This window comes from Nerophis ophidion, linkage group LG04 (assembly GCF_033978795.1).
Source record: "Nerophis ophidion isolate RoL-2023_Sa linkage group LG04, RoL_Noph_v1.0, whole genome shotgun sequence".
Classification (NCBI taxonomy): domain Eukaryota; kingdom Metazoa; phylum Chordata; class Actinopteri; order Syngnathiformes; family Syngnathidae; genus Nerophis; species Nerophis ophidion.
Genome location: NC_084614.1, coordinates 60256446 through 60400624, shown reverse-complemented (window position 1 = coordinate 60400624; position 144179 = coordinate 60256446). Strand labels below are relative to the sequence as shown.

At 39.2% G+C, this 144179-nt stretch overlaps 1 protein-coding gene across 3 annotated transcripts; it reads right to left on the bottom strand.

Annotated features, from left to right (window-relative positions):
* Positions 1 to 41800: 41800 nt before the first annotated feature.
* On the bottom strand, positions 41801 to 136445 carry gabrg2 (gamma-aminobutyric acid type A receptor subunit gamma2). 3 transcript variants are annotated; one of them, XM_061898616.1, is made up of 10 exons: positions 135974 to 136444; positions 115450 to 115589; positions 105505 to 105572; positions 96557 to 96777; positions 95801 to 95883; positions 91629 to 91766; positions 56113 to 56265; positions 53496 to 53701; positions 52346 to 52369; positions 41801 to 47315 (listed from the first exon to the last, which is right to left on the bottom strand). In XM_061898616.1, the coding sequence occupies exons 1-10, from the start codon at positions 136102 to 136104 to the stop codon at positions 47034 to 47036; spliced, it is 1446 nt and encodes a 481-aa protein (XP_061754600.1). In that variant the 5' UTR covers positions 136105 to 136444; the 3' UTR covers positions 41801 to 47033. The 3 variants fall into 3 exon arrangements, with proteins under 3 accessions (XP_061754600.1, XP_061754601.1, XP_061754602.1); XM_061898617.1 differs by having other exon boundaries at positions 41801 to 47312; positions 135974 to 136443; XM_061898618.1 differs by lacking the exon at positions 52346 to 52369 and having other exon boundaries at positions 135974 to 136445.
* Between the last annotated feature and the right edge of the window lie 7734 nt (positions 136446 to 144179).

Genomic DNA, 144179 nt, shown 5'->3' with positions numbered 1-144179 from the left:
TGGTTCCTGAGAATCAATACCAGTACTCAACGGTATCAATTTTTGGTGTGTTTGTGTGTGTTCGAATGTGTTAAAAAAATAATAATTGTTTGAAAGAAAATCTCTTTTTTTTGATTTAATACAGTATTTACCACTGAGCTGTGCTATCCAGGTATCTTGTTTTCTTACACTCACGTGTCTCATTTGCGAGTATTGTATTATATAGTCAACTTTGCTTGCAGTTGCATTTCAAATAATTTACACGGCAGCAGTGTTTAGAGTACGATCTATTGCCAGAGTCATTAAGTAGTCTTTGCCATTAAGTTGAATGTGCCAGTCTTTTCTTTTGTTGAGCCTTACAAATTGTTTGTGCTGTAAGTATTTTACTTATTACACACCAGCTGTTTGATTGTAGGCCTTACGGTGGAAGAGGGGTTAGTGCGTTTGCCTCACAATACGAAGGTCCTGAGTAGTCAGGGTTCAATCCCGGGCTCAGGATCTTTCTGTGTGGAGTTTGCATGTCCTCCCCGTGAATGCGGGGGTTCCCTCCGGGTACTCCGGCTTCCTCCCACTTCCAAAGACATGCACCTGGGGATAGGTTGATTAGCAACACTAAATTGGCCCTAGTGTGTGAATGTGAGTGTGGATGTTCTGTTTTGGCCCCGCGATGAGGTGGCGACTTGTCCAGGGTGTACAATGCCTTCCGCCCGATTGTAGCTGAGATAGGCACCAGCGCCCCCCGCGACACCAAAGGGAATAAGGTGTAGAAAATGGATGGATGGATGGATGTTTGATTGTAACGTGCATCTTAGTTGTATTGTTCATTACTAAATTTGAAGGTATTGAATTCACTATCGATCACTATGAGTGTTGCTAGCATACACACACTGAAGTTGTAACAAAAACATAAAGTAGTAAAGTAGAAAAGATCAGTCCCAAAAGGTTATGTTCCTTGTCTTCTTTCGGATATTTCTTGAAAAATCATTTAACATTTGCCCATAAATTTTGAAGTTATTTTGCTAACTAAGGTAACAATGGCATCAAGCACACAATAATATAACCCTCTAATTGACGCTATTCGATTAACAACCAAGTCTCATATGGTTCATCTACAAAAACTAATTAGCACTGGGTGAAAAATACATTGGCACTAACAAATGTGACAGTAGGCAACCTCGGGTTGTAATAGTTCTAAACATCCCAAGATGGCAGTAGCTGAATTTGATATGTGATTACCATCTTGCACCTTTATCTACCTCTGCACACACTTTAACATGTTGTTAGCTGTTGATGTGAAAGTCATGCGTGTTGTACTTAGTTTTTTATACATTTAAAAAATATATACAAAATACTGTATTTTTTGGACTACAAGCCGCGGTTTTATTCATAGTTTGGCCGCGGGTGCGACTTATACTCATAAGCGATTTATGTGTGACATTTTTAACACGTTACCGTAAAATATCAAATAATATTATTTATTTAGTTCATTCATGTAAGAGACTAGACGTATAAGATTTCATCGGATTTAGCGATTAGGAGTGACAGATTGTTTGGTAAATGTATAGCATGTTCTATATGTCATAGTTATTTGAATGACTCTTACCATAATATGTTGTTCACTTTTCTGTATTTATTTTAAATCGCCTATTCTTGGCGTTGGATTTTATCAAATAAATTTCCCCCAAAAATGCGACTTATACTCCAGTGCGACATATATGTTTTTTTACTTCTTTATTATGCATTTTCGGCAAGTGCGCCTTATAATCCGAGCGACTTTTACTCCGAAAAATAAGGTAAGTGCCGTAATTAATGCTGACTGAACAGTTTACCCTTCACCACTAATACAATTTTGGTTCTGTTGCTGCTGTGTTGTGCAATATACTTGTTAATACATGGCCATGTGATCAAACATAGCCATGTTTGCCTTTCCAAAAGAGAACTGGTATTACTTAATCATCCATTCCAACCTTATGTTTTTAGTCATTCCTCTTTGTTTTCCTGTTGGCTGTTTGTGGTTGAGGTGAAGGTCGTGACCTTTGACGTTGTGTCCCGGCCATGACGAGAAGGACTTGAGACAAATCTGATTAAAGTCACGTTAGCATTCAGTAGGATTTCATCAATCAATGCCAGCTCTGTGATTATTCTCTTTAAGGCCAAACCTTAAGATGCTGCTAATATATTTTTAAATTAAATGTTTCTGATTATATATTTATTTTTTCAAAAAGCAACTTCCTGACCTTTTGTTTGTGGAATTTATCATCCGACTTGTCATTTGGGGGTAACGGCCACAGCATCCACTGACATTTATATAGAAACTTTTATTTTTTTAGGTATTGGTTTGTGTAAGCTTATGCTGCGTTCCATTGACCTGGAAAGTGGGAAGTCGGAGCTGGGAACGGCGTCCATGACGTTGAAAGCGTTCCAGTTACGAAGTCAAAAATCAAGATGGCCACATCTACGCAAGCTATTTGTTGGCTTGCCGTGTCTGACTTTAAACAACTTATGGGAACATATGCACTCTTTCTGCAACCTTCAAATACCGTGGATGAGGAGAAAACCCAGACGCTATTGCTAGCAATGTGGAATGTACACACCACATTAATAAAATGTAGTTTACACTACACCAGGGGCCACCAACGCGGTGCCCGCGGGCACCAGGTAACCCGTAAGGGCCAGATGAGTTGCCTGCTGGCCTGTTCTAAAAATAGCTCAAATAGCAGCACTTACCAGTGAGCTGCCTCTATTTTTAAATGTTATTTATTTACTAGCAAGCTGGTCTCACTTTGCTTGACATTTTCAATTCTAAGAGAGACAAGACTCAAATTGAATTTGAAAATCTAGGAAAATATTTTAAAGACTTGGTCTTGTCTTGTTTAAATAAATTGATTTATTGTTTTACTTTGCCTCTTATAACTTTCAGAAAGACAAATTATGGAGAAAAAATACAACCTTAAAAATTATTTTAGGATTTTTAAACACAGATACCTTTTTACTTTTTAAATGCCTTCCTCTTCTTTCCTGGCAACTTAAAATTTAAAGCCCACCAGGCTGCACCAAACTTTTGGTGCCTTGTTGACACAGTAAAGTTCAGTGGTGTATGCGCAGCAGCTATGACGGTTGCAAGCCTGTTTGGTTCAACTTATCTTTGTAAATTAGCCTTTTCTGACATGAACTTCATCAAGAACAAACACAGAACACGCCTCACTGATGCACATCTGCAAGACTCACTCAGAGTTGCAGTGTCAAGTTACCCACCAGAGTACAACACACTAGTTAACAGCATGCAATGCCAGGCTTCCCACTAACTGACAAAGAAACAGATAACAGATTTGGTGTCCAGTTCAAAGTGTGACATGTATTTTTTTTCAATTTGAGAGTTGACTTTTGTATTTTACATGAGTTATCATTTGTACAAACATGGTGCAAAGTAATTCATTATTTATTAAAAAATGTTAGTGGCTAGCTAGTTAAAATGGGATATTGTGATTTCACAAGACTGTCTTAGAAGTGATCATTTAAAAAGGTTCAATTTGAAAAATGTGCACTTAGAGAAATTATAAAAAAAGTGTTCAATAATGATATTTATCTGTTTCTAAATATATTTATTGTGAGAAATTATTAAGATGATCAGTGTTTCCACAAAGATAAAAATAATTAATTATTAATAATAACAGAGTTAAAGGTAAATGGAGGAAATTGGCTATTTCTGGCAATTTATTTAAGTGTGTATCAAACTGGTAACCCTTCGCATTAATCAGTACCCAATAAGTAGCTCTTGGTTTCAAAAACGTTGGTGACCCCTGCACTACAGTGACGTTAAAATATACTAATGTACAACAACACATATTATAAGGCTGATTTACTGTGACAAACACTAATCAGAAGTGCTAATAACGGATATTATGTTAGGTTCTGATCAAGGAATTGACCCCAGGATGCAGAGACGGGAGGCGAGGTTGAATTACAAAAGTAGAACAATCTTTAATGAGTCCAAAACGGTTTAACTAAAGGCGATGGGGAAGACGTGCACACCATGAAAAGACAAACAAAAGCAGGTCGGCAAGGGGGATGGCCAGGACGCACTGGGCAAAGGCAAAAAGGGATCCAAAGCAAAATACTCTTTACTTCAGAGGGACTAGGGAGCAAAATACAAGAGGTGAGGAATAATAAGGATAAGGAGAGACAACGTACCAGGCAAGATGAAGCGAATCAGGCAAGTGCACGTGGGAGGTTCAGAAGACAATAACCGGCAGGAAACAGCTGGCGGTGACGAACTTAAATACTACCGGGTAGCGATTTTTCACAGGTTTACCTTGCTGGGGACTAATTGACAGAAGAAAAAAACTGACACAAAATCAAAGAGAAGACAGGGAAATGACAAAAACACAACTTATTATAGAAGCAAATATCATTGTTTACATCCAGAGAAACAAACTCGGGGATGGTGAGAATGCGGCGACATTCAGAGTCAGATATCCAAACCTCGAGGGGCGTTTCAAATTAAATTCCGACTAAGAACTCGAAACTCTGACTTCACAGTACAAATGGAACGCGCCATAACTCTTCCACTCCTGAACCACTCCAAATGAAAGGAGGAAAATTAGTCAAACCATGCAACCACTTTTCTGACAAATACAACACCCGATGGTGTGGTTATTTAACCCCATACATTAGATTGACTAGAAATGTCTCACACAGCTCAAAGTGCTCCAAAAAACAACCATTGTAACTTTAAATGGTTTCTCTGAATCACCACACAATTTGGTGCGCACATTTAGGGGACGGTGTGGCGAAGTTGGTAGCGTGGCTGTGCCAGCAATCTGAGGGTTACTGGTTCAATCCCCACCTTCTACCATCCTAGTCACGTCCGTTGTGTGCTTGGGCAAGACACTTCACCCTTGATCCTGATGGGTCCTGGTGAGCGCCTTGCATGGCAGCTCCCGCCGTCAGTGTGTGAATGTGTGTGTGAATGGGCGAATGTGGAAATACGGTCAAAGCGCTTTGGGCTCCTTAAAAATGGGTAGAAAAGCGCTATACAAATACAACCCATTTACCATTTGAGGGATCGAAAAACAAAAAAGCAAACAATATTTCAACTTTTTGCAATTTGACACCTTTACTCTCTTGAATGGTGTTTTGTAAATTACAATTTATTTACATTGTACTCCTTTAAAAGATATTCTTCTTTTTCTTCCTCTTCTTTTTTATCTTCCTCTTCATCTTCTTCTTCCTTTTTTTGTTCTTCTTCTTCCTCCTTGAGCCCGTGGTACAGGGTAAAGCAAGTTTTTATTTTCATCCACGAATGGAGGGATTGCTTTCCAGCAAAATGTGTTTGGTCTTTTCAGTCCCGCGTGTCTCTGTTTTTTTTTTTTTTTTTTCTCTCCAACCCAAAAACATGTCCCTGTCCGGCTGCTGCTTATAAAGGCGACAGGTGATTAGATTAGTAATTCCAGATGGGCAATGTACTCACCTACCGCTGCTTCGAGGCCGATCCCGACATACCCCGCTCCGCGGCAGGCACGCAGACCACGCCCCCTCCAGACTACTCTTCTTCTTTTTCTTCTTCCTCTTCCTCCAATTATGTTTTTTATTGCACAACTTTCTTTTAAAAAATTGCAACATTTTCATGTCTTTTTTTTTAAGGTTAGAGTTTGTTTGTTTTTTTTTGTTTGGTTTTGAATAACACAGCTTCCTATTTTAAATGAAACACCTATATTCTCACAAAAATGCAAATTATTTTTCAAGATTGTGATTTTGTATTTATTGTACATAGTTGTTTTTGTTTTTTTTAATATATTTTAACCTTCCTAAAAATGTTTTTTCTAGTATATTTTGGACTTTAACTAAATACAAATTCCCCAATTTTTTTTTTTTTTTACAAATTGCTCCTAGCTGAGATAGGCGCCAGTGCCCCCCACAACCCCAAAAAGGGGATAAGCGGTAGGAAATGGATGGATGGATGGATATATTCGAAAGGGGCAGCATGGTGGAAGAGGGATTAGTGCATCTGCCTCACAATACGAAGGTCCTGAGTAGTCCTGGGTTCAATCCCAGGCTCGGGATCTTTCTGTGTGGAGTTTGCATGATCTCCCTAAGTCTGCGTGGGTTCCATTTGGGTACTACGGCTTCCTCCCACTTCCAAAGACATGCACCTGGGGATGGGTTGATTGACGACACTAAATTGGCCCTAGTTATGAATGTGAGTGGGAATGTTGTCTGTCTATCTGTGTTGGCCCTGTGATGAGGTGGCGACTTGTCCAGGGTTTTTTACCCCGCCTTCTGCCCGATTGTAGCTGAAATAGGCACCAGCGCCCCCCGTGACCCCAAAGGGAATAAGCGGTAGAAAAATGGATGGATGGATATATTCGAAAGGTTACTTCTCATGATCCCCTCCCAATACAAGGGTTTTTTATTGTGTTTATTATGACCTTTCTCTCTATTAATTTAATTGCAGACATGTACAATTATGACTTTTTCTCCATAAAATGTTATCTTTACTCTTACTTTATAACATTTAATTGCAGGATTGCTTGAAAAACTTGGCCGCCACCAAACATTGCGTCTTAGAATATCAACTATTTGACCATAAATCATTGATCAATTCTAATGATGATACAACCATTAAAGGATATTAGATGAACTATTGAAATATATAGATAGATAGATAGATATATAGATATATAGATAGATAGATAGATAGATAGATAGATAGATAGATATATAGATAGATAGATAGATAGATAGTACTTTATTGATTCCTTCAGGAGAGTTACCTCAGGAATATTAAAATTCCAGCAGCAGTGTACAGAGTTGAGATCAATTTGAAAAAAGTAAAAAGTAAATAATGGGGGTTTAAATGGAAACAAAATAGAGAAATATTACAATAAGAATAACAATAAAAAGCAACAATGGGAAAAATAATATAACAGTAAAATAAGAATATAACAAGAGAAACTAGGCAGTAGTGACCATGTTATGAAACACTGTTATTGTTTTGCATCCCCTGTCATCCTAGTACCCCCCACCCCCCTCCCCAGAGAGGAGTTGTACAGTCTAATGGCGTGTGGGACAAAGGAGTTTTTTAGTCTACTAGTCCTGCACTTGGGATGAAGCAGTCTAGCACTGAACATGCTCCTCTGGCTACTGATAACTTTATGCAAAGGGTGACTGGCGTCATCCAGGATGCTCACTAGTTTGTCAACAGTCCTCTTCTCTGCCACCGTCACCAGTGAGTCCAGTTTTATTTCGATAGAACCGCCCTGCCTGATCAGTTTCTCCAGTCTGGAGCTGTCCTTCTTAGATGTACTGCCCCCCCCAGCACACTACCATGTAGAACAGAAGGACACATGCAAAATTGCAAATACAGAACATAAAATGTTTTTCGAAGCAATTTCAGCACAACTGATCAGGGGCACCATTTACTGTGAACATTGTTTCTGGTACAGTTAATGGTATTTCATATCGTCATATATCAGGAAACATTTTTTTTTTTTAACATTTTTACTGCAGAGGCTCCTTGGAAAATGTACAGGCTCAACCAAGCATGAAGCTTATTAGAGTAGAACTGCTGCTGTGTTGGAGACATGGAGGGAAATGCTGTGTGTGAACTTGATGCTTTAGGGTCATAATATTGAGACAATGCCTACAGTCTTGCTGCTTTTAATTATGTTTTTTACAGGAATTACACTGCTACATGTGACGCAGTACAGTAAGTACTAGCTTAAGTATAGAATATACAGTATTCGGATTGTACCTTCCCAAACATACTTATGTAAATAAAATCCCCCCCCCCAAAAAAAAAAAAAAATAAATAAATTCTATATCTGTGTGTGATTCAGCCGTGTGCTTGGGTGAGTCATTAAAAGCCTCGGGGTGGGAAGTGAGGATCCACTTTCCCAATGAGACCTGTCTGATGCTGCTGGACTCACCTCAGGGAGAGAGCGGGCCGAGGCGCTCATGTGGAAAGAATGAAAGAGCGAGAGAGGGAGAGAGAGAGAGCAAGTGTCAAGAGAAATGTGCAGTTTAAATAGTGGAGATGTGCTCACACACGAACACGCCGCAATGTTGACCTGTAGAGCGAGGACGCACTATAGATGTGACCATCATGTCGGTATCATCTGTCTTGTATCATCACTTACCACAATACCACTCGTATTGATATTTTTGTGAAATAGTCAGGGGGCGAAAAGGGCCTCGATCTATTTTCTTAGAGTCGATACTTTAATGACCCTGAAAGTGGCGCTTCTTAGAATTAAATACCGTAAAGTGTAAATAATACAAACATTAATTTCATTTTTTGTTTGTATTACTACATAAACATGTTTTGTGAGCTTAGTGAGTACAGTAATAAAAACTGTTGTGGTTATTTTGTCAGTTACACATTTTGTGAACAATTACTTTAAGCATGTCAACAAATACTTCTCAGGAGTGTATACTATAGGTCGGGGGTCAGCAACCCGCGTCTCTCGAGCCGCATGCGGCTCTCTGGTGCCGCCCCAGTGGCTCCCTGGAGCATTTTTTAAAAAGGATTGAAAATGGAAAAAGATGGGGGGATTTTTTTTTTTTCAAACATGACACCAACCTTCCCAATCGTTAGAAAGCCCACTGTTTAATATGTTTGTGTGTATGCTTTGCTGATGAGAGTATTTGGTGAACATCGTTTTGTCCTACTAATTTTGGCGGTTCATGAACTCACCACAGTGTTGACTGTGACGAAACAGTTTGTTTACGTGTAAAATCTTCCACTTCTTCTTTGTCTCATTTTGTCCACCAAAAGTTTTATACTGTGCGTGAATGCACAAAGATGCGCTTTGTTGATGTTATTGACTAATCAATGTTAGCATGCTATTATGGGGCGGTATAGCTCGGTTGGTAGAGTGACCGTGCCAGCAACTTGAGGGTTCCAGGTCCGATCGCCGCTTCCGCCAACCTAGTCACTGCTGTTGAGGCCTTGGGCAAGACACTTTACCCACCTGCTCCAAGTGTCACCCCCACTGGTTTAAATGTAACTTAGATATTGGGTTTCACTATGTAAAAGCGCTTTGAGTCACTAGAGAAAAGCGCTATATAAAAATGATTCACTTCACTTCACATCTAGGCTAGCTCATTATGTCTCGTTTGTAGGTATATTTGAGCTTATTTAATCTCCTTTACTTTTATCCTCTTTGTATATCATTTAGTTTTGCATGTCTCATGACACATTATATGTACGTAATATTGACTGCGTTTCTGATAGTTGTTTGTGTGCCATGTTGTTCCAGACCACAGCAAACATTAACCAGCTTGCAAAGATATTTAATAAATCCATTAGAAAAAGACAGCCTGCTGTTTCCTTAAACTTGGACACACACATAAATATATTTGGACATTAAAAGCCAGTCATTTCCAAGACTTCTCTCACCTTCTGAGTAGCCTCTGATTTACTAATGGTTTCTAATGTGAAAATGTGTAGAATAAATAATACATTTCAATATTTCTGTTGTTTCAGCTTCTGACACATAGTCATTTTGATAGTAGGCTATTATAGTTAATATAGACATTTTTGTCATGTGTTGCATTCACTATAAGGATTATATACGTTTTTTTTATTTTTTGCGGCTCGAAACAGATTTTTTTTTTGTATTTGTGGTCCTCTTTCAACATTCTGGGTTGCTGACTCCTGCTATAGGTCAAGGGTTCTGAACCCTTTTGACCTCGGGTCCCAACTTTTTCAGTACAGAGGGGCCCAGAGTCTACTCAAATATCAACACTAAGCACTTTATTTTTATCCAACCTACCTACAGTCTAACAGGATAAACCTTGTCAAATAATATGAAAGCATGTGTTAATTATAAATATTATTATCAAGACTTAAGTCAGGCTGATTACAAAAACATATACCGCAAAAGGAGGGACTCCTAAAACTTATGAAAAAGAAATGTACATACAATTCAGAAATGTTAATATTAATTCTAACTAAATTGATGATAAATAATAATAATACATATTTTTCCTAAACAAACAGTCAGTAAAATTAAAGTGGAAATTAAAATGCAGCTTCACCGCTTAAGTCATATTTTTTTGCGCATAAGAAATTTCTCTATGACTTTATCTCGATACTTCTTCTGTTTGTTTAATATTGACATTAATGTCATTAGTGCCACAAGGGGTGGAAAAGTGCATTACAGCTGAATACCGCTGCGGTTCATATGGACCACATCTGAGATATAGATATTTTTTGGCGGCCCAACACTGCGTTAAGAAACACTGCTATAGGTGACGTACAGTAAACTCCAGTTATTATCGAACGATTTCATCCATTCTTGTGTTTACTCATTTTGAAAAATACAAAAATAATTGTTTGATAGCACTAAATGCCAAAATAACACATAGTCGCCGGGCCCTGGTTCTGGACACTGCAGTATTAACGCCAAGAGTCTCCACTTCGCTGCAGTGCTCTGTCTCCTCATGGATAATGAATAGAATAGCCTATAATTGGCTTTATTGTCATTGTACAAAATTTACAGTACAAACCCTTAAAGTGCAGAAATAATTTAACATTAAAAAACATTAAAAAAAAGACTCTGACGGAAGATCGGCACATATTGCAGACATTGTACGTCAGTAAAGTGCAGCACAGTGTTGATGACATGTACTTTGCATGTCATTACTATAACACAGATGGAGATTAATAGGAAAAAAGGTATTTGAGGTGTTAAGCACTGTAATAGCTTTTGGATTAAAACAGTTTTTGCGTCTATTAGTCCGAGCACTTAGAGACCTGAAACGTCTACCTGACGGCAATATTTCAAAGTGTTGGTGACCTGGGTGGGACGAATCCCTTAGAAGGTTTTTAGCCCTACAAAGACAGCGAGAGCTGTACAGCTCTTCCAGGGTGGGGAGTGGGCAACCAATGATTTTTTTGGGCTGTGTTAACAACCCTATGGAGGGCTTTCCGGTTAGCCACTCGGCAGCTGGCAAACCACACAAACATGCAGTATGTCAGGATGCTTTCTATGGAACAACGATAGAATGACATCAAACGTTTCTGAGTCAGATTGTTATTCCTGAGAACTCTCAGAAAGTACAGTCTCTACTCTGCTTTCTTGATGGTGGTTGTGGTGTTAATGTTCCATGTTAAGTCCTCACGTATGTACCCACCGAGAAATCGGAAATCCGTTACCCTCGCCCCCTGTTTCCCCCCGATTAATATGGGGCTCAGTGTCTGTTTTGGCTTTCCTCCGGAAGTCTATGACCAGCTCCTTGGTCTTGACACCTGATTCACCTCGTAAGCCGACTCATTTCCCCCCGAAATGAGCCCCACAACCGTGGTATCATCAGCAAACTTGATGATGGCGTTGCTGGAGTATGCGGGGGTGCAGCCATGGGTGTAGAGGGTACAGCATAGGAGGCTAAGCACACAGCCCTGAGGCAAGCCGATGTTTGGGCTAAGAGCTGTGGAGATGTGGGGGCCTACCTTCACCTTCTGGGAGCGGTCCGACAGAAAAGTCCTTGATATTCCCAGTCCTAAAAGTTTGGTCATTAGTCTGTAGGGGAGTATGGTATTAAATGCAGAGCTGAAGTCCACAAATAGTAGCCTCGCATAGCTCCCCTCCTGCTCCAGGTGGGACAAAGCAGTGATATCATCCTCTCTGCACCTGTTGGTTCTGTTGGCAAACTGGTAAGGGTCAAACCTGGGTGGGAGATTTGACATTATGTGTATCCCTACCAGTTTCTCAAAGCCCTTCATGATGACTGGCGTAAGGGCTACTGGACGGTAGACATTAAGGCTGCTGATGAGTATCCTTGCTTTGGCGAACATGTCGAGAGTACAGGAGACCTTACTTCTCCATTGTTGTGTCTGGCTCTGATTTCTGCGTTCAAGATGTTTGGTCTTTGGGAGTTTTACACCTTCCTATTCAAATGTACCTTCTCATTTGTGAAGTCAAAGAACACTTAGGAAGTCAAATTATGTCACGCAAAACTGATTTCTTAAAAAAAAAAAACAACGACTAATGGTGTCCTGGAAAGGATTTTGGACTGCAGATTGTATATCATACATTTTATTATTGTTAACGCATGAGTACACCTTTTTTTAAATTAAACCAACCTTACAGAGTTAGTTAGCATATCATTTTATCATGCGTCATAGATCTTGAAAATATATTATGTAATCGGAGTACTGTCATTACCTCAGGGTTTTGAGTAGGCCATTCTCGTGTGACACAATCCCTGCTTAGCTTGCATTCATAACGACATTCTTAGCGTCTTTAAATTGATCATCTCTTCTCGTTGTCAACATTAAAACACTCCTCGGAGATGTGCAGGCGCTTAAACTGTTTGGAACAGTTTAGTGTTTAAAGATCTCCGGTGAAAACCTCAAGTCCCAGCCATCGGATTGAAGAGTGTCTCTCTTATATCTGATGCAGTGAGGCTCTTTAATGTTTACGTCCATCTAACACAGGGGTCGTCAACCCGCGGCTCCTGAGCTGCATGCGGCTCTTTGGCCACTCTGATGTGGCTCAGCTGCACAATCGCCGACCCCCCCGATTGTAATGGTGGGATTCCGGTTCTCGGAGCATCTTCCGGACATCACGCGGGGTCAACATTCTCCGATTTTCACTCGGACAACAATATTGAAGGCGTGCCGTGATGGCTTTGCTTTTGAGGTCCTCTACAACATGTCAACGCGCCCGCATTTTTGCCATGCTATTTGCGTGCCTGCCGGACGCATGCATTTCGCTGCTTCTATCGCCATTCGTACGAGATTGCAAGGCATACTTGGTGATTCAGGTTACACTGAAGGTTGTGATATAAACAACTTTAACACTCTTACTAATATGCGCCACACTGTGAACCCACATCAAACAAGAATGACAAACACATTTCTGGAGAACATCCTCACAGTAACACAACATAAACGCAACATAATTACCCAGGGGTTTGGTACTAACGGGGTGTAAAATATAGCCTGAAATAGTCATGGATGCATTGCATTCTGGGTAATTGTTATGTTGCGTTTATAATGTGTTACTGTGAGGATGTTCTCCAGAAATGTGTTTGTCATTGTTGTTTGGTGTGGGTTCACAGTGTTGCGCATATTAGTAAGAGTGTTAAAGCTATTTATATCACAAACTTCAGTGTAACCTGTATCACCCAGTATGCCTTGCAATCTCGTATGTGTATCTGCGGAAGCCACATACAACATGATACTGGACTGGCAAGCTGTCTGTACATGTTGTAGAAGGCGTAAAAGGCAATGGCTTCATGGCACGCCCTTACTACTGTTATATGGGTGACCATCAGCAGATATTCGCGAGAATGGTTGCGGCTCCCATTGTCTTCTTTGTTTTGTGAAACAGGTCAAAATGGCTCTTTGAGTGGTAAAGGTCTAACACAACCATATCCTTTTACAAAACACTTACCACGATGCCCAATGGTGCCCCCTTAATGTCAGTTGGTCCAAGTAATGTACGTTCATCGTTTCTAACCACTTATTGACCTGAATATAAAACAGACATTCTCGTCCCTAGAAGACGGTTTGAAAAAGATTGGGGTTTTTTTACGGTCTAGATAATAATTAATGCAGACCAACATGTTTGACTTCTCCCATAGCAAGTCAGACCTTTTCTTCCTGTTAGTCATACACATCAGTCTGTAAAGTAGATAGTTTTTTTCCAATAATTTATTATGAGATAGTATGGAAAAATAGACACATTGATTGGACAGACAATAATATTGAGGAACTGTACCAAATGACTCTATATTCGGCATGAGCGAGATATTTGTTTGTGGTCTATTTCTTTTATCAGAGTTTGACATTTTGAAATACAAATGGACCTGGAATGTAAAACATAAATATCCACTGCAGAGGAAAAAAAAAATTAATTGGTTGACGAAGTTGAAAACATATTCATATGGCCCGATTCTTCGGTGGATTCCCCGTGAGAGGAAGAGGTTGTGTTGATCAATTTGCAATCCTGTCTTTGGGAAACGATGGAAAGCATCACTTCACATAGCAACTGACGCTGTGGTTCAAGTTGAAATTGCAAAATAACACATTTTAAGATATTCAACAATCTCCTGCCATCTGCCGACTAAATTGGAAAGTGCAACCCTACAATTTGTCATGTTTCATGTGTTAAGTAAACCGTGACACATGGGGCCATATGAAACCCCATCCCACTGTATATAAGTTTAAGTTTTGACCATTTTTCAAGGTATTTGTGTAATTTGACCTTTTAGCATGTGATCTGTATTCAGAAGAGGTGGACGATATTGCATATTTTAGTCTCAATTTGATACCAAGTAAATACTTGCCCAGTATTGTTGACACCGTTATAAATAGTTTTTATTCTAACATTTTTAAGATCACTCAAGTCATTAAAAATTTCTCAAACTGATGAATTATGATTTTATTATATTCAGAATAAAATACAGGACAATTTTATGCAAACAACAAAAAATGTACTCCAATCTTATTTGTGGACAATTTAACAATAAATTAAAAAAAATACAAAAAGCAATATAAGGAAATAGATAAAAAAAATAAAACAATTAATCTTTATAATGACATAGTATTTTGTGCAAAATAAAGTGCAAAAAAAACAACAACAAGAGAAAATTATCTGCTCTCATTTAAATTAATTGGCTTTTTGCCCCCGAAGTCCTCCTGTGTTCAATTACTTATTCCCTGAGTCTGTAAACTAGACACTAACATGTAGAGCTATATAACACAAATTTGAAGAAAACAAGGAAAAACATATTTGTATAAATAAGTATGAATATAAAAAAGAAAAATATCAATCACACTCTCAAACTATCGAGTATTGATAAGATCAACATTTGGATTGATCCGCATGTAGCTAACTACTCAAGTTACATGGGAAGTGATATCATTTAGGATTAAATACAGAGGTGGGTGGTAACGCGCTACATTTACTCCGTTACATTTACTTGAGTAACTTTTGGGATAAATTGTACTTCTACGAGTAGTTTTTATGCAACATACTTTTACTTTTACTTGAGTATAATTATAGAGAAGAAACGCTACTTTTACTCCGTTCCATTTATCTACATTCAGCTCCCTACCCGCTACTTTGTTTTATCGATCTGTTAATGTTTGTTTTGGTTATTGACAGAGCTTCAAAGTAGAATCTACGCATGCCTGCGTTTCACCAATCACATGCAGTCATTGGTGACGTTGGACCAATTAAACAGAGCCAGGCGGTCACATGACCCGACTTAAGCAAGTTGAAAAACGTATTGTGGTGTTACCATTTAGTGGTCAATTGTACGGATTATGTACTGTATTGTGCAATCTACTAATAAAAGTTTCAATCAATCAATCAAAAGTGTAAAGGAAAAAAGACACATTTTATTTCAACCGTACTTCCCGTCATAAACCTAAAGACTGATCGCACAGTTCCTGTCTTCACAATAAAAGTGCCGCTCCATTGCGCCTGCGCTAACAAAATAAGAGTCTCCGAAAGCCAGCGCAAACAAGCTAGCAAACTACGGAGTTTGCCGCCAATGTATTTCTCGTAAAGTGTATAAAAACGAATATGGAAGCTGGACAAATAAGATACCAAAAACCAACGACTTTCATGTGGTATTAGACAGAAAAGAGAAACTTTTTTTCTCCTCCATTTGAAAAAGTGAACGTCTGATTCCAATCATTGCAAGTCATCAGAATCAGGTAATACACCAACTTATATTCTTGTCTTCATGAAAGATAGGAATCTATATGTTAAACATGCATGTATATTCATTAAAACACCTTTAACATGTCATCAAAAACGGCAAAATAAATAAATATAAATTATATACTGTATATATAAATGTATATATATACATATTTAATATATATATATATACATATATATATGTATATATATGATATGTGTGTGTATAAATGATTTGTGTGTGTGTGTATGTATGATATGTGTGTGTATGTATATGATGTGTGTGTATGTATGTATGAGGTAGATCACCTCGACTTGGTCATTTACTAAGTAATTGATAAACGTTGAAAAACTTATTGGGGTGTTACCATTTAGTGGTCAATTGTACGGAATATTTACTGTACTGTGCAATCTACTAATACAAGTTTTAATCAATCAATCAAATCAATGAATGTCTACTGAGGCTATGGTGCTGTTAAGTTATTGTGGCTCAATGTGCCATTTTTTTCATTTTATTTTAATGTACTATTATTTAATATATAATATTGTTTTAGTTGCTTAAGAGGTATTCCTGGCTCTGAATTTGTTCATTGCTATTTTTATGTTTTTGTGCATTATTTTTTGCCGTAATCAGGTTACTCATCAGTTACTCAGTACTTGAGTAGTTTTTTCACAACATACTTTTTACTTTTACTCAAATAAATATTTGGGTGACTACTCCTTACTTTTACTTGAGTAATACAACTCTAAAGTAACTGTACTCTTACTTGAGTACAATTTCTGGCTACTCTACCCACCTCTGATTAAATATAACCTTAAGCATGACAGGTCATCTTATATTTGGCTCGATAGAGAATTATCCCGGCATTCACCGTTGATTAATATGCATCTTTTTTTCAAATATGTAAAGCAGTTTCTAAATAAGGAACATTGCTACCCTGTTTCTAGGCCGTCCTATCTGTCACTTTTATCTGTGGAATTACCCAAAGCAGCTGCTAATTTCACCATGAAGAAATCTGTGGAAGCGATTTAAGATTGAAATCTTTTAAGTCTTTTTTATTCCTCACCTCCTGCAGCCTTTTTTCTGGCCTGCATGCTAATACGGAACATGGTAGATGCATGGTGGTGGAGATTCCCTAAGGGGTCGCACACTTTACTTTCAGCTTCCTGCCCCATGGCTTGCAGTCTTTGCAAAGTGTAACAAAGCATAAACTATGTCTGCCATGGGCCACAAAGAGCACTATATATATGTATAATATATATATATATATATATATATATATATATATATATATATATATATATATATATATATATATATATAAATTTAAATGTATTGTCCTTTTTACTGACTTTAAATGACTTCTATCCTTCTTTCTACACTGTCAGATGTTTTAAGACCAGAGTGCAATTGTATTCTCCCTTCACATCTGCCATGACAAACACTTTGACGACGACACCATGCCTGAATGTACATGTACTAGTCACAATAACTAGATCAGAAAAATTGCCCTAAAATCAGTCCACTGTGTTTCCACCCTGCACCTGCTACTCCTCCTGCATACATACAATCCTGTTTGAAACTGGTCAAAGCAAGCCAACCATTCATCTATGCTAAAATGTTGGCTTTTTTCCGCTCTCCGGTCGAGATGACAACACCTGGGGTCTTCCTTGAAAGCACCGGAACCTGAAAGCCCCATTTTGTCTCTTTATATAAAACACAGTAAATAATACATTCAATAAAAAAACATCAGGTAACATGCTCCACATTTGTCCTCCACATTGTATGATTGCACGGCCCGGGCACATTCATCTGTGCGCTGCGCTCAGCGCACCTCCAAGCACGCACCTGCTGCAGCAGGCGGCTGAAATCAGTCAGCAATCTGTACACCTGAAGCTATTGAGACGCCGCGCTTCTTAAGCCAGCGAAAACCTGCGTTCCGGGCCAGAACGTCGCTACCTGTTCTGTACAGTAAGCCTACACGTGTCTAGCTCTATGTGCATTCTCTCTCTGTGTTTCTCCGCCTCCGTGTTCATTTGTCTTGTGTCCCTTGTCGCCATCCAGCAGCTGGTTACGAGCTGTGAGTCTCTTCTCCCCGTATTCCCTCTGGTTCCCTGGCTGCCTCTTTGTATCTCAATTCCCGTCTGGACTCAGACTTTGACACCTTGGTCTTGACCCTGACCTCTTGCCTGTCCCTGGATCTCCAAGCTTGCCTTGTCCTCTTGGACTTTCTGCACCTCGCTCAACACTCCAGATAACACTCAACATATAATCACTACACATTTTAGGTTAGTTTCTCACTTTATAATATTGTATATACAAACCCCGTTTCCATATGAGTTGGGAAATTGTGTTAGATGTAAATAAAAACAGAATACAATGATTTACAAATCATTCTCAACCCATATTCAGTTGAATGCATTACAAAGACAAGATATTTGATGTTCAAACTCATAAACTTATTTTTTTTTTGCAAATAATAATTAACTTAGAATTTCATGGCTGCAACACGTGCCAAAGTAGTTGGGAAAGGGCATGTTCACCACTGTGTTACATCACATTTTCTTTTAACAACACTCAATAAACGTTTGGGAACTGACGAAACTATTTGTTGAGCTTTCAAAGTGGAATTCTTTACCATTTTTGCTTGATGTAGAGCTTTAATCGTTCAAAAGTCCGGGGTCTTGTTGTTGTATTTTAGGTTTCATAATGCACCACTCATTTTTGATTGGAGACGGGTCTGGACTGTCTTCTGGCCAGGAAAGTACCCGCACTCTTTTACTACGAAACCACGCTGCTGTAACACGTGGCTTGGCATTGTCTTGCTGAAATAAGCAGGGGCGTCCATGATAACGTTGCTTGAATGACAACATATGTTGCTCCAAAACCTGTATGGACCATTCAGCATTAATGATGCCTTCATAGATGTGTATGTTACCCCTGCCTTGGCCACTAATACACCCCCATACCATCATACATGCTGGCTTTTGAACTTTGCGCCTATAACAATCATGATGGTTATTTTCCTCTTTGTTCCGGAAGACACCACGTCCACAGTTTCTAAATATAATTTGAAATGTGGACTCGTCAGACCACAGAACACTTTTCCACTTTGCATCAGTCCATCTTAGATGAGCTCGGGCCCGGCGAAGCCAGCCGCGTTCCTGGGTGTTGTTGATAAATGGGTTTTGCTTTGCATAGCAGAGTTTTAACTTGCACTTACAGATGTATCGACCAACTGTAGTTACTGACAGTGGTTTTATGAAGTGTTCCTGAGCCCATGTGGTGATATCCTCTACACACTGATGTCGGTTTATGATGCAGTACCGCCTGAAGGATCAAAGGTCCGTAATATCATTGCTTACGTGCAGTGATTTCTCCAGATTCTCTGAACCTTTTGATGATTTTATAGACTGTAGATAGTAAAATTGTTGCGATCCGTGACTCACATCTTCACATGTTTATTTTTCCATCTTTGTTTCATTCTCATCTGACCCACTTACTTCCTGTTTGGTCCGTTACCATGGTTACACATTGATTTCACCTGCTCCTCGTTTTCTACACACACCTCCTTGATTATTCCCTATATAAGCCTTCCTTTTTCTTTGTTTAGTCTCGGTCCATAAATTTGTTCTCATGGAACAGCTGACGACTGCTACTTTTCTACGTTTATTATCGCTAGCTCATATGCTAAACCACCTGCCTTTTCTTAGCTCACATGCTAATTGTTTTTGTTTTTACATTTTTGTGCTTTCATGCCAAGTCTAGTTTTCTGTTTGTATTTCCCAGTTTTCATACTCGCGTTTTTGGTTTGCCTGTTTATTAGCCCCCGTATTTCTGTTAAGAGCTCCCTTTTTTTTATTTAGAATACATTTTATTATATCTTACTTCTTGCCGTTTTCATGTCAACGCATCCACGAAGGGACATTTCTGGCATCGCTATGCCCTCCAGTCATTACAAAAATCCCTAAATTCCTTGCAATAGCTCGTTGAGAAATGTTGTTCTAAAACTGTTCGACGATTTCATGGAAGCTGCTTTTATACCCAATCATGGCACCCACCTGTTCCCAATTAGCCTGTACACCTGTGGGATGTTCCAAATAAGTGTTTAATGAGCATTTCTGAACTTTATCAGTATTTATTGCCACCTTTCCCAACTTCATTGTCATGTGTTGCTGGCATCAAATTCTAAAGTTAATGATTATTTGCAAAACAAAAAATGTCTATCAGTTTGAACATCAAATATGTTGTCTTTGTAGCATATTCAACTGAATATGGGTTGAAAAGGATTTGCAAATCATTGTATTCGATTTTTATGTACATCTAACACAATTTCCCAACTCATATGGAAACGGGGTTTTGTAAATAAATTGACCTAATTGAAGTCCCTGCATCTGTGCCGTCTCCTTCTTCCCCGCTGTACCTGTTATGGAATGGAGGGAGTTGAGACGGCACAGACCCCATATATATTTATTATATACATTATATACACCATATACATACATATAATAATCTAACAATAATAATATAAACTAAGGAAATGGAGTGTGTACTGGATCCAAAAATGTATATTGTGTGTGGCTATGTGTGTGGTTGGCTGTAGTGTGTGTTACCTAGTGTTGTGTTGGGCCAGAGGAGGGACAAGGCAGAAAGACAGTCCGTTAGGCAGGCAGATTATCCAGAGCAAGAGGGAGGCGTCAAGAGATCCATGTCCAAGTGGGAGGTCGAGATCGAAGAGGCAGTCCTTGAAGCAGCGGAACGACGCCGAGGAATGACGAGACACACAGCAACGTCAACACAGGAACGGAAGTCTGCAGTAGGATCAACACGACACGACAATGAAACATGAAAAGGGGAAAACAGAGAGAGAGCAAGATTGCATCAAGCATCCGATGATCGCTTACTGTACGCAAACAGAATATTATAATCCGGCGCAAGATCGCAGGTTGTGCCGGTTTATGAAGGCAGCTCGCTCATCACAGGGAGGTGCACTGATTGCCGATGAATGATTGCAGCTGGCGGCTGCTGCAGGGCGGAGACGCGCCCGGCGCGTCCCTTGATGTGTGCAGCCGTTGGCGTGTCTCAAGGTGCGACAAGCAGAGCGCAAGAATGAGGGTGCATTGAAAATGCAATAAGGAAATGTACGATTTACACCAGCACTTAACAAACTTGAGAATTAGCACGTCGTAACAGGCAATGTGCAGTTGTCTAAAGAACTTAAGCACTTGAGGACTTTAGCACTCTTGGACGTAAAACCAACTGTATGGTCATTTAATTGCTGGTCTGTCATTGGTAATTTGTTTTGTTGTTTCATTGTGTTAGGTCATGGGTGTCAAACTCGGCGCGCGGGCCAAATTTGGCCTGCCATGTAATTTCACTTGGCCCTTGAGGCAATATCAAATTAACATTAGAGCTGGCCCGCCGCTGTAACACCGCATTCACCGCTAACACTCTTACTTGCCAACCGTCTCGATTTTCCTGGGAGACTCCCGAAGTTCAGTGGCCCTCCCGAATTTCATCCCGGACAAATATATTTGGGGTGAAGTGAATTATATTTATATAGCGTTTTTCTCTAGTGACTCAAAGCGCTTTACATAGTGAAACCCAATATCTAAGTTACATTTAAACCAGTGTGGGTGGCACTGGGAGCAGGTGGGTAAAGTGTCTTGCCCAAGGACACAACGGCAGTGACTAGGATGGCGGAAGCGGGAATCGAACCTGCAACCCTCAAGTTGCTGGCACGGCCACTCTACCAACCGAGCTATGCCGCCTTAAAAGCACTGCCTCCATGTCCGCTTTACCTCTATACAAACAGCGTGCCGGCCCAGTCACATAATATATGCGGCTTATACACACACGCAAGTGAATGCAAGGCATACTTGGTCAACTTCCATACAGGTCACACTGAGGGTGGCCGTATACATAATTTTAACACTGTTACAAATATGCGCCACACTGTGAACCCACACCAAACAAGAATGACACATTTCAGGGGAACATCCGCACCGTAACACAATACAAACACAACAGAAAAAATACCCAGAACGCCTTGCAGCACTAACTCTTCCGGGACGCTACAATATACACCCCCCGCTATCACCAAACTCCGTCCACCTCGACCCCACCGCCGAAAAGAGCTATTAAATTTTAATTTTAATTTTATTTGATATGCCATTGAGATCTTTTAATTATTATTATTATTTGAAACTCTATTTTGCATGTCACTATAAAGTTATATAAGCCTTGCTTGTTCAATATTCAATGCAAAACTTGTTTGGGTCTCTATTAAAAGGTTAATTTGTTCAACCTCGGCCCGCGGCTTTGTTCCGTTTTAAATTTTAGCCCACTCTGTATTTGAGTTTGACACCCCGGTGTTAGGTCCTGTTGTACTTTCTATTATTATTGTTTTCTGCAGTCCTGTCCTTATGTGCACAAAAGATGGAAATTGGCCACCGGCTACAATCATGCATATTTACACGAGTGTGTCCATTAGTATGTACTGTCCCTGTTTTAAAAATAAAGTTTATGTGAAACTTAGGTCTTAATTAACCCAAGTGTTAGTGAAACTTTGAGTCTTTGTCGAGCACTTGTGAATCAGGAAAACCTGAGTTACTGAAACCCGAGTCTCTGTCAAACACTCTTGAGTCAATGAAACTCGGGTCTTTGTCAACCCCATAGTTGGTGAAATTTGAGTCTTTGTCGAGCGCCGGTGAGTCAGGAAAACTTGAGTCATCGTCAACCTGTGAGTCAGTGAAACTCGAGTCTTCGTCAAGCAAACGTGATTGAAGGAAACTAGAAATCTTATCTGTCGAATCACAGAAACTCAAGTTTTTGTCCGGAAAAAAACTTGTGAGTCAGTAAAGCTTAGGTTTTCCTCAATTCATTAATTAGTGAATTTTTGTTGGGCACCCTTAGTTAGGATAAGTCGAGTCCTCGTCAGCTTCTTAATCATTAAAACATTAGCCTTGTTTCACCCAGTGAACTTTTTGTTGAGTACCCGTTATTCGGTGAAACTCCGTTCTTCCTCAGTGCACGTGTCGATGAAACGTGAGTCCTTGTCAAGCACCGGTGAGCCAGGGATACTTGAGCCTTCCTCAATACATGAGTCAGTGAAACGTGAGTATTTGTGGAGCACCTGTGAGTCAGTGAAATACATTTCGACATACGCAGTTAAAATAACAGTTGTCCAATTAGTGACATGTTTTTAGCTAGTGGTAGCAGGGCAGAGTAAATAAACATTTTTCACATTGATGATTCATATACATGTATCTTCAGCACAATGTACAAACCACGTTTCCATATGAGTTGGGAAATTGTGTTAGATGTAAATATAAACGGAATACAATGATTTGCAAATCATTTCAACCCCTATTCAGTTGAATTTGCTACATAGACAACATATTTGATGTTCAAACTGATAAACGTTTTTTTTTTGCAAATCATTAACTTTAGAATTTGATGCCAGCAACACGTGACAAAGAAGTTGGGAAAGGTAGCAATAAATACTGATTAAGTTGAGGAATACTCATCAAACACTGATTTGGAACATCCCACAGGTGTGCAGGCTAATTGGGAACAGGTGAGTGCCATGATTGGGTATAAAAACAGCTTCCCAAAAAATGCTCAGTCTTTCACAAGAAAGGATGGGGCGAGGTACACTCCTTTGTCCACAACTGCATGAGCAAATAGTCAAACAGTTTAAGAACATTTTTCAAACTGCAATTGCAAGAAATTTAGGGATTTCAACATCTACGGTCCATAACATCATCAAAAGGTTCAGAGAATCTGGAGAAATCACTCCACGTAAGCGGCAAGGCCGGAAACCAACATTAAATGACCATGACCTTCGATCCCTCAGACGGCACTGTATCAAAAAACCGACATCAATCTCTAAAGGATATCACCATCACCACATGGGCTCAGGAACACTTCAGAAAACCACTGTCACTAAATACAGTTCGTCGCTATATCTGTAACTGCAAGTTAAAGCTCTACTATGCAAAGCGAAAGCCATTTATCAACAACATCCGGAAAGGCCGTCGGTTTTTCTGGGCCCAAGGTCATCTAAGATGGGCTGAGGCAAAGTAGAAAAGTGTTCTGTGGGCCATCCATTTTCTACCGCTTATTCCCTTTGGGGTTGCGGGGGGCGCTGGTGCCTATAAATGATAAATGGGTTGTACTTGTATAGCGCTTTTCTACCTTCAAGGTACTCAAAGCGCTTTGACACTACTTCCAAATTTACCCATTCACACACACATTCACACACTGATGGAGGGAGCGGCCATGCAAGGCGCCAACCAGCACCCATCAGGAGCAAGGGTGAAGTGTCTTGCTCAGGACACAACGGACGTGACGAGGTTGGTACTAGGTGGGAATTGAACCAGGGACCCTCGGGTTGCGCATGGCCACTCGGGTTGCGCATGGCCACTCTTCCACTGCGCCACGCCGTCCCAATAGACAGACAACATTCACACTCACATTCACACACCAGGGCCAATTTATTGTTGCCAATCAACCTATCCCCAGGTGCATGTCTTTGGAAGTGGGAGGAGGCCAGAGTACCCGGAGGGAACCCACGCATTCATAGGGAGGACATGCAAACTCCACACAGAAAGATCCCGAGCCCGGGATTGAATCCTGACTACTCAGGACCTTCGTATTGTGAGGTAGACGCACTAACCCCCACCGTGAAGCCCCACATTTCAAATTATTTTTGGAAATATTCGACATTCCCCCAAAGGGGAAGCGAACCATCCAGACAGTCATCGACACAAAGTTCAAAAGCCAGCATCTGTGGTGGCATGGGTAACTTACACATCAGTGAAGGCACCATTAATGCTGAAATTTACTTACAGGTTTTGGAACAACATATGCTGCCATTTAAGCGACGTTTTTTTCATGGACGCCCCTGCTTATTTCAGCAAGACAATGCCAAGCCACATTCAGCACGTGTTACAACAAAAAAAGTGCGGGTACTTTCCTGGCCCGCCTGCAGTCCAGACCTGTCTCCCATCTAAAATGTGTGGTGCATTATGAAGCGTAAAATACGACAGCGGAGACCCCGGACTGTTGAACGACTGAAGCTCTACATAAAACAAGAATGGGAAAGACTTCCACTTTCAAAGCTTCAACAATTACTTTCCTCAGTTCCCAAACGTTTATTGAGTGTTGTTAAAATAAAAGGTGATGTAACACAGTGGTGAACATGCCCTTTCCCAACTACTTTGGCACGTGTTGCAGCCATGAAATTCTAAGTCAATTATTATTTGCAAAAAAAATAAATAAAGTATATGAGTTTGAACATCAATTATCTTTTCTTTGTTGTGCATTCAATTGAATATGGGTTGAAAATTATTTTCTTACATACGTCACATACTGTCGCGCGTGCAACGTCACACGCCCTCCCCGAGCAGACAGGTCGCTACATGGGTAACATTTGCTTTGATGCTAACTGTGTGTTGAGAGTAATACGAGAGAGAGAGAAGGTGCAAATTTGGTAGCAAATAAAGGAAAAAAATTAATTCCCAAGAAAAACAGCAAGGGGTCCATAGTCTGGCAGTGGTTTGGCTTCAAGAGGCAAGATGTTGAACAGACAACTGTAATATGTCAAGTATGCGGCAAAAGCGTTGCTACAAAAAGTAACATTACTGCTAATTTGTAGCATCATTTGAAAAGTCACCCGCTAGAGAATGAAGAGTGCTTGAAACTTGACATGTCAACATCTCCGGCCTGTGCCAAAACAAAATGCCGAAGCAACCATTTCCAGATCAATACCGTATGAAATAAGTAGTCAAAAACAGGAGATAATGTCTGCAGTAAACTACCACATAGTGAAGGACATACACTATTTGATTTCCTGTTATGCAGCTCCTTTTTATTTGACAGTTATTGAAATATCTTGTGTGACATCATGCAAAAAAGTGCACTTTATTTGTTTGAATCTATTGTAGTGGCATTCAGTACAAAAGTACACTTTAATTTACTGTTGTTTTGATATGTAATCTTAGTGACATCATGCACAAAAGTGCACTAATAGTTTTAAAATGTCTCTGACAACCTTGCACTTTCTGTTTTGAAATGACATGAATGTTTGTGCCACTGCTTAACTGTTTAATAAATACAGTTTTGGTAAATTGACTTAGTTGTGATTTCCCTCTCTGCATGAAAGTTTAAAATGAGCATATATTAAACAAAACTGTTTTAATGTAGACACATAGAATCATCATACTGCTGTGATTATATGCATCAAGTTTTCATTCAAGGCAAAATATTGCTATAAACATCGCGTATCGTGACATGGTCAAATATCGATTATAATAAAAGGCCATATCGCCCAGCCCTAGTGTCTTGCCAGACGTTGTATTTTGTCGGAATACATGTGTATTCCTACTTTAGGAGCACTTGCATTTAGAGGAGAGGAGGTACACTTCCATGTTTAAATAGTAGTTTCAAAAGTTAATAACACATGTGGTTTTTTATGGTCATTCTTTGATCGTCAAAAATGTTAAGTGACATTGTCTCTACATGATTAAATGTTTCTAATATTCAGTACTTTTCATGTTGTACAAGTTAGAAGTTTTTTTATGGACGTGTTAAACAAAAAAATTAAATCTTTAAAACCCTATAGTAAGGTGCAGAAATACAAATATTTAAAAATAAAAATACATAATGGTTAGGTTTTTTTTCATATCCAAAAAAGAGTGGGAAGAAGTGAAACTTGCTTAACCAGCTTTCTAATCATTATATACAATGATACATTTACAAGTTTTGAGTAAAAGATTATTGATAATATATTTTATTAAGTTGCACTTTTTTTTGCTTAAGTGTAATTTGTACTGTTTGTAGTTCCACAAGATTTAAAAATTTCAATAGTTTTGAATAGAAAAAAACTATTTGTGTGATCCCTATATCCTGCCTTATGAATGACACTTATAGCTTTCTTATGCAGGGTGATGAGTGTATATAGTGTGCTTTTGGAATTATTGACCCAAACTTCTGCACAGTGGTGCAAGTTAATGGCATTCATATCCCTGCATGGCAATGTGTTAACCTTCCCTACCTATTTATTAATCAATCAATCAATCAATCAATGTTTACTTATATAGCCCTAAATCACTATTGTCTCAAAGGGCTGCACAAACCACTACGACATCCTCGGTAGGCCCACATAAGGGCAAGGAAAACTCACACCCAGTGAGACGTCGGTGACAATGATGACTATGAGAACCTTGGAGAGGTTTAAAGCAATGGATATCGAGCGGGTCCAACATGATACTGTGAAAGTTCATCCATAATGGATCCAACACAGCTGCGAGAGTCCAGTCCAAAGCGGATCCAACACAGCCGCGAAAGTCCCGTCCACAGCGGAGCCAGCAGGAAACCATCCCAAGTGGAAGCGGATCATCAGCAACAAATAACATTTAATATTCAGCCTGTTAAAGATTCTGCAATTGTGGACTCTGAATCATTGTTATTATTATAAAAGAATATACCATAGCGATGGTAGTAATTGTGAAGTGAACTGTAATTACACGGTGTGGGCTGCAGAGGGCAGTGGCAGGCATGCCTGCAGTATTAAATATAATCTCAGTTGTAGCAAAGAAGAAGAAATTGTTCAAAGACAATCTTCTTCCTTCATATCGCCGCTAACATTACAATACACTTATTTTCAATCTGCCAAAAAACATTTATTTAGGTAGAAATATCATGGTATAACAAAAAGTAAAATAGCATGAAATTTTTGTAAGATCATTTTTTGTTTTGTTTGTTAAACCGGATGTGAAGCGTAGCGCTATTATTGTGAAGTCGCCAACCGGGCGTGAGGGATAGTATGAGAAAAGATTTGACATGTTTTCACAGGAATGTCAGATAAATATAAACGGAATACAATGATTTGCAAATCATTGTATTCCGTTTATATTTACATCCAACACAATTTCCCAACTCATATGGAAACGGGGTTTGTAAACCAAGTCACCCCCTCCTCCGCCCCCTTAAACACTATCCTGCCAGCCATAGATTGAGACTATATGTCGATGCATGCATGCCTTTTTAAATATTTCATTGCATTCGTGAAATGATGAAAGCCAAAAGGATGAAGTCCTAAAAAAGTGAGCCATGTGGCAGTCTTCATGTATAATGAATGCAGGCTCCGTGAGGAGCGTGTACCTCAGCTGATGAAAGGCTTTGAAGGCACACTGCGTGGTAACCCTTGTGTAATAATCACACGGCTTCAATTCCAGCTGACACCCAGCCCACAGGGGGGATGAGGGGGGCGGGGGATGGGGGTGGGGGGGGCACCAACTGCTGCTGTGTTTAACTAGCCTGGAAGAAGTTCACCATGTGGTTGACATTTGCTGTTTACTCCTGGCAGGTTACGGCTACTTAACGGAGTACAAAAGTACCACGAAAACTGCGATACACTTTTGGCAACGCCTCTAAAATGATATCACTTTGTTTGGACCGATGAGTGCATTATCCAGTCATCCCATGAGTTTGTGACGCCACCATCACGACAATTCTGTTACGCTGTCGTGGCATCGCGATGCCCGGAGGTCATCTTTCCAAGATGCAGAGGAACGTCAGGAAGCAGCTTTCAGGTACAAAGAATGCTTCATTCTTAAGTGCAGACAAATAAATGCAGCGCGGTGCCCACGGCACGGAAAACAAGAGCGGGTTTGCCAAAAGATCCAAGTCAGAACACGGACTAGGAGCATGAGCGAGTACGTAACTTTGTTGCATGGGGGCAAACAAAACCACCAGGCCGAGTGAGGCCAGAGGATGGATTAAATAGCTCTATGATTAGTGCCCGGGAACAGTTGAGCGTCCCGAACACTAATCAGAGGCAGGTGAAAATAATCTCCTGTCATGGCAACTGAAAACACACTAACTCAAGGGTGCTGAAAACATCAGTGAATCACGGACGCAAACAAACTGTGATCCGGCCAACGGATCCTCACAGTGCCCCCGCCCGTAAGGATAGATTCCAGATGTCCCTTGAAAGAAAAACTAAGAAGAAGTCCAAAAAACACAGGAGGGTGGAGGAAGGACTTGGTGGTGACTCCTCCCTTCTTGATTGTCCAAAATGTCTATTATACACCCCAACTTGGAACTGTCGAGGAAAGTCGTCCCAGGCTTCAGTTGCAGGCAAAAGTCTTACAGGGCGTGGCAGTTCGGCCGGCAGTAACTGAGTCATCCCAGTAGCAAATTGTGAGATAGACCAGGAGGGAGAGAACAGAGAAGTGGGCGGACCTTGAGCCATAGGGGCGGAGCTTGGAAATTAGGATGTAGCTGGGACTGACAAGATTTAAATAAAAATAAAAAAAGTTCTGATAAAGTTCAATAGTGGAATTAAGGTCCGTAGGAGATGGCTGACAGAGTGAAGTTGGGAAAACATCTTGCCGAGTGTCTTCCTGTGATGAGGCCGGCAGAGTGATGTCATCACCGCTTGCCACAGAGTGACGTCATCGGAGCTAGAGTGAATTTGTTCGAAAGCCCATGCAGTCAAATGTTTGGCAAAGTAATCGATATTGTTGATGTAGATGCCCAAATCTGCCGTGCAGATTTACTTTACAAAAGAGAAGTGTGGGATTCTTCTCTTGTTGCCTTATTTGTATTTGAATCAAATAAATGGATTTATATTATTATTTGGTGCAGCCTGGCTGGAGCAGGAGGGAGAGGATAGAAAGAGAAAAAAAGGAAGACAGTGGGGGAAATTGTGGGGACAAGAGGGGGATAAGACAGAGAGACAACAACAGACATAACAATAACAACAATAGAGCAACATCAGCAAATAGACTATGTAGAAATATGATAGTAAAAGTGATAGCAAATAAGCAGCTAGTAAAATAAATAATAACACAGAAATGACAATGAACATTATTACACTACAAATGGAGCAATAAATGTACAAAAAGAAATAGCACTATTGATAATGAAAAATAACAATAATTGACCTCTATTATTAACAATACAATTGTTTCAAATGCAACACTGCATAAATGTAATCATAACTTGAAATACAAAAGAAAGCAGATACATGGAGGGGAGAAAGGAGAAGCAAACTATTAACCTTGTAGATTGTTATAGTATAAATAAGTTAAGCTTTGTCAGTTTGCCATGTGTTACCCAGTTTCCCCTCTATAACATGTGGATTACAACTTGTTGCTTCTTTTTGGCAACCATCTTTAAATGATATAAAATCAAAGGGCGAAACAAATGATGGCCTTATTATTCACCGAATGCATTATGTTATTTATATTCAACTCTGTATGTGGTGTCTCCAAATAGCCTACAATAAAAGGATACATTTTTAAATTGGGGATTAAATCACTAAATGATTCCCGAGCGTGGCGCACACTGCTGCTCAATGCTCCCTTCACCGCCCAGGTGAAGGTATATTTACTCATCGATAACGTATTAAACACACTCATAAACAACCTAAAATAGTGCACCAGTTTCTCTTTAATTTAAAAACCTGTTGAAACCAACAAGCTTGTTTACCTTTTTCAGATGACAATGCTGATCTCTTTTTGTTTGTTGGTACAATGCAACCCTAGCTCGTTGTGATTGCTCACAGATGTCCAACGTTCTCCAGGGAACAAAATTAACTCACATTCAGTCCGTAGTTGCAAGTTGATGCTCTTGTTTGTGCAGTACAGGTAGTTTATCCTTGCTGTTATTGTGCCTCTCCAAGGTATTATACGACAGGTGTTAATGACATCTTCTCACAGGACTTGGTCTTCGCAGATGTTAGATATCCTACATGCGGTGGCTGTCCATTTAGCAAAGGTACAGTATATGTTTCACTTAACTGCTACTTTTGTTGACAACATTGAATCAGTAAAATTTTCCAGAGTCGCGTTCTCCGCTGCTTGGTGGCAATGTAACTAACATCCATGCTACCATGTATATATCAGCGCTGCAGCACCAGCTGACTGGCAGCAACCGTCACTGCTCGCTAAGGATGGTGACTGCTGCTTGCTTTCACCTGAGAGTCCAGAAAACACAAAAAAAATATACAATATCCCTAGAAAAAGTCATTAGATTTGTTGTTAGTAGCTGCCAAGAGGATTGACAACACTGTCGGCGCCATCCTCAAGTACATGTTTCGCTTTAACATGGTGTTTTAAACTTGATGTGCGGCGATGATAAAAAAAAAAAAAAACATTTGTTGCTGCAATACCAACAAGTTACCTTAGTGTTATCTAGAGTTCTGTTTCGAAGCGAGATTGGCACGTTGTGTAAATCGTAAATAAAAACAGAATACAATGATTTGCAAATCCTTTTCAACCTATATTCAATTGAATAGACTGCAAAGACAGGATATTTAACATTCGAACTGGTAAACTTTGTTATTTTTTGCAAATTTTAGCTCATTTGGAATTTGATGCCTTCAACATGTTTCAAAAAAGCTGACATAAGTGGTAAAAAACGACTGAGAAAGTTGAGAAATGCTCATCAAACACTTATTTGGAACATCCCACCGGTGAACAGGCTGATTGGGAACAGGTGGGTGCCATGATTGGGAATACGGTAAAAGCAGCTTCCATGAAATACTCAGTCATTCACAAACAAGGATGGGGCGAGGGTCAGCACTTTGACAACAAAAGCGTGAACAAATTGTTGAAAACAGTTTCAGAACAACATTTCTCAACGAGCTAATGCAAGGAATTTAGGGATTTCAGTCCATCAACGGTCCGTAATATCAAAAGGTTAAAAATACATCTGGAGAAATCACTGCACGTGAGCCATATTACGGACCTTCGATCCCTCAGGTGGTACTGCATCCAAAAGCGACATCGGTGTGTAAAGGATATCACCCCATGGGCTCAGGAACACTTCAGAAAACCAATGTCAGTAAATACAGTTGGTCGCTACATCTGTAAGTGCAAGTGTGGAGAGACGGAGCCGACGGGCCGACAGCGAGGCAGGGCACGCCACCCTGCACACGATGACGGCAAGGAGTCGGCGGAGCGGAGGGGCGGGGCTTGCTGGGAGCGACGCCGCCACAATCTAATTCAGGTGAGTGGGTCACACACCGGGACACAATTAACATTTCTCCTGACGCTGTATAAAAGGGGAGAAGGAGGAGCGATCAAGGCAGCAGGAGTAGGGGAACCAGCAGGAGAACAAGACGAGCGAAAACGACCAAGAGCGAGCCGAGCACAGCAACGAACACGCGGCCGACTGAAGGCAAGCGAGGAGCGAGCAGGAGCGGAGCAGCTGGAAAGCAATCCGACTAAAAGGCAAAGCTGTTATTGAAAAATAAAGCGAGTCAGACCTGCTCAGCAAGATGTCTTTCCTTGATGGTCCATGCAACCCGCTTGATGACGGCAGGAAGTCGTTCACAGCAAGTTAAAACTGTACTATGTTAAGCGAAAGCCATTCATCAACAACACCCAGAAACACTTTGCTGGGCCCGAGCTCATTTAAGACGGACTGATGCAAAGTGGAAAAGTGTTCTGTGGTCTGAATAGTCCACATTTCACATTGTTTTTGGAAACTGTGGACGTCGTGTCCTCTGGACCAAAAGGGAAAAGAACAATCCGGACTGTTCTAGACGCAAAGTTCCAAAAGGCAGCATCTGTAATGGTGTGGGAGTGTATTAGGCATGGGTAACTTACACATCTGTGAAGACAATGTTGAATATTCAACATTATTGTCTTTGAGGTTCCAAATGTTCAATAACATGGCAAATTCTTGCATCCAGCACACCTTACAACAGTGGTAATAAAAGATGCAGCCTATGCTTAAAAGAGAAACTGTTCATTATATATCATCCAGACCTGTCATCCCTCAACAAGCGCAGTGAAATCATATCATCATGCCGTCACAGACGGAAACACCTCCTAGGTAACACATGAGCCAATCACCTCGCCCCTACGCCTAACTGTACCCACCCACTCTGTGCCCTATATAAACCATTGTATGTGAATGCTTCCATAAAAATCTCCTGATGATTGAGGGAACCCCTCATGAAACAGTTCTGTAGAGATGAAGTAGTCTTGTGATTTTTCCCACACATACATATTGCGCTCTACCACGGTATCGAGCACTATTCTCTGGATAAACCAATCAAGATATATATATATATATATATATATACATTGTATATATATATATATATATATATGCAACATTATTGACTCGGGGGCCACATCGAGAGAAAAAATGCATACATATACATACATACATATATATATATATATATATATATATATATATATGTATATATATATACATATATATATACACTGTATATATGTATGTATGTATATGTAATTATTGACTTTGGGGCCACATCGAGAGAAAAAATGCATACATATATATATATACATATATATATATATGTATCCATTTTCTACCGCTTATTCCCTTTTAGGGGTCGCGGGGGGCGCTGGCGCCTATCTCAGCTACAATCGGGCGGAAGGCGGGGTACACCCTGGACAAGTCGCCACCTCATCGCAAGGCCAACACAGATAGACAGACAACATTCACACTCACATTCACACACTAGGGCCAATTTAGTGTTGCCAATTAACCTATCCCCAGGTGCCTGTTTTTGGAGGTGGGAGGAAGCCACGCATTCACGGGGAGAACACATATATATATATATATATATATATATATATATATATATATATATATATATATATATATATATATATATATATATATATATATATATATATATATATATATATATATATATATATATATATATATATATATATGTATGCATTTTTTCTCTCTATGTGGCCCCCGAGTCAATAATGTTGCCCAGGTCTCCAGGGATGGATGCTAACGTAGTTCTGTGTTGTGTGCACATAAGGCCAGTGGTCCCAGTGCAACAATCATCCTATTTATCATCCGCCTGCGTCTTGACAGGTAAGCTGAGTTAATTAATTAATGCGTGTTTAAGTACTGTATCGTCTGAGGGAACAAGTCGTACAGCAGCGCCTGGGAGTGAGAGACCTGACCTGGTTTGAAAATGGCCACGTAGAGTCACGGCCGCACCACCGGCTGTCATTGCTTAGTCAGAAAGGTCAAACCATTTTACAGCTGACATTTCCACACACGCTTAATGAAGCGTTAGTGTGGTAACTTGACATTATGCTTATTGGAGGTCAGGTGTTTAAGGCTACAAAGTAAAGAAAGCCCCTTAATGTTGATGTATTGAAAAAGAAAGTTTTTTTACTTGAGTCATTTTATTTTACTTGAATAAAGGTGCTAAGTCTAATACAGTATTAATTCCAGGCCAAATATACATTAAGTTTGTCCAATTATTATTCACACTTTTGCCCCATTAAAGAGGTCATATAATAGATAATGGGTTTCATTGTGTAAAGCACTTTGAGTCACTAGATATATAAATATAATTTGCTATGATTTGCTTTTGCTTTGATCAAACAGTTGAGAATAATTACTGTGAATAACTACTAACTTACTAAACAGAATTATCAATAACCAAGTAGTTTAATTATTGTGTTGATATGGTTTAGATAGATAGATAGATAGTACTTTATTGATTCCTTCAGGAAAATTAAAATTCCAGCAGCAGTGTACAGAGTTGAGGTCAATTTAAAGAAATAAGTAAAAAGTAAATAATGGGGGTTTAAATGGAAACAAAATAGAGAAATATTACAAAAAGAATAAAAACAATGGGAATAACAATATAACAGTAAAATAAGAATATAACAAGACAAAGTAGGCAGTAGTGACCATGTTATGAAAACGTATTGCACTGTTAATGTTTTGAATCCCCTGTCATCCTAATACCCCCCGTCCCCCGTCCCAGAGAGGAGTTGTACAGTCTAATGGCGTGTGGGACAAAGGAGTTCTTGAGTCTATTAGTCCTGCACTTGGGATGAAGCAGTCTAGCACTGAACAGGCTCCTCTGGCTACTGATAACGCTATGCAGAGGGTGACTGGCATCATCCAGGATGCTCACTAGTTTGTCAACAGTCCTCTTCTCTGCCACCGTCACCAGTGAGTCCAGTTTCATTCCGATTGTAGAACCGGCCGGCCTGATCAGTTTCTCAAGTCTGGAGCTGTCCTTCTTAGATGTACTGCCCCCCCAGCACACTACCATGTAGAACAGAACACTGGCAACCACAGACTGGTAGTACATCCACAGGAGTTTTCTACAAATGTTGAAGGAGTGCAGTCTCCTGAGGAAGTACAGCCTGCTCTGTCCTTTCTTGTACTGGTGATCCGTGTTAACAGTCCAGTCCAGCTTATTGTCCACCCAAACCCCGAGGTACTTGAATGAGTCCACGGTCTGTACCTCAACTCCCTCGATCACAATAGGTTGTGACCGTGGACTCGACCTCCCAAAGTCAATGACAAGCTCCTTGGTCTTTGACGGATTGAGCTGCAAGACGTTCGTGTGGCACCAGACAACAAAGTCCCTCACCAGGTTCCGAAACTCCTCCTCTCTGCCGTCCCTGATGCACCCGACGATGGCTGTGTCATCCGCGTACTTCTGGATGTGACACAGCTCTGAGTTGTAGCAGAAGTCAGCGGTGTACAGGGTGAAGAGAAGAGGGGCCAGCACCGTTCCCTGCGGTGCTCCGGTGCTGCTGATCACAGTGTCAGACGTGATGTCCTTCAGTCTGACGTACTGTGGCCTGTCGGTGAGGTTGTTCGAAATCCAGGCAACCAGGCAGGGGTCCACTTGCATTTTGTAGAGCTTGTCCTGAAGGAGGCGGGGCTGGATGGCACTCGAGAAGTCCAGGAACAGGATCCTCACAGTGCCATTTCCCTTATCCAGGTGTGAGTGGGCTCGATGCAGCAGGTAAAGGATAGCATCCTCCACACCAACGCCTTCCTGGTACGCAAACTGCAGGCTGTCCTGGGCATGTTGCACCTGTGGTCTGAGGAGGCTGAGAAGTTTAACTGTCAATAGCACTCGGCATGATTACAGTTAATACATGTGATTGATATCTCACTCATTAATGATCGGTATTAGCAGCATAAATCCCTGATGGGAACATCCCTAACTTTTAGCATTGGCTATTTTTGAAATCACACACAATGCAGGGAAAAGTGACATGAATAATGAATAACATGAATATACATGGATCTTCTTACACATATTCCTTTATTAGTTATGTGTTCATATATATATATATATATATATATATATATATATATATATATATATATATATATATATATATATATATATATATATATGTATATATATATATATATGTATATATATATATATATATATATATATGTATATATATATATATATGTATGTGTATATATACATATATATATATATATATATATATATATACATATATATATATATATATATATATTGTTTTGGCAAAGGGCTTCACGGTGGCAGAGGGGTTAGTGCGTCTGCCTCACAATACGAAGGTCCTGCAGTCCTGGGTTCAAATCCAGGCTCGGGATCTTTCTGTGTGGAGTTTGCATGTCCTCCCCGTGAATGCGTGGGTTCCCTCCGGGTACTCCGGCTTCCTCCCACTTCCAAAGACATGCACCTGGGGATAAGTTGATTGGCAACACTAAATTGGCCCTAGTTTGTGAATGTGAGTGTGAATGTTGTCCGTCTATCTGTGTTGGCCCTGCGATGAGGTGGCGGCTTGTCCAGGGTGTACCCCGCCTTCCGCCCGATTGTAGCTGAGATAGGCGCCAGCGCCCCCCGCGACCCCGAAAGGGAATAAGCGGTAGAAAATGGATGGATGGATGTTTTGGCAAACTCTACACAAGGCTAAAGCCTTCACCCACACAAAAGGCCTCATGTCCAAATGATGTAAGTTTGGCTCCCATTTACCCCTGAGGACACAACTGGAATTACAGACACAATTTCCCAAGAGCTGAAGACCATCAGTAATCAGGAAGGCTCTCACCTGAAGCATACATGTATATACATGTATGTATATGCATGTATATATGTATATATATGTATGTTATATATATATATATATATATATATATATATATATATACATGTATATACATGTATATACATGCATATACATACATATGTGTGTTAGAGCTGTCAAAGTATTTAATCGCAAAGAATTGCAATTTCCATAGTTAACTCAAAATTAATTGGGATAAATTGCAGAAAGATATAATTTTTCGTCGAGTGTACCCGAAACAGTTTTTAATACCATAACTCGACTATTATTTTGTTTTCATTAATTTTTTTTTTAAACACCATGCTTTTTGAAATAGCTCAAGGCGAAAAGTATCACGGAACGGGTGCATGGTGATGCGGGATTTTGTTCTCCCAGGATGCAAAAGACGAATCCGGACAGGACTTGCAGGTAAGGAGTTGATTTACTGGTAAAAATAACACAGAACAGGTGCAAAACAGAAAATAAATCGACTGGATAAGGTGCCGAGCGCACCGGAAGCTAAGGCTACACTTAGCACAGACTATGATAACTCGCAGGGGGCTTGGAGACAAGCAAACACTTACGTGATGGTTGCGTGACACAAATAAAGAAGCAAGGCTGACTGAAAGGAAAAGGCAGGCTTAAATAATGTCAGTGATTACAAAACAGATGCGTGTCCGGATCACAAGTGGCATGTGAAAATAAGGAGCTATAGTAACCAACTCAGAGGTGCACAAACAGGAACCGAAGGAGTCCAAAACCAACAGAAAACACAAGTGATTCGAAAACCCAAACAGAATATGATCCGGGCAGCGGATCATAACAAAAAGGTTATTTACACTTTTATAAAACGAAATTTTAAAAAATACTTGCTGCGCATTGGTGTCTTTTGAGGGCTGGGCGGTATATCAAATATACTCAATAAATTGCAGGTTTGTCTCTGTGCGATATAGAAAATGACTATATCGTGATATTCGGGTATATGTTTTCACGCAGTTGCTTTTTGTTGCGGGTGTTACACTACAGGCTTTTCTCACTCTTTCTTGTATTTCCTTCTCACTGAGACATAAAACAAGCGCACCTTCTTACATACGTAACACACTGTCGCACGTGTAACATCACATGCCCTCCCGAGCAGACAGGTCGCTACATGGGTAACATTAGCTCTGATGCTAACTGTGTGTTGAGAGTAATACGAGAGAGAGAGAAGGTGCAAATCTGGTAGCAAATGAAGGAAGAATAATTAATTCCCAAGAAAAACAGCAAGGGGTCCATAGTCTGGCGGTGGTTTTGCTTCAAGAGGCAAGATGTTGAACAGACAACTGTAATATGTCAAGTATGCGGCAAAAGCGTTGCTACAAAAAGTAGCATGACTGCTAATTTTTAGCATCATTTGAAAAGTCACCCGCTAGAGAATGAAGAGTGCTTGAAACTCGGCATGTCAACATCTCCGGCCTGTGCCAAACCAACAAAATGCCGAAGCAACCATTTCCAGATCAATACTGTGTGAAAAAAATAGTCAACAGGAGATAATGTCCACAGTAAACTACCACAAAGTGAAGGACATACACTATTTGATTTCGTGTTATGCAGCTCATTTTTATTTGACATTTATTGAAATATCTTGTGTGACATCATGCAAAAAAGTGCACTTTATTTGTTTGAATCTATTGTAGTGGCATTCAGTACAAAAGTACACTTTAATTTACTGTTATGTCATCTTAGTGACATCATGCACAAAAGTGCACTAATAGCTTGTTTTAAAATGTCTCTGACAATCTTGCACTTTCTGTTTTGAAATGACATGAATGTTTGTGCCACTGCTTAATAACTGTTTAATAAATACAGTTTTGGTAAATTGACTTAGTTGTGATTTCCCTCTCTGCATGAAAGTTTAAAATGAGCAAATATTAAACCAAACTGTTTTAATGTAGACACATAGAATCATCATACTGCTGTGATTATATGCATCAAGTTTTCATTCAAGGCAAAATATTGTGATATACATCGTGTATCGTGACATGGTCAAAAATCGATTATAATAAAAGGCCGTATCGCCCAGCCCTAGTGTCTTGCCAGATGTTGTATTTTGTCGGAATACATGTGTATTCCTACTTTAGGAGCACTTGCATTTAGAGGAGAGGAGGTAAACTTCCATGTTTAGATAGTAGTTTCAAAAGTTAATAACACATGTGGTTTGTTACAGTCATGCTTTGATTGTCAAAAATGTTAAGTGATATTTTTTCTACATGATTAAATGTTTCTAATATTCAGTATTTGTGCAAGTTTTTTTGGACGTGTTAAAAAACAAAAAATGGAAATCTTTAAAACATTATAGTAAGGTGCAGAAATAAAAACAACTTTTTAAAAGTAAAAACACATAAAAAATGAAAATGCATAATGGGTAGTTTTTTTTTCATATTTAAAAAAAGAGTGGGAAGAAGTGAAACTCTCTTAACTAGCTTTCTAATCATTATATACAATGATACATTTACAGGTTTTAATAAAATATCAATCTTTTACTCAAGTTGCACTTTTTTTTGCTTTAAGTGTAATTTGTACTGTTTGTAGTTCCACAAGATTTAAAAATGTCAATAGTTTTGAATAGAAGAAAACTATACAGTATTTGTGTGATCCCTATATCCTGCCTTATGAAAGACACTTTCTTCTGCAGGGTGATGAGTGTATATAGTGTGCTTTTGGAATTATTGACCCAAACTTCTGCACAGTGGTGCAAGTTAATGGCCTTCATATCTCTGCATGGCAATGTGTTAACCTTCCCTACCTATTTATTAATAACATTTAATATTCAGCCTGTTAAACATTCTGCAATTATGGACTCTGAATCATTGTTATAATTATAATAAAATAATATACCAGAGTGATGGTAGTAATTGTGAAGTGAACTGTAATTACACGGTGTGGGCTTAAGAGGGCAGTGGCAGGCATGCCTGCAGTATTAAATCCAATCTCAGTTGTAGCAAAGAAAAAGAAGAGGTTGTTCAAAGACAATCTTCTTCCTTCATATCGCCGCTAACATTACAATACACTTATTTTCAATCTGCCAAAAAACATTTAGTTAGGTAGAAATATCACGGTATAACAAAGAGTAAAATAGCAAGATCATTTTTTGTTGTTTTGTTTGTTAAACCGGATGTGAAGCGTAGCGCTATTGTGAAGTCGCCAACAAGGCGTGACTGATAGTAAGAGAACATATTTTATATGTTTTCACAGGACTTTAGACTTCCTCCCTACAGTCTTGTTTCTGCTGAGCTCGTATTACTAAAGCAGTTTTAGTCACAATCTACATGTTATGTTATTAATGCACTTAAATGTAATCCAAACAAGGATGTGAAGCTTCGCCTCGCGCTCAGTGTTTGCTCCAATGACGTCCTCTCACGGCGATTGAAGGTAAAATTGTCTTGTCCGGAGAACGACTAGCCATGACTTTGCATTTCCATAAGGTCCCCCTTTCTTTGTGCAGTTCTGCTAGCTATTTTCTACGGCTCAACAGTAACTGGACGCCATCACACATTTCCCCGAACTACGAAACGGACCAAGGGTCAAAAACGATAATTGCACGTTAAAAAAAAAAAAAAAAATCACAGTTAAGGGAACTTACAGTTAACACATTATCGCATTAATTTTGACATCCATAATCTATATGTAGATAAATATATAAACATAAATAAAAATAAAATCCCCTGAAGAGCAGGGAAACCTGCAAAACAAGCTTGTAAGGATTATACAGTCTGTGTTTTTTTCCTGACTTAACGTATATTCCGCTCTACCCTGGTATTGAGCAATATCCATCCATTTTCTACCGCTTATTCCCTTTCGGGGTCGCGGGGGGCGCTGGCGCCTATCTCAGCTACAATCGGGCGGAAGGCGGTGTACACCCTGGACAAGTCGCCACCTCATTGCAGGGCCAACACAGACAGACAACATTCACACTCACATTCACACACTAGGGCCAATTTAGTGTTGCCAATCAACCTATCCCCAGGTGCATGTCTTTGGAAGTGGGAGGAAGCCGGAGTACCCGGAGGGAACCCACGCATTCACGGGGAGAACATGCAAACTCCACACAGAAAGAGTATTGAGCAATATATAACGGAGAAACCACATGAACCTCAACTATATATATGTATATATATGTATGTGTGTGTGTGTGTATATATATATATATATATATATATATATATATATATATATATATATATGTGTGTCTTGAGCGCAATATATATGTGTGGGAAAAATCACAAGACTACTTAATCTCTACAGAACTGTTTCATGAGGATTTCCATCAATCATCTGATTGAGGGAACCGCTCATGAAAAGGTTCTGTAGAGATGTAGTCTTGTGATTTTTCACACACACATATATATATATATATATTGCATTTTTACTTGTATATTTTTACACATTTCTTTGAAAGTTATTTCAAAGTAGCACTGAGTTCAGTTTGTGTAAATTGTTTTCACGTGACAGAAAAAAAAAATCACATCACCTTAGTAATAGTTTATGTATTGATATCAAAATTGTTACCATAGCAACCCCTTGCCTCTTTTACAAGTATGCAATAAATCACATCTGATCTTTCACAAGACAGCAGAGCCTCCAGGTCAGTTCATTGTAAGAACTCATTTTGGTTTTCACACTGACAACCCAACCTACTCATGTTGTCAATCAACACATACACGCACACACACTTACACACAGAGTGATCAAAGACAACCAAGTCCTCAGAGATGATTCATGGGCATTATGCATTTTTAATAAAATACTCTCATCTCTGCACTCCACTTGAGTCCATGAAAGGGTGTTCTCTTGCAGGGCCGTAGCTGCAGCTGCGACCCAAAACTACTCGGTCCACCAGGGGGTGGATTGCCAAATATGTCCCTAAATGTCACGCTTTACCTGTTTGACGCGAACACGGGACGTTTTCGAGAGACGTTCATGCAAGCAAACCGACAGGTGATCAATCAATCAATTAAAGTTTATTTATAAGCCCTAAATCACTAGTGTCTCAAAGGGCTGCACAAGCCTCTGATCCCACAGGTGATGAAAAGCGAGTCAGATCTTTTCTTCTTGTCACGCACGCACCACACCAATAAATATACATAACAGGGATGCAATTAGAATTATGATAATCATCATGGATTATCTTTTTTTTTTTTTTCCTTTCCAACACTCTTATTTTAGTCAGGTCCACTTCTTGTCGGCGTTTATCGAGCACCTGAACCGTAACTTACAACATATCAAAACACAGAAAATGAATGCAACAATTTTATTGTAAAATTTCACAGCTGTGTGCATTTCCCTTATGAAAAGTACAGGTTTGGACACTACACATACCTCCCAGTGCCCCCCCATTGTCAGTATGTACACACAACTGAAGAATGACATAGATACCAAACAAGTAACATATGGGATGCAAGAGAATCTCAACCAAGCTTTGTAACTCGTCTTTTTTTACAACATATATATTAGAAACTTGTATAATGAAATGTTGTATTGATAAGTATCAAAATAAATAGCAGACATCACAAAAATGGTAAACATGGTTAATTTGGTCCTTTTTAACGTGTAATTTTGTGACATACACACACACTTAAAAGTGCCATCCTTTTATGACACAATCAATAACCTACACTGTTTGTACGTTTGTAGAATATATTAACCGATGAATGAAGGAAACCTTTATTTTTTGTTGTATTTAGGCCGTCATTTTTGTTATTTGTTACATGATTTTTACTACTTAAAATAGTTTTTTTCATGTAAAAAAAATTCAATGTCCGATTCTTTCAGAGGTGTATGTAACACTGGCAATTATTCCGCAACACCCCAAAGCCAAACATTCCTTCAATTTTCAAAACATGTAAAAACATTTTAGACCCCTAAATAAATATCTATATATGTGTATATATATATATACTGTAGATATATGTATATATACATATATATATTATATATAAAAATCTAATAAAAATACCAACCCTTTGATAGGTTCTGTGTGTATGTATGTGTGTGTGTGTGTGTGTGTGTGTATATATATATATATATATATATATATATATATATATATATATATATATATATATATATATGTGTGTGTATGTATGTATGTATATGTGTGTATATATGTATACACACACACTTTAACCCTGTGAAGGCAATTTAATCAATGTCCGTTTTGAATTAGTATACATTTACAGTGCATGATTTATTTTTAAATGTGACATTGTCTGATTAAAAAAAACATGACATGTTTCATATATTCGTTGAATAAGACATGAGCAAAAAAGTAAACAAAAAAAAATTGAATTCAAAATGTTTTTTCGTCCCTCAAAAACCAGTCGTTTTATCGTCAGGTTCAACACATTAATTTAAGACAAACACAAAAGCTGATATGTAGGCATTATTTTTAAAACATTTACCTGCTAAACATTTTAACCAACATTGAACAACCTTTAAAATGTTTGAGAAGTAAAAAAAAAAAAGAAAATAATCATTGCAGCCTTCAGTTTTTCTGGGGAGTGGGGGTTTGGGGGTTAAGTGTCATTTTTAACCCCAAACACTCACTAACAAAAATGATATGCACTTTACAATTCTGGTTTTGTTATTTTCTGGTGTGAAAACAAGTAGTGTCACAATGTACATTATAGGTAGGGGATTCATATGAACCTATTTGTCACGGCATACCTGGCACATGAAACGTGACAAACTTGCCGCCTCTGCTTTAGCCGGCAGGAGAATGTTGAATGTCTTAAACTGTGTTTTTTTTTTAATAGCAATTCCAATTTTGACCACAGCGTCAGTTGCGATGCAGAGTGGCACTTTCCATCATTTTCCGCAGACTGCATTGAATAATGATTAACCCCCCGCTCCCCTTATTCCTCTAATCTGATCCACCCAGAAATGGGGCCATATTAATTCCTTCCCTACTGTAAGCGATATGACACTACTATAGTATTCCAAAATAAAAATTCTGTTTCTTTTATTTACTGGAAGACATAAAACCTGTGTTAGCATACATTTGACACTTAATACATCAGGGTTGTCCACATGTCACACTAGTGGTGTTGGGGCCGACAATTGGACACCCCTGATGTACATGAAGCTATGATTAATAACACAAAAAACAGATCAATAATGCCAGTAAAATGAGTGCCTGATTGCTGATCAATAATAAGCTTACTTTTCACAAAGGGGCCTTTCGGTAACAAAAAAAAAAACAAGTTTATAACATTTTTTCATCCCAGCTCTCAGTTTGGAAAAGGTTGCTTTAGAACAGTGATTCTCAAACTTTGGTACGGGTATTACTAGTGGTATGAAGGCTTTATCTAAAGAATCACACAATGAAACATCCAAACAGTGTTACTGTTCGAACTGTAATGTAAGTGCCCACAAATATGAAATATACTGGTTAAATAAAACATCTGCATTGCTTTTAATGAATGTTTGGGCTTACTACGCTACTGTATCGTATTATGGTGATACTTGAAAAGTGTTTTCTGAGGTGGTATTTGTGGGAAACGTTTGAGAACCACTGCTTGAGTGCACCAACCAATGATGCTGGTAGTGTGGCAGGATCAGCGTTAAGAGTACAGGGGAAAAAAAATAAAATAACATGACAAACGTGTCACATGGGACATTGTTCCCGGATCGCTCCTTGTTGTGTAGTGGCATGACAGAGAAATCACAATAGAAAAAACAAAACAGTTGGACAGGCCTCAGTGAGAACGTCGATCACAACAAAGAAAAAGAGAAGTCGGCGCACTGACATATCGACGTCAAAAATGCACTCTTTGCATCGAATGCGTAGATTTTTTTTTTTGTTTGTTTAAACATAAAGTACAATTTATTTCCATGAAATAAATAAATACCATAAATAAACTATATATAGCATCCACTCTTGGATTATTCCGTGTTCAGTCCATTAAATAAGTCTAAGATACTGTCATTTGATATAGTGTGACAAGCGGAAATTACAAAATATATATTTATACCCTTCGTTTCATCATTTATGTACAGAAATAATGTGATTTACACCCCCCCCCACCCTTGTTTCTTTTTGTTTTGTTTTTTGTTTTGTAAAAACGGCCAGGGTTTATTTTTTTTATGTTTTTGCATCATATATTATACACATTTACAAATCATAAGCTTTCCTTCCAAGAGAATGACAGCAAGTATACACCAACATGAAGTGAGATGCTCAGTAATAAGGCTTGCTCATGTTTTTTTGTTTTTTTTAATGGAACGCGTGTTTTTAATGTGACATTTTCGGGCAGAGCATTTAATCCATGCAATTCTAAAATCAGAGGAATCTCAGAGATACTGTTGAAAACATTTAAATAAAACCACTATTGATGACAAACTCAATTAATGGTGGCATTGTGTTTTTTTGGTAATTTTCCCACACTTGTTTTAAGGGTGGAATGTTGCTTTGTCGTCTAGGTGAACTGCAGTTTTCCAAGCACATATACAATACTGACCAAATATTATAAAAAAAAAACAAAAAAAAACTAGGAGAAAATATATACTAGTTTTTCAGTATTAGTGTTATAACTCGTAAATTACAATACAAATACGTTTTTTTTAGTGGCTGGGCAGTTCATTGATTTTTGTTTTTGACTTTAAAACTAGCATGATAGTGCCTCTGTTTGCAAACTTTCCTAACGTTCTCTCCATTCCACTTGATAACCGGTTTGCATGTGAGTGACAGGCAGAAAAGCTCTAACTCACTACTTTTTTGTTTTTTACATAATTGTACACATTTCAGTGTTTCTATTTGTGATGGCAGGGAAAATTGTCAAACTTGCATAATTGGCCATTACGCATTTGCGAAAAGTAAGCAACAAATATTATCAAAAACATGTATTTCAAACTATAAACTTTTATTTATTTTTTGCTGCCGGCCAGCGCCTTTCGATGGAGAAGGGGCCCGCAACAGCACCCATTGCTCGTTAAGAGAGATATGTGCTTTCATTTTAGTCTCCACAAGACTTGTCGCTTAACGGTTCTGATTACTCGCTAATATGGCAACACTACTGATGGGTAAATGACACTTCAGTGAGTGTATGGCACACTCACTTGCTGTATTGACACTGCACAGATAACGTGTTACTGTTTTATCATGGTCATCTGCCATCTGTTTAACAAAAAAAGTCCCTACCTGTGAATAAAATGAATAGTTAGCAAATATAATTTTGTATTTTTTTTCAAAACATATATCTGTACAGAAATGAACACGAAACCGGCGACTCTGGTCAATGAGCCAAATAGTAAACCAGAAAATAGGAACATTTAATTTATTTGGCGCAATAAGACCAAAATGATCCCAGACGCCGGAATTTTTCACTTTTTCGACTTCATTTGATATGAGAGGACATCATTTCTTCCTGATAAAATCATGTTGGCGCTTCGCAGTTTTAAAGTGACACACATGGAGGGACACAGTATCTATCACTCCTTGTGTATCATAAGGCATCGATACTTCAGTATAGTTTGACCCACCACTAGGAAACACTAATGATCCCTCTTGCGCTGTTGCTTTATGCTCTGGCAGACCAGGCGCATTATAATGTGTGTATGATATGCAAATCGATGCAACAAATAAATACATAAAAGTATTAACACTGATCTCTAGACCAAATGGCATCATATTCAGGTCATTCTGCACCTTTTTTTTGTGTCTCATCTTGCACAAGCACAGTTCGTGATCTAAATGCCTGCTTTTAACACAAAACAGTCCCTACGTACTAAACTCTACCCTGACCAGCTGTGTGTGGAGAAAGTGTATTGAAACCCTGAATGACACCCAACTGCAGCCCCCCAAAAAACAATAAAATAGATTGTTTTGGCCTTGAAAGGTGCATGCAATAATATATACAGTGTGTGATTGTAAAATATATACAGTGTCTGTACAGTCATCATAGCTCTGACCACGTGTAGAAATGTGACGTTTCGTTGTGCTATTAGAAGACATTTCCTCCAGGGATAAGCATAATAATATCATTGACTGCTCTAAATGGCACGCAGCCACCAGCAGAGGCAACTTAACAAACCGCTTTTGGTCACGTTATTTTGCTCAATACAACACTGGCATGAAAACAGGAGTTCAGAACATTCGGCAGGGAGTCTCTCGTCCCCTTTAAAAAAAGAAAAATAACATCCGCCCGTGATTGAAAAGGTATCCCATCCCTAAAAAAGTGATTGACATTGTGTAGTATTTCACGTAAAATATACTGTACATCAACAACGGGTTATTTTCTATTTGTCTGGGTGCGACAAAAAAAAAAAAAAAAACAACAAAAACGAGGCATTGGCACAGTGAAGATTAACACACGCAGGGATAATTATAATCAGTGTTTATCGATCTTTTCATGCCGGTTAAATGGACTGCTACAAGATTTGCGATGTCCGTCACGCCCAAAACGAATAAGATGTTGATAAGGAATAACACTGAAGAAGTCCCACATTGGTGATAAGGCCGGACGCGCGCTCTTAGAGATAGAGATAGGACACCCAGTAGACCAGGTTGAAGAGACCGAACGCGGTGGGGAAGAAGATGCGCGCATACGAGTCAATCTTAGCGATGCGGATGTGCAAGCGGCCGTGTCGCCACGCCCCCGAGCGGCAGTCCTCGAAGCAGCAGAAGAAGCTGGTGCAGTCCTTGCCGTCCAGACACTCGTAGCCGTACTCCTCGTCACGCTCCTGCATGTGCGTGGCGTTGTTCATCTGGATGGCCGTGGCCGAGCGCGGGCGGATGTCCACCGTGGGCGTCTGCTTTGGACAGGAATCGTGTCGGAGTGGGAGTGGGATGGGGGTGGCGGGGGAATAAAAAAAAAATGAGTCAGTCTGCAGCACCGAGCGGGAGGAACCTCATTTGAGATTGAGCCATTAGTCAGCAAAATGTAATTAGCGCCTTTAACTTGCATAATGAAGCCTTTTAATGCCAAGAAAACACAAATAGAGCGATAATGACCCCCTCTGTGCTTGTAATTAGCATGGCCTGTAATGACAATGGGTCAGTCTCTGCTGAGACCTTTTAACGCATATGATATCATATGGGCTGCCGTAATATTTTTTTCAGCACAGTATGGCTGTTGATTTAGCTGCTTCAAAATTACGACAATGCTGTACAGTATTTGCCCACACAGGGGCCGCTGCTTTAATACAGTGTTTCTCAAATGGAGGTACGCGTACCCCTGGGGGTACTTGAAGGTATGCCAAGGGGAACGTGAGATATTTTTTAAATATTCTAAAAATAGCAACGATTCAAAAATCCTTTATAAATGTATTCATTGAATAATACTTCAACAAAATATGAATGTAAGTTCATTAACTGTGAAAATAAATACAACAATGCAATATTCAGTGTTAACAGGTGGATTTTTAATGGACATGTTCCATAAATATTGATGTTAAAGATTTATTTTTTTGTGAAGAAATGTTTAGAATGAAGTTGATGAATCCAGATGGATCTCTATTACAATCCCCAAAGAGGGCACTTTAAGTTGATTACTTCTGTGTAGAAATCTTTATATACAATTTAATCACTTGTTTATTTTTCAACAAGTTTTAGCTATTTTTATATCTTTTTCAAATAGTTCAAGAAAGACCACTACAAATGAGCAATATTTTGCACTGTTAAACAATTTAATAAATCAAGAAACTGATGACATAGTGCTGTATTTTACTTTTTTATCTCTTTTTTTCAAAAATGCTTTGCTCTGATTAGGGGGTACTTGAATTAGAAAAATGCTCACAGGGGGTACATCACTGAAAAAAGGTTGAGAACCACTGCTCTAATAGACGCCTCTATAAGGAAACACACTCATGCCTCCTTATAAATGTAATTGAGGACTACTAAAAAGTTTGCTGACCGCTAACCCAGATGCTAACCAAAGCAGAAGCATTAATGGAGGTCTTTTTGTAACGTCTTAAATCTTACGAGTTTCTACCCACTTGGAATCTCTCGCTCCTTGCACAGGATTAATTATCTAAAGCATTTTTCCATTGATTATTGTTCCAAATGCACCTGTGGCCGCTCCGCATCGTTGTGTATAGGGTTTTTCCCAGTCCTATATTGATATCAGTTTGACATCAGCAGTATCGAATTATATTCTGAAGCTAAAGCTGGACAGTCAGTTAACATCTAAATGTCCTCCAATTGTTACACACAGTTGGTATTTTCTCATATTTTAGTGAAGTCTTTGATAAATGTAGGAGATAGTAGCTACACAACAGCTAAGCACACAATAGCACACAAGCTAGACATACCTAAGTGCCCTATAATTGAACACTATTGCAGTCTTAAACACCACGTGTGTTAATACAAACAAGTATCAAATATTACAGTATAGTTGCATATTACTTACAGATACAAAGTATCCAAGGCAGAAGCGTATTAGAAAGTATCCAGGGACAAATGTGCCCACAGAATTGAAATAACTGCGTCATGGGCTTAACTTAGTGCATCCAGACTTATCACAGTTTTCTGTTTGAGTAAATTCACTTAATTAAACCTTTCCTAACATTCCATACTAAAAACATGTGCTATGATTCGTGCTGATATCCTATCAGATCAATATTGGTAATGGCCAAAATTCAAAGCCCTAATATAGATATTGTATTGTATCGGTACACCCTTAACGTTAGTAGCTAAACTTTACTAAATCGTTATCATTCGCAAACAACATACACAGCTACGAGTTGATATCATTACGTACTCAAAGCCTTAAGTGGGCAGGGTATATACTTAAAACAAATTGGAAAGTTAACACACTGCAGGATCCGCGTAAAGGTTGCAAACATCCCCTGTAACGTTGAAAAAATTATTTGAAATTTATAGATACAGGTCTTCTCTCTAATAGACAACTGGTTCACTGCAGATTATTTGCCACTTGCCAAGATTTAAAATGTAATTTCTAGAAATTCCCCTAGCTTTGAGAGCTATTTACTTTTTAGTCACTGATTTTACATAATTTGAATTTTTAAATGCATAATATTTTGTCTGTTCTCGTTTAAAAATAAGATATTTTGGTTTTCCCTACATGGAATATCAGGTTTAAAGATTCTACAACATCCCAATGATAGTTAATTTAGAAATTGCAAGAAAACACAAATTTTTAGCTCTAAATTCCTGCTAAATTTCTAGATATACAAATCTTAATTTACAATGTATTAAATAAAATTAACTAGTTTCATAGACAGATATTTTTTTACTAGTTTTTAGTAATCATCCCTAAAATCTAATTTTTTTTATCTTATATTTTGTCAGCTATTTTTTGCAGTGTACTCTATGCTGTTGAGTAAAATGTTTGGCCCTCAGAGCCACTAGAAAAGGAACTGAGTGTGGAAGAAAATCAATATTAAAAAATGACAAGTTTAAACATCACACCACTTTTTTGTTGCAGAAACTGAATTTCTAGCTGCATGGCGGAACAAATGCGTTGGCAGCATTCGAAGCATCCTTGACTTTGCTAATAAAGTGTCAAACTTGACTTATTTTGAAAGGTAATGTGCCGCCAAGCATCTTGAAAAACTTTGAAGAATTTGATACCAGTGTTTTCCAAAATGTGTTGTTCTAACACACACAAATCATCATTGAAAAGGTTCTACTCACTACATGAGGCCATGCTTACAGCAAAATAGGAGAATTGCTTGTTAGAACATAGCGTTATATGCTGTTAGCATGCATCCTTACAAGCTTCAAATACTTGACTTAACAGTTCATTCCCTACGGCCTCATTTAGCCCAGGATTTGTGCACAAACCCGCTGTCCCTTTTGAAAATGACACATAACCCCAAACATACGGGTCGCTTAAAGCGCTTTGTTATTTTTATTTTTTTTAGGTCCGAATGAGTAGACAATGTCTTGAGTTAATGAAGGCATTTAGCCGAGCAGGTTATGACTCAGTTCTCAAAGGGGATTGGTTGCATCGGAGGCAGCGCAGTGAGTGGAAGCTCAAGCAGAAGGAGCATTAGCAGCGTCCCGCTCACGCCGGGCTGTGCTGGGTGGGTGTCAGCAAACAAAGGAAGAAAAATAAAACCCCAAAAAAGGAACACACTGGCATTGGCAACTTTAACTGACTGAAAAGTAGACAACCTTGCACAAAATGTGGGTTATTTGAGACTGTGCTTTCATTCCGCATTGATGACCATCTTTGTGAGTTTCGCTTGTAGATAAGCAGATTTCTACACGATATGGACAAAGGTTTTGGATGCTGGACCACTACACAAATACAAAGGACAAATACAGATAACATTGTCTTTTGTTGATAGAGCAGCTTCTATTCTTCTGGAAATGTTTTATTCTTTTTTGGAACATTTTGGAATGTGTCTATAAGAATGTATGTCTGCTCATCCAGGAGGGACAGAGATTGGCCTCGACCACAGAGTTCTCACAAAGTTGGAAGAATCCATTTTTCTAAGATATAGAATTAACATGTAAGAACAAACAGAATAAACAGAATCTCTAAATTAGAGGTTATCTGGGTTAATTGCGCTCTTGAAGTTGTGAGCAAAGTCCTGTCCATGGTGGAAGGGTTCCGGTATCCTAGGGATATCTTGGATCAAGACATCAAAAGGTGGATTGGCGTAATTTACTGGTCTACATTCCCACCATATGCCTAAGAGTTAAGGTGGGAAACTCTGAGTAGTACCAGCAATTCTCTACATTTAGGGGTTACTGTTACCTCGACTGGTTTCTTGGCATGCCCAGATGTCTCTTGGATGCATCCCGAGTAGGGGAATAGGAACCATGTGACTGGCATATGGCTTAATGTACTGATTGCTTCACCTTGTGAAGGTGAAAACAGATTTCAGATTGCAATTTAATCAACAGTGTGTTCCCAACCACAAATAGGGTCAATACGTTTTTGGTCGTGACGGAGAGGACTTTGTGGCGCTTGAGGTTGTAGGTGATGTCTACTGGCAGAGCTGCTCAGGCCCCCCTCAATTCCCTTCCAGTTGTTGTATTGTGATGTGTTGCATACAGATTGCTGGACAAAAACAACCTTCGGCCAGAAAATTTGGGTAGTGATCAAAAGGACCAGATTGCCGAGTTTAGGCTCATCCTTTGAGATCATAGAAGAGGGGACTGAAATTAGGGAAGTCTGGTCCTGCCTTCCCATTTTATACTTTTGCTCATGTCAGGTGGACAGAAAAGGATAAGGGGAATATTAGAGATGTGATCCGAAACCATTGTCCATAAAATGTAGGTCTAGATTTGAGTTGTCTAGCGCCTGTCTTGGCTGTACCAACTTACCTGATGTTCAAAGCACCTCCTAATTAAAGTCAACACACTGCAGGGGTTGTCTGTTTCAGTCTGTTAAGGCTCTGCTGACTCTGTAGGAAGTGTCAGGTTGAGAAGCCCAGCAAACACATAGGTAAAGTTTCATTGGCAGAACGGAGGGGAGGGAAAAAAATATACTTTCTTTGGCTGAAACAACAACAGTGAAACAGGACAGAGGAAGCCAGAACCAGTCCGCGCTGGGCCTGGACTGCAGTGTTCTACACGGTACAGGATCAGTGGGACACTTATTTAAATAGTGAACACAAAAAGAAAACACTGCTTGAGAATGTCTGGCTGGCTGCCTCCGCTCTGTGCACAGCAGAGAACACCTTTTTAATGTTGTTTTTCTTTCTCAACCCTGTTAAGTAAATGAAGAGGTGTATAACTTTATAAAAGGCAGGGAACTGAAAGGAGGCATATTTTGCTGTAGAGCAGACAATAAAGCAGGTAAGGTGCTCAACGCTCAAACGAGCCAAAAAATGCAGCAGACGCATGCAGTCAGACACAGGCAATATACCTTGGAGGAAAAGAGCCGGAGGAGCTTTTGTCCGGACAGGAAACAAAGAATGTGAGGAATTGAATAAGAGAACAAACAGCAACAAAAAGAAAAAAACGAGATGTCAATAACAATTACAATGAAAACAAAACAAGATAATGCATGAAAATTTGACATTTTACATCTAACCCAGAATGGAGATACTGTTGAGACATACATATGAGGACGCATAGGAAGGCAGGATACATGGTGATTTATACAGTATCTTGTTGTGGCTTTGCCACGACACAGTACCAGATATACTTGGCAAATTGTACTCAGAAGGAAAATAAGGGCAACAACTGTAGGGACACAGATAGTTGCAGCTACTGTAAGTGGGGACTGTGGGGTGTAACACTATGCAAAAGGGGTCTGCTCATGTTGGCGTCTGTGTTTCTTTTAGAAGGGCATTGCTGCACCCCGGCTGACCAGGTGCTAGTAAATAGTACCTTATAGTACCTGCTTTGCTGATAGAAACGTGTCCGTTGTGGGTTTTGTTGAGCCAAGTTGGTACCATGCAGTGGCAAAAGACCAATCTGTAAAGAAGTGTCTTTCTCATACGAGTACAAGCATGTTTCTTTCCCACCAGTTTCATTAGTATGTTTATAACTGAATATCCATAACATAATTGATTACCAACATAATCAATAGCAACAGCTGTAATCTATACGTATTTACGACATAATCTAAATATAGAAATTAAGACAGTTTTTACAAAGTAATATTTAACGACACTCTTTGGTGGGGGGGAATTGCTCTCTGCCCTTTGGTCAGGGGCTCCATGATCTCTTGATGGATTGAAGGCTAAAATGAGGGCAGTGCTTGTGTGTCATGTGATCTGGGTCTAAATTACAAGTGTAACAGATGTGCAGGGGGATTAGGCAACACTTTGAGTTTAAGGCCTCTCTCATTGAGTAAATCGAGGTGACAGTGATTGGGAAGATGCTCCCTTAGGGATGCTAAGCACCATTTTTTTTCCTGAGGATTAACTTCAGCGTAATACTTTAGGAGGAACATCCAGTATGTAATTGAACCTTCACCTACAGTATATAAAAAATACGTGGAACATTGTTTAATGTTACACAGCTTAGAACTACAAGGCGACCTTATTTAGCTTTAGAAGGTCACTTACCGGGTTTTTCTTCTTTTTATCCTTTTTGGCGCTGGGCTTCCGGTTGCTAACAAAATAGTGCAACGTGCCGTATTCTATTAGCGCAGCAAAGACGAAGATGAAGCAGACGGACACAAACAGGTCCATGGCAGTCACGTAGGAGACTTTAGGGAGAGACTTCCTGGCTATGGTACTCAGCGTGGTCATGGTCAGCACAGTGGTGATGCCTGGTCACGGACAAAGAAGAACATGTTGGGATTGTATGGTAAGAAACTAGTGAAAGACTAGAATAGACAGCTGTAGTAGCTGTCCTATCTCTTCTTCAAGCATGATTTGAGACATCTTCCAAAACAAACTGAACAGTCTAGTTGCGATTGATTGCGCTACAATACGTACAAGTAATGATTTTTCTTGATCAAGCGGACTTTTTAAGTATTTTGAATAAACTTTAGTGAAAGAAACTAGCATACAACAGGTGTCATTTTATTTTTACTATGGTACACTCTAACCCAATGTCCTCCATAGACTAATTATTATCATTATCAATGTTTGTCTATTTTTCTACAGCCCCAAAGTACAATGTGAGTTTAAAATTGTAATTTGCATTCCAGACTACCGGGAAGTAGGAACTTCAAACTTCTGAGGTCTGATTTCAAATTTTACAATAAAAAGTAAACACCAAAAAACATGACTGTCAACCACAAGTTATTATTGGTGATTATTCTAAAAACTACAGTAATACACTAACAACAAACCTACCTCTTTGGCGATTGTTCAATTTATTTTATACACTGCATGTGGTGAATATGAAGCCGTTTCTTCAGTTGCATTACATCAACCAACGGATCGGGTCGTCTGATATAGTATATTTGTTTGTACGGTAATTTAACTAGTACAAAAAACTAATACATGCCTATTTTACACAGGGAGATTATTGTTGCGTGTGCCAATAATACAGATTGAAGCAACTGTGCACACTTATATGAAGCAAAACAGAATCCTGCAATCAGATATTAGCATATAGTATAGCATATAGGTTCCCAGGTCGTTTTTGAGGACTATTGTACCCTTTACTCACAAGCAGAGTCCCACGTCTGAAGACAGAAAAAATGCCAAGTCGACTTTGTACCTACCCATGTGTTGGCACTGTGTAAACAGAATAGAAACACAAAAATAAAGCAGAAAATTGCGGCTTTCACAGGGAGGGTGATGTCATATTTATTTTTAGATTTGTAACACCTTTTGTAAGTAGGAATTTATGCAGTATACTTTTTAGGTCAGAAGGTGGGATATTTCTGATTTCAAGTTTTCTAGAAGGTACACATTTTCCCGAGTATGGCTTCTTTTGTTTTCTTTTTCCACTTGGATATTTTAACTTTGTGATATTTCACAAGGCAGTCACTGCAATGAGGTGAAGAAATATTGCAACAAAAAGAGGATTAACGATAGCTGTTTAATCAAGAGCTCTTAACAGTTCGATTCCCCAAGGGGAGGCCTGAGCAGCTGTTTTCCACTTCCGTGATCCATATGCTTGATGGTTTATCTGCCATTGACCACCAACACTGGCGCTACATTCCAATAAACCCCATCTGGAGATATTTCTCCCTGTATATTTGTAATGAAGATGGAGAAAAGGTTAGGGTGAGAGGGCGTTACCATGTGTGCATGGTCACTGATATGGCACATTTGGCAGCCTTCAAGTAGAAGTAAACAAACACAAGCTTTGCATAAATAGGGAGGCTTGTGTGGGAGCTGACGCGAGTCTATATTTGGTGCGGACCAAAACACATCCGTCTGCCTTAAGATTAATACTCGGCATTGTGAGTGAAATGGTTTATTTCTGGGTGGCATTGAAGGATTAGTAATGATGTCATCTACATTAATCCACTCCCTAACCACCTGGCTGCGTGTACTGTCTGTATAATCTTTCAAAAAATAAAATTAAGATATTTGTTTCTTGGTGTAATTTTAAAAAGGGGATTTGGCGCTGGGAGCATTTCCACCACAAATCGTCAGCGGGAGTTGAAGAAGTCTATTTTTAGAGATTAATGCGAGACCGAGTAATGACAACAACGAGGTGGGGGGAGGGTTTCTTCCCAGGCGGATTATTACACGTTAAGCAACGCTCGCTAATGATCACATTGCACAAGAGTCCAGGTCAAGATTTCTAGCTGACAAAGAGAAACGTATGGATGAACTCCCAAGGATGTCCCCTGAGGGTTAAAGAAGTTCAAAGCCTGACATGTTTTGTTGATAACTAAACTTTTGCTCTTGTTTTTTTCAGTGTCCTTTCTAGTTTGTGTTGAATTGAAGCAGCAACGTGTATTATTGCTATTTTGCTGAGGCGGCATCTTTTCATCTGCACTACATAATGAATGTCTCATTAGGCATGTGAGAAAACATGTGCCAGGGTAGGGGCTTCTAATCAAGATGGACTAGATTCATAAGCCTGTCTCAGAGGGTAATAAGAGGCGGAGGAAAGATGGTGCAAGGAAGGAAAGAGGACACCAAAGTAAACTATTTTTCAGTGTGAGGTCAACTCACCACCAAATACTTTTTTCACAGACATAACGGTCAATGGCCCCAAATAGGAAACTGTTTCAAAACTGAAAAGATTTTGCATTAGCTTTTTCTTTACCTAGCGACGTCCTGGCTGGCACGGCATCTTTGTTGATCCAGAATGAGACCCAAGAGAGAACAACAATCAGAGTGCAAGGGATGTAGGTCTGGATTGTGAAGTAGCCCATTCTCCTGCTCAAGTCAAAGAAGACCGTCAGCACAACGTAGTCTCCTACAAAAAAGAAACAAAGAGGGGAAATTTGAAAACATGCCGGATGAGGTTTCACCTGATAACATTTTGTCCTGAACAGATACCAAAGTTCACTTTACCCAGTCTATTACATATTTTTTTAACACACTGTGATCAAACACAGCTCAGTAAACAAGTCAAGACGATGATTACATAATGCTGTGTAACCAAAGACATCTCAACCTGATTAATAAAGGAAGCTCGTAGTTGAATCTGCTGCAATCGAAAAGAAGAGAAGTGCAATAAGGTAGGGTGCATGTACATGCCCTTGTCACCAATCCATGTCATGCGTTTGGGATGAATGTCTAGCCCTGCTTCACCAAACAAAAATAGGTTAAACATACTCTTTCCACATTGCAAAAGGTTCCAAAATAACTAATTTGTAACATAATACTGATCCGTGCAGTCCTCAAGCTCTGTACATAGCTGCCTACACACCACATGTTAGAATGGGATCAGATTTTATCATCCAATCGGGAACTCAGGAACTGTATCACAAGGAGTTCTACAAGGAGTCGCAAGCAAGATCCAATTTTAAAGTCAGGTTAGCACTGCTGTGCAGGTTCTTTGTTTGCTTGTAGTTTGAAACTGCTTTGAACAGATAAATCACATGGAAATTAGACCTGCAACAATTCATCGATTTTGTATTTTGTTGCTTTAAAGATTATTTGATTTTATATTAGTATTAATGTATGAAATTAAGACCAGAGAGAATCCCCAGAACTTAAAAAATGCGGACATGGTGTGTACATGAGTCGTGACCCACAGTGATGTGTCCCATTGCGAGTACTGTGGCGTGTTAGTTATGTGCAATCCTACTGATTTTCTTTCTGATCCGATTCAAATTCAGGCTGGTATTAGCGATACCGATCCGATACTGATACTCTATGCAAACATTCTTAATGTGTCTGGTTAAAATTAAAAAATAGTTTATTTCAAGTGTTGCTGCTCTTGGGGAATCATTTTCAAGCGATATAAAATTGCAAGGTGTAACTGATGTGGAACTTGGTGAAAAAAAGTTTCAGAACCACTGATTTTGACAATTATGACCCCAAAAAATATCACTGCTCTATAGTTTGTTCAAAACACAAACACCCCCCCGCCCACCCCCCAAAAAAACAACCAAAAACAAACAAACAAAAAAAACACTTTTAATGCTAGTGTAAAACATGAAAATGTGTGTGCATAGTATGGTCATATGAAAAAACTAACTAATTTCATTCTATGTTGTATATAGCTACGCTGTGCATAATAATTGGGGTATTGGCCACTGTCCCGTATCTCACATGGCTGTCTTTCTTTAAGTGTTAGCTTAAAGGCCTACTGAAATGAGATTGTCTTATTTAAAAGGGGATAGCAGGTCCATTCTACGTGTCATACCTGATCATTTCGCGATATTGCCATATTTTTGATGAAACGATTTAGTAGAGAACATCCACGATAAAGTTCGCAACTGGAGAAAAGCCCTGCCTCTACCGGAAGTCGTAGAGGATGACGTCACACGTGTGAGGGCTCCTCACATATTCACAATGTTTTTAATGGGAGCCTCCAACAAAAAGTGCTATTCGGACCAAGAAAACGACAATTAATTTGAGCGAGGATGAAAAATTTGTGTTTGAGGATATTGATAGCGACGGACTAGGAAAAAAAAAACAAAAAAAAACGCGAATGCAATCGCGTTGCATTGAGACGGATTCATATGTTTTTAGAGACATTTACTGGGATAATTCTGGGAAATCCTTTATCCTTCTATTGTGTTGCTAGTGTTTTAGTAAGTTTAACAGTACCTGATAGTCGGAAGTGTACGTCCACGGCCAGGTATTGACGCGCAGTGTCTCAGGGAAGTCGACGGCAGCTGTACGGGAGGCGCAAGCTCAGCTGATAACCGGTAAGTGGCGACTTTTTAACCACAATTTTCTCACCGAAACCTGCTGGTTGACATGTAGTCGGGATCCATATTTGCTGTGATCCATAGGAAAGTTTCAACTCCGTGAATTTTAAACAAGGAATCACCGTGTGTTTGTGTGGCTAAAGGCTAAAGCTTCCCAACTCCATCTTGCTACTTTGACTTCTCCAATTTTAATTGAACAAATTGCAAAAGATTCAGCAACGCAGTTCTCCAAAATACTGTGTAATTATGCCGTTAAAGCAGATGACATTAAGCTGTGTGTGTGCGTAGCGCTCATACTTCCTAAAAACCTGTGACGTCTTGCGGAAACGTCATCATTACACGACGTTTTCAAGATGAAACTCCCGGTAAATTCAAAATTGCAATTTAGTAAACTAAAAAGGGCGTATTGGCATGTGTTGCAATGTTAATATTTCATCATTGATATATAAACTATCAGACTGCGTGGTGGGTAGTAGTGGGTTTCAGTAGGCCTTTAAACAATGACATATCTGCTCTTTTCGTTTGTAAATGTGTGCAATTAATCGCTGAGCATTAACTGAACATTGATTAAAGTGTGTATATACATGTATGTATACAGTAAATATGTTTATATGTATACAAATGCCAATTTTTTCAACACAGACTGAATGATAAAGCACGTGTGGAAGAAAAAGTAGTTCTCACCAATCGTGTTTCATTTAGACAAGATCACAATGGTTTTCTTTACTTTACACTGTGTTGCTGTTAATGATATACATTGTCGTAAATAACTTTATCAATATTTTGATTTGAGAATCTAAATGAGACAAGATAAGCTGCCAAAGGTTTGCAATCATTCAAAACTGAAAGCGACAGACATTGTGGTGATATGTTTGCATTGTCACCTGAATTTTGCAAAGCACATCAAATTACACATTGAAAATCAAGGAAATCATGTTGAAAATATTTATCAACGTTGTAATTGTTTTAAAAAAAAAAAAAAAAAATGTCCCATATAGAACAGGAGAGTTAGCCAAGATTCCAAATGTATTCCAGCTATCATTTCCAGCCTTGTCAGCACATCGATGCTTTAGCTACTTTGGACTTCATCAGACTTCCAGTCTGTACCTGTCTGGTTCTCTTAGTTAAATGACAGCTCAGTGTTGGCTGCCACCTCAGTCAGTTGTCTGCTAATTGATTAGCATCAAACTGTTAAGTGTCGGAAACCTCCGCTGGCCTCTCGCTCTGGCTCGTAACCTGCAGGGCACAAGAACCCCCTGTCTCAGCCATATTTGTGTGTGTGTGTGTTCTTGTGGCTGGCGGCTCTTCACAATAGACTGGCTGCAGCTGGGCTATGAACAGCTGGCTAATAATTTTCCTCATGAGAAAGGGCACACCACAGTTTATCGCGAAAGCGCCGACATCTGTGTGTTTTTGCGCTAATGAACGACAGACAAGAGGAAGGAGACCGTCCGTGTTTATAATTTCCGCCCGCCATCGGATGCCAGCGAGTCCTTGTAGCATCTGGAAAGGGACTAAATGCGCAGGAGATATCCCGGCATGCACCACTGTTCACCCAGCCATTAAAAGTATGATTTGATAAAGTGTTGTGACCCTTGCAGCATAGCCATTAAGTGCTCAAATCAGCATGTGTGTTTTCTGCTGATGCATGCTGGTGTGTGGCAAGACTCAAGGGTCCGACAGATTTCACGTTTTATTAGCATTACATTGGCACCCAAGCTGGTTAATACATACAGTGCGTCCCAGCAGCACAAAGCTGACTCTTTAGAACGATGGTCTTTCTGACTAAAAAGAGCCTCCCGCCATACGCTCGCCATTCACCAATTTCATCACAGATTGGACTATGTGAATCCAAGAGAACATTTTGTGGAAGCGGTATTGACCCATGCCCTCGGCTGTGGCAAGTTGATGTATCTGTATCAGCCTGGCTGCCATTAGAGCCACAGGACTAATGCATTAGTTTGATAATCACTTCCTGATTGCACTTAAAACACAATGGAGTCAAGTCTCTCATTGGCTGTGTGTGGATGATAGTTTGTAAGATGTTCGTTGCCTAAAGAAAGGGATTGTTCTTATGTATTACATAACACAGTTATGAGTAAATGTTTGCTAGTGGTCGGTCGGACGGACGAACGGACAGACAGATAGTACTTCAAGAGAGTTCCTTCAAAAAAATTAAAATTCCTGCAACAGTGTACAGAGTTGAGATCAATTTTAAAAGTAAATAGTAAATAATATCGGTATAAATGGAAACAAAATAGAAAAATATTACAATAAGAATAAAAATAAAAAGGATAGGATGTTTCCATCAATTTACTCCATGGTAGCTGTGGCTATAAATATAGCTAACCAGCATCATTGTGTGAATGAGGACTGAAAGAATAATAGTCTGGACTTTTTGGAAAAAAAAAAAGGTGCTATACTGTATATAACATGTACGATCATAACACAGGAGTTTACCTGGAAACATTTTCTTAGATTAAGGATCTCAACAGATAGCACTGATAAGAAAAGTAAGAGTTTTTCTCCCTGTCACTCACACACTGCCACAACAGCTGGAAATAAAAGTGTCTCAAAGAATGGGAGTTAGCAAAAACAATGATGCTATTTAGGAATCACCATTATATGTTATGTAGACCACAAGGAAGTGTTTTGAATGTAGAAAAAAAATAATAATATGCCCCCTTTGATGCGCCTTAGAACCAGCCTTTTGTATGAAAATAAACCTAAATGTAGGTCAAAAAAATATGGTGTCTTTCACAGCCCACCCTCCAACATCAGACAGTGACGACACACACATTTTAAAGTATAAATGATAAAATATTTAATATATACACCGTATTTCCTTGAAGTGCCGCCGGGGAGCTAATTAATTTAAAACCTCTTCTCACTCCTGCGCTTACCAAAGGCATGCGGTAAAAGTAAGCATGCGCTAATTATTTTAAAACCTCGTCTCACTCGGGCGCTTACCAAAGGCGTGCGTTAAATTTAGGCTTGCGCTTATAAATTTGAGTGTGATGTAAGGATACCATCATGAAAAGCACATTTATTAAAAAAAAAACGTTAATGTACGGGACTCTGACAAGGACTGTATTTTACCTTAGGGGATGCTCCAATAAGTCGCTATTTACCCAATAAATCTAGTCTAAGAGAGAGTGAGAAGAGACTGCTTATATAGTTGAACAATTTACTATATACACCTCATAAACATACAATAACTAGACAATAATAAACACATTAATTACACTCATACACCCCACTCACACGCTACCTCCCCAACTCGCGCTGTCCACTTCTCTCGCAGCAATGTAGCCACGATAGCACACAACTAAACTCTTTATAATGTTCCACACTCGCTCTCCAAATGGTAAACAGTCACAGGGGAGAGGGTCTCTTTAACAAACTTAACTAATACGTGACTAAACCTGCCGTGCTTGAAGTCACTGTGCAGCAAACAAACACACGTGCGAGCTGCGGTTAGCACACCCGTCCCATCTACTGGCAACGTGAGTGCACAAATGTCCTAAACTTTAACGAGTGCAACTTATAAACTGTCACATATAACACACTGAAATAGGAAGCTTATTGTGATTATTTCTCTGAACTGCAACCGTGGTGAACTATCTCCCGTGTAGTATTACCGACGCTACATTGCTTGTTAATGCCGGAGCTCTTTTAACACTTTGTTGAACGTGCTGGCGGAAACGGAACTGCCCGTAACCATAGAAACCGGAAAACATAGCAACCGAAGCCATAGCAACGGTTAAACAACTTAAAGAAACACATTTTTCCTTACCAAACAACACATATGAAATAGAAATAAATAATAATTAAACCCTTAACAGAAACAATCTCCTATTTGAAGAACTAAAGGAACAATGACATAAATATGCAAACCTTCAGAAAAATGCAGATGGCCTTAAAACGCCACAACACTCAGTCACCGTATGTAAATACCCAAAATAAAGACACGACATAAACATAAATTCAATCGGATCAGAAACATTGGAGGAAACAGGATTAAAACCCGATGCTAACCGCCCATAGAAAATACATGGGTATGGCTAGTAGCTACTATTAGCAAACAAATTCCCTTACCAACTCGGCTTAATATCTTAACATCGCCACACTCTCTCATCGCTACTCGGCCCTGATGGTTGGCACCTATAAGTTTACAAGTAGTTTTAAAATATTGGACGGTTGTTTTTACGATATGCAGGCAAACCACAACTTTAAAACATACCGGCTTCAGATGTCCCCAGGCTTAGCCACCGCACCTGGCAGCCATCTTGGAACGCTGGATTATATAGAGCGCGATAGGCTGCAGTGGGTCACGTGAGCGCCTGTGTTAAACTCGCGAGATTAAACGTGGAAACGGCACAGGTAATATGAGGTGATGCCATGACAGGAAATATGGCTTTTTTGCCAACCGTGTTACACACTTGTGACGTGATGGGTATGACCCGGCGGTAAACCGAGGCATCCGCTAATTATTTTGCTAAACAAGTTTGACCCGGCAGTAATTCTAGGCATGCGCTAATTCTAAGCATGCGCTAGTTATTTTGCAAAACGAGTTTGACCCGGCGGTAAAACGAGGCATGCGGATAACATATACCCAGGGGCAATTCAAGGAAATACGGTATTCTGTGACAACCTCCCTAAAATTTTGTATTTAATCAGAAATTATTAAGCAGCTATAATGTTCCAAACATGGCCCAGTGCTTTGCATGCCAGTGGATTTATATGGGTGTAATTTTAAATGATGTATGGTGTTTGGACATGTTTTATAATGAGATCAATGAGCAGGTTTTGTCTCATGTAGACCATGTGTTGAATCTTTGTGCTGGTTATTGTTTATCCGCACAATGAGTGGAAAAGGTTATTTGAAGAGGGTCATATAAATTATTGCTGTGCTCAGTAGACTTTACAAAAAACTAAACTTATGGTCATTAACCAAATGTATTAACATTGAACGCAAGATGTCGACAAATATGCAGTGAATAGGCTGACAGGTAATTAAAATAGAACTCGAGACACATCACCGGCCATAATTATTTATCTTGTGACGTCTCGTGGGCCTGACTGACCAGACACACCCACTGGCCGTAGTTTGGATACCCCTGCTCTAATGTGTGTCTATGGTCACTGATAACAGACGGAAAGGATGGCGCTTGAAAGAGAACTTATGGAAGGCTTTACTGTACAAGAGGAAATTAGTAAGGTAATCTATTTTGTACAGTGTTTTTGGTTGAATTTTGTTTTATTTAGGCTTTGTAATTTTTTTTACAAGGTCCGGATCGCAATGAGCAATTCTCACAATCGAACACCCCCTCTTATCCGTGGTCTCGTTTACACTCCGCAGACCTACGACAAACATAATGAAGCAGTCATGCGTGAGGCCGTGATCTCACAGCCGTTCACATACATTCTACACCGCCCACAACTTCAGCTGTATCCCTAGCTGTCTCTCATACAGTATAATCATCCGATCTAAAGGGCTAATTTCTCCACAAAGACTGCACACTGGAGTGAAGGTGTCCTATGCAATACTTTTTAATGCCCATCGCTAATAAAAATCACTTATCATCCATCGCTGTAATTACATTGCTTTTAAGTCAATCACTATCTAGCTAAAATGGAACAAAATTGCTGACCCAAAAAAAGACCAATACAGACAGCAGCACAGACTTACTATTTTTTTTTTTGTTTTATTGAAGATTCGACATTTACTACAAGCTGATGTAATCTACGGAAAGCAATAAAAAAACTTGCCAGCCGTGATCATTCATCAGAAATCAGCCTTTTATTGTTCGAAGCCTGGGGGGCAACACATTTAACAGAATCAGAAGCAGGGTGGTTGGAAGGAAGGAACAATAATTCTTCATGCCTGAACATATTAAAAAAAATGTTTAATTGTCATACCAGAATACTTTTTTTTTTTTTTAGCCTGAGGTAGATAGTTGAGTATATTTGTGTGGAAGAGCCAACTGGGAATGAAACTTGGCATTGCTGACCATGAAATAAAAAATAGTGTGTCAGTCACATGAGAATATCATTTCCTCATTCTGCTGACAGACAGCCTGTAAATTGGTGCAGATATGGACGGGCAGCAGAGACCTGAGGCACATGCCAGCCATCCACTGGGAGGTGGCTGACAGACCATCCTCTTGGCTATAAGAGGTGACAGCGTACGCTTACTGTATGTGCATGTTTGACTGAAAGACAGGAAGTTTGCTAATGACCGCCGTCGTGTCATGGCTACATGTCAGGGTCAATGATACTTAGCCACAATGTTGGCTCATTGCTTTTTTGGTGACATGACAAACTGCAGTGCGCGAGTGATTAAGTTTTTACCATGGCGCTGGATAGGAGCTATTCTTATACCAGCCAGTGGGTGGCATGACCACAATGTCATATCATCCTTTGTTTTGTTGTGTTTTATCCACTAACAGCACACCTAATAAATATGAAAGATTTAAAAATTACAACCTTGAATGTTGAACACAATGGGATTTTATTTTATTTTTGAAACCTATATATACCAATTGAAATAAAAAATTCAAGTGTAAAACTGTATTTAGTACCGTATTTTTCGGATTATAAATCCCTCAGGAGTATACGTCGCACCGGCCGAAAATGCATAATAAAGAAGAAAAAAAACATGTATACGTCGCACTGGAGTTTAAGTCCCATTTTTGGGGGAAATTTATTTGATAAAATCCAACACCAAGAATAAACATTTGAAAGGCAATTTAAAATAAATAATGAATAGTGAACAACAGGCTGAATAAGTGTACGTTATAAGACGCATAAATAACCAACTGAGAACGTGCCTGGTATGTTAACGTAACATATTATGGTAAGAGTCATTCAAATAACTATAATATATAGAACATGCTATACGTTTACCAAACAATCTGTCACTCCTAATCGATAAATCCGATTAAATCTTCGTCCTCGATGTCGCTTCTAAACAAGTCTGCCAACTCCAAAGGCATGCGCCGTTTCCTTTTGTCATTTTCTGCTGCATATTTCACTACGTCCAGCTTGTAATCTGCGGTACGTGATTTCCTTTTCGGTGTAATTTTTGTTCAGCCCTTCTCAGTTATTATAAGTTACCGCCAACGATGAAATGATCCATTTTAATAGCTATGGTAGTAGCATATAGCATATAGCAGTTAGCATTCCATGACCCACAATGCACTTCTGCCATGAGCCTCCCCCGCCGAATTCTTATTGGTTGACGTGTATGTGACGAATGCTGACATTTTCTTCGTCTCTTCCGCGAATGAGATAAATAATATTATTTGATATTGGGTAATCTGCCGTACACGATTTCCTTTCGGGGCCATTTTTGTTCAGCCCTTTTCAGTTTTATAAGTTACCCCCAACAATGAAATGATCCATTTTAATAGCCCCGGCAGTAGGATATAGCAGATAGCATTCCATGACCCACAATGCACTTCTGCCATGAGCCTCCCCCGCCGAATTCTTATTGGTTGACGTGTATGTGACGATTACTGACATTTTCTTCGTCTCTTCCGCGAATTAGATAAATATTATTATTTGATATTTTATGGCAAAGTGTTAATAATTTCACACGTAAGTCGCTCCGGAGTATAGGTCGCACCCCCGGCCAAACTATGAAAAAAACTGCGACTTATAGTCCGAAAAATACGGTATACAGCATATAATTTTAGGTGTAACGGTGCAGGAAGTGGAAATGGAGCATTGCTGATGGCGAGCTGCAATTTAAATATTCCACTTCATTTTTAGAATTTGTAGCCATCCTAAAAAGAAGATAACGACTATACAAAAACAAAATTACTTATTAAAAAATGATGCAACGTGGATTTTCAGAAAAAGGTTACAAATGAAAGCTGAAACTTAAAGTGAGTTCCACTTCATACATCACACTTGTGTAACTGTGTAGATGGAGCTCTTGCCCCTTTGCTTATGAAGAAACTCCAAAAAAGATAGGACAAAGTATTATTTTAATTTCAACTGCATAAGATCGACGAGCAACATGAAGTGACATCGATGCTGCCAGAAAGCAGCTACATCGAATGAAGAGTGTACAGGTGTACCTAATGTTGTGACTGGGGAAATCTATAGGTTTATCAAGTTTATTTCCAACTGTATAATGAAAAATAATAGCAGCGTCGACTTCAAAATATATATTTAACAGTGTACATTTTCAAAAGAAGCATTATGATACTTGTGGAGAGTGTGGAGTGTGGTTTCATTCGCATTTTGAATGCAACATCTTGTAGACGTACACAAAGAACAGGTTTACACCAAAGCAAATCCAAACCATATTCTCTAGACCACAAGGAAGTGTTTTTATATTTTAGATTAAAATCATCATATGTCCCTTTTTATATAGTAAAAAAAAAACTCCTCACCGTTGTGTAGGAGAGGTGTAGTTAGGTGGATGGCATTTTTTAACTGTTACACAGGATTAAAAATAAGTTAAGATGAGTGTCATGCACCCAATAAATGTCAATGCTTAAAGTGTGCATGGGAGGTGTGTCTCTTATGTCAAGAACATCAGATCTTATTGTATTGTTTTTTTTTTTTCAGTATTTATTATTGCTTTAGACATATTGTACTAACTTGTCCTTAGCACTTTTACAATTGTAGTTACAGTTCTATGGTTATCATCACACTTTTCCAACAGTCATACCTTCTGTCTAGCTAAAATGTTCAATTTTCCAACACGATGCAATTCAAAATGTTCTTATAGAATGAATACATTCAATGTGTTCACTCATATTTTTCGGTGTCTTTTTTTCCAGCTCACCTTAGCAAAAAATGGCTACATTATATATTTTTCACACGCACCAGGCGAGACACGATTCACACCCGTTACGTAAGTGCTTCTCAAATTCAGCGCCAAATCCCTTACTTTCTTGATTAAGCCCTGTCTAATGTACACATCTGATGCACAATGTGTCTGACATATGTTTTGCCTTGACACAACAGATTGGTCTTTATTAAAGAAAGAAAGACATTCAAAATATGTAAAATGAGCTTATAAAAGTAACTCCATCTTAAAATGCATTCTTGGTTTATCGTCATATTCCATCTCATCTTATTCTGTCTTTTTCATAATCTGGCTGCCTTTTAAGTGTCTTATTAGACACAAAGCTATTTTTTATTGCATTGCACCCTTTAATAAGTATCCCTTTTGTGCATTTTGGAGTGGAATATAAACAGAGTATCCCCTCACAGAAATATATTGACAGGTGTACTGATAACACCGCATTTGCATGAAGGCAGGTTAATCCTCTTAGTAAACACAGTCCAAGCTTATATGACTGGAAATTGAATTTGCAAAATTTACCTCTTACAACACTTGCCCCCTCCCCTTTCAGTCCCAATGTGTTATGGTATCTGTGACAAGCATTAGCATAATGTGGTGAGATAAAAACACGCCACACTCGATATAAAGCTTCAGAGAGGTAATAGACACCGCTTAAAACATGTGCATGAATATTCTGCAGGGATTTAAGAAACACAACGACAGGTAGGGGGAAACCCTCTGTCAGCTTATATAAACCATACAAAAGGCGAGGCATGTCTTTGACTAAGGATTCCCATAGTCCAATCTCAGGGTTTCCCACACATTAATTTATTTGTGGCGTCCCTCCACGAAAGAATTACGGCCGCCACAAAAAAAAATAAAAAAAATAAATAAATAAATTAAAAAAATATATATATATATATATATATTTTTTTTTTTTAAATTTTGTTTTGTTTTATTTATTTTTTTTTTTTTCGGCTTTTGACTTGCTCGACCGCTCATCAAAGTAATGGGACTCTGTCTGTGAATGGAGATTGTAGTTACATATTATATAAAACTGTAAATATTATATAACTATGTACATAAAGTGTTGTAATTATATTCCAACTCCGCGTTCTTCTTGGTCATCGCCGCCGCCGCTAAACCCCCCCACCCCCTGACCACACTACCACAAATAGATGCCTGATAAGTGGGAAACACTGAATCTGATACGTAGGATTACAATTTATGCCTCCGTGTGTTCTTTTTTTAAGAGTAAAGATAATGGTGCTTCAAAAGATAAACTTTCTCATAGCAATTTTTTCCACCGTCAAGAAAAAGGCTAAAACACTCAAATTTGTGGTTATAGTTACCAACCATGAAGCTATTTTATTTGGTACATGGTGAAATTATAAGTGTCACCAGTAGATGTGTAAGTGTCACCAGTAGATGGCAGTCACACATAAGAGATACATGCACATTGCAATATGATGGCAGTCACACATAAGAGACATGTGTAGACTGCAATATGACTCAAGTAAACAACACCAAAATTGTATGTTTCATTACAAAAACATGTTACACACAGCGCTCAAAAATCTATCAAAAAAGTTTTAGTACGAATTTGGTAAGCTATGAAGCCGCACCACATGATGGATTGTACTGTTTCAACATACGAGTATTATTGTGGTGTGTGTATAAGGTAAGACATTATCTGGAGTTGTGTTTTGCGATATCATGCAAAAGCAACTTTTGTTACCTTCTGGTACCTGCTGATATGTATTTGGGATCTGCAAAAGTCCTGAACATTTGTGCGCCCTGTAATCGGTGCTCCTTTTTTATGAAAATATATCTGACTAGACCCGCACATCAGCAGTGCGCCTTATTATCCGGTGTGCCCTATGGTCCGGAAAATACGGTCGTTAAAGCCTAGGATTATAAATCCATATAGATTAATTGTTGCACCCCAGGATTCTGATATATTTAGTGTTTAGCGCAGCCAGACCAAAACAGGGGGGAATACTTGGCCACTCCATCACATTCATCTTCAGCTTTCTTAAGGTTTGTTTGGGCATCTTGTGCTGAAAAACTACAACACGGCTTCGTTTCCCCAAGAGAGAGAATCAATGTCACAATGGTGCGAGGGGGTTCACTCTGGGCATTGCTCTTACCACCTGAAATCATTTATTCAATAGCAAAATGAAATGAACGGAGCAAAGACTCTCGTCAGTCATTAACAATCTTTGTCTCAGTGGGTGGAAATGGGACTGCAAATTTAAACACGCAGGATGCACGGAAAGACCCTCACTAGTCGCGACTCGCTTACGAGAAGCATTGTGAGGTGACATACATGTACTGGGAATATTTCTGCTTCAAACTGAATGAGCAAAATGAGCCCATCAACACGGACAAATGAGCATATGTCCAGAATTTGTTGGAATGTAATGGCAACAACAACAAAAAAGACAAAACAAATCATCCAAAACAGTTTTTCCAACTCGGGGGAAAAAAAGTACTTCAAGATGTTTAGTATTGACTGAAATGCAACTTTTGTTAACAGAAATGAAGAGTCAATTTTATTATGTTTACCACATTTAGGATAGTTCAAAGTTCTTGACCTTCCAATCACAATGGTAAACATTGTGTCTTAAAGGGCTATTACATTATCAGTATTACATATTACTTTAGTGCTTAATTTGGTCTCAAAATAATGCTGACATAATTTTTGTTTTGTTGGCAATTATTTGTGGGACAATAAATTGTATCGGCCCAGACCTACACTATATACAAGCTATACACTGGCTACTTTAAAGTATATCCACTTCTGCAGTACTGCTCCTTGAACAAATATAATACATTTCTGAATTGTGAGGGGTGTTTTCACATTTTGTGAGATACTGTGGGTTGGTTGTTAAATATGTATTAATTTAAATATTTTGCTTCTTAAATGTAAACTATCATGAAACTGTAACTATGGAGGCTTTCAAACATCACACTAGTCCAAACACCTCTAAAAACAACATCTCTGACACAATTGTTCTGGTTTTTTTTGTGTTTTATATCCAGTTGTCCTTCACACTAAATGACCTCCATCCATGCCTACCAGCATTCTCAGCCACAAAAAAAAAAAGAAAAAAGAAAAAACAACAACCTTAATATTTCCTTCCGCTAGCAAGATAATTTTCATTTTGGAGGCAATGTATTCGTGTGTGTCCTAGATTCAGCCCTCTGAAGCTTGTGCTGCAACTGCAGTCGTGCCGTGTTTGGTGTCGTCAAAGCCGAAAGGAATAAGCACACACATTAAGTTCAATCAGTGTTTTTGCATGTTTGATTTCACTCCATAAACAGCCCGAAATGTATAGCCTAAATAGAATGCAAAGTTGAACGGAGCTTTCATTTTCTCTGAGATATTTTTTTTTTTTCACAACTTTCTTTCCATTTTTTTGTCCTTTTCAACCATGTAGGCAAATCATATCATTGATGTGGATGCCCATATATTTGGCGCAGCCAGACCATAGCAAGAGGGTATAAAAGAAGGAAAAAAAGAAGACAGAGGGGGAAATTGTAACAGCAACAACAGAACAACTTCAGCAAATATGATACATAAAAATATTATACCGAAATATAGAACAAAGACCCAGTAAATTAAGTAGATAGTAATAATGCAGAAATGACAATGGACATTATTGCACTACTAATGGAGCAATAAAAATACCAATACAAATAACACTATTTATAATGAATATTAATAATTAGCTCTATTATCAACATTACAATCGCTTCAAATGCAATACTACATAAATTACACTTAGACAAACTTTAATGATCCACAAGGGAAATTGTTCAACACAGTAGCTCAGTTGATGTAAATGTAATAAATACCTGAATTAAAACAAGAAAGCAGATAAAGAGGGGGGAAGAAAGAGGAGCAGACTATATTAACCTTATAGATTGTCATGGTAAAATTAGGTTAAGGGGGTTGGGGCAACAACGTTAATATATGTTTGATGAAACGTAATTGTACATTATGTATATGTTTGTTTGTACAGTGCATGTGCATGTATGTACGTACGCTGTGAGTATGTAAGCATGTGCGTGCGTATGTATGTTTGGATGTATGAATGAATATAAGTCTATTTGTATGCAGAATTTATTTGTCTCCCAGTATGTGTGGGCGCCACAGTACTGCCCCAGCCACTCAGAAAGCTAAACCCCAAAAAGCAGTTGGGGTGCCCAGGAAACAATGAACCACCGGCCCCACGCAGGCAGGCCAACCAGCGACAGGAACCCCATGACTGGGGATCACAATGTCTCCAGTTCCTTTTCCAAAGTGTTAAAATACAAGGTTTTAAAAGCCTGCTGAAACCCACTACTACCCACCACGCAGTCTGATAGTTTATATATCAATGATGAAATATTAACATTGCAACACATGCCAATACGGCCTTTTTAGCTTACTAAAGTGCAATTTTAAATTTCCCGGGAGTTTCGTCTTGAAAACGTCGTGTAATGATGACGCGTACGCAAGACGTCACAGGTTTTTAGGAAGTATGAGCGCTACGCACACACACAGCTAAATGTCGTCTGCTTTAACGGCATAATTACACAGTATTTTGGAGAACTGTGTTGCTGAATCTTTTGCAATTTGTTCTATTAATATTGCAGAAGCCAAAGTAGCAAGATGGAGTTGGGACGCTTTAGCCACACAAACACACAGTGATTCCTTGTTTAAAATTCACAGAGTTGAAACTTTCCTATGGATCACAGCAGACATGGATCCCGACCACTTGTCAACCAGCAGGTTTCGGTGAGAAAATTGTGGTTAAAAAGTCGCCACTTACCGGATATCAGCTGAGCTTGCGCCTCCCGTACAGCTGCCGTCGACTTCTCCGAGACACTGTGCGTCAACACACGGCCGTGGACGTACACTTCCAACTATCAGGTACTGTTAAACTCACTAAAACTCTAGCAACACAATAGAAAGATAAGGGATTTCCCAGAATCATCCTAGTAAATGTCTCTAAAAACATATGAATCAGTCTCAATGCAACTTCGATTGCAATCGCGTTTTTATTTTAATTGTTTTATTTATTTTTTTTCTAGTCCGTCGCTCTCAATATCCTCAAACACGAATCTTTCATCCTCGCTCAAATTAATGGGGATATTGTCGTTTTCTCGGTCCGAATAGCACTTTTTGTTGGAGGCTCCCATTAAAAACTATGTGAATATGTGAGGAGCCCTCACACGTGTGACGTCATCGTCTGCGACTTCTGGTAGAGTAAGGCTTTTCTCCAGTTGCGAACTTTATCGTGGATGTTCCCTACTAAATCCTTTCAGCAAAAATATGGCAATATCGCGAAATGATCAAGTATGACACATACAATGGACCTGCTATCCCCGTTTAAATAAGAAAATCTAATTTCAGTAGACCTTTAAGACTTGAGGGAGATTAAAAAGTAGGACACATGGATATGATCCACAAGAACACAGGTGTGTAATCTCATCAATTTTGTCCAGGTTTAAATTTACCGTGGTTTAAAAAAGTAGACCAGGCCAACCTTACATTTTGGTTTACAAACCCCATTTCCATATGAGTTGGGAAACTGTGTTTGATATAATTATAAACGGAATACAATGATTTGCTAATCATTTTCAACCCATATTCAGTTGAATATGCTACAAAGACGGGCTTCACGGTGGCAGAGGGGTTAGTGCGTCTACCTCACAATACGAAGGTCCTGCAGTCCTGGGTTCAATCCCGGACTCGGGATCTTTCTGTGTGGAGTTTGCATGTTCTCCCCGTGAATGCGTGGGTTCCCTCCGGGTACTCCGGCTTCCTCCCACTTCCAAAGACAAGCACCTGGCGATAGGTTGATTGGCAACACTAAATGGTTCCTACTGTGTGAATGTGAGTGTGAATGTTGTCTATCTGTGTTGGCCCTGCGATGAGGTGGCGACTTGTCCAGGGTGTGCGACGCCTTCCGCCCGATTGCAGCTGAGATAGGCGCCAGCGCCCCCCGCGACCCCAAAAGGGAATAAGCGGTAGAAAATGGATGGATGGATGCTACAAAGACAACACATTTGATTTTCAAACTGATAAACATTTTTTTTTGCAACTAATCACTAACTTTAGAATTTGATGGCAGCAACACGTGACAAAGAAGTTGGGAAAGGTGGGAATAAATACTGATTAAGTTGAGGAATGCTCATCAAACACTTATTTGGAACATCCCACAGGTGTGCAGGCTAATTGGGAACAGGTGGGTGCCATGATTGTGTATAAAAACAGCTTCCAAAAAATGCTCAGACTTTCATAAGAAAGGATGGGGCGAGGTACACCCTTTTGTCCACAACTACGTGAGCAAAAAGTTAAACAGTTTAAGAACGTTTCTCAAAGTGCAACTGCAAGAAATTTAGCGATTTTAACATCTACGGTCCATAATATCGTCAAAAGTTTCAGAGAATCTGGAGAAATCACTCCACGTAAGTGGCATGGCCGGAAAAAAACATTGAATGACCGTGGCCTTTGATCCCTCAGACGGCATAGTATCAAAAACCGACATCAATCTCTAAAGGATATCACCACATGGGCTCAGTAACACTTCAGAAAACCACTGTCACTAAATACAGTTTGTCGCTACATCTGTAATTGCAAGTTAAAGCTCTACTATGCGAAGCGAAAGCCATTTATCAAAAACATCCAGAAACGCTGCCGGCTTCTCTGGGCCCGAAATCATCTAAGATGGACTGATGCTAAGTGGAAAAGTGTTCTGTGGTCTGACGAGTCCACATTTCAAATTGGTTTTGGAAATATTCAACATCGTGTCATCCAGACCAAAGGGGAAGCGAACCATCCAGACTGTTATCGACGCAAAGTTCAAAAGCCAGCATCTGTGATGGTATAGGGGTGCATTAGTCCCCAAGGCATGGGTAACTTACACATCTGTGAATGCACCATTAATGCTAAAAGGTACATACAGGTTTTGGAACAACAAATGCTGCCATCTATTCATGGACGCCACTGTTTATTTCAGCAAGACAATGCCAAACCACATTCAGCACGTGTTACAACAGCGTGGCTTCGTAGAAAAAGAGTGTGGGTACTTTCCTGGCCCGCCTGCAGTCCAGACCTGTGTCCCATGGAAAATGTGTGGAGCACTATGAAGCGTAAAATACAACAGCGGAGACCCCGGACTGTTGAACGACTGAAGTTCTACATAAAACAAGAATAGGAAAGAATTCCACTTTCAAAGCAGCAACAATTAGTTTCCTCAGTTCCCAAACGTTTATTGAGTGTTGTTAAAAGAAAAGGTGATGCAACACAGTGGTGAACATGCCCTTTCCCAACTACTTTGGCATGTGTTGCAGCCATGAAATTCTAAGTTATTTATTATTTGCGAAAAAAAAAAAGTTAACATCAAATATCTTGTCTTTGTAGTGCATTGAACTGAATATGGGTTGAAAAGGATTTGCAAATCATTGTATTCCGTTCATATTTACATCTAACACAATTTCCCAACTCATATGGAAACGGGGTTTGTATATTAAGAATAGGCAACATAACTGACGGAGCTTTAACATTCATATTTGGAATTGATTGTTAATTAACATTGTATTGAAGCAAAACATAGTTCTTTACCTGGCTGTGGCCAGCAAAGGCTCTGTAGATTCGGTCTCAACTAGTTCGCTGTCTAAAAATGTTCTAAGAAAACTTACTGTACCAATTGCAACACCTTTCCACTTATTTTTTTTAGCACATTTTACAAAAACAAATGCTTCAAAACTGCTGCTCAGAGCTACACTTCCAAAATACAAGTTGTCCTAAAATATATGATTTTAAACAGTTAAATGTACTAACATGAAACAATTTTGGAAAATAATATAATTGCAATTTCTTTCCTCAAAATTGCGATGTAATATGCAATTGTATTTTCGAGGTAAAATATGAATGGTTTAGTCAGAGTTTTATGCTGCCGATTCCGATCTTCTATGAATGTGATCGGCTGATATCCATATCGATACCATTCACATGTAATAACTATTAGTTTTTCAATGTATTTATGGTGAGTACTAGTGACAGTTTAACAATATCAACACAGTCTTTAAAATTATTCCTTATTCTCTTTTATTACATACAATTGTGTGAGGGTTGCCCTTTTTGCCGTGCAATGGCCAAAGGAAACGTGCAAAAGGGTTGCGGGGCAAACATGCATGAGTGAGGAATTTAGCCCCATACTTACATATATAAAGTAGTGGAGATCATTACACTTAAAACAGAGCCACTAGTTAGTCTTGGGGACATGCCACAATGACTTTTTGACCTTGGCGGGCCAAAAGAAACGACTTGGCAGGCCAAATTTGGCCCACAGGAACTACTTTGGGAACCCCTGCTGTAATCAAAAACAATGTCAATACTAGACAGTAACTAAACAAAAGCGAGAAAATACTATCTACTAATCATTAAAATCCATTGGTTTTTGCCCTCAAAGTCATCCTGTTTCCAGGTAATTATTTGTTTAGTATGAAAACATTAAAAAGAAAAAAAACTGAAAGTTTTTAGAAAACAAAAATTGCTGTAATATTGATTATATACTGATACTACTACTGGTATGGACACCTCCAATTATCTTACGTGCCATGTATTTATTGTGACAATGCTGACAGTAACATTTTATCCTTTCTGAAGACTCAAATTAATCTAATTGTTAATGTCCTGTTAATATCCGTTTACTTTCTGCTGCAATAAGGTTTCATCTACACTTTTTAAACTTTTCTAAGCACTTATCAGTCACATTCCTGCGCCTGACTAGCTCTCTGTATGTAACACGTTTAGACCCAGTGATAATGACACTTGATAAAGATACTTAAGATACTAAGAAATGCAGTTATTTTTCCATAATGGAGGTGATTATCATTAGCTTAGGGAAGGTGCTTCACACTGTATGGAGACACATAATTAGAATAAAAAATAAACGTGTCAGCCAAAGGGGATCTACGGGTGTGATTGACATTAAAAGGCATTAATTGACAACATACTTTTCAATAAAATTGACCGGTACTGATTGGTGCCGAACATTTTGTAAATCCCTAGTGTAAAATGTTCACATGTATTTTACAGTGTGCAAGCGCAGGTGTGCCTGTGCGTGTGACATTGGTATTTAACTTGAAGAAAAGACACTTCTGGCTGAGTCACAACACTTGTCCTGCCCGTCACAAGTATTATCAGAGGAGGGGGAGGGAAGAAGAGATTAGAGAGACGAGCTATAACAGGAGTGGTGTCGCACTGTGGCTAATGGATTGTTTCGGTACTCCTTAACCTCTTTTCTCTTAATAAACACTGGGCCATCTGATTAAAGAGGTGCAGCAAATTTTTATGCTCGTTAATTCACTGTTTGAAACACTGGGTTCTTGTTTTGTAAATTCAACACACAACATTTAGTGTTACACTTTTTGCTGCGTTTCAGGATTGACTTATCACAGTAATGTTCTCCTACTTTATGACAAACTTTATAAAAGGAGATAGTGTATCGGTGAAAATAAACGAAACCACTGATTTTTTTACTACTTTGCGTTTCCTCACCACTTTTCTTGATTAAACCAAGTGGTCTCTGACAACGCACCGTCTCTCATGGAATGTGAAAAAATGTTTCCATGTTAGTCTGTGCCACAAGCAGTCTTATACAGTATGTGTGATTTAACTCATCACTGCAGATCTGTCAGCTGCAAAGTTACTGGCTAATGTGATCACTTGAAGGGATAACTCAACGCTAAACTTCATTGCTGTATTAAATTGATTGTTATTAGGGCTCTGCAGACAAGATGCAAGGACCCATCTTGGAATTGCGTCTTCTTCGTGGTTTTCTTATTCAGAAAACTAAACTGGCTTATTGAGGGGGTTAAAAACACTCAGAAACTCATCAAAATGTCCAAGTACCTGTATCCTTTATCCTAATATGAAGAACATGGAAGAACATTGCTTTAAGACGCACAGGTAGCTAGCACGTCAGTGCTATGTAGGTTTTTTTTTTTACATTAACATATCATTTTTATAGAATGGTAAAAGCTGTCTCTGAATATTCTAAACCAGGGTTCTCAAACTCAATTTACCTGGGGGCCACTGGATGCGGAAACTGGGTGAGGCTGGGCCGCAAAAAAAGATTTCTTAAAAAAATCTAACATGCACTTTTTAATGAATTCACCTTCTTTGAATGGCTTTCCGCCCTAGCAACATACTTGCCAACTCTCGCGATCTTTCCGGGAAACACCCGAATATCAGTGCCCCTCTCGACAATCTCCCGGGGCAATAATTCTCCCGGTTTTCACCCGGACAACAATATTAAGGGCGTGCCGTGATGGCACTGCCTTTAGCGTCCTCTACACCTGCCGCCTTGTCCGCTTTTCCACCATACAAACAGTATGCCGGCCCAGTCACATATTGTATGAGGCTTTTGCAGACACACAGAAGTGACTGCAAGACATACTTGATCAACAGCTATACAGGTCACACTGAGGGTGGCCGTATAAACAACTGTATCACTGTTACAAATATGCGCCACACTGTGAACCCACACCAAACAAGATTGACAAACACATTTTGGGAGAACATCCACACTGTAACACAACATAAACACAACAGAACAAATACCCAGAATCCAATGTCCTAACTCTTCCGGGCTATAATAGGGGGCAGAGTTGGGGGAGGGGTGGAGGAGGGACGGTGGTGTACATTGTAGCCCAGATGAGTTAGGGCTGCATGGGATTCTGGGTATTTGTTCTGTTGTGTTTATGTTGTGTTACAGTGCGGATGTTCTCCCAAAATGTGTTTGTCATTCTTGTTTGGTGCGGGTTCACAGTGTGGCACATATATGTAACATTGTTAAAGTTGTTAATACGGCCACCCTCAGTGTGACCTGTGTGGCTGTTGATCAACTATGTTTTGCAGTCGCTTACTGCATCTAGAGAAACCAAATACAACATGTGGCTGGGCTGGCACGTTGTTTGTACAGGTTGTAGAGGACGCTAAAGGCAGCGCCTCCCCAGTGCCACCTTAATATTGTTGTTTGTTTGAAATTCGGGGGAATGATTATCCCTGGAGGGGCACTGAAAATTGAGTCTCCCGAAAAAATCGAGGGTATACAAGTATGACGCTGTATAGCGCCATTCATATAAAACTCGCGGGCCACACTAACATTAAATTTTCATATTAAGGTGCGGGCCGCAAAATAACGTCTCACGGCCGCATTTGGCCTGCGGGCCGCGTGTTTAAGGCACCTATTCTTAACCATTCACACATTGGTTGAGGCGGAATCAATAGCACTCCTACTGTTAGCAGCCGATAATTGCACAACATTTTTACTCAATTGCTTCAAAACATGATTAATCAACTATTAAATTGCATGCAAATGAGCCATCTCTTAATTATTCATCAATCAACATACTGTGTAGAAATTGTGAGCGAATATACTTTTTCAAACTGCTTCAAGACATTATTAATCAACAGTTAATTACATAAAGTAGACCATATTCTAAACAATCAAATGAGTGTCTTATTATAAGGCTGACTGTTATTATGTTTTATACTGTCTAATTATTTCGCCTTTATACATAATGTATTCTTGATCCAGTATATATAATGTAAAAGTACAAACACTTACTGTACAAATTACAACCTAAATTTAGATTTCATAAAAAAATATGATTTTTTTAAATTACAGCCAAATAAATAATCTGAACCATCCATCCATCCATCCATCTTCTTCCGCTTATCCGAGGTCGGGTCGCGGGGGCAACAGCCTAAGCAGGGAAACCCAGACTTCCCTCTCCCCAGCCACTTCGTCTAGCTCTTCCCGGGGGATCCCGAGGCGTTCCCAGGCCAGCCGGGAGACATAGTCTTTCCAACGTGTCCTGGGTCTTCCCCGTGGACTCCTACCGGTTGGACGTGCCCTAAACACCTCCCTAGGGAGGCGTTCTGGCTCCTCTCGATGTGAAGGAGCAGCGGCTTTACTTTGAGTTCCTCCCGGATGGCAGAGCTTCTCACCCTATCTCTAAGGGAGAGCCCCGCCACACGGCGGATGAAACTCATTTCGGCCGCTTGTACCCGTGATCTTATACTTTCGGTCATGACCCAAAGCTCATGACCATAGGTGAGGATGGGAACGTAGATCGACCGGTAAATTGAGAGCTTTGCCTTCCGGCTCAGCTCCTTCTTCACCACAACGGATCGGTGCAACGTCCGCATTACTGAAGACGTCGCACCGATCCGCCTGTCGATCTCAGGATCCACTCTTCCCCCACTCGTGAACAAGACTCCTAGGTACTTGAACTCCTCCACTTGGGGCAGTGTCTCCTCCCCAACCCGGAGATGGCATTCCACCCTTTTCCGGGCGAGAACCATGGACTCGGTCTTGGAGGTGCTGATTCTCATTCCGGTCGCTTCACACTCGGCTGCGAACCGATCCAGTGAGTGCTGAAGATCCCGGTCAGACGAAGCCATCAGGACCACATCATCTGCAAAAAGCAGAGACCTAATCCTGCGGTCACCAAACCAGAACCCCTCAACGCCTAGACTGCGCCTAGAAATTCTGTCCATAAAAGTTATGAACAGAATCGGTGACAAAGGACAGCCTTGGCGGAGTCCAACCCTCACTGGAAATGTGTTCGACTTACTGCCGGCAATGCGGACCAAGCTCTGGCACTGATCGTACAGGGAGCGGACCGCCACAATCAGACAGTCCGATACCCCATACTCTCTGAGCACTCCCCACAGGACTTCCCGAGGGACACGGTCGAATGCCTTCTCCAAGTCCACAAAGCACATGTAGACTGGTTGGGCAAACTCCCATGCACCCTCAAGAACCCTGCCGAGAGTATAGAGCTGGTCCACAGTTCCACGACCAGAACAAAAACCACACTGTTCCTCCTGAATCCGAGGTTCGACTATCCGGCGTAGCCTCCTCTCCAGTACACCTGAATAAACCTTACCGGGAAGGCTGAGGAGTGTGATCCCACGATAGTTGGAACACACCCTCCGGTCCCCCTTCTTAAAGAGAGGAACCACCACCCCGGTCTGCCAATCCAGAGGTACCGCCCCCGATGTCCACGCGATGCTGCAGAGTCTTGTCAACCAAGACAGCCCCACAGCATCCAGAGCCTTAAGGAACTCCGGGCGGACCTCATCCACCCCTGGGGCCTCGCCACCGAGGAGCTTTTTAACTACCTCAGCGACCTCAGCCCCAGAAATAGGAGAGTCCACCACAGATTCCCCAGGCACTGCTTCCTAATAGGAAGACGTGTTGGTGGGATTGAGGAGGTCTTCGAAGTATTCCTTCCACCCATCCACAACATCCGCAGTTGAGGTCAGCAGAACACCATCCGCACCATACACGGTGTTGATAGTGCACTGCTTCCCCTTCCTGAGGCGGCGGACGGTGGTCCAGAATCGCTTCGAAGCCGTCCGGAAGTCGTTTTCCATGGCTTCCCCGAACTCCTCCCATGTCCGAGTTTTTGCCTCCGCGACCGCTGAAGCTGCACACCGCTTGGCCTGTCGGTACCTGTCCACTGCCTCTGGAGTCCTATGAGCCAAAACGACCCGATAGGACTCCTTCTTCAGCTTGAACCTCATATGCAAAAGAAATGTTTTATTTAATACAGTAATATTTTACGGATATTTTTTCATATTTTTTTTTTACCAGTTTTAAAGGATTTTTTAAATTAACTTTTGTAGGATATAATCAGTGGGCAAAGTTCACTGTTGTGCTCTCTGGCACAATTCATATAAAAACACACCTTGATGGTGCTTTAGATGAAATTGTTAGCAAGCTTTGAGCACATAAATGAAGTGATTTTAAGTAAAACAAATAAAAATGTTCATGGATGACATTCTGACTGTAAAAAATTGCATGTGAGTCTAAATAATGGGGGTATTTTTTAAAGTTAATTTAAATAATGCAAATATTGATAACATGTGATTAATCAAGATGGATCCAATTTCAAAACTGTGACTATTCTGATTTAAAAAATATTAATTATTTGAAAGCACTAATATTTTTTTTATAAATGCATACCCAGAATGTTGCATATCAAGTATACATGCACACAGCCTTGCTAATGTCACAGTATTTTTACACTCAGTGGATTCTATAGTGCAGGCTTTATCCTGTTGCAACAGAACAGTACATATTGTGCTTGTTTATAAGTATGTCTTTATGGATTAAGGTTTATGTCTCTATTTGCAGCAGCAAGGGCCTAAAGATAGAACAAGAATGTGCTTGGTCATGCTATAAGGGGACTGCCCTCTTCCTCCTCAGTGCATTTATTGGTTTGTTGTGCTGTTTTTTTTTTTCTTTTTTCTTGTGCATGTTCCTTTCAACTACAAAGCTGCTTCCCTCCCCTACTCTCTTGGATTCGCCCCCATCAACGAATCATCTGTATATTGTGGAGCTCTGGAATCGGGACAGGGCCACTGATGTGTCTCGGGGCTTTCTCCACTCAAGCTGAATCACACAGGCGGACGCACACAGACAACAAGAGCCTCATGCCATCATGGCTTTTGGAAGGTCACTAAGAATAGCTTTTTTTTACCATACATCAGGGGCAGACAAACAGAATGTGCATTAGTTCATGACACGCTCATCTTAACCCACGCAGACAAAAACAGTATGTAAATGTGTAGCTTTGTAATTAATTTGCAAATTAACCATCTTAAGTCATGCTTAAATGAAAACATTCTACTAACTACAAAGACAAGAGCAACCAAACGGGACAATCAGTCAAGAAATTCTCTTGGACCAGAAAGCCTCCAGCACATCAATGTTGTCTTTTAGTTTTGTTTTTTTAGATAATTTAGAACTATGAGTAACTGGCATGGAAAGATTCCTCGGTGGAACTAAGTAATGAGAGCGTACGGCCAACATTCACTTCAGTTTTCTGTCATGTCTCTCCTTTCCATATAGCAAACACATTTTTGTAATTGTATGTGACCATACAATTGATTTTTATTACAAAGTACACTATTTGAAATGAAAAAATAAGGTTAAAGACTGAATAATTATGTTTTCAAATAATGCTTTTAACATTTTATAGATTGCAATTGTGTTGTTTAATGACTCTGCTTCATTTATTATCATTCTCTTAAAATTCAAATTAAACCTGCTCCTTTATTGTTTGCCATCTTAATAACAACCTTTAAGACACTTCTTCCAAGGGATCTCATTTGTGTTGCAGTACACCTCACTATGTCACTGGCGAGAGAGATTGACAGGACAAAAAGCTCTGTTTCTAAACAAAATAAATTTTGACACAAAATATTTAAAAAAAACTGTTTTGTAAGAGGGACCATACAGTAAGTGTTGCAGCATCGTAATGAATTTGACTACTAATATTGCGATTAATGTCTGAATTGAAGTATAACTGTGTATATAATTCTGGATATTAAATAACCTTTGGCAGTTTTTAACCATTTCATACATACTGAGCGACACTGGTAAGATGGCAAAGCTAACCATAACGTTGTTAACCATAACAATACAAGCAAAGTGATGCCCCGCAGTTTTTCATTATACGATTTATTGATAACCCTGTGTAGAATACATTAGTTGATTTAAAATACTTTTTTCATGCTATTTTTTCTTAAATTAGGGATTGGTATATTTCCAATTTGAAACGATACGTACCAGTTTCACGTATCTGGGAATCAATACTGGTACTCAACGGTACACATTTTTGGTACTTTGTGAGTTAATGTAGTAAAATATGTTAATTTGTTACAATGATATAATGTAGATATTTTTAAATTAATATTTAACACTGCACTGATAATGATAACTGTGCTATCCAGTTGTTATATCATGATTTCTTACATTTCCGAGTCTCATTTGCAAGTACAAATGCATTAATTTCAGTTTTTCATCTGTGTGTTGCAGTAGTCAGGAAGTTGTCTTTGCCATTACGTTTAATGTGTCAGTCTTGTCTTTTGTTGAACCCTACACTATGTTGGCCTGTTAGTATAGTACTGTAATCATTATACATTGGCTGTTTAATTTTAACATGCGTCCTAGTTGTATTTTTGATTATAATGTATATAGCCATTGAGCAAGAGCATTTTGAAAAAATTACAGGCTTCTTTTGATCGCTCTCTACCAGGCATGCTTGCTTTGTTGGCATGGAAAATTGCAACATTACTTAGCGAGGCAGTCCGCTATGAACACCCACGTTTGCCTGTTTGCCTATCAAACAACAGTATTATTTTATTTTACGTAAATCGGTATTTGGTAGTGCCATCAGAAGTCAGTCAGTACCCAATTTGGTACCAATCCATAGTTCTATTAGTATATACATTTATTTTATATCTCATAGGTGTCCCAAGATTCACAACCCTAACGATTGAATACACTTCCTGGGATGAAGATTCCCAAAATTTAACACAATTCTCTATCCGAAACGATTCTGGCAATTTATTATTGTGCATTGTACTGAAACTTGTTCATAACAAAATACAGGTTAGAAAAGTTCCGGGTTGCATGGAAGTGGTCTAAAAATATATTTTTGAAATTAGATTATTACAAAAAAATTTCATATAAATGTATATTTTTTTAATACATTTATAAAACTTCTGCATTGATTGGGAATCGTGAGGAATAAGAATCGCGATTCGGATGTGATTTTTTTTTTTTTGTTCACCCTGGATAACTAAGACCTTTTTTACCTTTTATTTATTTGATTTTTACTATTGCTGATAGGTATACCAAATGAACAGATGTATTATTTGGATAGGTTTAAACATTAGCTGTCGGTATTGCCAGTCTGCCTCCCTTGTCTTTCAGTTTGCTATTCCCTCTGCAAACCTTGGAGTGTGTGTTGGCAAATGCAGGTATAGTCTTGCAGGCAGTGTTGATGTGAAGTGACATATTGAGCGAGCAAGCCTTTGGACACTGGCTGAGCAGGACAGACATATATAAACAGACATTTCCTTTATTAAAAGCTAGCACTGCACCAACAGCAGCAGATGGCATGCCAACCCCCAACACACCTTCCGTCGTAAAATCATATTACTTTTAAGCATGACTCGTTTTTTTTCTATCCAACAAATCAGAGCACAGTTGAGGGATGACGGCAGGACGGCCGTGAAGAGAGTGGGACAAAGAGAAGAAACAGCTTCTTCTTGCTTAGTCCGATTCACCTTTCTGATTTTCTCCAGTTTCCTTACCTGACCTAATCCAACACAGCAAAGGGCTAAATATAAGTATTCCCCAAACTTTTGACTCATCCTTAAATCCTCCAATGAAAAACAAGCCTATTTTACATTCAGCTTTTCTAAATCATTCGTGCAGCAGGATGTACTTTATAGACAGGCTGGCTATTTAACAGCCTGCACGTTGAAGCAGATGTTGCTTTCGCCCAACTGGAGGTAGGTCAGAAACCCAAAGTGACTGCAAAATGAGACAAGGGGTCTCTCAACTGCAGTCAAGGTTCTCCGCGCTGACAAGAGAGCAGATGGCGATTTGGCTGTCGGCAGTAATAACAAACCAGATCCGAGAGGCACGCTACGAAGTCTTCACCGCATCTAATCCGCCTACACAGATTGCCTTTTTCATGATGTCACTTGAAAGTGCTTTGATTAAAAAACGAAGGGCAGAAGTTTGAAATGCATGTTTCTCCCCTCAACCCCCACTTAGTTCAAGTACTTATTGGTGCTTTAAATAATGCAAATGCATACTAAAGTTGAAGCTGTGGTTATTTTTGAACATCACCATTATAGCACTGGATTATCTAACAGGGATAGCTGATATCAACCTCTCAGTCTACACAAACATAGCTACACAACTACACTAAGCTTACACACTAGAAGGGAAACTGCACTTTTTTGGAATTTTGCTGAATGTTCCCAATCACAAAGGTTTTTTTTCCCGCTTTTTCTAACGTACAAATTGTCTCGTTTTTTGGTGGGTAGCAATGGAGCTAATGGGAGCAATTCTACCTCTAAATCACTTTAAAAAATGCATTCAAAACCTGCCAACAATACTTAAACAAGCTGTGCTGATATTGTTATTGTAAGAGCGAACATTTAGGAACTATTTTTCTAGCCGTAAAAGATAGCTACGGAAAAAGATAAGCTAGCAACTGTGTCAACACAAAACACGTTGGAGTTTGCGATAATGCCTAAGGCACCAATCTGTTCTGACTGAAAAACATGAACAAGCATATTACAACATCCGTAAGGTATTAGCTCACATTTCAAGTTTTGTTTGTACACAGCTAGCCAGACAGCGTATTTACTATAGTTGTATGGTGATGTGCTGCATGAATCATGAATAAGATTAAAGTGTGACTCACTCGAGGGACAGTTGCACGTTTGGGTAAGCATTCCATTTATGTCGAAATAGAATTACTTTGAGTTCCACATTTTGCAGCTTTGAGTCATGCCGACCTCACGCTCTCGGCCTCCGTCTGCTCTATTTCGAAAGTAATGGAAAAATAGTTTATGAACAAGTCGATAAATACCTTGCTACTAAAAAACTGATGTACAAATTCCAATCTGGCTTCAGAACTAACCACTTACACATGCCTTCTCTATCTGACCGACCTAATCAAACAAGGTGGACGCGGGCAAATACTGCGGCATGGTCATGCTGGACATTTAGAAGGCCTTTGACACCGTTACCATGTTATACTGTTGGATAAGCTTAGAGCAATCGGATTCGATAAAACCTAATCGAGCTGGATGCAATCTTACTTGGAGGGGAGGAAACAGGCGGTAGAGGTGAACGGCACCGTCTCCCCCCGCCCCCCTTTCAGTAAGCTGTGGACTCCCCCAAGGCAGTAAATTAGGGCCTTTACTGTTCCTGATATACGTAAATGACATGCCATCAGCATGTGACTGTGAATTGTTCCTGTTTGCGGATGACTCGGCCCTGCCATGAATTGATTAACGTGGACCCCGACTTAAACAAGTTTAAAAACGTATTCGGGTGTTACCATTTAGTGGTCAATTTTACGGAATATGTACTGAACTGTGCAATCTACTAATAAAAGTATCAATCAATCAACCAATGCTGGTATCCGGCAAGGACAAGTCACAGGTGGAACAAATCTTCAGTGTTGAACTCCTTAATATTTGCACCTGGCTCACTGACAGCAAGCTATCCATACACTTAGGTCGAACAGAATCCATCCTATTTGGGTCCGACGTCGACCTTAAGAAAGTCAGTGACTTCACTATAAAAGTGGGTGACATTGTTATCACCAGGAAAGATGAGATCACCTACCTGGGTTCCATTCTAGAGGCTAATCTTTTCTGTGATAAAATGGCAACCAAGGTAAACAAAAAGGTCAACCAAAGAACAATATTTCTCTACAGAATCTCCTCTCTGGTCAACAAAAGCACCATGAAGATTCTAGCGGAAACTCTCGTTCAACCCGTTTTCGATTACGCTTGCACCTCCTGTACACCAGCACCTCCAAAACCATCAAATCTAGACTCCAAACATCCCAGAACAAGCTAGTCAGGTTACTTTTAGGCCTCCACCCCAGATCACACCTCACTCCTAACCACTTCTCCAAAGTGGGCTGGCTCTGGGTGGAGGACACAGTAAAACAACTTGCACTGAGCCTAGTCTATAAAATCAGCTACACCTCCCTGATACCGAAGTACATGTCAAACTACAACCTTAACGTAAATGACCGCCATAACCACAACACCAGGGGGAGCTCCACAAACCACGTTAAACCAAGATTCTGATATAACAAATGTCTTAACTCATTCTCTTTCCATGCCACATCAATGTGGAATGCACTCCCAACAAGTGTAAAATAAGTGAATCTATCCTCCTTCAAAACCGCTCTAAAACAACACCTCCAGGCAGCTACAACCCTTTACTAACACCTTCCTTCCTTCATATCCCATCTCCCCGGATTGTAAATAACCAAATGTAAATAATCAAATGTATTTCTAATGTATATACTTGTTCCTATGCTATCTGAACTCACTATGTTCTCTGCTCGCTGTACATATCCTACTAAGTCAGACCTACACTGTTACAATGTCCATTTCTCTGATGATGCAAATGTTGAGGACCGAAGAGCTGATATCAACCAAACCGTCCTCATCCCACCCCCCAGATTGTAAATGATGTAAATAATTCAATGTATATACTCTGATGATTAACCTGTGTGATGACTGTATAATGCTGATAGTATATATTTGTACCATGAATTGATTTACGTGGACCCCGACTTAAACAAGTTGAAAAACTTAATCGGGTGTTACCATTTAGTGGTCAATTGTACGGAATATGTACTGAACTGTAGAATCTACTAATACAAGTTTCAATCAATCAATTGTCTCACCCTTCCTCTGTGCTCGCTTCTATAACCAGCAATTCCTCCTCCGTATATTCAGCTTAAAAAAGATAAGGTTGTGAGTCCTCATTTGTCCAAAAATAGTTGTTTCTGTTGTCATTTACAAAGTCTGCCATGATTACAACACACACACGCGCCTTTGTTTTTGGATGTAGGAACAACACATTTGTTGCCAGAAATCGGCAGTGCTTTTGTTTTGGGAACCGAAATCAATGCGCTGAAGAAATTAGTCTCTGCAATTATTAAAATGATCAAATACGGTAAATATTGTACAGATTACAAATTGTTACGAACGCGTCTGTTACTACATTGTATATAGACTCGCAATGTGTATACAAAACGTAGATGTAGGGTTTTGAAATTATTTTGGAGGTCTTTGAAGGCTACAATGGTGACTCCCATTAGCTGCATCTTCCAAGTGTACAATTAATCAATATCAAGGTTCGAATTAGTGCAATAAATAACCGCAAAAGAGTATTTTTTTTTCTCCGCCATTTATGTGACTGACATGTTCGTCAATTACCATTGCTGTGCCTCAAGTACTTTGCCTCTTGTCCAATCAAAATCAAAAGTGTTTAAGGAAATATCAAGTTTGTATATGTGCTGCAGTGGAAGCAGCCAATATGTTTGGAAAAAGTTTAATGGTGACTAGGCCCGGGCCGACAGTTAATAAGTCAACGAATCAAACAATAAATGAAAATTAGGTCAAAATACTCTGCGTGTTCGTTTCCTTTGTCTACTGCTTCAAACAAGGAGGAAGGGATCTCGCTTTTTCATTGCTCTCAGCAACTGAGTGTGTTTATTTAACAGTAGAATTAACCGAACAGATTGTGCCCTTGTTCAATCATTCACAGTCTTTGTCTTAGTGAGCAGAGGGCCGCACTTCCAGCTTACTTACACAGGAAGCAAATACAGAGAGCCTTGTTCCACGCGACTCAATGAGAAGTTCTGCAAAGTAACAGAAATTAAAAGGAAAACATGATGACAAAACCAAATGTCTCATTGTGGTAATAGTTCAGCTTCAACCCAGATAGGCAAAATGAGCCCATCAACAAAGATGAACAGGCAAGAATGTTGTGATCACGCATAAAAAAAAAAGACAATCTGATGTAGTTTGTCCAACTGGGAAAAAATGCACTTTAAAGGGTAACTGCACTTTTTTTTTTAAATTTCGTCTATTCTTCACAATCATTACGAAAGACATGACAGTGGATGTATTTTTTTTGTAATGCATTCTAACTCGTAAATAAGCGTAAATACAAGTCCGCTTACAACGGAGCCAATGGGGGGTCCTCTAGTCCGCCCATGAAAACCTAATAAATAACCATCCAAAAACTGCCAACAATACGCCATTTACATTTCGTGACTTGAAAATTAACCAAGTGTTAGTGATATTGTTATTATAAGCGCTAACACAGACTATTTATAGAGGCGCCATGATCTTGTGTGCTTGAAATGAGCAAAAGACGTAATTATTAAATGCAATTATTAATGTGACCATTATCACATTACATTCAGCATGTATATAAAATTGTTACTTGCTGTTGTGTGTTTGAGATCTGCATTAGTCTAAAAAAATTGAAATCGAACTTATGGAGGCATGGCGGAGATATTTTTAAATTCAAAACCTTTTTTTAAATGTATTTATAAAACAATCTTTCCTTCCTCCTTACTTCCTATAAATGAGCCATTTGGAATTTGCTCTGTTCTGTGACGGATTATCCATATTTCGTATAAATTTACCCAAAGTGCTTTGCGTGAATGCGACATTGTACAGTAGTCCCCGCTCTAATCAATTAGCGCCTTTTATTTCCTCTATCCTCTTGTTGTGGAGCAGAATGGCTCATACATCGACATGCATCCTCTGCTGTTGCCATTTGTAAATACAAAGTAGCATATAGTTCGAACTTGTAACTGTCAGTAGACTCAATATGGAAGCGTTAAAAACTATGACATCGAGGACAGTGAGAAAACGCTGTTAAAGTGAAGGCACGTAAATAAGACTGGCTACAACAGCGCATTCTTAAGAGATGGTAAGAAAGCAGCTTGAAAACTATTTGTAAAACATACAGTAATATAGTCAACATGTTGACCAGAGAACCACCATTGCATGTCATGTAGACCACAAGGAAGTGTTTTAAATGTAGAAAAAAAATCATAACACACTTTAATATGTCATTATTGTCTGTCAAAATTATGTCCAAAGTCTTGTTGATATTTAGTGTGGGAACCACATTGCGCTCCTCCACTTTTAGGCGTTCAATTAGGTTCAGACCTTCACCTTAACTTCCTTGACAAGCCACCTGTCATCTTGGAGGGGGTTATGTTCATGTTGAAAAACTGATACTTCCAATCTCCCAAAAGAGTATATCATGATCTGCTTGGGAAGGGTTATAAGGTAGACTGTTCCGGTAACAGAGGGTTCCCTGTTCGAAAACCAATTCCTCCATTCCAGTCAATGGTGTTGAGTCCTGGCCAAGATAATTTACTGTTCTTGCCCACAGGGATGCTTCACTGACCAAGATGCTGAATTGCGCTGCACAATGTAAGCCCTGAACTCCTTTTTTAAGACAATGGATTCAATGCAGAAGACAGATTGTTGCTGTACATTGTAGATGTTCAAATTTGAATGACAATAAAAAGGAAGTCTAAGTCTAAGATGTCAGGAATACAGATTATATTTTTTTTATTCTTTACAATGTCATAGTGTTAGAAATTATGAACCGCATCGCCTCAGTGCAAGCAGCACTCAAGCAGCCCCAAAGTATGATGCTACTACCATTTTTGAGGTGCTCTGTTTTAAGGTTTTTAGTATCAGTCCTTATAGTTTGCATGTTCTCCCCGTGACTGCGTAGGTTCCCTCCGGGTACTCCGGCTTCCTCCCACCTCCAAAGACATGCACCTGGGGATAGGTTGATTGGTAACGCTAAATGGTCCCTAGTGTGTGAATGTGAGTGTGAATGTTGTCTGTCTATCTGTGTTGGCCCTGCGATGAGGTGGCGACTTGTGCAGGGTGTAGTCCGCCTTCCGCCCGATTGTAGCTGAGATAGGCACCAGCCCCCCCAAAGGGAATAAGCGGTAGAAAATGGATGAATATATGTCATAGTGTTAGAAATTATGAAACGCAGCGCCTCAGTGCCAGCAGCACTCCAGCACTCCAGCAGCCCCAAACTATGATGCTACTAGAAAAATGGATGGATGCCCATCCATCCATTTTCTACCGCTTATTCCCTTTCGGGGTCACGGGGGGCGCTGGCGCCTATCTCAGCTACAATCGGGCGGAAGGCGGCGTACACCCTGGACAAGTCGTCACTTGCGGGGTACACCCTGGACAAGTCGCCACCTGGTAGCAGTCCTTATTGTGTGAGTGTTTATACAATTGTGTGATCAACTTTTTTCCTTTTTTGCAGAATCTTGGGATTAGTTCAATAATGTACAGCGACCTCCGCTATTTAAAGTGTTGATAAAAAGGGATCCGAGCACATACTGTAGATTAGCCTGTGGTGGTTATTGCTGCTTCAGGCTCAATTGATCGGAAGTGGGTTTTGTGTCTTAAAGCAGCACATTTTTCTGTACCAGATGTTTCAGCAATGGATTGTTTTGCACCAAATCTTTTAACGCTGAATTTAAAAAAAAACATTTTTTTAATTGAATTTGTATACACTGAATTTGTAAACCCCAATTTTCAAAACACTAAATTTTTAAACAAACATTTTGCTAAGGCTCCTTTTTTCAATAAAATTGTCAGTATGATGTGAAATGCAAAATATTCAGTTATATAAATTCAGTGTAAAAAAAAACAACCTATTGTACTAAAGACAAAAGTTACCCTCCATAAATCAGTCCTCCCTGCTTCAGGCTCCAAAGCTTTTAATTATGAAGTTGTAACAGCTTCACTCAGGGCGACAATTGTACTACCTTTTAATCATAACAAAATCACCACCAAAAGTGCTCATTGGCTTAAAAAACACCTTTATCAAAGTTTGAATATGCACTTTTTTTAATCAAAATGACCCTTCTCAAAATGCTTGAAGGCATTGGCATGCATTATTGTGCGTGGTGGATGACTTAAATTTTGACTTTTAAATGTTAATATAAGTTAATACAACAAAGGTAGATGGTGACAATGTGGCACGCCTCCTGCCCATATCAGATTAAATGTCACTGCAGCCAATATGGCCTTGCAGATTCAATACAGCAATCACATGGAATACACAAAACAAACACCTGGTATCCAGTATGAAATACTTCTCCTTTTTAAACAAATGTTTCTTGACTGGCTAATGTAAATAATAGGGAAAAAAGCGCTCTTACCTGAAACGGTCCTGACAATCTCCGAAGTGTTCCTCAGGCCCACAAAGGAAAACTGGTAAAGCCTCCAGGAGCGGATATCTCCAACCTCCACTGAGCTCCTCTTCCACTTGTACACAATCTCCTCCCTGGGGTAGCCATCTGTGTAGGAGAGAGGCGAAGATGAGAGGCAGCATTGGTGAGGGGAAGGATTAGTTACGGCGCGAAAAGCACACAACAACAAACATTGCCATCATCCCTTCCAGAGGTTCCCTCTATAGAGTTGTTCACTTTCCCTATGCAATATAAAGCCAAAATGCTCCTGATCTGTTTTATTGCACTCAAATCTAGTTACTGTAAGTCTGCGAGCTTACAAAATAAAACCAATTAATTACATAACAAACTCTCGTGCGTCCAAAGGTGGCTACAATTAAAATCCCATTTGTGAGCAGTGACAATTCTCTTTAGATTTACATCGAATGCCGCCCTCAGGCTGGTGGCTTCAAAACATCACACATGGACTTTCCCTTCGAGTAAACGTGAATAAACTTGAACAAATGGCTTTATGGGGAAATGTATTTTAGGCATTGAGTGTGATGCTGTGAGATGGAGGGATGTGCCCAGTTACCACATTATAGCACGCCTGGGAGGGAGTCCCAGGCTGGGAGCACATCTGGGAAAGATGATTGATTCACTGTCACTTTATAGATAGATAGATTCAAACAGGAGTTAAGAACACGCAGAGAGAGAGTTCCCTAACCCATCCATTTTCCTCATAGTCAATCAAGTCAAATACAAGCCTCATCCATAGGTGAGTGGATAAGATCCAAATATCCATAGGTGTCATCCCTTTTAAGAGAAGGACTATTTGTTTCATATTGAGACTCCTTTTCCTTTGCTTGTTGCTTTTGGAGGTATTTACAAAGCATTTTTCCTAGGACACTAATACCGTAGTGCTTCTATCTGTAGATCTACAGAGACCTCATTAGGATAACTTGACCCCTCTTTTTTAATCCCATGTGGCCAGTGAATATTCTTTTTCTCACAATTTGTAGTTCCTATTGCAGCATAGTCATACAAACACTTGCAATCGTTCCTATTAGACAGTGTGCACAATCCTATGGAAAGTAAACTCAAATATACTTTAGAATAATCAGTGTACAGCTCATATAGCTCATACTGTTTTATATAGTAAACTTTGCACATCGGTTGCATTTCCAAGATGTTACATGGGAGTGGTGCATATACTATAGTGTGTTGCGCTAGCCAGGAAATAATCTTTGCAATTAGGTTAAATGTGCCAGTCTTTTATATTGTTGAGCCCTACAAATTATTTCTATAGATTGTAAGTAATGTATTTATTACACACAGGCAATTTGATTGCAACGTGCATCTTAGTGGCAGTTTTGATAACCAAAGGTAGAGGTGTTGAAATTGATACGTAAAATTGCTGATGCTAATATGTAGCATTTCAATGGCAAATCCAATATAAATTAGCATTTAGCTAGGCCATTTTGAAAACTGGAGGACTTTTGAGCACTTTCTTCATACTATGTTGGCATGGAAAATGACAAAATTAGTTAGAATGAGTCAGGCTGAGTGCGTTCTGAGTGCTTTACTGCATATTTCCTGACCAAGTCCTTGAGCCAGTGTCGAGTCTGCAACCAGACACGACATGCAACCTGTACTGGTAATCCATGATGTAGATTGGGAACCACGGATCTCTTCCCCATCAACAACAACGCTAATCAAGCAGACTTTTTGAGAGCCAACAACGATTACTTTAGGAAAAGTTACGATCCAGGACCTTTAACTTCAACTTATATTTTTGAGCCCAAACACAAAGAGGATGAACAATAAGGTTTAGTAGCCGAGTGCTAAACGGATGCAGCTTTATTCTAACACTATAGCATCAGCAGCATTGCTAGGTGCTAAACATAAAAAACTAACCATAATAAACCATAATAAATCAAACACTTATTGTAATATTCCCACTGTCTTTCGATGATCAATCAAATTCCTCACAAAGGGTTTTAAAAAAGTTGCTGCAACTTGCATCTTTTTCGCCATCTCAGAGGATGTCAAAGTCGACTAGCCTTTCGGCCCATGGCCACATTTGTCTACTACCAGGTGAGAGATGCCTTAATTATAGGGGGGTAACGGTACACAAAAATTTCGGTTCGGTACGTTTAGAGGTCACGGTTCGGTTCATTTTCGGTACAGTAAGAAAACAACAAAATATAAATGTTTTGGTTATTTACCAAATTTGTAAACAATGGCATAACATACATATACACACAGGGTCCATTGCCCGGGTTAATGTGGTCAACATATAAAAATTAAAAACTAAATAAGATAAGGCTCAGAATGGTTTCTTAACAAAACCTTTCTACATATAAAGTGCTTTTTTTGATTGATTGATTGATTACAATCCCCAAGGAGGGCACTTTAAGTTGATGATTACTTCTATGTGTAGAAATCTTTATTTATAATTGAATCACTTGTTTGTTTTTCATCAAGTTTTTAGTTATTTTTATATCTTTCTTTCCAAATAGTTCAAAAAAAGACCACTACAAATTAGCAATATTTTGCACTGTTATACAACTTAATAAATCAGAAACTGATGACATAGTGTTGTATTTTACTTCTTTATCTCTTTTTTTCAACCAAAAATGTTTTGCTCTGATTAGGGGATACTTGAATTAAAACAATGTTTACAAGGGTACATCACTCAAAAAAGGTTGAGAACCACTGTGTTATGAGAGTAGTGTATGTGTGTGTCCGGCCCCTTTAATATGTGACAGGATGTGACGTCAGTGAGTGTGTGGGCGAGTGAGGTGAGGGAGCTCAGCGCGAGTGCGACTGGTGTTTTGTTGGATTGGCTGTGTGCAAGACCTCAATAAAGCCACGATTTGCAACTAATTGCCGGACTCTTCATTTACCCTGGAGTCCGGAGCTGTGGAGACTCACTACCGGGTAGAGCGAAGGGTTTTGCCCCCGAGAATGCATCAGCCCGGGAGGAGTTTCTCCCCTGGACACTCTTGGAGCCGGAAGCAGGATATGTGCAACACATGTTTGACGTGTTGTCAGAAGCAGCTGCTGAACAATCTTAGCAAACATCCGTCCTCCATTGTTGTATCGCGCAGCCAAAGTGTTCCCAAACGAGATGTTAACGAGGCAGGAGGGTCTTCCAGCTCTTGGCATGTTGTCCTATCCCGGTCGCTGCTAGCATGTGTACACATTCGGTACACATCCGAACCGAACCGAAACTCCCGTACCGAAACGGTTCAATACAAATACACGTACCGTTACACCCCTACTTAATTATAGTCCAGAATAAAATTTTAGCAAGTTTTAGATGAAGCATAGGCAGTGTCTGCTCAGTATGTCAACCATAGCAGTGTAAGCTAGCATTCATTCACTGCTATTAATGCGCCACTAAAAAATTCTGTCTGACCAACCAAATATCACTCATATTTAGTTAATCTTCAGGTCACATGTAAATGGAGTATTGTTGGCGGTTTCCGAATGTTTTTTAGAGGGTATAATGAGAACAATAGAGGACCCCCGATCTGTTCACACAATTGTTAGCTATTGATTAATGATTTAGAATGCAAAAAAAAACAACCATGCAGTATGTGTTCTTGTTTTACATTAGGATTCTGACTGATGGACAGCACATCTCTTTCCAAATTTTGCGTGTTTCCAGTTTGACCGATCCTGTGATGTGGTAAGAATGCAAAAGCGGTACTCCAGTGACGTAGAATTTACAGAATTTGCCGACAATATTCGGAGCGGAATATTCAAAATGGCTGACTGAATTTGTAGCAAATTGTGATGTTTAGACAGTATTTTCACACATTGGAAATGGTTTAATGGATACAATAAAAGGACAATTAAGAAAAAACAAGTTAACTTTTTGTTAACTTGTTTTTACACTTTACTTGTACTTTAAGCCATCCTTACTTGCTTATACAGTACATCCACCGAAGAACCAGCATCCTCTGCAGGAGACATTTATGTTTTGTATAACACGCAATTGTTTTCAGAAATGTGTAAGCCTAACAAGAAAAATAGATCAAAATTGAGATGTTTACGATAGAGGAAACTGGTTCTCATGAGGCTAATGTTTGATTATTTATGTTGTGTTTTAGAAAAGTTTAAATGTGAAGAGACTAGCCGATGGCCACACTTACAGCTTGAAAATTCCAAAGGACATGAATGCTCATCCATGGGGAAGTTGTTCAGTTTTAGCTGGCATTCAGCATCAATGGTCAACCTGAAAAGAGACAAGATAATACTAGATTAGAAAAAGTAAAGCAGCAATCAATGGTCAACATGCTAAGAGACAATGTAATACCAGATTAGAACAAATAATAAAGCAGCAGCAGCAATTATTCTTGTTGTCTTGTTGCCACTTTTCACATTTGAAGGAGTTTTGAAGGCAAAGTCATTAGACGTCCTGTTAATGAGCCTATGACCTTAAAGCGGACTTTGCTGATCCGCGCCCGTCGCTATTGTCATGTATCATTGTCCTGCCAAGCACAACCAACATGCTAATTAACATTTGTTTTGAATTCTAAGTTCCTTAACAAATTAATGACCCAGCGGAGTCAGTGTTGTGCATAGAAGAACATCCATCGCAACTTGATTGAGTCTGATTGGACTTGAGCTTTGTGCTGATTATCCCTCTATATGTATTGCAGAGTTGGTAGAAAACATATGTCGTATTTGTGGCGGGCAATATTATCTGTCAATAATCATTTTTAATGCATTTTCCTAATTCAATTACACATACCCGCCCTAAGCTTCCACATATTTTTGATGATGTATGCAAATTACCCTAAAATATTTGTTTCTGCAGCCCAGACATTTTTAATTGCTTTAGAGGAACTCGTACAGTGCTGTAGAATTCAAATTAATCACGTATTTATCTCTAAACTACTTCCTACCTTAGCGTGTAGAGTATCCGTCCGTCGTTCCAGATTCGGAGCATGCGATTGGGAGTGGTGATCCAGTGAGCATCTGCCTTCTTCGAGTTGCGAAAAAATGTATCAGGGATCCAGATTTTCCCGACCATGTTGCTGTTGAGACGCAACACCTTCATCGTGCTGTTGAATTTTAGCCTTCTGTCGTACCAGGTCTGGGCGAAAAAGATGTCGATGGTGTATTCCTGGCAACAAATAAACAAAAAAGGGTGCATTTTCTTAATATGTTAACAATAACATTTTTCTCAGGCACAAACTATTGTATTTAAAGGGGTTCGATTATGCAAAACCAACTTTTCTTACATGTTGGTAATTGTTTATGTGTATTTGGGATCCTGTAAGTCCCACACATTTGAAATCAAAGTATGGAGGAATGGCAGCGATATTTATAAAACAACTTGGCCTTCTTTTAAACTTGCTACAAACGGGCCGTTTAGAATTTATATTACTGGTGACCTATATTTGTTGATAGTTATGCCAGCTGGTATATTTCCATGTATGGTAGAGGTTTGCTCGAAGAAGAAGTCCACTATTGTAGTTCGACGTTGTAGTCACTAAGTTTCTACTTTTTCTCTACCCTCTTGTTGTGGAGCCGACTTTCTCGTACATGCACATGCATTGTAAAATCCTCCGCTGTTGCCATTTTTAATACAAAGTAGCTTATAGTTCTGACTTATATCTGTCAGTAGACTCCATGTTGAAGCGCTAAAAACTACAACATTGCTGACAATGAGAAGACAGTCAAAGTGGAGTCACATACTTAAGACCGCCCACAAAACGGCCAATGCTGAACAGACGGTTCGAAAGCAGGTTTAAGATGATCTGTAAAACAAAATATTTGCAGAATGTTGTCCGAAAAAACCCCACCCTTACATTTGAAGTATAGGAAGGCAGCGTTTTAAATGTCAAAGAAAAATCTGATGACCCCTTTAAGCCAGTTCAAACTTAAAATCAAAAGGCCCAAACATCAGTCAATTTTTGGCTGTACAATCTAACCTCATTACAAGTAAGACTAACAGCTACCATCTTCTATTCAGTGCTTTCAAAATCAGGCTACGAATACAAGTAAGTTAGATAAATAAAAACCCGGACGACTGAGAGCTAACGGGGGAATAGATGTGGAGGCAGCTATTGAGAGGAGAATGATCATTCTTTTCTTTCTTATCATGTTACTTGGACTGCTTGAGCCCTGAAGTTTGAAGAAAACACATCAGGAGAGAAATAAACTGGGCACTTGTGTGCAGGAGGCCATCGAAGGAATTAACTTTGTGATAAAGCTCAACCCAACAAAGTCTGAGCCCATTCAAAGATTTCCAAACAAGAGCTAAAAACATAATTATCTCCGTGCATCTTTCCCATCTATCTGGTAGACTTTTTTGAGCTCCCAACAGTTGTTCCAACTTAATGTTAATATTGGCCCAATATCAGCAAAAACAAAACAAAAAAACATCTGTTACAAGCATTTTCTTGTGCAAAGCTCAATTGTCAGTTAACAGCTAAATGTTGTCCAATAGCCATACTCTTTTCTTGGATTTTAGTAAAGTGATTTACAAAAAGGAAACATGGTATACTAAAGATTACAAGGAGCTAGCAGCTACACAGCAGCTATGCACACAATAGCACAAAAGCTATACACAAATAAGTCTCCCTATTTGAACAGTATTGCAGTTTAAAACACAGCATTTGGGAATATGAAATAATTTATCTCTCTCTCAACAAAGACAGACAATTCCCTGATGCCTTTCTTATCCCTCCTGCATTTGCTGTTCTGACTCGTCTTGTCTTGTTTTAAATATTTCTTAGGGCCTCTTTTTGCACTGCTTTCCAAAATTAAACGATTCAATTGATCAAGATCTTCTCAATGAAAATCTCTGGTTAAGGGGAACTGGTCTGTACTGACAGAACACTTGTTGCTGGATACACAATGGACACTTGGGAGAAGTGGAGGGTCATGTGCCTGGCAATACTTTCAGTTGGGAACATTAAAGACATTGACCTTTTCCAAATCATGATAACAGGACATTTACTGATTGAAATAAGCGTTGCTTTGGTGTATCGACAAATTCGGAAGATGCTGGCAGCCGTTCAAGCTACCCGAAAGCTGCCACAAATAATTGATGGGCTGGGCAAAGCTGTAAGCACTCAGATTGTATAGTGATTTCTGAATTAGCGGTAAATTGAAGACTGGATAACATCTTTGAGAAACTGTCTGCTCCTGAGTACCAGAAATGGACAATAAGAGTGAAACGTTTTAAATTAGTTTTTGCTCCCTCCAACACAAACATTCTCATCTGGATTTTGTCTTCTTGCTGAAACAGCTTGGCAAGGTTGTTGTTACGAGACTCGCCCGGAGGACAGCGCCATTGAAAAAGCTCCAAATTCATCCGCGTCTTTTATAGAAACATACTGTACCTTTGTTGAATTTTGTTGGACTGACTAGCAGTAACAAAAACATTTGGTAGATCACCAAGGTCGGGAGACAAGCGACTCTTCAGGCTTACTTACACACACACGCTCATCCATGTAAAATACCCACCACACACACGTACACCACCATCCACATCCTACGCCTTTGTCCCTTCAGGACGAATGAGATAATTCATTAATAAATATGTTAGTGTTATTCATTCCTTAATAATCAAGGTCTTCAATGTCGGCATCGTATTGCATGTGAAAAAATTGTTTTGGGTCACCTCAGCTAGTTATTTCAGTCCTGAATTTTTTGTGGGGAGAATGTACAAACCCTGTTTCCATATGAGTTCGGAAATCGTGTTAGATGTAAATATAAACGGAATACAATGATTTGCAAATCATTTTCAACCCATATTCAGTTGAATATACTACAAAGACAACAAATTTGATTTTCAAACTGATAAACCTTTTTTATTTTTATTTTTGCAAATAATCACTAACTTTAGAACTTGGTGGCAGCAACACGTGACAAAGAATTTGGGAATGGTGGCAATAAATACTGATAAAGTTGAGGAATGCTCATCAAACACTTATTTGGAAAATCCCACAGGTGTGCAGGCTATTTGGGAACAGGTGGGTGCCATGATTGGGTATAAAAACAGCTTCCCAAAAAATGCTCAGACTTTCACAAGAAAGGATGGGGCGAGGTACACCCCTTTGTCCACAACTGCGTGAGCAAATAGTCAAACAGTTTAAGAACGTTTCTCAAAGTGCAATTGCAAGAAATTTAGGGATTTCAACATCTACGGTCCATAATATGATCAAATGGTTCAGAGAATCTGGAAAAAACACTCCTTGTAAGCGGCATGGCCGGAAACCAACATTGAATGAACATGACCTTCGATCCCTCAGACGGCAAGTATCAAAAACCGACATCAATCTCTAAAGGATATCACCACATGGGCTCGAACACTTCAGAAAACTAGTCACTAAATATAGTTCGAAGCGTAACATACGACAGCGCAAACCCCGGACTGTTGAACGACCGAAGCTCTACATGAAACAAGAATGGTTCCCAAACGTTTATTGAGTGTTGTTAAAAGAAAAGGTGATGTAACACAGCGGTGAACATGCCCTTTCCTAACTACTTTGGCACATGTTGCAGCCATTAAATTCTAAGTTAATTATTAGTTGCAAAAAAAAATAAAGTTTATGAACTTGAACATCAAATATCTTGTCTTTGTAGTGCATTCAATTGAATATGGGTTGAAAATAATTTGCAAATCATTGTATTCCGTTTATATTTACATCTAACACAATTTCCCAACTCATATGGAAACAGGGTTTGTACACTGTCACGGGTATTACAACTAAAGAGCAACCAATAGGTTTTTTTCAGGGCCGACACCTTTCTCAATTATTAGTAGTCAAGGAGGCCGATAAACGATATTTGAAGGCAAATTTATTTTGCAGTAAAAGTTAGCGAGACATAAATAGTATGTGAATAAACAGCTAGACAAAACCTTAAATTGTATTTAATTTTTTTCTTGGGAAACGTCAGACCAGTAACAAAATAATGTTTTATGCGGCGCTAATGTGATGAATTGTGATGAAACACCTTTATTACGTGTTTGTAGTTTGCTCGTCAGAGGATCATTAACATTTGCATTTTAAAATATGGGAAATCTCCTTGAAAAATTGGATAAAAAAAATATGGGCTTTTTCTAATTTACAAAAACTCCCCATTTACTCAATTTTATAGCACTTGACATACCGTAAACTCCAAAATATAAGCTGCTTCTTTTTTCCTACACTTTTAACCATGCGGCTTATAAGACGGAATGGTTAATTTATGGATTTGTCTTCACTGGCGACTATAATAAAAATATTTACAAAAACAAAAAAGCAAAGACGCTGAGGGATTGTTTTGTTTGTTCTATGACGTCACCTTTTGGAAGAATTTGCTCACTGCAGGTCCTGCAGTGTCCTTCCATTTACTGGCGTTTTTTTGTTATTTTCAAACAAAGTACTGTTTAGCCTTCTGACAGACCATAGTATATCCACTCGTACGGATAATATTCAGTTATTATTACTGACGTTTGTAAGTTTTACAGTGTAATTAAAACTGTTCATACTTACTAAACCGTACCACGTGTAATGTCTGTAGGTGTGTTTTCATGCATATTTGTACGTGCTATCGTGATGTAGTGACACTACCGTCGTTAGCATTAGCAAAAATGCTAGCACAATTACGAGTGTCTGTGTTAGCATTATTAACATACAAAGGCAGTATTTTTGTGTTGTTTCAGTCTCACAAATGCCTCAGTAAACTCACCAAGATGTCACTGTGGAGTTATTGAGTCTGTTTAGCTGATTGGAGAACAAGATTAGGGAGCTAGTGGGTCCATTACAATGACTTCTGTTTTGTGTGTAAATAAACATTTACAGATCGTATTGTGTAAATAACCAATTTGGCAAAGTATATATATGCAGTTTATATATTCTGGTCTGGTTAATATATGGAATTTTTGTTTTGTTCTTCTACAATTTAGTGGGTGCAGCTTATAGCTCGGTGCGCTTTATAGTCCGGAAAATACAGTACATCATACATTTGATCGTTTGTGTTGTGAAACATGTATAATAAATGACAAAATAGATTTTGTATTTATTTAGTGTAACGATTGAACTCATGTGAAAGAGTCTTAATGCGCAATTACATTTTCCTCATAGCCTGGATTCATACGCATGCACAGATGCAGGGGGTGCATGAATTCCAGTCTTGCCAGAACACCGTCAATTAATCGATGGAAAAAAATGTTTGACTGTATTTTGCACAATGGTTAGCTGTTAGTCCTGCTAGTTCGACTCCAAGGAGACAATCAGGTTAGCATGTTTTGCAAATGTCCAAGGGCATAAGAATGAGTGTTATATTGGGGGACATATTGTATTGATAACTGGACAGATTCATAAAGAGTTTGAGCAGAAATATGTGATATAGGAATTTACTATACAACGCAAAACATTCACAATTAAAAAACCCACAAATAATATAAAAAGCATGGTGTTTACTTTTAATATCAATTCAAGACAAAAATTTGTTTAGATCAGGGGTTTCAAACTCAATTTACCTGGGGGCCACTGGATGCAGAAACTGGGTGAGGCTTGGCCGCAAGAAAACATTTATTAAAAAATCTAACATGCACTTTTTAATGAATTCACCTTCTATGAATGGCTGTCCCGCCCTAGCAACATACTTGCCAACCCTCACGATTTTTCCGGGAGACTCCTGAATTTCAGTGCACCTCCCGACAATCTAACGGTGCAACCATTTTCCCGAATTTGTCTCAATTTTCACTCGACCGACATTATTAAGGGTGTGCCGTGACTGCACTGCCTTTAACGTCCTCTACCTTTTTTCAGTGATGTACCCCCTGTGAAAATGTTTTTAATTCAAGTACCCACTAATCAGAACAAATCATTTTTGGTTGGAAAAAAAGAGTGAAGTGAATTAAATTTATATAGCGCTTTTCTCAAGTGACTCAAAGCGCTTTACATAGTGACACCCAATATCTAAGTTACATTTAAACCAGTGTGTGTGGCACTGGGAGCAGGTGGGTAAAGTGTCTTGCCCAAGGACACAACGGCAGTAACTAGGATGGCATAAGTGGGAATCGAACCTGCAACCCTCAAGTTACTGGCACGGCCACTCTCCCAACCGAGCTAAGCCGCGAGATAAAGAAGTAAAGTACAGCACTCTGTCATCAGTTTCTGATGTATTAAATGGTATAACATAAATATTGCTAATTTGTAGTGGTCTTTCTTGAACTATTTGGAACAAAAGATACAGAAATAACTAAAAAACTTTTTGAAAAATAAACAAGTGATTCAATTATAAATAAAGATTTCTACACATAGAAGTAATCATCAACTTAAAGTGCCTTCTTTGGGGATTGTAGTACAGATCCATCTGGATTCATGAACTTAATTCTAAACATTTCTTCACAAAAAAAGAAATCTTTAACATCAATATTTATGGAATATGTCCATAAAAAGTCTAGCTGTCAACATTGTTGTATTATTTTTTCACAGTTTATGAACTTACATTCATATTTTGTTGAAGTAATATTCAACAAATATATTTATAAAGGATTTTTGAATTGCTGCTATTTTTTAGAATTTTTTTTTAAGATTTCACATACCCCTTGGGATACTTTCAAGCACTTCCAGGGGTGCGTGTACTCCATTTGAGAACTACTGCTCTGCAACATGTCATTGCGTCAGCTTTTACATCACACAATCGGCGTGCCGGCTCTGTAACATGTTGTATGTGGTTTATGCAGATCCACGTAAGTGGCTGCAAGACATACTTGCTCAACAGCCATACAAGTCACACTGAGGGTGGCCGTATAAACAACATTAACACTGTTACAAATATGTGCCACACTGTGAACCCACACCAAACAAGAATGACAAACACATTTCGGGGGAACATCCGCACCCAAACACAACTTAAACACAACAGAACAAATACCCAGAACACCTTGCAGCCTTAACTCTCCCGGACTACAATATAAACCACCTCAACTGACGCAAGTAGTGGGGGTTGGTGGGTTTGTGGTAGCGGGGGTGTATATTGTAGCTCGGAATAGTTAGGGCTGCATGGGATTCTGGGTATTTGTTCTATTGTGTTACGGTGCAGATATTCTCCCGAAATGTGTTTGTCATTCTTGTTTGGTGTGGGTTCACAGTGTGGCACATATTTGTAACAGCGTTTAAGTTTGTTTTACGGCCAACCTCAGTGTAACCTGTGTAACTGTTGATCAAACATGTCTTGCACTAACACACGTGCGTTTCGCAAAGCCAGATGCAACTTTTAAATGGGCTTGCACGCTGTTTGTACAGGATGTAGAGGGCGCTAAAGGCAGTGACATTATGGCACCCCCTGAATATTATTGATTGGGTAAAAATTGACAGGAATACAAGAGAATGGATGTCCTGAAATTCAGGGGTCTCCCGGGAAAATCGGGAGCATTGGCAAGTTAGCGCCGTTCATATTAAACTCGCGGGCCGCACCAACATTAAATTGTCACATCAAAGTGCGGGCCGCAAAATAACGTCTCGCGGGCCGCGTGTTTGAAACCCCAGGTTTAGATAGATAGATAGATAGATAGATAGATAGATAGATAGATAGATAGATAGATAGATAGATAGATAGATAGATAGATAGATAGATAGATGGATAAATAGATAGATAGAACTTTATTGATCCTTCAGGAGAGTTCCTTGAGGAAAATTAGCCAATGAACACAAAGTCTAATAAACAAGTTTCATTATTGTCCAACAACACCATGTGAATCAGTGCAACTGTTTGACCAACAAAAATAAAAAGGGGTGATGCCTCACACATCTAATACACAAGCATTATGCCTCACTGACACCTCAGTGTGCTGTCATTTTAGAGCCTGCGTTTAATTCAATGAAATGACGAAACATTTTAGCGTGTGTTGATGGTATTGTGAACACTGACGAATATAGCAATAAGATAACAGACTAGTGACCATCCCAGAAAATAAAACATCAAGACGTTATAAACAAGTTAATGCAACGATTCCTTCACATCGTTTTGCAGGTTGCCTGCTGCATGTTTTCCCCTGTCCATAACTCCTAGAATCAGAGCAGGTGAGTGAAGGAGCGACCAATGACAAAACGATGTGTTGCACTTTTAAAATGAAAACAAAATCTAATATTTTTTTATATTGTCTCCAATATTGTCTAATAACAGCAGTTCCATCTTAAAGTGACGCAAAGACTGCGCGAAAGTAAAGCAAGTGAAAAGTGAAAAAGAGCAATCGGCTGCAGCAAACCCAGGACAAGTTGAACGTTTAATGTTTCTTTTAATAGTACTAATTGTGTTAATTTTTCAGTTTGGCATGGTGATGTAGATTGTGAATATTGTGAAAGTGCTTGATTTGATATGCAGCACAGCCTGCTTTTTAGATGTTAATAATGCCGACAATCACCTTCATTTTAATCATAGCAGCTAGAATTGTGATTGTGATTAAAATGTGATTAATTGTGCAGACCTACTTCAGAGTGCTCAGTACACAATACTAGTGTTCTAAACTGTCTGCAGTTAGATGCACTATATTACACCATGGCTTGGGCCAAAGGCCAGTGCAGCCGTTTTAGCCACTGATCGACACCAAAGCTGCATAGGTGCACTACAAGGGCAGTAGGGCAGCATAAAGATTAGAATAAAAAAGCCATGAAAGCCAGCAGCTGTTCTATCGAGGTGTGGTGGAGCAACACGCTTGACTCAGTGCCAGCTGCACAGAGATGAAAAATTAAAAAACAAACACCCCATCATTATGCTCTCACCTCCCTTGAGGGACGGAGAAGGATTGAACACATATTTAGTAATTGATATTCTTCCTAAACGCTGGATTAGACAGTTCAATCACAGCAGCGACACATTAGGAGCACATTGTGAAGTTACGTACCATATTGATGGCATTCACTGGGCCGATGCTGTTGACAAACATGTCTGTGTGGATCACTGTAGGTTTAACTGCAAGGGAAAAAAACACATAGACTGTAATTATGAGCAATTATGTAGTACTTACATACAGTAACAGTTCAGTGCTTGCAAATACTGTAGCATTTCCTTACTACATTGTTGACCTGTAAATATAGTAAGATAAAACGGGTCCAACATTTATTTAAAGGACACCTCTTGCTCTTGTCAAAGAGTGTGCATTTAAATCTGAACTCCCTGACTTGTTCGCCCCCTGCAACATGCACTCTATTACTCTTCTTGTGCCACCATGCATGAGCCCCGTGAGGCTGCCATGATGGTGAATGGTACGATGTTTGCCTCTCTCTCACACAGAGGAGATGTACTTTTGGGTCGAAAGTGCCTCATAAATATTTGTGCTGATGCTGCATAATATAATGTACTTAGTTTAGCTGCAACAAAAGACGCAGTGTTGATTTAGCCTTAACTAGTTTACTGTCTAACGAAAGACATGTCAGCTGATGGTAATTGACCCACATCCATCCACAGTAGGCATTCCTGATCATTACATGATTGCTAATATTTCCGTTTGTTGTATACTAAGGATATTTTATTACACGCTCATTCCTAGTTTAAGTTTACTTATATGCATACTTGTATGAATGGGACCCTTGTTTATTTGTTATAGACATCAATGACATCAGTAAGGTATTAGATAAAATAAAGTTTGTGGTTTTTGACGACACAGATATTTTTTTTTTCTCTGGTGAAGACTTGCAGCAGCTCTTGGAAGATTATAATACACAATACATTTTTCAATTAAAACATTGTTTGGATAAAAATAAATTGTCCCTGAACTTTAACAAAACCAAATTTATGTTGTTCGCAACATGGAAATTGATAACAGAAATTGAACCTATTTGGAGTATTGTATTGGATCACAAGCTGTGCTGGAAACCTCACTTCAAATATCTGAGTAGTAAAATAGCAAAAATATTGGAATCCTGGGAAAAACAAAACACACCTTAAACCATAAAACCTTGCACACTGTGTGATGTACACTAGTATTGCCATATCTTAATTAATGTGTGGAAGCCTGGGGTAACACAAAAGCATGTTACAAAATGAAAGCACATTACAAAAAAAAGAGTAATGAGAATAATACACAAAATTGTCTATCGGGAACACACAAATGCACTCTTTATAAAGTCGAAAATATTTAAATGTATGGATCTAGTGAAATTCAAAACTGCCAAAGTAATTTATAAAGAGAGATATAACCTGCCGCGTGTTAACTTTTAAAAGTGCATATTCGTTTGTGGGGTGACTTTGTGGAATCGTTTGCATAAAGAAATCAAACAAAGCAATATCATTCAATTTGAAAATTAATAATATTGGTAGGTACAACAAAGAGTAAGGAACTAAATATTTTGAAGATATATTTGATCTATATAACTACATTATATAGATCATAGATATAGATCATAGACTGTATAGCTCGGTTGGTAGAGCGGCCGTTCCAACAACTTGAGGGTTGCAGGTTCGATCCCCGCTTCCGCCATCCTAGTCAATGCCGTTGTGTCCTTGGGCAAGACACTTTACCCACCTGCTCCCAGTGCCACCCACACTGGTTTGACTTAGATATTGGGTTTCACTATGTAAAGCGCTTTGAGTCACTTGAGGAAAAAGCGCTATATAAATACAATTCACTTCACATTTGATTAAATGACTGTTTATTTCATTTATTATTATTTTTATTTTATTTGCGTATTCATGGATGTAATTATTTACAGTATGTATTATGTCATATACTTATTATACTTTGTACTGTATTATAATGTATACTCTAATACAGTGGTCCCCAAACTACGGCCCGCCAGCGTTCGACGTCTGGCCCGCAGGAAATCCCAAGTGAAAAAAAAAAAAATATATATATATATTTTTTGGGGAAAATCTGTCCTTTCTAAACCATTTTCTACAGCTTGTTGCTTGTAACTCTGAGTCTCCTAGCCGCTCAGGCAAATCACATTGCGATATCATATATATACATATATATATATACATATATATACATATATATATATATATATATATATATATATATATATATATATACATACATACGTATATATATATACATATACATATATACATATACACATACAAATATATATATACATATATATATATATATATATATATATATATATATATATATATATATATATATATATATATATATATATATATATATAAAACAAATTATTTTAACCCAACGCGGCCCCCAGGTAAAAAAGTTTGGGGACCCCTGCTCTAATATATACTAAATTAATTGTTTTAAATAATGTCATAATTTCTTCTGTTGTTAATAAATAATCAGATTATTACATCTAAGTGAGTGGGCTGGACATTATAAGCGTTTGCTTCTTCCTGGTCCTTTTCGGACACATACCATATTATTTTCTTTTTTTATTTACTTTGTTAAAACTGTATGGATGGAAACTATTTTTGATTGCTGTGATCAAAAGAAAGAATATGTTTAAAGTTACTTATGCTTTTACGACGCTAACTGCAACAGTATTCACAGGGGGTTCCGTCAAGTCCACATTCCCCTTTTAAGTGCTTCAATCAGATCTTCTTTGATTTGTTTATATTTTAAGATGACAACAACATTACAGACGATGCCAAAGCTGGACTACCATTATTTAGATCAGCACCTAATTAAACTTCTTCATAGAATTACTTCTTTATAGACTTTGTGAAGAAGTTGGTAGAGTGGCCGTGCCAGCAATCTGAGGGTTACTGGTTCAATCCCCACCTTCTACCATCCTAGTCACGTCCGTTGTGTCCTTGGGCGAGACACTTCACCCTTGCTCCTGATGGGTCCTGGCGAGCGCCTTGCATGGCAGTTCCCGCCGTCAGTGTGTGAATGTCTGTGTGAATGCGCGAATGTGGAAATACTGTCAAAGCGCTTTGGGCTCCTTAAAAAGGGGTAGAAAAGCGCTATACAAGTACAACCCATTTACCATTCCCTAAAAGTAAAAGCAAGTCCACCGTTTGTTACACTCCCCTAACTACATTATTGATGGGCAGATTGACAAAAAGTGTCACAAAAGTTCATAATGTGGGAAATCGGTTAGGTTTATGTTAAGCAAACATACTAACAGATTGTACCCGTTTAACATATACAATATTTTGGTATAATAAGTTCATACATGGTGGAGGTGCATTAATGCGAACCACATCAACAATTAACCTACTTTTAAATGTCTATCAGGGCTCATCTTTGATGTAATAAATATTGAGATAGTGTGTATGTGAACACATGCAAGTTTCCATCTGCTCAGCGCTGCACACTACGCCTCTTTAGACGCAAACAGCTTGTGTCGATCTGTGGACACATCTGACATGTATGACAAACCTCTACATGTTGGTGTCAAACGGGTGTCCGTGTAGTGTCATGATGCTGTGAGTCAGTGGTGCCATGCAGCACTATCAAACATGGCTGACTAAACGTGACATCTAAAGAGGGTTCAGGTTGAGACGCATCTGCCTTCAAGGCACTCATGTAGGGGATATCGAGTGTTGGAGGAAGATAACGTAGGTTTGCATCCATTTTTCATGTCACTCCCAGGCATACATGTCAAGTGAATGGCATCACCCTCCCCCCAAGGCAAGACACACTGTGTGTGATGTTCTTGCATATTGTGTCTTATGCGATACATAGCTGGGAATGATTTGCAGACTATTCCTCTCATACGATTAGTCATGTATAGTATATTGACCTTGGACTGGACTGAACTGGTAAGCAGTAAGAGTCAGGATTCATTGTGTTAAGACGACCAAGAACATGTGACGAACTCTCTTCTTTTTAAGACCCATTCTTAGAAAAAAACATTTCCAGGTGGTCTTTGTGTGGGTGCAGCGTGTCTCCACGTCACTGGTATATGTTAGTGACAGGAATACAAATCTCGACATTGCCCAAGCTGTTTTCTCTACAGTGTCTTACCACCATCATATACATATAGGGGCCCTAAATTAAAAACAAAAAATTATTTTAAAGATTTTGCAATACAGGAAAGTAACATTTCACCTTTCAGAAGATATATGTGCTGCCATCTCCTGCCAATAATGTTCCACTGAAATATTTACTATGTTCTCAGAGTTTGAGGCTTGGGAAACAGGATTCTGCACAGTTCAAACAACAGACTGGCTTGGGAGTACAAAGTTAGGGGTCATCTTCGTTTCCACAGAGTTTGATGACTATATGCCTGAAAGTAAGAATACATTTGCTGTTTAATTCCAATTTTGGTCTGTTAAAGTATCATATGTTTGTCCATTTTCCATTTTCTACCGCTTATTCCCTTTTTGGGGTTGCCAGGGGCGCTGGCGCCTATCTCATATGTTTGTATGGGTTTAAAATGATTCTGATGCAAATTTCTGTTAGCCTGAAAATGGGGCTGTCCATTGTATCGTAGCATTAAGATAGCGGGATAAGAGCCCACCAGGTTTTGTCCGCGGTTCTTTTCATTGAGGGAATTTCACCTGGCCTCCGTACCAAAGTGCTTGCTTATGTAGATTTAATTTGGTTTTCTTTCATTTAAACCAAATTTGCTTGACCTAAACCCTTTGCCCTACATTTTTGAGTGTTTTCTAAGAAAAAACTAATTCATAAAAATATTTTAAAAAAATGTTGAGTCTTATGTTTAAACCAATATGATATATATTGTATATATTTTTTTCAGAAAAAAATACATTTTGTCTGAGATTGTATAGAATAGTTCAGCCATACAGTAGATCCACAGTGGCTTAAAAACCACCATGTACTTCAAATTAAAATGGTGGTGCAATTAGTGATTAAATTCAATCCACTGACTTGTGATGCACTTTGCTCCATCACGCTATGTCTGCTTACATGATTGGAAGTTTAGAGGTAAAGCTGGCTAATTATAAACCCTCGGTATCTGCGCAATTTGACAGCTGGAATAGCGAATGTGCGAGATCAGAGCTTGTTTGAAGATGACGTTTGGTTACGGTAGTGGTAGCTGGCCTAAGAAATGACTGTATGCTTTGTGTGTGTCTGTAGATCTGACGTGAATTTAAAGCCTCATCTAAGTCTTCAGAATGAAGATTATACCCTTCGTGAATTCTGTCACATTTTATGGAGTATACACATTTTATAGAGTGTATTAAAAAAACACTGTAAATAAAATATCAGCAAAGTAAAATGAATATATGACCATGCCACAAAGATGCTGACACGCTGCGAAAATACTGCAGTCACTTCAAGAATGAAAGCAAGGTCATGATGATAAAAAGTAACGTTATTTTTGTAATGAAAACTCATTTTGTAACTGCATGCTGAGAAAACTGAATAATCCAACAAATAGCAAAGTATGGTCCAGTACATTTTAGTTAATCCATCAATTTAATATGTATTTGCTTTGGTATTGCATTTAATTCAAGTCGTGATCTGTTATTGTTTGGCTGTCCCTCCCGACTTATTAGTATGCAGTTATTCCACTCTGTCTCTATGCAGCTACGAATGAGAAATAGCCTAATGTCTGCCATGTCAAAGAGAAACAGAAGATTTATAAGGCAAGACATTTTTAAAGATAATGTGGAGGAGACCTGTCGTTTGTGTAACAGTTTATTTCGTTATTGTATAATTAGTATACGACTACCTTGGGTGTTTCATACAGTGCTTTCTGAAATACTACACATGATATGGCGTAAATGATTTGTAGTTTTAGGGCCTGATCTACTGGGATCCCAAATAAAAGTTGCTAAATAGCTTGTGGAAACAAAACAATTGCAAGTACTATTAGCATTGTGACTGCATAATCAAAAAAAAAAAAAAAAAAGTTGTGCAGACTGCCCTATTTAAATTAGGTTTTTGCATGTACTACCAGCTGTCACTATGGAGATATTAAACATGGGATGTTTTGCTATATTGTAGGACATGAAGCACACAACTATAACCTGCGACATAGATTTATTGATATATCAATACGAACACCATATGAAAAAAGATTTTAAATCATACACTTGAGTCATCCAGCAGCTATAAAATGGTGTTGCTGAATAGGCGGTATGGGTCTATAATTTTTTTATTTCTCACGGTGAAAATATGGTGACACGAATATCCAGTTGTGCGTAACTGTGTTAGTTTGCATGTACCTTCCAAACATGCTAATTATAGACTCAAAAATAGTGGCCCTCAAACTGATTCCGGTTAAAGAAATCACATTGCGGCTGATACATGATTACATGTGCATGTCCTCGTCCGAGTACTGTGGGAGCTCTGATAATCTGCATATATTCTAAGTATCCATTTAGGCAAACACATTAAATGGAATACGCTCGCTACTTTGCTCATTTAAGAGACGCAATTCTTGGTACACAAACGTATGTCAGCTTTGCGTGTGCTATCAAGTCTGCATATATTTTTTAAAAGGCGCAAACCTTTAGTAGATCAGTCCCTTAGTGTCTTCAATTCAGCTAAAACAGCCAATATCTTCCTATAGGTGTGTGTGAAAGACAGGCCGGTTCCCATTGATGTACAGAACCATCAATCAAGCGTTACGGAGTATTGAGCATCTTCTCCTTGCTCTGACTCTTTTCAAATGACATCATGATGTATGTTTTACTCTGGTGGAGATGAGGGCCCCACCCAGTTGTCTGACAGCATGAACAAAGTTAGCCACTTGTCTTCTCTCTACATAAAAAAACAGACCTGTATACCATTTGTATATAGAACTAGTGATGTAAAAAAAATGCCTACCACATAAAAACTATGGAGGGTCTTGAAAGTCATTAAAGAAGCCTGAGCTATCTTGTTTTAGTTTACATCTTTACAGTATATTGCAGGGGTAGGGAACCTATGGCTCGGGAGCCAGATGTGGCTCCTCTTGATGACTACATCTGGCTCCCGGATAAATCTTTAGTGTATTAAAACATTTTTGATGTATTTTAATCCATCAATCTGTTCTCTACAGCTTGATTACAGGCAGAGATTTGGCTCCATCTTTCCTGCAAGTCTTGAGCCAATCACAGCTACACGTGTTGTGAGGTCAATAATTAACATCCCGCCTTTCAATCAAATATTTAGCTTGATAGTTTATAAAAACCCTTTTGAAAAGAAGATGGTGAAAATAAAAAAAGATTGCAAGTACCATAGATTTCAAGACCAAGGGAGATAGGAATTTGCCTTGGTGGAAGAGCAGGTTATGGTGCAATAATAATATTTCTTCAATTAAATGTGGATAGCAAATTCTACAGACGTTGCATTAGAACTAAGAAATATTATATTTATTATTGGTTCGCTTTAGTACAACGTTATTATGAAGAATACATTTAGAAGTCCATCCATCGATCCATTTCCTACCGCTTATTCCCATTGGGGTCGCGGGGCGCGCTGGTGCCTATCTCAGCTACAATCGGGCGGAAGGCGGGGTTACACCCTGGACAAGTCGCCACCTCATCGCAGAGCCAACACAGATAGACAGTGTTGCCAATCAACCTATCCCCAGGTGCATGTCTTTGGAAGTGGGAGGGAGCCGGAGTACCCGGAACCCACGCAGTCACGGGGAGGACATGCAAACTCCACACAGAAAGATACCGAGCCCGGGATTGAACCCCAGACTACTCAGGACCTTAGTATTGTGAGGCAGACGCACTAACGCCTCTTCCACCGTGAAGCCCTAAAATTGTTTCGTCTTAAAAAAGCACACATTTAGTTGTATTCAGTGTTAAAAATATCATATGGCTCCCACGGAAATACACATTAAAAATAATGTCATGGTTCTTTCAGCCAAAAAGCTTCATGGCCCCTGGTCTATAGTCGAGTTTAGAGATGTACGGTGCACCCCCCATTGCCTCCTCGGCCGGCGCGGGTTGCAGGGACTGCGGTCTGGTGGCCTGCCATCTTCGGGCAAAGACCTCGCTGAAGGTGTGAGGATTTTATTCTATTATTATTTAAATTGTATTTTAAAAAAATAAATAATAAAATATATGATTTATTTATTTGTGTAATATATAATAAAATATATTATTTATTTGTGTAGGGCGTCGCGCGGGTCTCGCATCCTGTTGAGTGGGGTCCGTGCCCTTGTGGTCCGACCTTGCGCTGTGGAGTCTGTGTTCGTGACTTGATGCGGTGGCAGCACAGCCCCTTTGTCTGGTCTGTATGCTGTGTCTGTGTTAGTGCGGGTTTGGGTTGGGGTGGTGGGGTCTATTGGTGGGGGAGGTGTTGTCTCTTGTTTGCATGTTAGCGTTTGGGCTGACTGGTGGGCTGGCGCGGCCTGGTCTCTATGATCCTGTTGGCGTGTGGTTGCCGATCGCAGTTGTTTTTGTTGTTTGTGTTTTTCCGATCACTTTGATTTGATAAATGATAAATGATAAATGGGTTGTACTTGTATAGCGCTTTTCTACCTTCAAGGTACTCAAAGCGCTTTGACACTACTTCCACATTTACCCCTTCACACACACATTCACACACTGATGAAAGGAGCTGCCATGCAAGGCGCTAACCAGCACCCATCAGGAGCAAGGGAAAAGTGTCTTGCTCAGGACACAACGGACGTGACGAGGTTGGTACTAGGTGGGATTTGAACCAGGGACCCTCGGGTCACTGGCACACTGACAAAGCTTAACTCATTCTTACTATAACAATCTACAAGCTTAATATACTGTAGGTTGCCTCTCTCTCTTCCCCTCTATTTTTCGGTATTCCTTTTTTTTTTTTTAATCTCTAGTTATCATTATCTATATGTATTGTTGCATTTGAACAACTGTATTGTTGATATTGTTGATAATAGAGGTAAACTATTGGTATTGCTCATTATCAATAGCGCTTTTTCTATTGGTATTTGTATTGCTTCAGTTGTAGTGTAAAAATGCTTATTGTCATTTATATATTATTTATTTCGCTAACTGCGTCTTTGCTATCACTTTTACAATCATATTTGTACGTATCGTATGTGCTGGTGATGTACTATTGTTGTTGTTGCTTTTGTTGTTATTGTTGTGTTTGTTGTTGTTGTTTTGTCTTTCTGTCTAATCCCCCTCTTATCCCCACAATTCCCCCCTCTGTCTTCCTTTTTTTCTCTTTCTATCCCCTCCTGCTCCGGCCCGGCTGCACCAAATGATAATATTAAAACATTTAATAAAGTCAAATTGAAATAAGGCAACAAGATAAGTATCCTACACTTCTCTTTTGTAAAGTAAATCTGAACAGCCGATATAGGCATCTACATCAACTATATGATTTGCCTGAAAAGCTGGACAGGACAAAAAAAAAAATGTTTAGAGATGTATACATGCAAAATAGCAAAACAGAGCTTGTTTTCCTGTCACTCACACCCCAGTGACCTGGAGAGGTGCACCAGCAATACCAGATTAGCAAACAGGGAATTAATCAAGATATGATTTAGTTGTGATCAAGAAGTTATCAAATAAATGAGCAGCTAGGAAAGAAAATACAACAATCCAGTTTCTAGTAGATCGACCAATCAGTCTTGAATGAAAAACAAAACATATTTTAAGACAACCAGAACGGCCTAACTGCGATCAATTGAATGCCCTGAGAATATACAATGACCTGCATGAATAAAAAATACTCAGACATATATCCAGGGATGACTTGTACTCAGGTCAATGCGGTTATGGTTTTGCACTTTGGAACTATAAAAGCAGGATAGCTCCACCCACCTTGTAGTACGGATCAATTATTTTTGAGTACAGTATTGCTTGCCATGTGAAGGGCTGATACGAATTCACAGGGCTGAGGAGCCTCTGTTCCGTTTTTTTTTCCTTTCATCTGTTGCCAAAGTGCTTGCTCATGTGGGTTTCTGTTTGTTTTCTTTAACATATAAAGATTATGGTTTTGGATGTTTGATTCTGACTAAACAAGTGGAAAATAAGCATTTACCTCCGATGTCAGGCCTCAGTTTGTTGTCGTATCCATCTAACAGGCCGTTAAGGATATGCGTGACGTCACTTTCGTATACCTTGGGGGTCAGCACCCACGTCTTGTTGGTTACCTCATCATCATCATCGGTTTGAAAGGAGCTGCGATGAGAAGAAAAATGCATGCAACCAGTTGTTTTGTTTCGAGGGACAGCAATGCAGTTCTTCCATATTCATGGTTTCTCTAATGGAGATGTATGAGGACCAAGAAAATACACAATGTCCCATTTTATAGATATAGTGGCTACTCTTCAGTCAACTGCAGGTACCACACACACCTTCACTGTTTCCTGCCTAAGGGCCAAATGATGACCTCCAGGAAAACTTTTATAGACTCTACTGGAAAATAGCAAAGTGACTGAATTATTTGTCATATCCTAAATATGGTTGGAAGGCTTCTAGGAGTCCTGCAAAGACCATTTTCTCAAATACTTCTTCACCTCACCGAGTGAAAAGGTAATAACATCTCAAGAGCCTGTGGTCACAAATGTCACCACAGCAAAGGAGTAAATATGTGGGTTTTGCGTTCATGTTCTTTCTGAGACAGGTGTGATGTTGTTAAATTTCATATCTAGAATGGAGGGCTTTTGGTTTTTGTTGTTTTATTCATATTGAGTACACACAATCTATACAAAGTAGGGATACAAATAACCTCCCAAGAACCATTTAGTTTTGGTCTCTTTTGTCAGAGTTAAACAAAGCCCTGTTTTGCAAAACGCAAATTTGAGCTGAGCAACTAATCAAAAAATACTTGAAACTGACAATTAGTTTTCAACCAATTAAAAATTTCCCTGTCAATTATTTTTACCCCCAAATGCATGAAGGCTGCCAGAAACCCAGCAGAAGAAGTAGCAGTCGTGTATCACTGCCTGATCCAGTCATGGACTAAAACTGAAACACTCAACCATGTGAGTACGGTAGCTTGTACCCAAAATGAATTCAGTGTTAGTTGTTGGGAAAGGCTTTGTCTACAATAAAGATTATGTTGACCAAACATTTGAGTATTAGTTGAGAGTGAAATAATCCTGCATCAACTGAAATCCAGGTACAGGTTTTAAATAATCGTGATTTGCATTTTTGTTACAAATGACCAGTCTAAACACACATGTTCATTGCAGAGGACACTTGTTCTCAGGAGGTTATACAGCAGTATTGAAGTACAAAGGTCAATGCAATATTTTGCACATCCTATGAACCCTTATTTTTTACACATACTGTATATCCTGAAAAATTGGTACATAAAGGGTTCATGTTATGAGGATTTAAAACGAGGTCAGTGATGAGATCAATGCATATGCAGTACAAAAATGAGTGAGGAGACTCCGACTAGCGTGCTTGCTGGCAAGTTTTACTTCAAAATACAGTTTGAAAGGTCTTTAGATAAAACTGTTAACAAGTTTTGTGCAAATAAATGGCATGGATTAAAGTGTAAAAAAAAAAATCAAGTAATACAATAACGAATCAAACCTCTTGAATCCAATACAATGCCAAAGCATATACAGTACATCTTAAATTGTTGAATTAATTGCATTTGTGTACAAATATTGGAGTCTTTTCTTAAGCAAAGTTTAAAGGCCTACTGAAACTCACTACAACCGACCACGCAGTCTGGTTGTTTATATATAAATGATGAAATATTAACATTGCAACACATGCCAATTTTAAATTCCCGCAAAGTTTTTGTTGAAAACGTCGCGGAATGATGACGCGTGCGCGTGACGTCCCGAGTTGCAGGGGAAATATTTGCGCAGCACCATTTGCGGCTAAAAGTCATCTCTTTTCATCGCGCAATTAAACAGTATTCTGGACATCTGTGTTGCTGAATCTTTTGCAATTTGTTCAATTAATAATGGAGAAGTCAAAGTAGAAAGATGGAGGTGGGAAGCTTTAGCGTTTAGCCACACAAACACACGGTGTTTCCTTGTTTAAAATTCCCGGAGGTGAAGCTTAACTATGGATCAGAGCGGTCAAGCGAACATGGTTCCCAACCACTTGTCAACCGGCAGGTTTCGGTGAGAAAATTGTGGTAAAAAGTCGCCTCTTACCGGAGATCAGCTGAGCTCGCGCCGTCCATGCAGCTGCCGTCGACTTCCCTCAGAGACTGGCGTCAAGACACCCGTGGACAAACCCCTCCGACTTTCAGGTACTATTTAATCTCACTAAAACACTAGCAAGACAATAGAAAGATAAGGGATTTCCCAGAATTATCCTAGTAAATGTGTCTAAAAACATCTGAATCCGTCCCAATGCAATCGCCTTTTTTATTTTTTTACTTTATTTTTTATTTGTTTCTAGTCTTTCGCTATCAATATCATCATCCACAAATCTTTCATCCTCGCTTAAATTAATGGGGAAATTGTTGTTTTCTCGGTCCGAATAGCTCTTGCTGGTGGAGGCTCCCATTATAAACAATGTGAGGACATGAGGAGCCCTCACCCTTGTGACGTCATCGTCTGCGACTTCCGGTAAAGGCAAGGCTTTTTTATTAGCGGCCAAAAGTTGCGAACTTTATTGTCGATGTTCTCTACTAAATCCTTTCAGCAAAAATATGGCAATATAGCGAAGGGATCAAGTATGACACATAGAATGGATCTGCTATCCCCGTTTAAATAAGAAAATCTCATTTTAGTAGGCCTTTAACTCTGCAAGTGGGTGATTACCAAATAATTCTACAGCTCTATTTAAATCACTTCCTTGTGGTCTACATTACATGTAATCGTGGTGCTTTGGTCAAAATTTTGCATAGAATTTTTTTTTTTTTTCCACAGACTGTTGTTTTCAAACCGCCGTCTGACTGTCTCTTCGGAATGTGCCGTTTTTTGGGCAATCTTATTTACGTGCCATCAGCTATGTTATAGTTTTTAAAACTTCCACTTCTACTGGCAGATACCAGTTAGAACAATGTAGTACTGTTTTATTCAAAAGGCAACAGCCGAGGATTTTAGCATGCATGTACAAGCCAGTCTGCCCTATAACAAGAGGCTAGAGAAAAAGAAGGAACTTATTGACTACAACTGAATAAAAACAACTGACTCACGCAAAGCTCCCCGGGTAAACTTCTACCATATGTGGAGAAATACGTCACAAAATTCTCAAATTCCAAACCTCGTGCTTCAATGGTTTGATTTCAAATTTCCAGGGCTTATGCGGATCCAGAATACACAAAAACAACAGGTAAGAAAAGTTGGTTTTGCATAACAGGGCCCAGAAAATCCACACATTTATCAGCCTGTGCCTTTTACACGAAACACGTACAACTTGAATTTGCAAAAATAGCATGTACTTTCACACAGTGACCTGGCATCCCGTAATCAGATAATTACATTTGTGGAGACATCAGCACCATTATCTGGTGTGACGTATACTATACTTCTCACAATTGCACTTCCCATGTCGCCCATTTTAACAGAAATCTTGCAAAATGCTGCATCAGAGTTGGAACTGTAAAGCCTATATTTACTCGTCAATGCCTTTTATGCAGAACCCTGAGATTTATGTTGATATTGACTTCGGCACCACACCCGATATGATAACAAACCAACTTTTTGGACAGCATCAGTTGCTTACAAAGCAAGAGGGTCTTGGGTGTCGAACTTCAAACACCTTTTTTACAGCATTCCCATGTACTGTGCACTTTATCTTCCTATATTGCATTGGTGCAGTTTAAAGAAGAAAGCACCAAAAAAAAAAAACTGCTTTTTTAATTTGAATCCTTAACCATGAGACCTCTGCCGTTTTTATACACATTTTTCATGAATAAGTTCAACATTACTGCATTTTATCAGTAACCCAGTTCTTATGTACAGTATGTGGGTTCCTCAGTATAAAACATAAATTTGTGGCTGAATTTGCTCAACAGAAGTTAATGCGTCGATGTATCAAATGCAAAGAATAGTGAAGATGTAGTCAAGTTCACATAAGCACGAACGCACGCACGCACGCACGCACGCACACACGCACACACGCACACACACACACACACACAGTTGACCAAAATAGATGTTTCAATTGTTGCATTTCCAGAAAACACTGAACGAGAGAGGGGGAAAGAGTTGAGGTAAAAGCAAAACCTTGAACAAGCTCTGATCCTTCTTTAAGCAAGGCTTTGGGGGCTAGGAGAGGAAACAAGGCTTCTGGATGAAATAATAAAGAAAGAGGAGGGGCATGGGGAAGAGACCCGATAGTGTTCCCATGTTGCAAGGCTGAGAGCCATGAATAACAGTTTCACCTGCACTCTTCCTTAGATTGCCTTTAGAGCCATCATGTGCCATCCATTTCCACTTCCACACACCAGTGACTTAGCATTAAATCTTAATTATATTACTCAGGTGGCCCCTTTTGAAAAATGTCTTACCCAGTTGGATAAAAATAAGGACTAGCTGTCACCACCCTCAGGTTGCTGATCAACTTTTGATTCCTTCCGTTTTTGTAGCTATTTTTCCTTTAGGATGTCCTGGAAACAGAAATAATCTCCCTCATAAACCTTTTTTAACTGTAGAGGTGATTTGAAGTGGAATTCCAAATTAGCACGTTGAAAAATAATTGCTGTACAGTCAATCATAAAGATTAAAAGGTTGTTATGGTGGGCCTGGGCAAATAACAAATTCTGCTGGATAATAAATTGTCCCACAAATTATAGCATCATTATTGTCAGCGTCTATTTCAGACCGAATTAAGCACTAATGTTATCATAACATATGATATTATTAATGCAATTAACCATATCATAATTAATAAACTTGTATTTCTCATTACTGTTTCTACCATAGTAAATGGAAAGTCAAAACATTTAAATGATCTCAAATAAGTAGACATACAATGAAAATAAAATTTACTCAATCTATGTTTGCAAAAGTTACACTTGCAATGAATATAAAACCTGCGATGAGATGGCGACTTGTCCAGGGTGTACACCGCCTTCCGCCCAATTGTAGCTGAGATAGGCACCAACGCCCCCCGCGACCCCAAAGGCAATAAGCGGTAAAAAATTGATGGATGAATATAAAACATCTTGCGGTGCAGATTTTACACAGTTGGAAAAATTGTGTCGGGTGTTTTTTAATTTTTTTGTTGACATCACTTTCCAACGAATTCCGCATAGTGGCTTGTTTGTCCGTGTTAATGGTTTCATCTTGGTTATTTGTTTTTAAAGCAGAAAACATTCCAAAACCAGACTGTGACGGTCTCTTGCCGTCGTCGTGCGGGTTCCACGGACCATTCAGGAAGGACATCTTGCTGAGCAGGTTTGACTCTTATTTTTTCAAATAAAGCTTTGTCTTTTGGTCTGATCGCTTTTCAGCTGCTCCTCTCCTGCTCGCTCCTCGCTCGCTTTCAGTCGGCCGCGTCGTTGCCGTCTTGCTCTCTCTCTGTCGCTCTCGGTGGTCAGGTTCTCCTACTCCTTCTCCTATGATCCCTCCTCCTTCTCCCCTTTTATACAGCCAGAGGAGAAATGTCAATTGTGTGTCGGTGCGCGATCCACGCACCTGAATTTGATTGCGGCGGCGTCGCTCCCGGCATGCCCCGCCTCTCCGCTCATCCGCATTCTCCGCCTCCTTGCCGCCATCTTGGACAGGGCTGCAGCGTGCCCTGCCCCGCCGTCGGCCCATCGGCTGCGCCTCCCCACACAGACATTAAGCTTTGCGATCATCTATTTTCCTCCTAATGTTATCTCACGGTGCATTCACTTGCAGCAACGAGCAAGGCTCTGTCTGTGTTTTCATCCAACCACGTTGTACTGCTTGTGCCTTTCGGGGTCGCTGGGGTTGTTGGTTCCTATCCCAGCTGCAGGGCTGAAGGAAGTGTACACTCTGGACAAGTCACGACCACGACCTCATAGCAGGGTCAACACAACAGCATTCACACACTGGGGCCGAATTTAGTGTTGCTCCCATGCAGTCGGGGAGAACATGCAAATTCCACACAGAAAGACTCTGAGCCCCGGCAATGAACCCGGGACCTTCGTATTGTGAGGCAAACGCACTAGCCCTTTTTCAGCGCTGCCTTGTAGGTGCATCATCTGTGTGTACAAACCCCGTTTCCATATGAGTTGGAAATTTGTGTTAGATGTAAAATTAAACGGAATAAAATGACTAGCAAATCATTTTCAACCCATATTCACTTGAATATGCTACAAAGACAACATATTTGATGTTCAAACGGATACATTTTTTTTTTTTGTTGCAAATAATCATTAACTTTAGAATTTGATGCAAGCAACACGTGACAAAGAAGTTGGAAAAGGTGGTAATAAATACTGATAAAGTTGAGGAATGCTCATCAAACACTTATTTGGAACACCCCAAAAGGTTGCAGGCTAATTGGGACAGGTGGGTGCCATGATTGAGGATAAAAACAGCTTCCCAAAAAATGCTCAGTTTTTCACAAGAAAGGATGGGTTGAGGTATCCCTTTGTCCAAAACTAAGTGAGCAAATAGCCAAACAGTTTAAGAACAACGTTTCTCAAAGTGCAATTGCAAGATATTTAGGAATTTCAACATCTACGGCCCATAATATTATCAAAAGATTTAGAGATTTTGGAGAAGTCACTCCAATAAGTGGCATGGCCGGAAACCAACATTGAATGACCGTGACCTTCGATCTCTCAGACTGCACTGTATCGAAAACAAACATCAATCTCTAAAGCATTACGTCAAGCGCGAGCTACCGGTCGATCGCGGAGGGTGTGTCAGTCGATCGCAAGCCAGGCATTAAAAAAATGGACATACAAATGAGCAATCATCAATCTTCACCAAGACTTCATTTTCCTCAGTTGTTTGACATTCTCGGCACCCGAGGATCTTGTGAAATGACGCTGGCAGCTGCGAGCTCATTATTAAGAAAAAAATCACTGACAGGACGGACGGGGAGAAACACTTTTTATTTCAACAGACCGACTACAAAGTTCCTGTCTTCACCATAAAAGACCTGCTTCATCCTGCCTGTGATAACAAGATAAGAGTCTCAGAAAGCTAGGGTGCAAAAGCTAGCAAGCTACGGAGTTTGATGCCAGTGTATTTCTCCCCAGCCCTCAGCGACCGCTCCCTCTCCTTTCTCGCCCACACACTCACTGATGTCACTCACCTGATGTCAACACATTAAAGGAGCGACACACACATATGCTACTCTCATTAAAAACGAGAATGCAAGTTGGACAAATGAGATGCCAAATCCAACCACTTTCATGTGGTATTGAGACAGAAAGGAGGACTTTTTTTCTCCTCCATTTGAAAATGCGGACGTTATCAGCACCACTTTCTGATTCCAATCAATGCAAGTCATTAGAATCGAATACACCAACTTATATTTTTGTCTTCATGAAAGAACGAAATCTATAGGTGCTTGTATTGCTTGTATTATCTTTAAACACCATTAACTTGTTAACAAAAATGTCTCTTTCATAAATAAATCAATATAAATTATAAATATGAATGTGGTAGATCTCCTCGACTTGGTCAATTGAAAAGTAGCTCGCCTGCAGAAAAAGTGTGAGCACCCCTCCTCTAAAGGAAATCACCACATGGGTTAAGGAACACTTCAGAAAACCACTGTCACTAAATACAGTTCGTCGCTACGTCTGTAAGTGCAAGTTAAAGCTCTACTATGCAAAGCGAAAGCCATTTATCAACAACATCCAGAAACGCAGCAGGCATCTCTGGGTTCGACATCATCTAAGATGGACTGACGCAAAGTGGAAAAGTGTTCTTTGGTCTGACGAGTCCACATTTCAAATTGTTTTTGGAAATATTTGACATCGTGTCATCCGGACCAAAGGGGAAGCGAACCATCCAGACTGTTATAGACGCAAAGTTCAAAAGTTCAAAAGCCAGCACCTGAGATAGTATGGGGGTGCATTAGTGCCCAAGGCATGGGTAACTTACACATCTGTTAATTACTGCTGAAAGGTACATACAGGTTTCGGAACAACATATGCTGCCATCTAAGTCCCGTCTTTTTCATGGACGTCCTTGCTTATTTCAGCAAGACAATGCCAAGCCACATTCAGTACATGTTACAACAGCGTGGCTTCATAAAAGTGAGTGCGGGTGCTTTCCTGGCCCACCTGCAGTCCAGACTGATTGATTGATTGACTGATTGAAGCTTTTATTAGTAGATTGCGCAGTACAGTACATATTCCGTACAATTGACCACTAAATGGTAACACCCGAATAAGTTTTTCAACTTGTTTAAGTCTGGGTCCACGTAAATCAATTCATGGTACAAATATATACTATCAGCATAATACAGTCATCACACACATTAATCATCAGAGTATATACATTGGGATGAGGAGGGTTTGGTTGATATCAGCACTTCAGTCATCAACAATTGCATCATCAGAGAAATAAAAAAAAAGTTAAAGTTAAAGTACCAATGATTGTCACACACACACTAGGTGTGGTGAAATTTGTCCTCTGCATTTGACCCATCCCCTTGATCACCCCCTGAGAAATGAGGGGAGCAGTGGGCAGCAGCGGTGCCGCGCCCGGGAATCATTTATGGTGATTTAACCCCCAATTCCAACCCTTGATGCTGAGTGCCAAGCAGGGAGGCAATGGGTACCATTTTTTTGTAGTCTTTGGTATGATTTGAACTCCCAACCTACCGATCTCAGGGCGGACACTCTAACCACTAGGCCACTGACATTGAAACAATGTAGGTCTGACTTAGGGGGATATGTACAGCAAGCAATGAACATAGTGAGTTCAGATAGCATAAGAACAAGCATATACATTAGAAATACATTTGATTATTTACATTTGGTTATTTACAATCCGGGGAGATGGAATGTGAAGGGGGGAGGGTGTTAGTAAAGGGTTGAAGCTGCCTGGAGGTGTTGTTTTAGAGCAGTTTTGAAGGATAGAGATGGACTTACTTTTACACCTTTTGGGAGTGCATTCCACATTGATGTGGCATAAAAAGACAATGAGTTAAGACCTTTGTTAGATCGGAATCTGGGTTTAACATGGTTTGTAGAGCTCCCCCTGGTGTTGTGGTTATGGAAGTGGTTTGACATGTACTTCGGTATCAGGGAGGTGTAGCGGATTTTATAGACTTATTGAGTGTTGTTAAAAGCAAAGGTGATATAACCCAGTGGTGAACATGCCCTTTCCCAACTACTTTGGCACGTGTTGCAACAATGAAATTCTAAGTTAATTATTATTTGCAAAAATAAAATAAAAAATAAAATAAAAAATGTATGAGTTTGAACATCAAATATCTTATCTTTGTAGTGCATTTAATTGAATATGGGTTGAAAAGGATTAGCAAATCATTGTAATCCGTTTATATTTACATTTAACACAATTTCCCAACTCATATGGAAACAGGGTTTGTAAGTTAACGGAATTGTTTCCACCCTCCAAGACAAAGATTGTGGTTGACTGACAAGAAGATTCACACTGTTCATTTAACTCTGCCATTGAACAAGCGCCCTCAGGTGCTGAGCGTAAGTAATGCATAGAGTGAACCCTCTTTGTTCCCTGTTTGAAAGCGAGACAAGAAAAAACACCCAAGGACATGGCAATTTATCAATGCTGGCAAAATTATCAGGTTTATTTCACATATCGTTATCGGTCCATGACTACGTGACGTAACAGCTAAACTATAAACATGTTGCACAAAAGCAAAATAAAAATCTAATCTGATGTGTATAGTTAATTGTTTTATCCTTGTTCTAACTGAGGTTTTACAAGATGCCATTTATGACATATTTTTTACAAATATTTGTCAATTTTGCATGAACTTACTGTCGTTCGACTTTTCCACTAAATCTATGTGTTAGGGTTGTCCCAATACCAATATGTTGGTGCCGGTACCGGTACCAAAAAAATAAAAAAATATTATTTGCTTTATTTTAACAGAAAATATTATGATACATTAAACATAATTTTGTTATTGCAATCAAAGAATAATTTTGGCATTAAATAAGATAGTGAACATACTAGACAACTTATGTTTTAATAGTAAGTAAAAAAAATAAAGGATCCTAATTTGGTTGCTGACATATGCAGTAACATTGTGTAACATTCTATTATTTTGTCAAGATTATGAGGCACAAGTGGTAGATAACTGATTATTGATCTACTGTTATTACCTGTTTACTTTCTGTTTTAACTTGTTCTATCTAAACTTCTGTTAGAATGTAATAATAACTTATGCCTTGGGCAGTTTTGGTACAGCATGGCAACATAAGCTAGCTAAATTCTGATTGGATACAAACTAAAACTAAAAAACAGCACTGGAATGAGCATAATATGACATGAAGAGAATATGAATACTTGTATATCTTTAGGGAAAGTAAATAAAAAAATTATTGTATCTTTAAATTTGTTTATGATTCCTGGTTATGTTAGGCCAGCAGAGAAGGCCTTGCTGGCCTGGACGGCACACCACTGGTACAACCCTACTATGTGTACATATGTAAATGTTCCAAATCGAAGGTGATGAAAGGAAAAGCCATTAATTCTTCAATGCCAGCATATCTGCAGTCTTGCCTGCTAGGTAAGTATCTGAAGGTCCGCAGAGATGTGTGTTTTCCATGCATATGTATGTCAGTGAGCAACACTCGGGTGGAATGTCAGGTTCAAAGCATCGCCCACGTCTACATACCACCATGATGCACTTAAAAGCAGTCCCTCTTGGCTAATCTCAATAAAAACCTTCGGTAAACCTATGACTTGAGCCATAAAGACCTCAAGGATGGCAATATCACTATCTTCTATTAGCCTCCACATTAAACTTTCTCGTGAGAGAATGGAAGCATGTGGGTGTCTTTCTCTAGCTGATATACTAACCAATATCAAATGAACCTTTCTGTTTATCGTTGTCCGGCATGACATTAGTTCAACGCCTACGCAACATAACAACCCCTGCTTTGTGTGTCACCCCCTTGCCTACACAGTGCCATTAGTCACTTTGTAGTGACTGACAAATATCTATCTCGAATCTAATGCTACTTTTATAGGCAATACATGTCCAATATCATATTATTTGCAACCATTTTAAAGAAATTCAACGTTTGTTGTCCACAATAAAGACTAGATGCTGTACATATCCATTATGTTCCTTTTGATTGTTGTTTAATAAGTGTAACTAACAAACATGTTTACAATTTTGACCGCATTAAGTTTTTCAATGTATTATTTCAATTCTTATTAATGATATATGTAAAAAGTTGTAATCATGTTGTGAGCTTTTTGAAGTTCACGGCAAGCACAAACATTTTGTTTATTTCAATTGTTTCCCTAAACAATTGAAATAAGGTTGAGGTTGTAAAGTGTCTTTTTATCTGATTACTCAATTAATAAAACTAACTAATAAATAGATTACTTGACTACTAAATAATTAATAGCTGCGGCCCTTACACACAGATGCCATATTGCCAATTATCCTAAACAACATAATATTAAGGAGGAGGACGTAGGGCCACAAACATTAGCATCACTAGCATAGATACAGTACATTAGCTACAGTGCTCACAATATTGTCACATTTTACTGGCAATCATGCTGGACTAATGTACACCTGCAATGCTTGTAGCTGACTGTAAGATAGTTGATAAACTTTGTTTTTAAGATAATGTGTAGCGAGGCCTGTGAATTAATAAAACTCGTTGTGAAATGGTGGGCATATACACAGAACAGGCTTATCTCAATAGTATCTGGTCAGAAGGAGCCTCTTCCAAAAGAGGACCAAGCAAGTTAGGCAGATGATGCATCGTTTGGTGCTAGTAAACACGTTACTGTTAAAAAAAAAATTCAAATGTCATTATGACATAATTATTAAAAAAAAAAAAAAAAAAACTCAATTGGGTCAGCATCGCGCTATACTTAACTGACCTCTGGCAGGCAAAGCCGGGCTATTTATGGACTTAACACTAAATCTTACTGGGCAGTAGGAATACATGCATATAACCTGATATAATTCAATACAACAACATCAATGGTATCAGTTTTGACTGACAGTGTCAAGAAGGCATTAATGTAACAATATGTTTTCATGTCCAAAACTATTTATCTGCACCCACAAAAGTCAAGACCAAGAGGGCTTTGACAGCAGGGACTGACACAAGTGAGAAAACAAAGCCATCTCACTTTTGAGTTTATTGCCACGTCAACGAGGGTGACTAGTCATCTCAGACCTCTGATGAGTCATCTTGAGCTCTGACCCTAGAATTAGACAATCACTATGACCTCAGTACCTTGCGGATGAATTCAACACTTTTTGAATAAAAAAAAAAACAAAATAGAGTCATCACCTATTTTGTCTTGTCAAACCGTTGCCATTCTCGGAGGGTTGACGTCTACATAGTGAGATGGATTATGAGACATGCAAATGATGATCATTATGGAGACAGAACGTTTGATTTGGGCAAATTGATGCAAGGTTTCAAGTGATCACAATAGGCTCGTATAAGGGAATGAATGGGACTTGCAATAACTCACAATACTTTGAAGAAATATATTGATGTACTTCCAACGTAGACATGGATGGTTTTTAATACCCTTATATACGGTAGTAGATAAAAAGTAGTTACCAAAATAACAGTGCGCTGCAGAGTCAAAATATATTCATTACACAACAATTGTTGTAACAGCTTTGTACAGGTGTAGCTAATGTGTTCTTACTGTATATTTCTTATCTACACTTTTGTGTTATTCATGCCAAGCTGGCCTTTGAGTCAAGGGCTGCCGCATAAAAAAATAAATACTACTACAACTCCAGACATACATTAAAAGAAAACATTAAACATATGTTTTTTAAATGCCTACTGTGATAGACTAGAAGCCTAAGGTGAGCTGTTGACTGAAATCCTCAAATATAGACAGGGATTTATGCATTTTGGGATAGTAAAATACAATATGAAAAGCAGCATGCCAGAAAATTGATTTTGGAATTGTCATGTTTTTGTAAAAAAATGTTATAAATAATTTTAATTAGGGTCAGTACAATGTTACAGGGGTTAGTCCTGGTGCCTCACAATGAGAAGGTCTTAGGTTCGATCCCTGGGCTTGGGATCTTTCTGTGTGGAGTTTGCATGTTCTCGTCGTGACAGCGTGGGTTCTCTGGCTTCTTTCGACCTCCAAAGACATGCAACTGGATATAGGTTGTTTGGCAACACTAAATTGGCCCTAGTTTGTGAATGTAAGCATGAATGTGGTCTATCTGTATTGGCCCTGCGATGAGGTGGTGACTTGTCCAGCCCTGCCTTGCGTCCGAATACAGCTGTGAAAGGCTATCCCAGCCACCCCCGCAACCCTGAGAGGGACAAGCGGTAAAAAATGGATGGATGGCATTTTGATTAGGGATGTCATTTATATAGAAATGTGTTTTTAAATGTTTTTAATATCGTTTAAAGTACCTCTCAAATTAAATGGTTTAGACCAGCGGTTCACAACTCATGTCAAACTGGGATCCTCAATGCATTGTCAAATGAAGCATTTTTTTAAACAGTCTTGGTCATCCTTTTCAATATAAATACATCAAACAAAAATACACACTCAAGGGCGGCAACTTATAATAGATTAAAGTGATCAATTTGATTGGAAAACATCCTTGATTTATATTTTGTTCTTTATAATCCAGACCCCATAGACTGCCCTGAAGTTTAAATACACAAACATAAAAGTATTTCCCTAAAATACACATTAAAGCTATAAAGTGTGTTTTATCTGATTCCTTTATTAATCTTAACAAACCAATTGATAGTTGACTCGTTTAGTAGGCTAACCGATAGCTGCAACTCTAAAGCACACGATACATAATGATGTCTATAAAGTGCATTTCAGGGTACGTTATTAAGGAAATGAGGTGGGATACGATAACTGCATCCACAAAATATATTTTAAAATCAAAGTAAACATCAACATTGCACTAAGTAAGTACACCCCTCCTGAGAAACAGCGTCCTCTAAAGTGGGCATTTGTATTTAGCATAATAGGGCGTTAGTTTTCCAAAATGTGTAATTATTTGTAAAAAACCAAAGAAATAGACAAAGAACGATACAGCCACTGCAGAGAACACTAAGTCTTAGGGGAAAAAACCTTGGGTCAGGCACGACTGTGTTTAATATTTTGATCACATTTTGGTCTAGCCGTCTAAAACCCACCCAGAATGGGATCTATGATCAACCTTAGGATCCCGATCCACCATTTGAGAATCCCTGATTTCCCTAAATTTATAATGGGATGATGACAGTAGGGATTAGGGATGGAACGGTTTATGACTCTCAACGGAATCGCGGACATGATCACGTAATGATCAAATAAAAACAGAATCCACTGTTAAATGTGAAACATCACATACATTTACATAAATGTGACTGGAATGCTTTCATCATGAGGAGCAGGAGCATTTATACCCAAAACACTCAACCGCCCCCTCCCAATATACACAATGTCGAAATGGACAGCTTAAACACCGGCTAAGTCCGCGACAAACTACAAAACTAATGCTCGCCAGGACAACCCATACACCTTCAACATATCTTGTCTGCTTGTGTTGTTGTGGACGAAAACACAGATGCACGTTCAATGTACAGCCACTTGAGAGGCAGTCCTCAATCATCTCCACTAAAAAACATAGCAGCTGTCAAGGGCCCTTGAGAACAGTCGTACACTTCCAACTTCCACAATAAATGTATGTCCCCTCGAAGGATCATGACAAAAAAAAAACGCATGCCTGATCAAAAGTGGTCAAAAATAAGCTTCCACTTTTCAAGCTAACTGGATGCTAATTGGATATGCCATAAAGAGTACATGCAACAAATTAGTATTTGCGATTTTACATGGCAATTTCTACGACTCCAAATGTGGCAATCAAAACTACAACTAAAATGCACGTTACAATCAAACAGCTGGTGTGCAGTAAGTACAATACTTACAATATAAACACTTTGTAGGGCTCAAGACAAGACTGGCACATTCAACTTAATACCAATAGACTACTTTCTGACTATGGCAACATACATACAGTGGGAAAGGTTGTATTTTTGCCTCATTACTGTTAGAAACCTGTGTGTGACTGAAGCATTAAAAAATGGGACTATCCAGAACTACCTGCAGTGGGCTCATACAACCACTAGGTAGCAGATGTGAGCAGACCATATTGTATCATCTTTTTCTCTTTCAGACTTATCAGGTCTTACTGTATCAGGTTGGGAGTGTAGTCTTCACACATTCTTCACGCACGCTAACAAACAACAACCTTACCAACTGTAGTACAAACTGAAATAAATACATATTTGCAAATGAGTAGGGCTGGGCGGTATGGCTGGAAACTGCATTAGGATATATAAGTGTTTTATATCCTGCGATGAGGTGGTGACTTGTCCAGGATGTACCCCGCCTTCCGCCCAAGTGCAGCTGAGATAGGCACCAGCGCCCCCCGAGACCCCAGAGGGAATAAGCGGTAAAAAATGGATGGATGGATGGAAGTGTTTTATATCAGTCAGTATTGATTAATTCTTATTTTTTTATTACCTATCGAAAACAAGGACGAGGCAAAACATTTATTAAATGTAAACATTTTTATTTAAAATTTAATCTTTCGTTGATTATAATCCCTCAGCAATCATTTTCTTCTAATTTAGTAGTTATAAAATCACATTAAACACTGAACAATACTTCTTAAAATTAAGGTGCAAAAAATAAGGAATATGTAACAAATACTTAATAAAGTGTAACACACAGGGTTGTCATGATACCAATATTTTGGTACTGGTACACGTACCAAAATGTATTTTGATAATTGTTGATACAATTCGATACTTTTCTGTTTTAACATGTTCCATCTACACTTGCGTTAACATGTAATAAACACTTATTCTTCTGTTGTTTGGATACTTTACATTAGTTTTGGATGATAACACACATTTTGGTATCGATCAGATACCCACTTGTCACAGCATCATACATTGGTTATAATTAAAGTCCTCATCTGTATAGGGACATATTTCCTGAGTTTATAAACATAACATAAATAGAAGAAAAAGGAAAAACGATTTTGTGATGATAAAAATATCGATGTACTCATAGTAGTATCGACTAGACACGCCCTTGTACCTGGTATCACTACAAAGGATGTCAGGTGTATATCAACCTATGGTGTTTGTTTACATTGTAGAGCGCAAGCTTGTTAGCGGTGACGCCGGTTAGCTATTGTATCCTCTTATTGTGTGAAGCATGTTGAGCTATTCCTCAACCTGCAGGAATGATACTTGTAAGAAACGTACTTTATTTGTCGCCATGGAGGCGAAAATTAGTGATTTAGAAGTAGCTAAAACACTGCCGACGGCAGATGGACGTTAGCCGCTAGCTAGCTAGCTATATTTTAAAGCACCTCTTGCAAAGTGGCATTTTAGTGTTATAGCTTCACTTTTATTATTAGTTTTATTTAAGCCAAAATGTGTCCATTGTCCCTTTTCTGTTTACACACTGGATCTGCCTGTAAGTACTCCATGATTGTGCGTTGCCGAACATGCTCCTACGGCGCGCCGTCATGCCCATTAGGAAAAAAAGGGAACCGGTAATTTTTAGAGGCGGTATAATATCGTTTATGATTCATTAATATCACGTAGCTTAACTAGTACCGGTTACCGTACATGTTCTCCCCGTTACTGCGTGGGTTCCCTCCGGGTACTCCGGCTTCCTCCCACCCCCAAAAACATGCCCCTGGGGATAGCTTGATTGGCAACACTAAATTGGTCCTAGTGTGTGAATGTGTGAATGTTGTCTGTCGATCTGTGTTGGGCCTGCGATGAGGTAGCGACTTGCCCAGGGTGTACACCGCCTTCCACCCGAATGCAGCTGACATAGGCTCTAGCACCCCCCGCAAGCCCGAAAGGGACAAGCGGTTGAAAATGGGTGGATGGATGGACGGTTATCATATAACTCTAATAACAAAATAGTGCAACGTTTGAAAATGTAAACATAGAGAAACCTGAGAAAAATATATTTTCTGCAAGCTTGGTACCAGGAGGTGTGGTATTAACAGTCTTGGTGGGGACAAGCGCCTTGCAAAATTTACAGATCACATTGGTCTGACAAAAAACTGCCATACTGTCAAGGTGACTTTATCTGTTTTATCAACAATTTATTCGCTCTCTGAAGCACTCATGTTTAGTTTCTCTTTTCATTCAGGAATCAACCACGAGATGGCGCAGCCAACCTTGATAGTTGATACTGTTACCTGATAGCCTATTAAAATGCCACTCTCATTGATCAGTGATTACTTCCTGTGTTGCCCAGTTGCTAAATAGTAAGTGCCTTTGTCCATGCAGGTTTGAACCTTGCTTCACAACTTCCATTTTCTGCTGATGAGGAAGAAAAAAATTGATCGAACGTTTAATGGAACACAATTTTTATTAATATCAATTACGACAACTGAGTTTAAGAAAACAACATGTCAACTTAATAGCTTAGTTATCATTATAAGCTCAGTGTTAAATGTTGTGTAAAAAATAAGATTTTATTTCCAAACAAATGTACATTCGTTTCCACATGAAAACATACATTAACGATACCAAACATCAGGGCCGTCAAAAACCGATTCCCAAAAATGGTACTTTCAAATGTGAAAGTTGCCTATCCCTACGAGATACCTCATATAATTTTGTGAGAATTTATGATGGGGAAGTTTGGCTCTAGGACAGTTTAACTACATTTCCACTATGCTCTATGAAGAAATTGCTGTTCAGTATGTCCAATGGCTGTTCAAACAGCAGCATTGGTCGCAATAAACTTTTTTCAGCCCAAAATTGCTAAATTGGCGGGTGTGTACGTGTCGTCATGTATAAATTAATCTTTGGTGCGGAAAAAAGTGATACGAGTGCGGTGAGTGGAGCGTTGTTGAACGGCGTGGAGCAGTTGGAAGAGTGGCCGTGTCAGCAACCTGAGGGTTCCCGGTTCGATCCCCACCTTCTATCAAACTCATTACGTCCGTTTTGTCCTTGAGCAAGACACTTCACTCTTGCTCCTTATGGGTCGTTGTTAGGGCCTTGCATGGCAGCTCCCGCCATCAGTGTGTGAATGGGTGAATGTGGAAATAGAGTCAAAGCGCTTTGAGTACCTTGAAGGTAGAAAAGTGCTATACAAGTTCAACCAATTTACCATTTACGTTGAGTGATGCACTCAGACATCACAACACATTGTAACTGCCAATGAGTCACAAAGTAGCATATTAATGAAAGAGTGGGACCTGAGCCTCTGATGTCTTACGTAAGCGTTTCATGCTGTGAATCACGTATGACATTTTCCAAACGTCGAAGCAAGTCAAATGCACACACATGCCTTTTTATGAGATCACGGCAGGTTCGTCACCCTGCAGACCACTATTGAATCATCCCGGAACTAAATGGTAAAGGTTGGGGAATGCTTACAGGTAGGGATCTAACGATTACTGCTTTTACTTTTAACTGTGAGAGACAGAATGTGAAAAAAAAATCTAGGAATTCACATTGTAGGAATTTTAAAGAATGTATTTGTAAATTATGTTGGAAAATAACTATTTGGTCAACAATTCAAAGCTCTCACAGATGGAAGAAGGTTTTGGCTCAAAATCGGATGATACATGGCCCCATTCATTCTTTCCTTAACACGGATCAATCGTCCTGTCCCCTTAGCAGAAAAACAGCCCCAAAGCATGATGTTTCCACCCCTATGCTTCACAGTAGGTATGGCGTTCTTGGGATGCAACTCAGTATTCTTCTTTCTCCAAACACAACGCGTTGAGTTTATACCAAAATGGATACATGGATGATACAGCAGAGGATTGGGAGAATGTCATGTGGTCAGATGAAACCAAAGTACAACTTTTTGGTATAAACTCAACTCGTCGTGTTTGAAGAAAGAAGAATACTGAGTTGCATCCCAAGAACACCATAACTACTGTGAAGCATGGGGGTAGAAACATCATGCTTTGGGGCTGTTTTTCTGCTAAAGGGGACAGGACGATTGATCCGTGTTAAGGAAAGAATGAATGGGGCCATATATCGTGAGATTTTGAGCCAAAACCTCTTTCCATCAGTGTGCGCTTTGAATGGTTGACCAAATACCTATTTTCCACCATAATTTACAAATAAATTATTTAAAACTCCTACAATGTGAATTCCCAGATTTTTTTTCACATTCTGTCTCTCACAGTTGAAGTGTACCTATGATGAAAATTACAGACCTCTATCATCATTTTAAGTGGGAGAACTTGCACAATCGGTGGCTGACTAAATACGTTTGTGCCCCACTGTGTGTGTGTATATATATATATATATATATATATATATATATATATATATACATATATACATATATATATATATATATATATTGTATTTTTTGGAGTATAAGTCGCTCCGGAGTATAAGTCGCACCTGCGAAAATACATAATAAAGAAGGGAAAAAACATGTATAAGTGACACTGGAGTATAAGTTGCATTTTTGGGGGAAATGTATTTGATAAAACCCAACACCAAGAATAGACCTTTGAAAGGCAATTTAAAAAAATAAAGAATAGTGAACAACAGGCTGAACAAGTGTATGTTATATGACGCATAAATAACCAACTGAGAACGTGCCTGGTATGTTAACGAAACATATTATGGTAAGAGTCATTCAAATACCTATAACATATAGAAAATGCTATAAATTTACCAAACAATCTGTCACTCCTAATCCCTAAATCCGATTAAATCTGTTTTGTCTAGTCTCTTACGTGAATGAACTAAATATTATTATTTGATATTTTACGGTAACGGGTTAATAATTTCACGCATAAGTCGCTCCCGAGTATAAGTCGCACCCCCGGCCAAACTGCGACTTATAGTCCGAATAATACGGTATATATATATATATATATATGTATATATATATATATATATATATATATGTATATATATATATATATATATATATATATATATATATATATATATATATATATATATGTATATATATATATATATATGTATATATATATATATATACAGTGCACTTGAAGAATGAAGAAGAATGATAAAAAAAATAAAAAAAACATGGGCATATGTGGTGTGTTGCATCCTCTATGTAGCTGTCTGCCATTTTGGAATAATATAATACGCTTTTATTCAACGTCCACTCGCTGCAATACGCTCTCACGTCGCCATTAAGGTTGTGTGTAAGAGCCTTTTTGACTTAAATACTCTTGATCCTTGCAAACGGCTTAAATGCAGCGTCTCTTTAGCCCTGCGTGTGTGCTATTTTTCCACACCGACAGCCCTCAAATATTCATTATGACAGCCAGGACTGGCCATGTAGCGCCTTCCTCGGTTTTATTTTTTTTATTTATTTTATTACTTGGGGGGTCGTTCTGATAGCAATAAACCACGCATCATGAATGTTTGAATTACAAGTGACGTGAAATAAACACCACAGTGCCAAATTGGCTAGTAGCATCCGCGGCTAGGTGCATGCTAAATTAAGCTAGCTCACTATGAAGAAAGAGAGTCGGAATGTTACCTGGTTGGGAGATGGACGGCAATAAAGAGCCAGAGGAAGAGCTTGACGGGGAGGGAAGAAGGCTTCGCCATGGCCGTCGAACATTTGGAGGCTACGTTTGGTGAAGAAGCTATCATCGTCATCATCGCCATCGTTTCGTCTCGCGGTGCAAAAAAATGTCCGTCTCGTTTTTTTTTTTTGTTTTTTTTTTTTTCTCAGTGCATCGCGCTAACCGGGGTTGGAGCGCCCGGGCGAGATCGGACAAAATGAACGGACACACCAAAAAAAAAAAAAAAAGAAAAAGAAGAAAAAAAACACGCACACAAAAACGCGAGGTGGATGAGGGCGCGCATGCACACGCGCACGTTCACGCGCACACGCACAGGGCCCCGCAATGAAGCCGGTGAGAGGACGTGAAGCAGCCCCGGTGTCAATGCAGATGGAGGCGAGAGGAGCCCAGGCACGCTGCCGCAGCGCGGATCTACACACGCGTGATTTCACCACGCGCACACACTCACACACACACGCGCGCGTACACACACACACACGCACCGTATAGAAGCGACAAGCAAATCTCATGCTACTTGATTAAAACGATACACTCAATTTATTGAAAATAGTTAATTTTCATGTTTTCTATGCTTCACAGTGTGTGTGTGTGCATTCAGCACTCCATGTGGACAAAAGTGTGTACACACAGCCCATCCAGCCCTCCATTTTCTACCGCGTATTCCCTTTGGAGTCACAGGGGGCGCTAGTGCCTATCTCAGCTACAATCGGGCGGAAGGCGGATTACACCCTGGACAAGTCACCACCTCATCGCAGGGCCAAAACAGATAGACAGACAACATTCTCACACTAGGGCCAATGACCTACTCAGTGGCCTAGTGCAGTGGTTCTCTAATGGGGGTACGCGTACCCCTGGGGGTACTTGAAGGTATGCCAAGGGGTACGTGAGATTTTTTTTTTAATATTCTAAAAATAGCAACAATGGAAAAATCCTTATAAATATATGTATTGAATAATAATTCTACAAAATATGAATGTAAGTTCATAAACTGGAAATAAATGCATCAATGCAATATTCAGTGTTGACAGCAAGATTTTTTTCATAAATATTGATGTTAAAGATTTCTTTTTTTTAAGAAGAAATGCTTAGAATTAAGTTGATAAATCCAGATAGATCTATATTACAATCCCCAAAGAGGGCACTTTAAGTTAATGATTACTTCTATGTGTAGACATTTTTATTTATAATTGAATCACTTGTTTATTTTTCAACAAGTTTTTAGTTATTTTAATTTATTTGTTCCCAAATAGTTCAAGAAAGACCACTACAAATGAGCAATAGTTTGCACTGTTATACAATTTAATAGATCAGAAACTGATGACATAGTGCTGTATTTTACAGCTTTATCTCTTTTTTTCAGCCAAAAATGTTTTGCTCTTATTTGGGGGTACTTGAATTAAAAAAAAAGTTCACAGGGGCTACATCGCTGACGTAGCCCATCCATCCATCCATTTACTACCGCTTATTCCCTTTGGGGTCACAGGGGGCGCTAGTGCCTATCTCAGCTACAATCGAGCGGAAGGCAGCGTACACCCTGGACAAGTCACAACCTCATCGCAGGGCCAAAACAGATAGACAGACAACATTCACACTCACATTCTCACACTAGGGCCAATGACCTACTCAGTGGCCTAGTGGTTAGAGCAGGGGTGTCAAACGTACGGCCCACGAGCCGGATCAGGCCTGTGAACAGGTTGTATCCGGCCCGCAGGAGGAGTTTGCTAAGTATCAATGAGCCAAAATTTTGGAATGAAAGAAACTGCTTTTCTAAATGTGTCAGCCAGATGTCGCAATAGCAATTATTTTTATCTTTGTAGATTATGCTACATACGTAAAAAAAAAAAAGACACGTTAGTGTATCAGTCGAATAAAATGCGCAAAATACATAAACAACGTCTTGTGATTTGATTTTTATATCTTGATAGAATGAAAATTAACACCAATGTACTGACTGGTGAAAATGATCACATAATTTATTCAGAAGGTATAAATAATGACAAATAAAGGTAGACTACTATTAACCGCAACATGTAAGTGTAAAAAAAACGACAATAACATTACAATTACAAGTCCAGTTACTTTTAGACCTCCAACCCATATCACACCTCACTCCAACCCACTTCTCCAAAGTGGGCTGGCTCAGGGTGGAGGACAGAGTAAAACAACTTGCACTGAGCCTATCTATAAAATCCGCTACACCTCCCTGATACCGAAGTACATATCAAAGTACTTCCTTAACGTAAATGACCGCCATAACCACAACACCAGGGGGAGCTCCACAAACCACGTTAAACCCAGTTTCCGATCTAACAAAGGTCTTATCTCATTCTCTTTCTATGCCACATTAATGTGGAATGCACTCCCAACAGGTGTAAAAGTAAGTGCATCTCTATATTCCTTCAAAACCGCTCTAAAACAACACCTCCAGGCAACTTCAACACTTTACTAATACCCTCCTCCATTTACATCCCATCTCCCCGGATTATAAATAACCTAATGTAAATAATCAAACGTACTTTGGCTTCCTCTCACCTCCAAAGGCATGCACATCGGGATAGGTTGATTGGCAAATCTAAATTATGTTGTATGTGTCTTATAAGTGTTTACTTTCATTTTGCACACCAAATCTGTGTTGTTTTTTTTTGCCTGAAAGTGACACAGAACAGATTTTGTTTCACCAGTCTAAGTACATTCCCAGTGCTTCAAAAAATCTGATCTCTCCGTATCAGATTCAGGCCACATCAGGAGGTAGTCTGAATCCGATTGGAATCTGATGTTTTTAAATGTGACTTAAGTCAAAACGCGATGTGACCTACAGGTGTCTTTTTCATCAGCTTTGGGCGAGCTTTGTCGTTTGCGTTCGTGGGAAAAGACCTTGCCCGCCAGCGGAAGTGGATACTTTGTCACAACATCCAGTTTCGGTGAGCAAAGTTTTTTTTTCGACAACTGAATCAATCAATAGTGCGCAAAACTAGGCTTTATGAAGGAGAAATAGCGATTGTTGAAGGACGGTAATTCAATTAATCCATCAATCAATCAATGTTAACTTATATAGCCCTAAATCACAAGTGCCTCAAAGGGCTGCACAAGCCACAACGACATCCTCGGTTCAGATCCCACATCAGGGCAAGGAAAAACTCAAACCAATAGGACAATGAGAAACCTTGAGGGGACCCCCCACCCCCGGCAATGGACGTCAAGCGGATCTAGCATAATACTGTAAGAGTCCAGTCCATAGTGGATCTAACATAATAGTGAGAGTCCAATCCACAGTGGGGCCAGCAGGGGACCATCCCTAACGTAGACAGGTCAGCAGCACTAAGACGTCCCCAACCGATGCACAGACGAGCGGTCCACCCCGGGTCCCGACTTTGGACAGCCAGTGTGTCATCCGTGGCCACCGAACATGTGCCCCCCCCCCCCCCCAGACCCAAGAAGGAGAGGGTGTGTGTGTGGGGGGGGGGGGGGCACAATTGACGCTGTGGCGTGTTTGCTTGCATGTTATTATGTACTTTGCGTGATTTGCTTACGTGAGGTAAAACAAAAAAAAACGTAGATCCACGCTGATGTCCGTGTTTGCTCCACTTAACATATTTTACACTACCCATTTACACATTATACTACTTTAATTTATTTTCACGTAAAACACATACACAAATATTTAAGGTGTCGCGACTTTTGTTTTAGGTTTTAGTAGTAGTGGTGACTTACTTGTTCATTTAATAAATCCGGTCAACGTCCTATGTTTTCATTTTACTGAACTGCACGCAAGTGACATTGAGGCCACATAGGGGCCAGTGCGCATGTATAAATGTGTTAAAGATCGTGTTTTATATGCAGTGCAAACAGTCAGCTGGAAAAAAAATTGTAGATTTAAAAAAAAAAATCTGATGTGGGCCACTTTGGCCTGCAGTGTACACGTAATCAGAGACACACAGTTGAACTGTTCAGGACCACGGACAGCTCTATTTCTTCGACAGGCAGACAGCGATACCTTTCAGCACCATGGACAGCTCTTGTTGTCGCGTACTCTCCACTGTACTGATAGGACTCCCTGACTCATACTGAAGAAGGATGGAATAACAAGTCAAATGACCAGAACCACATGGTGTTGTTACAAGAAAATGTACAAATTATAAGGTGAATATTTCCTTTTATTTTTTTGGTTATTTTTGGAGAAAAAATATGTTTACAAAAGCCATGGCAGCAGAGTCAGGATCCAGTCAGCACTCCATTGAACAATGTATTGTCAATTTGTGTGAAAGTGGTTTTGTTTATTTGTGCTCTCATGTATAGAGTTTGCTTACGCATACAAACTGGCGTAAGACTTTTTTTCTTGGCCTAGTTGAGATATTTAAAGACTGGCGTTGATGGGGAAATGTGGGCTGCCTCATGCCAAATTCATGGCTGGCAGTGCACATTTCTTCATGCTGTGAAGACTTTGGCAACACACACGATTGTGTCGTTAAGAGTTTGCCAACGTTTGATTTCAGCATTGTAAAAAAGATATAGGCAGGGACACAAAATTCAATTTTTCACCAATGCATTGAATGCTAAATATTCATACTCATATTTGTGAGTACGTCTATTCATTTATTAAGGGGATTATTTTTCCTGTGACTCCAGCGGGCAGCAGCCGAAGCCGGTGGCAGTCCACCGGCACCTCTGAGACTGGGCAGCGTGAAGGGCTAGTTCACACTCTCCTGGGTTGTGATAATAAATTGAGTAATCAAACAAGAGTCAAAGTCTTTCATATCCGTTTTGATAGCACTGGCACCAGTTGCAGAACAAGTCATGTTTAAAGCCATGTTGAGCTTTAAATAGGTTTTGAAAATTTAGCCATTCAGCCATTTTTGCTGAAATTCGCATTTCCCCATTTAATCGACATGTGTTTAATTTCTATCTTTTGCCACAGCATCAGCATGTTCACAGGATGTAGAAAAAATATCTAAGGGAATCTGATTTTATTTTTTTTAATCTTGCCTATCATTCGCAATCCTGGCAGCACGGTGGAACATGGGTTAGTGCATGCACGGGTTAGTGCATGCACCTCACAATACGAAGGTGCCAGGTGTTATTCCCAGGCTTGGGGTCTTTCTGTGTGGAGTTTGCATGTTCTCCCCGTGACTGTGTGAGTTCTCTCTGGGTAATACGGCTTCCTCCCACCTCCAAAGACATGCACCTGGGGATAGGTTAATTAGCAACACTAAATTGGCCCTAGTGCGTGAATGTGAGTGTTAATGTTGCCTGTTTCTCTGTGTTGGCCCTGCAATGAGATGGTAACTTGTCCAGGGTGTACACCGGTGCCTTCCGCCCGAATGCAGCTGAGACAGGCTCCAGCACCCCCTGTGACCCTGAAAGGTAGAAATTGGATGGATGGATTCGCAATCCTAATGAAGGACAATAATACATATGTTTTTCTTTATTTGTGCATTCAAAGTCATACATAAACCATAAATAAACCATAGCAAAATCCCAACTATCCTAATTTTAACAATAGAGTCACAAAGCCCCCTAAGTAGGAAATTACTTGATCACTATAACATACTCAGAAGTCATTTTTGAAATGTTAATACATCTCTTTAAAACATGCTGTAAAAATGCATATCCTCTGATAGCCCCAAACTTTGTTTCAATCACAATACAATTAAAAACATGGTTAAAATATTTTATAGAGTAATGAAGGAACATCATTCTATGAATGCAAAATATGCATGTCTTTGGAAATGGGTGATTGATTTCTTTTAGAAGAAAAGTCACATCATAAAACGATAATTGCATCCTTTAGATGTATTAAAAATGGGCTGAGTTGATTAAACATCTTGAAGATTTTGTATTTTACACCCTCTAAGTCAGTGTTTCTCAAATGGGGGTACGCGTACCCCTGGGGGTACTTGAAGGTATGCCAAGGGGTACGTGAGATTTTTAAAAAAATATTCTAAAAATCGCAACAATTAAAAAATCCTTTAGAAATATATTTATTGAATAATACTTCAACAAAATATGAATGTAAGTTCATAAACTGTGAAAAGAAATGCAACAATGCAATATTCAGTTTTGACAGATAGATTCTTTTTTGGACATGTTCCATAAATATTGATTCTAAAGATTTATTTTTTGTTAAGAAATGTTTAGAATTAAGTTCATGAACCCAGATGGATCTCGGTTACAATCCCCAAAGAGGGCACTTTAAGTTGATGATTACTTCTATGTGTAGAAACCTTTATTTATAATTTAATCACTTGTTTATTTTTCAACAAGTTTTTAGTTATTTTGATATATTTTTTTCCAAATAGTTCAAGAAAGACCACTACAAATGAGCAATATTCTGCACTGTTATACAATTTAATAAATCAGAAACTGATGACAATAGTGCTGTATTTTACTTTATAATCTTTTTTCAACCAAAAATGCTTTGGTCGGATTAGGGGGTACTTGAAGTAAAAAATGTTTACACGGAGTACATCACTGAAAAAAGGTTGAGAACCACTGCTCTAAGTTGTTTGAAGTGGGTAAAATAGATAGAAAGTTGTATATAAAGTGTCAGGCAGCTGAAGGAACGGTTATTAATTTACTTTGAATGTCAGCGAATACGAGTTGTGGTCTTTTGACAATTGTCTTGTTTGACCACTGTAGGCCACCGTAGGTCACGTGAGGTGTGTCACCAGACCTGCTAATAGCCAAGTTACAATAGCTCATGTGTTTTGAAGTGGAGACAGCTGAGAGAGTCGCGTATGAAAGAAGTGCAGCTTCCTTATGAACATGACATGATGTCACAGTCAAGGACTACACGCCTACAGTGACCAGAGAATGGCAAAGTTAGGGCCCCCAGTGGCGTTTTATTTTGTAGTTTTTCACGCTTTCGGACCAAACCTTACGAGAACTCTTGTATCCATTTTGCAAGCCGCAGCTGGAGAAAAGAGACATGCAGAAAGATGTAGATAATTATCGATGATCGCAAAGTTATTGATTTCATTTTCATTTACTGTTCAATTGATTGACTTGTTACTATCATTGCAGTCCTAAAATTGTGTAACTTTTTAATGCTTTTTAATGCCATTTAAGGCCTTACTTTCTGGTAAATCCATTTATTGACTTTAAATGCCCCTCTGAAACCCAGTTACAGTGTTGTAGAGTAACTGTTAGAAATGAATTGTTACCTGTAAATGTGGCTGCCTGATGCTGACAGTATTGGCTCACATGGCGGGCCTGAATGGCTGCCAACAATCACTGTTTATTTCCATAAGGACATACAGAATATTTGGCTTTTCCTTGTTTTATTTTTCATTTTTTTCTTGCGCTTTGCTGCTGCATTTTTACATCTACTTTAAGTAATTCCACTCATGTTAATGTCGACTGAATGCCCAATGCCTGTCTCACCACCATCTCTCTGTTTACAAGTGACTGATAAATCACGATTGTACCCCAAAATCTGGGTAAACATCGACGATATTGTCATTGATGATTTACTTGTAAATTATTTCGTTGACTGAAATGTGAGAGTGGAAATAAAGCCAGTTATCACAGCAAAACATGTTATTAAATATTTTACACTACACCAGTGCTTCTCAAATATTTTCTGTGTTACGCTTGGCTTCGGGCGGACACACATTGAGCGGAAGTGGACACCCGACTGTAGACAGTTGCACTGACTCAGACAGTCAGTTTTCATATACTCTTCTGTTTTGGCGATATAAATCCATCTTTTTCCTCACCTTCTTCCTGATGCGCTCTCATTAATTTTTATTTTAACCTGTTGTCAATCACTTTAAACACAAGAAACGAGTAACTCCGACTGACTTGGGATTGGCCACAATGTGCAGCGCTCAAGCACATAGCTACTTTGTATATGATTTAATTATTTCTGAGGGGGCATGTTAAGCCACGACAACATCTGGGACTAATTTCAAGTTGATTGCAATGCAACAAAAATTACATGCGCTTTGCTTTGTGCGTGTGCACAATTTAATACACCTGAAAATGTAATTGCGTGCGTAGTTTTCTGGATTTGAACGTATGTTTTTTTTAAGTATTTGAAAATCAGACAACTATTGTTACCTAAGGCCCCAAGTGTTCTCGGATAGAGTCCAGCTTAGCTGTGGCTTTAGGGATAGGTATTGTTTATATATTAATAGATACTAGTAAAACATGGAAATC

Bases quoted from the DNA above. Each gene is read 5' to 3' on its own strand.
- gabrg2 (XM_061898616.1), bottom strand. From the start codon at position 136,104: ATGGCGATGATGACGATGATAGCTTCTTCACCAAACGTAGCCTCCAAA. The intron at 105,573-115,449 runs GTAAATGCTTAT...TTTCCCTTGCAG, and splicing joins ACTGAGGCCTGACATCGGAG to TTAAACCTACAGTGATCCAC. The intron at 52,370-53,495 runs GTAAGTGACCTT...TCCGGACAAAAG, and splicing joins ATAAAAAGAAGAAAAACCCG to CTCCTCCGGCTCTTTTCCTC.